The sequence below is a fragment of the Epinephelus lanceolatus genome, chromosome 13 (assembly GCF_041903045.1).
Source record: "Epinephelus lanceolatus isolate andai-2023 chromosome 13, ASM4190304v1, whole genome shotgun sequence".
NCBI classification, from domain to species: domain Eukaryota; kingdom Metazoa; phylum Chordata; class Actinopteri; order Perciformes; family Serranidae; genus Epinephelus; species Epinephelus lanceolatus.
The window spans coordinates 34,792,658-34,932,841 of NC_135746.1; the positions used below are offsets into that span (position 1 = coordinate 34,792,658).

Here is a 140,184-nt window from a genome sequence, read left to right on the forward strand (position 1 = left end):
CCGAATATTAAGGTCAGTTCCTGAGCCTTTTGGATTCAGTTCTTGGTCCGGACCACCAACTCAGATAGGTTTATTTGGATGCCATTTCTGGACAAAGAATAAACTGTCTTGCATTGGACTTCTGATCAGCCTCCTGGTTGATTTTATTGGAAGCAAGTTTTACTGAATATAGATCAACACCACAGACTTTTTTTGGTTCAAGGGCAACAAATTAAGCCTTTTACTCTTTATAAATACAAGCATATGTGACAGCAGGTGAAACTGTAACAAGTAAGCAGACAGTTGACTTCTCAGTTAACTTCAACGGACCGTGAGACAATCGCCAACATGTCTTCAGGAGGTGGTATGCCAGAGGCGGACATATTTGCATGGAGCGAGACAAAGGATGCCAATGAGGGAACTCAGGAATTTTGTGATAAGGTGAGCTTCAGTCTCTCTTCATTCTTCATAACCTCCTCACACAACTCTTTGGTTTGCATTTCAGTCTGGATTGACCTCATATTTAATTCCATTAACACACAGGTGAAGGGAGAGGTGGTGAAACAAACAGGCCAAAACTTTGCAGATTACAAAGCAGTGAAATACAGGAATAAGAATCTGTGTGGAGGAGAACACTTTGTCATCAAGGTAAATAATATTGTGACTGCCTCAGATGTGTGTCTTTGTTTAACATACATGTTGAATTAACTGTGACATCCAGTTGGACCTATGACACTTAGAATTCATGGCAGGACAGTGAACAGCAGTTATACACATCCTTGATGGTAAAGATCTTCACTGTTCAGCATCAAAAGATCCAGATGAATATATATTTTTGGATGTCCAATTTTCTTATGTTTTTTTTGCAGGTTCAAGTTGGAGAAACCGACTACATTCACCTGTATGTCACTCGTGTGACTGGGATTCGACACCCGGAGAGTGTACCTCCATCACTGCAAGGTGTACAGCAGAACAAAACCAAAGAGGACCCCCTGGAACCTTTTTAGAGACTGATCCCACAACCTGTTTCAACAGTGACAGTCTTACAGGCTGCAGTCTCATATTAAAATGCTCTGCTTCTTTATTCTGAAATGAAATGACGGTGACTTTAAATGCATTAACACATAGAGATAAAGACATCTGGTGTTGGGAAGCAGAAAGTTGAATGCAATACCTTCTGAAGACATAATAAAGATCAGATCATTAAAAATCTATACATGCTTCTTGTGGTTCATTTACAGGGTTTGCTTTTCTTTTGTTAAGTCTGATATCTAAAATATATGCCGTCTTGGCTAGAAGAAGAGAAAAACAAAGAGGACTAACAACATTAAGAGTCTCCACGATATGGACAGTGGTATAAATATCAGTACACCGTATGCCTTTATTAATTATCTCATGTGCTTCACCTGTGTCTTCTTCCACTCACCTGTGTGTAGTCAGTGACTGACGAGTGTATTTAAAGCCCAGTGTTTCAACCGTTCAGTTGCTATGTTGTCATTGTCGGCCTCGTGTGTTCATGCTTTCCAGCCTTTTCCTTGTGTTTGATTCCGTTTTTGACTCTGCTTGGATTTATGGACTTTTTTGTGTGATTTCCCTGAATGGACTTTTCTGCCATCAGTGACTGCCTTCATGTGTCTGGCCCCGACCTCCTTAGTAAATTGCCGTCTCTTCTATTTTTGTACTTATTTGCATGCCTAGTTATTTAAGTTTTTTAAGTTTAATTTTGAAATCTTTAATCTGACTCTTTCTCCTTGACTACTGTAACACTGGAATTTCTCAATTATGGGATCAATTAAGGTGTATCTTATCTCATCTTAAAGATTTGGATTTGATAAACTGTTCTTGGTGTTTTGCGTTTTCCTATGCAACTGAGTCCCAGTTTTGTACTTGATCATTTCATCGTTTCAAAACTATAAAAATACACTATAGATCAGATATTATGACATCCACTGATAAAGCTGTGGTATTTGATGAGATGTGAGTGAGAATGGGCTGGTAGAAATGCAACTATCTGTGGTGGGTTTGAAGCAAAATATGAAGCTCTGCCTTTAAATATTGTCCCATAAATCTTCGACATACTTTCTTCTGACTTTTATACATGTGAACTTATCAACTGTCACTGTAACATTCGTCATGTCTCCAGATTTCCATGTTGAAAAAGTTCAAGCGCCTCAACTTAATCCAGCACAATATAGTCAAGTTCTTTTGCTGCTTCAACACGAGCCATGGAAGGGCACTAGTTTTTGAGATGTTAGACATCAGCATGTACAACTACATGTGGAAGACCAACGGTGCCTCGATGTGTTTGAGTAACGTCAGCGCCATCACCTCATCATCAGGTATGAACACAGCCCCGTCCAATGTACAGCACAGCCCTGAACACTTCAGACTGTGGTACGTTCTCTGAACTGTATCTCTGACCTTGTGCTTGTAGCTGGCCAAAGCGCTCAAGGCACTGAAAGGCATCGGAGTGATCCACACAGATTTGAAACCAGACAACATCATGCTAGTGGATCACCAGACACGACCCTTCAGAGTCAAGCTCATAGACTTTGGCTTGGCCATACCAAGGTCTAAAGCCAAGCAGGGCAAGCTTCTGCAAAACCGTTTCTTCAGGTAAGGCCTATAGGATCACTGATTATTATTATCATACTGGAGTGAGTTTGTAGTTAGCCAGTTTCACCAAAATAAAGTAGCTTCATGTCCGTACTTGCTGTTGCTGTTCATCTAGTTTAGTTTAGATGTTCCCTCTATGTTCTTTCAATCCTTAAAATATGACACTGTGATGCTTTTCTTCCACATACAGAGCTCCAGAAATTATTTTGGGCCTTCAATTCTCTGAGGCCATTGATATGTGGTCTTTGCATGTTCTGATGGCTGCCTTCGTCCACAGACAATTCCTGTTTCCAGGAGGAACAGAGTATGAATTCTGTGTGCTATCTACTGTAAGGTTCAGTAGATTAAATTCTGCTGCATGTTCTCCTCCTGAAGGACCAGCTGGAAGTCTTTAATGGCTAATTTAGCTAGCAACTTAGAGCGCACACAAGGATAGCTTCTCTTCATAAGACATCATACATAGGCGCATTGTCCAGATGGAAGGCAGGCCACTGGGGGCAAAATAATCGATCAAACTGGGAAATAACAAAAGACACTTTAAATCCCGAAAAATGGTAGAATGCAAAGGGTATGAGTAAAAAAAGGAAGAAAGAAAAACACTGAGAAACAGCAGCAGATGTGGATCAAAAACCTCGGTCTTTAATCATAAGGGGCAAAAGCGTTGTGTTAAAAACGCCTCAATAGGCTCCTGTCATTTTGCAAAAGTGGCCCCCAGGCAATGTAAGTTGAGTATCCCTGGACTAATATCTGATCTATAGTGTATTTTTATATTTATACTGCTGTTTATACTGTGTATAATATCTGATCTATAGTGTATTAATATTCATACCACTGTCCATACTGGATAAAGTATCTGATCTATAACATAATGAGATTAACCCTTAAGGCACAATACTTGAGTAAATGTACTCAGTTACTTTCCACTGGAGTAGTTTTTGTGAAGCTAGAAAAGGTCAGACATCAGTTTGAAAAAATGCAGAACACTCAGATATTATGTATGTGTTATCACCATCTGGAGGCTTTTCTACAAACTGCACAAAGTCTTGAGTATATGAAAATCTAATTCTTGACCTTCTTAATACAACCTTTTGACTAAATGATGCACATTGTAACAAACACTTCACAACAATACAATTATATTGTGTACTGTGGAAGTAGCAGTATAATAAGTAATAATACTATTTATTTTATATTCCATTAAATTACTTATAAAGGTAAGATGTTACTATATAACACTATATTATCATTATGCTTTAATGTAATTATATCATATGTATCATTTTATTTCATACAGTTGTATTAATACTGTGTTGTGTGCAGTGGTGGGATGTAACTAAGTACATTTACTAAAGTATTGTACTTAACGTCCTCATTTGAGAACATTACAGTTTGAGTTTGCTGTACCTCATTGTTTATTCTGCTTAACTGTAACTCTATGTAACCAACTGTGAGTTCATTTGAAATGACATTTCCACATGTGATTTTTTTTATATTGTTTATTCAATAGTTTTTGAGAAACATAGACATATGTATCAAACAAAAACAAGCATACAAACAAAAGTAAGTATACAAAGACTGTGTAGACCTGTACAACACACAGGCACAGGCTTGTGCATGTAGGTTAATACACTGCTCAAAAAACATTAAGGGAACACTTAATGGTCAAAGTATTACACCAAGTCAGTTAAACTACAGGGATATCAATCTGTCCATTTAGGAAACAAGAGATTGTGAGTCAGTTTCACCTGCTTTGGTGCTAATGAAAGTGACAACAGGTGCAATGGAGAGACAGAAGCAAGACAACCTCCAAAAAAGGGAATGGTTTTACATGTGGTGGCCACAGACAGTTGCTCTCTCTGTATCCTTCCTGACTGATTCTTCTCTAGTTTTGTGTTCTGCTAGTGTCCTTGTCACTACTGGGAGCATGAGGTGGCACCTGCAGCCCAATCAGGTTGCACAGGTAGTCCAGCTCCACCAGGATGGCACATCCATACGTGCAGTTGCAAGAAGGTTTGCTGTGTCTCCCAGCACAGTCTCAAGAGCATGGAGGAGATACCAGGAGAGCGGCCGTTACATAAGGAGAGCTGGACAGGGCTGTAGAAGGGTATCAACCCAGCAGCAGGACCGGTATCTGCTCCTATGTGCAAGGAGGAACTGGAGGAGCACTGCCAGAGCCCTACAAAATGACCCCCAGCAGGCTACTGGTGTGCATGTTTCTAACCAAACTGTCAGAAACAGACTCCATGAGGGTGGCATGAGGGCCCGACGTCCTCTAGTGGGACCTGTGCTCACAGCCCAGCACCGTGAAGGTTGATTGGCATTCACCAGAGAGCACCAGAACTAGCAGGCCCGGCATTGGCACCCCATTCTCTTCATAGATGAGAGCAGGTTCGTTTGCGCACTTAGTACGGTTTGTTTGGGCTAGGGTGAAAGCTGTCAATCGACCCCTGGTGTGGACCAAACAATTGAACCAAGACCTTAAAAGGTGTCAGACTCTGGTGCTGTTCTTTTGTGGTGCAAAAGAAAACAACCAACCACAGGATTTTATGATAGCAGATATGTGATTTTAGCAGGTTTCAACAGCTACAATAATGAATCCATCTGCTGATCGTGAAAACGTGTGTGTCTCATAATTGATCCTGATAAAGGCCTCATATATCCCATAAACTATTTATGCCAATGCATACATGTAACCATGGAAACACGTCAGTGGGGGTATTTTCCCTGATTAAAAAGCTGTTAAATCTGCCATCAATGTATGTGACTCTGTATTCTGTCTGGTCCATTAAAAAGTGTGTGACAGTGATGCCACAGCATAAAGCTCCAAATCATTACTGTACAAGACGCCTTCTTTTCATCCTGTCCCTATGTTTGTCAGGTTTCATAATATGCGATTGATTTGCAGTCTAATACAATCCAGAGCAGTGTATTGTCTGTTAATTTGATATTGTAGTGAGGAAATGAGGAGGAGGGTCTCTGCCTCCCTGTGGTACTTGTGGGGAGGTGTTCCCTTCTGTTCATATGGTATTTATCAGACATATAGTTAGTCTTAATTGTCTTTTATGCACAAGGTCTCTTATTGTAGTGCCATATTGTTGCAGTTCTTGAAGGAAAAATTCTAAAATACTAAAATCATCCGTACAAAAAAATGTATTTATCCACCTCATTACTTTCAAAACACAGAAAAGCATCTTTATCTTGTAACTGAATTGTTTACCCAGTTTTTTTTTTAAAAAATAAAGTTGAACATCCACCCAGCCTAGTGTATGTGCAGTTGGATTCTCTTGTGTCTTTTCCTAACTCCTTATGAATTCTCCTTCACATCTTTCCTTGACCTCATGTCCTTTTCCATCGAGGTCAAGGAAAAGTGGTTAGGAAAGAAGGCAGTTTTTTTCCTTTTCCTAGGGACTCTGTCTTTCTCTGTCTCTGTTTCTCTCTCCGTGTTAAAGGTTTGTAACACATCTGCTGTTTAGTTTATTTGTGCATCAACAGGGAACCTCCAGCTCGACAGCTAACAAGTAGCTGTCGTACCATTTCTAGTACCACTGTCAGTACCACGGTAACAGTAAAGTGGCGGTGGGCAATGCAACTGCTTTTTTTTTAATCCTTTTTGTTTTTGTTTTCTTTGTTTTGTTTTGTTTTTTTGAAGGGTGAAGAGCTGTTCTTGCCTATTTTCTCAATACGTGTTTGTGTGAATACTTTTATTTTGAATCTGAAATTAATAAAATATCATCTCTCTTAAATGTCACCAGAGTTTTTGATGTTTTTTATATATCCTAGGATATGTTAGCAAATAAAATAACATAAATTCCTTTCTTTTGCAGTGTCTTGTTTTGTGTGATAAGTTACAACCTTGTCTACATTTCAATGATTCCTCACCAATAGACAGATACACAAAATAATGTAGTAGTGTCTCCCCTTGCATATTCAGAAGTCATGACACAGAATTTTGATTTAATTTTATTTTTTATTATTTTTATTTTTCTATTATTATAGGGACGCTGAGGAAGGAAGGTCAGATTAGTGTACAGCACAATGCACACCATAAAACAATATACAATGATCAATATACACAATCAATGCAATAATAAATCTCCATTATGCAGCAAAGCATTTGCATACTCCCATCTCAGCCATTAAAGAGTCCGTGACTCGAGTTTTAAAATCATTAATTGAAATGAAGCTCTGAAGCTTCAGAGTTTTTTTAAGTCCGTTCCAGGCTGAGGGAGCAGAGTACATGAATGCCCTCTTCCCAAGCTCAGTGCGAGCTCTGGGAACTGAGGCAGATAGACAGTCCTTGGATCATAGGCTGTAAGATGGATTGTGTGTGAAAGTGAGGTATGTACAGAGGTATGAAGGTAGTAGTCCAATGATTGCTTTATAGATGAAGATGTACCACTGGAGAAGCCTACGAGCAGACATGGACAGCCAACCTACCTTAGCATACAGAGAACAGTGAGGGGTGTGTGATTTACAGCAGGTAATAAATCTCAATACATCATGATAATTAGCATCCAGCATGAACAGTGAAGTGGAACAGGCGTTCATATACAATACATCACCATAGCAACGGCAGAAAAGTTGCAGCAACAAGCTTCTTTTTAGAGATAAAAGAAAAACACGATTTATTTTGAAAATAGAAGCCCAGCCTTACCTTTAGTTTCTTGACCAAATTTTCAATGTGTGGTTTAAAAGACAAGCTATCATCTAAAATGAAGCCCAGGTATTTAAAATTAGTAACACTCTCAATAGGGACACCTTGGTATGTGTGTACAGCAGAAAGACAACAGGCTTTTTCTTTTGATTTAGTAAAGATCATCATTTTTGTTTTATCTGCATTAAGCACAAGTCTTAATTGCAGGAGTTGGGCTTCAGTTTCCTTAAAAGCAGCTTTCAAGTACTCTAAGGCCTTTTGCGAGGTCCCTGCACAACAATAGATGACAGTGTCATCGGCATAAAAATGGAAATTTGCATTTTGGACACTTTTACCCAAATCGTTTATATAGATAGTAAACAACAGTGGGCCTAAAATGGAGCCTTGTGGCACCCCCTTGTGGACAGCCGAGATATCAGAGGAACAACCATCAACTTTAACACATTGAGACCTGTCTGAAAGGTAATTAGAGGACCAGGCCACAGCTGAATCCGACAGCCCTATACTAACCAACCTATGCCTCGTAACATCATGGTCCACAGTATCAAAGGCCTTAGAAAAATCAATAAAAAGAGAAGCACATTGTTGTTGTTTTTTTTAATGTAGGGCCATAATAATAGCATTTACAGCTTTTACAACTTTTGTAGCTGCTGTGACTGTACTGCGGGATTTTCTAAAATCAGATTGATAACATGATAAAATAAAATTACTATGTAAGAAGTCCTTCAATTGATCAATAACCAGGCTTTCCAGAACCTTGGCGAGGGGTGACAAGTTTGAAATTGGCCTGTATGTACTGAGGCTTGAAGGCTCACCAGGGGGAAGAACATGAGCCATTTTCTAAATTTTAGGGATTTCATTACAGATTAGTGTTAAATTATAAATATATACTGTATGTCAGTGGTTCTGCAATGAAGTCAGCAGCAAGTTTTAAATAGTATAGACCGAGATTATCTGGACCTGCTGTTTCTTTAGGATCTAACTTCATAAGGGCTTGATGTACTTCAGTAACAGTGAAGGGCCTAAAAACAAATTTACTATATGGAGGAGGCTCCACAATATCAAGTGGGGTCTGAGTAGCAGTACACTTAAATACTTTGTCAAAAAGAAAGCCAGAAGAAACAAAATGTTTATTAAAGCAGTTGAGTATCTCAGCTTTGTCACAGACAGTGGATGAATGTGATACAATGCAAGGTGGGAGACCAGAGGAGTTATCTGGGGATAAGGATTTGATCGTCTGCCAAAACTTCTGTGGGTTATTTAAAGTTTCTGTTGTAAGGGCAAGGTAAAAACTAGATTTCACCTTCTTCACTAAGGCAGTACATTTATTCCTTAAACATCTAAAAGTGGCCCAGAGTGCATCAGAATTGGATTTCCTTGCTTTCGCCCAGCAAAGATTTCTTTCGTGAATCAAACTAGATAACTCTTCAGAGAACCAGGGGTTATCCCACCTTTTGACTCTATACTTCCTGAAAAGAGCATGTTTATCTATGATTGGCATAAACAAATCAACAAAGTAAGACCAAGCCACTTCAATGTCAGGTACTAAGGAGACCCTACTCCAATCAATAAGGTACAAATCTTGCTTAAATCCCTGTTCACTTAAGTACTTTTTGTCACGTTTTGTAATATAGCAAGGCTTAACCTTAGGAATTTTAGTATCCCTGACACCTGCAATAACGCAGTGGTCACTCACATCATTTGGAAAACACCTGCAGAGGAATACTTATGAGAATTATTTGTAATGAATAAATCAGTAAGAGTAGATTTTTCTGAGGATCAGCTCCGTTGCTGTGCTGGAGCGCAGACGCAACCAACACGCATCTGGTGGAAATTGGGTTCTGCCACACATGTATAAATCCTGCTTAAGAGGACGTCACATTTTGGGTTTACTGCACCTTATACTTCATTCTGCTTAACTTAGACCTGTTGTCCTCGTCCGTGGACACTTTTCTGTGCTATATAGTGGTAGTAAGACCCCAATACACTAATCCATGTAAAAACAAAATGGTAGCCATCAGAATTGCAGCTTGTGGTCGCAAGCTACAAACCTGATCACATTTTTACCGATTGAACTTGGTTATTTACAATTAATAGTTTGTAGTTTGATATGCCAACAAATTTACCAATTTTAGCAACAGTAACAAGCTAAGACGTCTTTGATTAGGGAGTACTCCTTAGAAGACATTGGGATTTTATCGTCGGCTCATTTGAAGACATTGGGACTTTATTATCGTTTTGTTTGTGGACACTGGGACTTTATTATTGTTGACAATGTTAAGGTTTTTTAATGCTTAATAGGTCCTACTAATCCAAACTAACAGCTCGGAGAAATTAAAAATACATACCAAACAAAAATTTGGGTCTCAGGAGGGTAGTGCAGTACAAAGTTCTGTTTCTATTACTTTAAATACTTTATCTTTGTGTCAATAACATTTTATCTTGCATATTTACTTGTATTTCTACTAAAATGTCAGTCTTTCATGTATTTTAAATAAAAGAGATTTTGAAGGAATCTGTCTTTAAAATTAGGTTTCTGTGCAACTGTGTTGATCTATGGTGGTCCTAGGGTCCTACCTTTTCCTAGGATGGCAAAGGCATGACCCGCCCTCCTCGTCCTCTGATTGGCTACTACTTGTTGCCTTCGTTGAGCTGATTGGTTAGATTTAGGCATGTGGGGGTGAGATTGGTTAGGATTGGGGCGAGAATACCAAAGTGAGCCAATCAGAAGCAAAGTAAGGCAAAGTAGGGCGGGTCATACCTTCGCCATCCTAGGAAAGAAAAAAACAAAACTTGGGTGCGGAACTGTGCTGTGGATGTATAAAGAGAGGGAACGTGGCTCACTTCCGTGACATCAGCTGAACTAAACGTCCACAGGTTGGTGAGTTGCGTTCACGGACTTGATTGTTGTGTTTCAGTTGGTTGTTCTCTTTAACGAGCCTCTTTGAACTGCCACAGCGGAACTCGTCATAACAGCCACTGCGAGGACTCTGCGTGTGTTCATCTGAAAAGTACAAGAACAGGTATAAACCCAGTAGAAACTAGTGTTCTGGAAGAATCTGACTCGTGTTAATCCTCGTAGATTTATATGAACATGGCGAGTTGTGTAAAGATAACTTTTAGCTGTGCTTTTACACTTTATTGTCTGAACGAGTGAGGGGCAACCAACCAACCAACCGGGCTTGAAATTCAAAGTGAAGGATGTGGGTAATTAGTCAACACATGATGTGCCGTGTTTAGAAAAGTAAATAGTTGTACGTTATTTCACCTGACAGCTGTTTTATTCCTCCAACACAAACAGAGAGGCTGTTCTTCACATATCTGAGACGCTGGTATCTTGTTCGTTAGACCGCTGTGTCGCACTTTGCCACAAACAGTTGAGTTTAAACTGGGTGAGGCTCCGGCTAATTCATGGAGCACAAATTTAAACTGAGGAACAGTAGACAGCCAGTTAGTTTGTCTTTCACTGAATTTGCATCATGCATTAAAAATGTACGTGTATAGCATGTAGATATTGTATCAAGGTCACGTTAAAGACCGTCTAAAAACCACTGTTGCACAGTTTGAGAGATGTTCATTATCTGATTTTAATTAGAATTTTACCATGTCATGGTTAAGTATGAAACGATATATCCTGCCATTTTCACAAAAGTTTTTTAAACTATGATTGTCACTACCATTAGCACCTTTAAGATAAGGCTGGATCATTCCCGGATTCATTTGGATTTTTATAGTCATATCCCACATTTTTTGTTGGAAGAAACATGTCTCACTTCTTTTCTTTTTTTATCTTAATACAATACCTATACGCAAGCTATCTGCTGATACTGAGTACTGATCTGATATCTGTTGTATGGTCATGGGCGTATTATGAGTCAGTGGGCCCCTGGGCACAGACATGCAAAAGGCCCCACCACCTCTCCTTCACGATGCCGGACACACAGACTTTGTGGTGGTTTTGCCTCTGTTTTGTTGTTTTGTGTCTCTTTGTAGTTGTAGTGCATCTTTTTTAGGTTTTGTGTATCCATGCGGTTGTTTTAAGTCTCTTTGTTGTCTTTTTGTGTCTCTTTTGCTCTCTTTACACAGAGCTTGTGCTGTAGCGCTACAAAGTCTCTTCTCTGTGCCGTCTTGGTATTTTTATACAGAACCAAACAACGGTGTGATTTTAGGCAGCATGCTGGCATCACACAATCAAAAGAGGCATGACAGGCGTGACATGTAAAACAACAGTCAGTATGTTTACATGCACAACTTAATCGAGCTATGCTCAAAATTCGATTTTGGCGTCTAATCAGACTTCTGTCCTTGTCCCAGTTTTCATGCAACTGAGAAAATCGAATTACTGACGGGAACGTGTCCTCCTTCTCAACACTAGGTGGCGATATGCGTCGTTTCAGCGGGTTAATACGGCCCCCTTTCCAGTTGACCTATTACACCACTTAATAATAAACAACTGGAGTCAGGCGGCAGAACGGCATTTTCGAACAACAGCAAGATGGATAATCGTACAGCTTTGTTCATCTCGTACGTAATGTACGCGTTACTGATTGTGCAGATAAGGTGCACGCTATCCTTCGCGGTCATGGTGATTTCAAGAGGCAGACAAGAACGCCGTATGCCGTCCGGGGTCATATTCCGGGGTGTGGAGCATGCGCAAATGCATTGTCTAGTTTAACTCCGATTAAGGCGTATACATGCCGGAGAAAATCGAATTCCAATCACATTATCTGGGTGTCTTAATCGGAGTTGGAGAACTCCGATATTAGTCGGAGTAACGTGTTTACATGCACTTCAGTTGTCCAGTTATAGTCGGATTAAGGCAATAATTCTTTTTTTTCAAGTGTCATGTAAATGTACTGAGTGTCGGCCTCTAGTGTGGCATATAACAAATGGGTTGGCAGAGCTTTCTAAACAATTATAACTGCATTAACATAAAGATAATAATTATTTACTGTCCCTGTTATATGACAGTTGCTCTCACCCATTGCTCAGAGGGTAAGGAGCTTGGACCTCGTTGTTTTACAATTTGCAGATATATTTGGCCGCTGTACTTCTTTGAGTTAGCTGCTAACTACCATCAGCTGCTTTTTAAATCTCGTGGTCTTGGGTCACACACATAATACTTCATCAAAACATCATATCCGTCCCTTCCATAGTCCCATCCTAAAGGCTGTCCCTTTGACACAGACATCGTTTCGGCACTGTTACTATCGCTGCTGCAAGCTTGGGAGAGACAGCTCCACCCCCCCATTCCATGATTGGACCTTTTTATACAGAATGGCGTAGCATAACGGTGTGATATTCTCACCTTGACAAGGCAGTATAAAAGGGGTTTTTAAATTAACTTGTTTAGTTTTGGTTGTTCTGTATCTCCTTGTGGTCATATTGTGTCTCTTTGAAGTCATGTTGTGTCTCTTTGTGGTTGTTTTGCCCCTTTCTAAGAGTTACTTTGCGCGTCTTTGCCGCTCCTTTGCCTCTCTTTCTGGTGTGTTTTGTGTCTCAGTTGCAGTCTGTTCCTGGTACTTGTTAACTTGAGTGACATTTTTGCATTTTTACTTTGCCCGGTAGGCCCGTTCAGTAATCCATCCATGTGTATGGGGATAAATGAAGACAATATCATACATCAAGGATTCCAGTGGCAGTAAAAATTGAGTCGCCAACCTGCTGTGACTGATAGTGGAAACACAGAATTTTGTATTGACAGTGATGAAAACACTGTAATGTCTTATCTGGCTGATATGATCCGCTTTACAAGATCAGTATTGTACTAGTATGGATCCAGTGTATAAGAATGGTGAAACAAAAATTTCATAATTCATCAAAAGTCTACTTTAAAACAATAATGACATGCTTGTGTTTACATTTAAAGTGTTACTGGTTGCTGTAATCATCAGAAATCCCATTATAAGGTGATTTCAGTTTAAGTGATGGGGGACAAAAGCACAGCCTGATCACATTAGCGCTATATTGGCTTTATGAGACAGCATCATCCTGGTTAAGTTTGTTAGGCTTTTCAGAACTAACCCTGCTTTTTTGAGCTGTCCTTATAAAACATCCTCTGCTTCCCGATGTAGCATGCTAATATCATGCCAGTTTTGAGGTGTTGGTGAGCCGGGTGCTGTCTGTATTCCCACAGCACCATGAGTCTACGAGAGATCAGCGAGAACGTGAAGCTGGCCCGCGAATACGCCCTGCTGGGAAACTACAGCTCAGCCAGTGTTCTCTATCATGGATTATTAGACCAAATCAAGAAGTATGTGTACACCGTACGGGACAGCAGTTTTCAGCAGAGATGGCAGCAGGTAAACATGGCACCAAAACCCCATCAGACAAAACTTAACAGATTGAATCAAAAAAGAGTCCTGGCTTTTCTGATGGTTATCTGTGTTTGCCTCTCAGTTGTGGCAAGAAATCAGTGAAGAGAATCGACAGGTTCAGGACATAATGTCGACTCTGGAGAACTTTCAGCTGGACACGACGCCTGCTAAACCCAGTAACCACGACGACTATGAAATAAGGCCTGTGCCTGTAGAACCGAGGTATTGTACTTAGTTATTTACATTACTACCTTGTACCTTGTACATACCAAGTTTTCAAATTTTCTCATTCTTTGCTTAAGTAAATTTTCTGCTGCTGTGTGAACACTGTTATGATTGGAGGTTGTATGAGCTATTTGTCTGTGAACAAAAGCCCTGATGTTGTCATATGATTGAGATTAGTAAATCGAGTCCCCGATATAAGCCTGTTTTGTTCCTGCTCTGCCCTAGAGAAAGGTGCTGTGAACCTCACACTGCCTCTTTGTTTGTTCATAGGATTTTTTTCTCCACTTTAAAGTCTGGTTGCATGAATACACTTATTAAGAATTAATTAATGATTCATTTGATAGACACTGGATATGCATACACACTGAATCATCTTTTTTCATAGCCTTTTTTTCATCCCTCTTCCTCGTCTCTTTTCACAGACATTCTCCCTGCCCTGTCAGGCGGCCAGCTAACCCCTATAAAGAAAGCAAACCTCCCAACAACAGGCTGAGCGTGGCTGTGAGGGCCCAGCAGAGGCACTTGCCTCGCGGGGCCAATGGAGACAGAAGCAAACCACCTAAAGGCAAAGAAAAGAGGGAGTCGAGAGAGGCTGCTGGCAAAGCTAAAGATGATAAGGTGAACAACACACCATTGCCTCCTTCATGATATTTTATAACACACTGTATATTCAGAGAAAACTATTTGCATTGTTGATTAAACAGTATCCACATGCTGCTTGTTTGTTTACGGCCACGTCTAACCTGTAAGTCCAGTTTTTCGTCTGGAAGAAACCAGACCACATGGGTGACATTCATGGAACAGGGATGAGCAATAATGTCTTTTGTCTGCCCTCCAGAATAAATCAGATGTCCAAGACAAAGAGTTGAAAAAGTTTGACGGGACAGGATATGATAAAGACCTCGTGGAAGCTCTGGAGAGAGATATTATATCTCAGAATCCAAATGTTAAATGGTACGTTTTCATCACTTTTTGTTCATGACAAGCCCATTTCCAAATACGGTGGCTCATGGGATGAGGTCTACCAGGTGTCATCTCTGTCTGATCTGTTTCTTAGGGACAACATCGCAGACTTGGAAGATGCAAAAAAACTCCTGAAAGAAGCAGTCGTGTTGCCGATGTGGATGCCAGCATTTTTCAAAGGCATAAGAAGACCATGGAAGGTGCTGATTCAAAGAGATTTTAGTTTTATTTGTTTTGTCACAGACATCGCTTGTATCAATGCATAGAAACTTTTTTTTTTTTTTTTTTTTTTTTTTTTTTTTAACTGTAGGGAGTGCTGATGGTTGGACCTCCAGGCACGGGGAAAACACTTTTGGCCAAAGCAGTTGCCACTGAGTGCAGAACCACATTCTTCAACGTCTCCTCGTCTACGCTCACCTCCAAGTACAGAGGGGAGTCTGAGAAGCTAGTTCGCCTTCTCTTTGAAATGGTAAGACTTTAGATGTGTTTGGTACAGGTGGATTCTCAAATGTTTTGTGGCATATTTAGTTTCCAGGTTATCATTAAGGTTTCTGTGCATGATTAACAGAATCTAAGAAAGCAATCAAAAACACCTGATCACAGATAATTTTGATATCAACAGTGAATCAAATGATTCTGAAAAGTGAGGGAGCCACTTGTGTTGGAAAACCCTCGTTTTTGCAGCTCTGCTTTTAGCTCATTGTTTTGGTTTTCTTGCTCACATAAATGGTTCAGGCTTTCAACTCTAATCAACTGTGCATGTATATAAACCATAGTGTTTCCACCAAACAGTCTGAGAGACATGAACTTTACACTACCTGCTTAGCACAACATGGCAAAGAGCTGAAGTAAACAGATGGCTGTAAAGTATCTAGAAAGCTGATTACTCAAGGTATTTTAAGGATTTTGTTGACAAAACCATGGCTGAAAGGAGAGTAAACTTACTGTTAGGCAGCAAATTTGATGTCTCAGCCATAATGTAGTAAGCTGATGGTTTGCCAAGTCTGTGAGTCTTTCCGCTAAATACACCTTTAGATTTTATGTGGATTTCTAGATCATGATTAATGTACAACAAGTTGTGTGGAACTACTCTGGATTGGGAATCTGCTCTCACATTCAGTGTAACTTTTTTGATATACTTATCATATATTTGTATATTGATAATATATTGTGGTCTTGGTCAGGCACGCTTTTATGCGCCAACGACGATCTTCATTGATGAAATAGACTCCATGTGCAGCCGCAGAGGGACTTCAGAGGAACATGAGGCCAGCCGGAGAGTCAAGGCAGAGCTACTGGTGCAGATGGATGGTAAAATACCTGAGATGTTTCTGCACTCTGACAATAACACCATGAATATCGTATTCACTACTTATCTCATATCCCCTATTAGAGAAAGGTTTTGTTTGTTTTTTAACAAGTGTAAAATTGTTAAAACTAGGTAACATAACTTTTCTGCAGTATTTCCTATTTCCCAGCATTCTAGATATACTTTATTTAACCTGCAGGAGGAAAAACGCATTCATTTTTCTGAGGCAGTTTTCCATTATTGTGACTTTGGTGTAGGAGTCGGTGGAGCATCAGAAAACGATGATCCTTCTAAGATGGTGATGGTGCTGGCGGCCACCAACTTCCCATGGGACATCGATGAGGCTCTGAGAAGACGGCTGGAGAAGAGGATCTACATCCCTCTGCCTTCAAGTAAACTCACTTATTTGCTACTTGACAGTCTAGTCTCCATAATGTCATTCAGTGAAAGTGATTGAGCGATCAGAGTCCAGCAGAATAATGTGACCTTTGAGCTTTTACTGTTCAACAACTAGAAAACAGACGGTTCAAATAGAAAGACTTCATAATGTCTAAATTAACTACAGCCTAATTAACTGCATGATGTGGGCTCATACTGGACAAAGCCGCTTTGGAGGCCCTGGGGCAGAAATGAGCCCCACTGACCCCCTGCATTCTTTGCATTCTGTATCCTGTCACCTTCGAGTACAGTGCACACAGCCGACACGCATGCTGCTTCATTATATTTAGTTTTGAGCAGCAGTAATCTCATGCTGGAATACTGCCTGCTTCTTTGTTTGTATGTCAGTTTCTGGTCATTTAATAAAACACTGATCAATTTAGGAAAGTGCAACAATGAGCACAATATCAGCATAAATATATAATATGTCACTAGATTTTGGCACAGGAGATGGCCTCAAGATCAGACTGTAGTGCAGGACCACATGCCATCATCATTGCAGCTAATATGAGTCAGTGGTGCATATCCTCAGACAAATTCACTGTTGCTGTTTTTACCACAAACTAAATGACAGGCAGTGAACTTGTGTCTTTCAGGTAGTTGTCATGATCCTGGAATGTCGAACTTCAGTACAATACCGTTGAAAATTATTGATATTTGATATGGATACCACAGGGAGAAATTGACATTGAAGGCATCCAGTTTCAATGTTTTCTTAAAAGATAAATATAACAAGGCTGTAACCTGACAACAGCGACTTCTCTTTTCTTTTCTTGGTTAGCAGCACAATAACTTTAGCAAAAATTAATAATGATTAAATCTTACATTATTGAAAACAATATTCCCCTTCGCTGTAGTGTACATGTTCAGAAGCCTGTGAGATTGTCATACATTTTAAAGGCAATAAAATGCAAGTAAAAGACAAAAGACAACTGTCCTGCAAAAGCCTGTATGCAAAGGTACCTATGAGATTAATGACGAGAAGACGGCGCTGTGAGTAAGTGAGAGAAGGCGGGGCTATGGAGGCACCATAGCAGGATGTGTGTGTGTGTGTGTGTGTGTTATCTCGCTGTTGGAGAGGAGAGAGAGGGAGAAAGTAGCAGTGCAGTTGTCTGTTTCCTGATTGGTAAACCAGCCAATCTTGAGTGGGGCAGTTTACACATGATATGGTGTACACTATAGGCTGTGGGCAGAAAGGGAGTTGCTTGCCTGCTCTACTTACTGTTGCATGTATGTGTGCAGCCAAAGGACGAGTAGAGCTGCTCAGGATTAATCTGAAGGAGCTGGAGCTGGCCAGCGATGTGGACTTGAACAAGATCGCAGAGCAGTTGGAAGGTTACTCAGGAGCAGACATTACCATTGTTTGCAGGTGAGCCATCTCTGCTGTTCTCCATTCTTTAATCTTACGTTAATCCTTACAGTAGTTTCTATTTTACACATAAAACACATTTGCATCAAAAATGATCATCGCTACAGTGTTTGTCATTGCTACAATAGATGAAACCTTTGTTGCATGTCATGGCCCTTTCTCTCCCCATGGTTCTTCTGTGTCCTATTTACTGTCAGAGAAAGGCCAAGTGTCATTCAGTAAAATAAAATACAGTAAGATACTGAATCTTCATTTTGCTGCTGTCCAGAAGAGCAGAACAAAAGCAAGGGCTGAAAGGAGTAAAGGAATTTAAGTAATTTGTGTGATAGAAAGCCTCTTGACATCTCTGCTGCAAGTGTCAAAATGTAATCATTGTGTCGTGCTGCAGGGACGCCTCTCTGATGGCCATGAGGCGCAGAATTGAGGGCCTCACGCCAGAAGAGATCCGTAACATTTCCCGTGACGAGATGCACATGCCCACCACCATGGAGGACTTTGAGTCAGCTCTGAAGAAAGTGTCCAAATCTGTGTCTGCAGCCGACCTGGAGAAGTATGAGAAGTGGATCGAAGAGTTTGGGTCCTGCTGAAAAACACCAGCATCCACGTCACTTGTATGTGAACTATTGTGAGACTGAGTCATAGGGTTATGGTGAGTGTTAGTACTGACTGTGTCAACTTATGTCTGTGTGTTCTTTGAATCATTAAGGTGATATTGAAGAGTAGGTTTATACTTAAAGTAAATATGTGCACTTGAAAAATGGCACCTCTTCCTATTGTACATTATGTTAATGTTATGCAGAAGTCTTAATGGAAAGAGGTGACCCGGGAGTCAACTTGATGCGTGATATTTCAGTCAAATATTGACACGTTACTTGTTTTAATGATCCTGAAATCATCAAGATGTAAGACCAATCCAACTGTAGCTGTGGGGAAAAACTGACAAATCTGAGGACACAAAGTTTCCTGCAACACTCGGACAGTAAAGTTTATTTCCAGAGATGTTTCACTGCTATTTTGTACCGTTGTATCTGACAATGAGAAACTGAGCTAACTGCCAATCAAGTGTTGCTCTTGTTTTTTTTCTTTTTTATGCACTTGATTTTATTTGGAGTTGTGTGGTTCTTCCACGTTTTTGGAAATGTAAATTCTTAAGCACATAACACTAACAAGATATTTCTATAAATAAAGCTAACAGTGATTATGGATATTAACATTGTTTTTCGTCAAAGTTTATTTACTAAGCAATTCGTCTGCTGGTGGGGAAAAAACTGCTACACCCAGAGGACATGTTGAAAAGTTCACTCTCAATCATAAGTGGCTGAACTTCTGTTGAACCAGGTGAGGAGGCAGATTTCTAACTTTTGAGTGTGCACGGGTGGACAGAAACAGGAAAGCAGTAAGAGGGAGGGGCTCACACACTGCATCACAGGATACACCAACTTCATCCTGAGCCTGGAAAAGATCCCTGAACTGGTCAAGACTTAGCGCCTGGATCTGGTAGCCAAAAAAAGGTACTGCAAAGTAAATGACTACAGACCCATGGTCCTGGCATCCAATATGATGAAGGCCCTTGAAAGACTCATACTCTTTCCCACCTTAGGACCCTGCAGCTTGCCTACTGGGAGAACATTAGAGTGACCAGCACAGGTTTATTCCCACCCAGATGAGGCTGGGAGCACAGTGAGGATGTTCTTTGATTTCTTCAATTCTTTAAATGCCATACAGCCTCTGCTTTTGGGAGAAAAGCTCAAGAGTGATGCAGGTGAACACTCCTCTTGTGTCCTGGATTACAGATATCTGGACTGGCAAGCTACAGGCATGACTGTGTAGCTAAAGTCAGAGGTGTTTAGGGTAAACAGAACGTGGAAGAGGACAGTCACCTCCACTGAGTCTATACTCATGTTGTGCCACCTGCAGACATGCGGATGTTCTCTGATGACTCTGCCACTGTCAGATCTACAAGTGGACAACAGGAGGAGGAATACAGGCCTGTTGGACATTAGCAAGACAAATGAGTTTCATTTGGACTTTTGCCGGACAAGGCGGATAATTTCCAAATCCTAAACTTTGGCTTTCAAGTATTAAACAAGCCAAAATGTGCCCTTCACCAAATGTAATACCATTTTATTTTTTATATAAAATGTATTAAAAAAATCATAAATGCTTTTCAAAATTTGTATTTATTTCTTAAAACAAGTGTGTTGGAAGTTGTTGCTTCTCCATCTGCAAGCTCATTTTGCATACTGCTTTCGGTTTGGTTTTCTTGTTGTTTTTTTGACCATCCAAAGTTTTTACGCGCAGAAGAAATGATCTTTGGTACAATTTTTTCCAACTGGTGCTCAGTCATGTTAATTCCTCGTGTCTTTCCTGCAAGTTGATTGGCTGCTGTCAGGCTGGTTCAAACCAAGTGGATGTGGGGAATTAAGTGTCTGCTTGCCAGGAATAGATAGTGTTTTTCTGATTAATAAATGAATTGATTTATGGCGCACTGTAAATATGCTTTTTAATCTTTGATCTTGGGGGAAGGTAGGTGTGGGGAAAACCAAGTGAAGTCATGAGTCACTGGTGTTAAAGTCCAAGTTTGGTTAGTCTTTTTTTGGCTTTTCGAGTCTACAGTCATCAAATTTGTGACTTGAGTCCACACCTCTAAAACTACTGTATGCTGATGATGTGATGTTGTGCACTGTGTGTGTGTGGTTGCTCCAGGTTAGAGGTTGCTCTTGTAGAGGCTGTCACCAGATATCTGCTCTCTCAGCCTGCACGACCACAGTTATCACACAAGTCAAAGGTGTGATGGTCTAGAAAGCATTTAATCAGCAGACCCAAATACACAGTCCAGCTGTAATTCGTACAATTTATGCACACAAATGTCTCAAAATAGTAACACATGGGTCTACCACCATTTAAACAAAGAGCAAATCAAAATATATTTCTGTTGTTGTTTTATTCTTCAGCAACACATCTGAAAATTCATGCCTGGCATATTGTCTGCCTTACAGGCTAAAGTAGTGTCATCTACAGCACTTTGTCGTGTTGACTTCATTTGGAATTTGAGGCTGAATCCGGTACAGGTTGAGCTGTTTAAAGTCATCATGCTGCTCCCTAGTTTTAAAGTTTAACTTGCTGACAGAGCAGCAAACTGCATTCACTAGCTAGACTACACATGCACCTTTTGCTAACGCAATATGTCATGCATCCTGCAGATAAACTGAACCCTGGGGAAACGAAATCACGACCTCAGCTGTTCTAAGGTGCACAAGCTGATGTTGTGACATAACATAAAAACCATGTTGAAACACTTGGACTTGAGTTTTGGGTTAATAAAACCAACTTTTTGGATCTTTTTTTTAACCTTGTGCCCACCTGTTTGGTCCCTCACACAGTGTGAAACATTGGGAGTGACACCTGCAAGATTTATAATCTGAATCACTTTAAAAAAAAAAGAAAAGACAAAACATCCATGCAGGTTGAAGTCCAGTTTCCACTCCAATATTCAAAACTAAGTGCAGATTCTTTCCTTTAGCGATAATTTACATGTTGATTTTGTGGTCATTACTTGTGCACACACTGTACTTTACATCAGCAATAGTTTGTCTTCTAGAATGCATAGACAATCCGAACGACCTCACTTACATTCTACATGATTAGTAACAGGAAACCACACGCATTATCAGTCAAAGAAATTAAATACATAATCCCCCCTTTACTGATTGGGTCCCAAAGACAGTCACAGAGGCACTGTGAAGAAAGACAATCAATATACGAGCCTTAATAGTGGGCAGCAGGCCTTAGAGGGAGGTGTTTCATCAGTAACGACATTCAGAGTTTGAAAGAGGTGTGCGAGGAAAACCGTTTTCACTGAACGTGCGGACACAAGATCTGCTTCTTTTTCCTTTTAGATTAAATACCACTTCATTTATATTTGAATCTGGAACAATGGACTCAAATGTAACAGCTTTATCGTCTTCACTTAAAGGATGACGCATAGGAGACATTGCCTGCCTCATGTTAAATATGTTGTATAAACTCGTCATAGTGCATTTGCTGCCTTAGTTTTCTTCACATTTTTTGTCAGCAGCGGGGGTTAACTTCAGAGGAAAAACTGTGTGAGAAGAAAGGGTGACCTGTGCGCGACTGCTACGTAGAGAAAGTCTCTTCAGTGAACATAAAGACTGTAAATCATTGAATGCAGCCCCTAAAGTGTTCAGTTTGTTCATATTCATCTGGTAAACCTACAGTGCTTCTACATGCTCTTCTTCTGTGTCCTCAAAACCTGCCATTTTTCAGGACTATGAGGATGTCTCGTCTACACTTTGTATTTGAGTTGGTTGAAAGTATCCGAGTCACTGATCCAGAGAAAGTCGTTAACGTAATCCTTACGTCCTATCGATCAATAAGCCAATAAGCATACGTCCCGAATTTCTGAACTATTCCTTTGAATTCTAAGCCTTCATTGATATCATGTGATCTCCATAGAAATGGCTGATACAAGAATTTTGTGGTGAGATTGTTTTGTCAAGTGCTATTTCCAAAGTCAAGAATGCAATAAAAAACACTTAGAGATCTTATAAATAGGGATAGGACGATACTGGATTTTATCGCAGATTGTGATTAAAAAAAAAAAAGAAAGAAAAAAAAAACACTGAGTTTATGGTGGTGAATTTCCATTATTGGGATGATCGTGAATATCGTGTCCAACAATAAAAGAGACTCCGCAAAAACTGGCATACGCACTGAGGATCAATTGATATTGAGGATTTTTAAGATTACTGGAATCATTCTTTTTTTCCATCTGAAAAGTGTGCTACTTTGGCTCTGATGCGGCCGCCTGCCTCTGTCTGCAGTCACCACTCTGTTGCCTCGCTCAATGTCCGGCCCACAGCACTATTTTATTAGTTTCACAACTGGTTACACATCAAGAGTGATAGCTGAGTAGTACTGCACCACAGTCGGCAAGGACAGAAACTGTAGCTGCTCTGTTGCCCTGCAGAAAAGTTTCTAAAAGTGCAGTCGGCCCATTGGAGTATTACACATACTAACACCAGGGAAGACAGACTGCAATGCGAGCAAAGAAACTGAACATAGATTGCTTTAAGGCATTTAAACAAAGCTTTGTGTTGAAGTTGTGGAGTTCGTATTATGTTAAATATTGAGATTAAGATTTCATTTTTACTTCAAATATATATCAGTTCCAAATATCTGTTGGCCTTGTCCTTGATTACTAATAATCGGTATCAGAATTTAACTTAACTTAATCAAGCATTGGCGCATTTCAAACTGAAAGATGTGGTGCCATTTTAAAAGTTGAAAACCCTGGCTTTTAAAGACTGTTCTTCACAAAAAAAGGTTGATCATTAAAAAAAAGATGCATCTGTGATGAAATAAATACATATATATATATTTCAAAATGTAAGGTAAAGAGATTAAAGAGAGTATGCTTTAAGTGCAATTTTCAGAGTTTTAAACATATTTTGATGATTATCGGGATAATAATGTAAATCACAATTATTTTGGTTCGGAAAATCGTGCCATGACATTGTTCTATCGCCCCATGCCTACTTATAGAGCTATATGACACTTGCTTCTTGCTTTACATTTTAAAACAATATTGACGACAAATCTGGAAGAACAAACCGTGTTGCTACGGCAGGTTTTGGAAGAGGGTGAAGCAGAAATACTCAATCAGGTCATTTCTTCTAAGAAGTAACTTGTTACATTGCTAGTTACTTTAAAAGGTAAGTAACAAAGTACAGTCATGTGTGACTTGGTTCAAGTGGCTTTCCACAAACTCTATCTGACCAATCACAGGAGCAAAGAGTTTTCTGTGCAACACTGAGCTGACAGCACGGACGCAGGCTGACACACTGCTAGATTACCAACTCCGGCAGCTCTCAGCGCCTTCACAGCTGAGACTCAGCACGATGAATCACTCACACTCTTTTCCATTTTGATCACGTGATTAAATTTGAAGTGGACTGGCAACAAATTGAGTTTTGTCAGTCAAATGGCTTTAAACCACCTCCTGCTCCACGGTCATTGTGCTTAAAGGGCAAACTGAAGTTAAAAAAAAAACTGCTTTACAAATCGGAATATAAACTAGCGACAAAACCAGGCCATGCTGAAAGTGTAACAGTAACCAAAGAACAAATGAGAACAAACTGAAAATAAAGGAGCCGGCCACGTCATCCTCACTCAAGGCTTCTTCTCTGCTGCTTCTTCTTCTTCTGCCTCTATTTCTACGTTCTCCAGCAGAGTGTGCTTCTCATCCTCCGGCATGAGAGTGACAGGGTTTAGGTGAAAAATGTGCCTGTGACAAAAGAGATTTAAAGTTTGGCATTCTGTACATCTTCTGAATACTCCAGCAGATTATTTGTTCACTGAAACAGACTCACTTGTGTTCACAAGTTGGGAAGAACATGTCCAAGATCTTGACAATGACTGCTGATCCGACGACGCCGATCACCACCACCCACATGACCAGGAAGAATAGAGGCAGCGACTCGGAGCTGAAGCGCCTCAGACGCTCTCTGACTTCCTCCACCCACTGACACATGGCCTGAGGAGAGGGTGGACATGGAGACATGAGCACTTCCTGCTGGTACAAGGCCCTTCTGGTACTAAATATTAGGAGGGTTTTTTTTAGTGAACAAACCAGAATGACTCAGAGCTTATGGGGAGATCATCTGATGTGATCTGTACTCTCAGTGGTCTTCTATGTGTCATGTCAGCTAGAGAGCGCAGCACAGAGCTGACCAGATAAAAACACAGCAGCAGCAAATAAATAAGGACAGACACAAACTAGAGACCATCTTGTGATTAGATCACTCCAGCCGCAATAAGGCAATCTGCGACTGCAAAGCTGAAAGCGAAAGCCAGCAAGGGCGGCAACTGTGGGGATGGGGGCAGTGGCCCCTTCTCTACTTCCTACCCCTCTAGAGAGAATGATCATGGATAATACAGTTGGGCTAATTTAATTATTTAAATTTAAAAACAAGGACGAGGGGAGAGTGTCAGAGTTTTCAGATGAAGGCTTAATTTTTTATAACAACTTAGAGATGTCCTCTAAAGAAAGAGGAGAGAAGGAGCCCAGAAATAGGGGCAGGAAAAGTGTGCCATAATAAAAACTTAAAAAATAAAATGCTAGAATGAGTACACCTACAAATTCACCTCTAAAAAATAAGTTGGCTGGTTTCCAGTGATGTACTGTGTTTTTAAATACTAAAAATGTTCATATATAAGCGACCATGAATCAAGGTTTCCTCCCCCTATTGCAAGTGTGTGTAAACAGGAAATCTCTCGATACATACAGCAGGTGTGACCAGCACCAACTTAAAGAAGCAATTATATATGTTAAAGGTCCAGTGTTTAGGATTTGTTGGCATCTAGTGGTGAGTGTGCAGAACTGAAATTTGGGAAAACATGGGAAAGTCATGGAATTCTAAAATCTCGTTATTTAGGCCCGGAAAAGTCATGGAATTGATAAAATCCTTGAAAGTCAAGGAAATAATTGTTCCAGTAATCTTCCGTGGATAACCTTTCATGTAATGTAACGCATTGAAGAATTTATTTGCTGTAGCTGTTGGCGAGACATATCTCTTATATTTGTTTATTTGTTACTCTTTGTTTACACGCACATCTCTCTCTTCATTTTCTCCCCTGACAGTCTCTCCCTCCATATGTGCCAGCCAACTATCTGGTATTATGTTCTTATTTGAATTTGATATGTTTGGAAAAAGTGATGTTGTGCCAGTATGATTTAAAATGTAGAGTCATGAATCCCGAAGTTTCTTTACCTATGCCCAACTAATCCTATTAAATTGTGCCACATTTTTTAGATGGAACAATTGATGCCCAGGGTGTCAATCGGAGAACAAATGCGCACTCTGGTTTCATGTTAACTGCTCTGAAAGCAAAACATGGTAATTTAAAGGTACGGTGCATTGTCGGCTGTCGCTCCCCCTCTCTAGGAGCTCTACTGCTCTATGTTCACGGACCACCTACAATAATATAAATAACATCTGGAGTAAAGTGTACTACACAGTTCTGTTTGTGTTATACGTTGTGAATGGTCATGGAAATTACACGTTCTTGAAAAGTTGTGGAAACATTTTACATTTTTGTCCATGTAAATTTGTGGGAGCCCTGATTGTGCCAAGCGTCTAGGAGAACAATGGCAGCCAAAGCAAAAACGCCAATTGCCCTATCTAGAGCCCATGTTTGATTTGTCTGTTCTGGGCTACTGTAGAAATAACATGGCAGACTCCATGGAAGAGGACCTGCTCCATTTGTAGATAAAAACAGCTCATTTTAAGGTGACAAAAACACAATGATTATTATTTTCAGGTGATTATAAAACTAATGAAAACACAGTTATGACCATTATATAAAATTTCTTCAAAAAGATGACCCTAAATCCTACACACTGAAACTTTAATGCAATTATATTTTATCTGTAAATTCTGGCCAACTGTTGAACTTTTGATAAAGCTCCCAATAGCGTCCAAAAGTTTTATGGGCACTGACGTGAGCTCTGACAAACTCAGACAGTGTGCCTTTAATGTAGGCATAAAGAATGTTTTTTAACCTACTTGGCTCCTAAATTTGCAGAGTTTTACAATGAATCTCATGAGTATGCATCCTATCCAGTAATAGAGGACAAATATTGGATGTTGACAGTTTCAACAAAACCATGTGGTGCACCAACATCTCTGGAATGCAGAAACTCTCATCCTCTATCTCCTCCATAACAAACCACCCCAACCTCCAATGCTTTCCTTTTAAGTAGCTTGACATCTCTTAAATAGTACATACTGTATGTAATCATCCAGGTCTAGCATCAGACTTACAGAGTAAGATGATATGATTTCTTTGGGCGGAGTTTCCATCTGAATCTGATCCGGCTGGCTCGGCTCTCTGTCATCAAACTCATCATCATATCTGACATCATACAGCAGGTCGGGGTCCATGCGGAGCGGAGTCTCTGGGAGCTTTCCTGGGGCTGCAGTCTCCTCCTGGGTGGTCTCTGTGTGCTTCAGGGGGTACTGGCTGGTGGTCTGGGTGATCAGCTGTTCTTCATCTGATTTTAACATGTGAGAGAAAGTTGAGGATACACACTGAACTGGACTGCTATACACTATCTGCACAATAAATCAGTAGAAGTGTCATGTTTTCATGCCTTTTCTGGGATTTGGTGGATCTGTGACGACCACATCGTTCTCCCTGGGAACCCTGAAAATCTCACTGTGTCCGATGGGGTAGATGTTGGTAAACTGAGCCAGCTTCTGGAAATCTGGGCTCATCAGTATTTTCACCTCACACATGTCAGGCTGCTGGACCTGAATAATACAAACCCAAACGGTGTGAAATCATGTCAGATCATGTTTTACATAGTATATTACTGTATTTGATCAGTTCTGAAAAGATTTTAAATTATGGTTAAGGTTGTAAGTTTTGAGGTAGAAGGACAAACACAATTCTGTGGTTGAATTCTGTCACAGTCGAGATATTTACCTCTTTGCCCTCCATCTCTATGACTTCACTGAACACCTGCAGAGCCACCACCTCCTCTGAGTCACTGTAGAGACGATTCTGGCTCACCATCACCCGGGTGACAGTGGAAACCAAGTCCCCAGATTCAAAGTCACTGCTCCCATTGACACTGTCTACTGGAAAAAATATAAATCATTGTTAATGCTTGACAAATCAAGGATGTGACTTCAGTTCCTACACCATTAGCTAATTAACCTATCAGTTACACAGCAGTAACTCTGTCAATGACAATTTAAATATGAATTAAATATCAAGTCATTTATCAAGTAAAACTCAAAACATTTACTGTTTTTGTCAATTTCATATCATTGTAAATTAAATAGTTTGACACTTTGAAGACATTCCTTCAGACTTGATTGCTTGTAATGTGTCATTATTAGTGACATTAGTTGCCACCCTCATGAGGACAGCAGGGACTATCACAGTGCTACAGATGTAACTTAAGAATCTTGCATGATAAAGATGTTTGGGCCAAAAAAAAAAATAAAGGAGAAAAAGGAACAAAGTATCCATAAAAGAAAAACTATATATTGGAGAGCTGAGAGGTGTTTCTTAGGGCCACATAAACCCAATAGTGATTAAGGTATTGAGTGTCTTTGCAATTAACATACATTTTAAAGCAATCCCAGCTGAATGGCATGATATAGCGAAAAGAAAGCACAATTTAGTGACAAAAAATTCATTTCTTACAGGCGACCCTGTGCTTAAACTCAAATCTGTGATTTCATAGGGTATAAAGTCAGGAGTTGTTCCATAGACAATGAACTGTAAAATGATGTTCCAGATGACACAGAGAGCAGCCAGGGGAATGTTCTGAGTATATGGGTACATTTTCTGTGTCAGAACTGAGAAAACTACAATAGAATAAAGCTCATTTGGGTATAAAAAAGAAAACAAACAAAATCAAACTCCTATTCATTGTCTATGGAGCAGCCCCAGACTTTGTACTTGATGACATCACAGGTTTCAGACTCCCTTCTCTGGTTTCTGGCTTTGAGAGAGAGGAGCTCATGTTCACAAACACTGATTGAACTTTCCTCTGCTACATAAATAATGTATTTGCATTCTTAATTTAAGTTTCACCGACCCCCCCAGCCTCTTCGACGGCCAACGTCTGGCCCATGTATTTGAAACACAAGAACAGTGCGCAGAACGTTGAAGTAATGTGAGGAAAACTCACAGAGAAGTGCCTGACAGTTGAACCTGGTGACCCCCGACAGCTCCACTGGGATGTCATTGACCAGCACCTGCTCTTCACCCACTGATATGTTTAGATTGATCTGAAGGGGGGAAAAAAACAATGTTATGGCTTGGCTGATTGGTCGACCCACATCTGTACCTTCATTAAGTACACTGACTCAACACCAGGTCGTAAGGGTCCTTAAGGGATTCCCATAAAAATAGGGAATATTTTTATATAACTTTGTAAATCACTGTAGAGGTGAGCCCAGAGTGAAAGTCATGATAGTCACTGTTCTGATCATGAGTTTCACTTCCTCCATAGATATCTCCTAGGGGTGGAGGAAAAATCAATACAGCAGAGTATTGCGATATTTTTGTGTGGCAATACCATATTGTCACATGGTGTCAAGTATTGATTTTTTTTTTATTATAATAATTACTAATATAACAAAAACAAATTAAACTTTAGGTAGCCCCCTAGAATAACATAATCAGTTGCTTCTTTGGATACATTTTGCTGCTGCAAAAAAAAATGGCTGAAGTGAGATGAACAGACTAACAAACTGTATCTTATTAGATAAAACAGATGTTGACAAAGTTTTCCCCTGGGCACATAATTTACAGTTGAAAATAATAATAATAATAATAATAATAACAATAACAACAACAACAACAATAATAATAATAATAATAATAATAAATTAGCATATATTTTATCACAATACCCAGCATATTGCAACATATTAAAAATTACAATATTTCCTTGACTGGAAAATAGGTTGAGAACCACTCAGTACATTAGCTCATACTCTTTACCTGCAAGTTGTTAGAATCCTGCAACTGTGTGTCCGCCACTGTCCCTGCTGTCACGTTTATCAGGATGTTTTCCTATGGAGACCAGTTATTAAAAAGAAAAGAAAACACAGGTTTACAACACAATGTCTGCCAGTCATGGTCTTCCTGTCATAGCCTACGATCAGTAAGCTAACGCTATGCTAACACCATCATCATGAGGTTAGCCCAATATTTACGGTTGCTGACATCTTACCGTATTCAGTTGCCTGGGTGACGACTCTGAGCACGTTACCGAGGCAAAGAGAAGACATATAATACTAACTACTACACCTGCCGTTTCCATTTTGTGTGGACTTTACTTCACAGCAGCAGGAGAGCTAACACAAAAACATTGAGCAAGACATGTGAAGTGCGCATGCGCGCGGAATTTCCCAAACCTCTTCTCGCGAGATCGACCATCGGCATGGCGGTGCTCCTTGAAACGACGTTGGGCGATGTTGTAATTGATTTGTTTACAGAAGAAAGGCCTAAAAGTAAGAAAATGAAGCCGTTTTCACATGACGGCAGCACATTTTATAAACTGGTTGCTAGTTGAGTAAGCCATTGACGAGCTGTAGCACGGAATAAGTGGGTGCTAGCTAAGGCTGTTAGCTTGCTTGCATTTTATTCATAGCCTATGTTTATCTTACAGTTACAAACAGTTAAGTAAGCAGTAACTACACGGCTGAAATAAACTATTACATAATTAATTTCGCCTCGATTCGAGCACTCTAAATAGACGCTAAGTGTAGTAAATATGTTGGTGTGGTGTGTGTGTGTTGGTAATGTTCAAGGACTGTCTGTTTTACCTCTGCGCTCTTTTGTTTTGCAGCTTGCCTAAACTTTCTGAAACTATGCAAGATAAAGTACTACAACTACTGCCTCATCCACAATGTTCAGGTAAAACTAAATGGTCCCTTGAAAACTTCTGTTACACGGGTATGAATCAGTCTCAGTTGAACCAAACCGCCTGAAGAGGGCGACACAGTCCCTCAATAGATTTGAAAAGTTTATAATTCAGGCCAGGTTCATATATGGACTAAATGTAGCAGACTCTATGAGGTCATGGTCGTGGCTGGATTACTAAACAGGCCCACCGGGCACAGGCCCAGGAGCCCAAGGTGTCAAGGGCCCCCTCTGCCCTTCATCTGCAAAATGTTACTTGAATTAACACATACCGACCAGGAAGAGACTCAAAATAACAACGAGATGCAAAAGAACTGCAAAGAGACACAGTAACTACAAAAAGGGGTGAAACACCCACACTTTATTGTGTTAAGTGTTTGTAATTTTAGATCTTTTTGAAGATTGTTCCATGTCCAAGGTGCAGAGTAGGAGAATGCAGTTTTCCCAGATCTGTTAAAATCTGGGGTACATTAAAAAGCAACCACTTGGAGGAGCATAGCCCCAAAAGCCACAGTTTCACGTGTAGATATATTTGCAACACTTAAATTTCTGTCAGAGTATTTACAGGTAAAATAAGATACAAAAAAAGATAAATAAATAAACTAGGCTAGAGAACCCCAGGTGGAAAACTAGTCAGTGCCTTTAGTGCAATTTGTTCGTCTGTTATTGCAGCTCTTGTGAAAAAAACAACACAATTTTGAAATCATTAGGTTCTTGACTGGAAAGGACTGAAAGTTTTTGTTGCCTTGGGTTCCTGTAACAAGTTAATATGTCAGTGCTCTGGTTCCATATATTAATAAAGCAAAAAAAAACATTTGCAGCTGATATTATAATGAAAATGGGAGTCTTGCCAACTAAACAATCACAATAATCATCATTCAAGTTTACACATAAATTCAAGCAAAGCAAAGATTCATGTCTGCAAGGACAGTTAGACTTGGCCTGTGTGAAGGCTGCCTAGACTTTAGTAGATTCCTCTCTTCTTATTTTTTTGTATGTTATATACTTTTTTTGTTAGAAGCAATCGCATGGCTTTTTCCATCATATTGGGGCTTACGGCTAAGATTGATTCGATTGTTTATAACCTCTCCTCATAATCATAGTGTAACAAAATTCCTAAATTAAGATATTGTTGTTCACACTCTAAATTGATACCAAAATCTATCCCAGCGATTGATCTCAAAACATATGAAAATGTCTTTCTTTCTTTCTTTTTATTTATGAACAGTCATAAATACATTTAGTGAACAGAGCAGCAGACTTTATTGTCTCAAAAGCAGTGTAAAGCATGTCTTCTGGTAACGATCGGACTGTGGTGACAATGCTGTGCTTCCCTAATTTCTCCATCCTGCTGGACACTGTGTGAGCTGCTTAACAGTGTCTTTGTCTTCTCCCCAGAGAGACTTCATTGTGCAGACTGGAGATCCCACCGGGACAGGGCGTGGCGGAGAATCTATCTATAGGTCAGTCATCTTCACCACTGCTGCCGACTTTTTTTGACATCGCAAGTTGAACACTGTGACAGTTATTTTTTTCTTGTGTGTGTGTGTGTGTATGTGATTAGCAAACTGTATGGGGACCAGGCCCGCTTTTTTGATGCAGAGAAAATGCCACGCATCAAACACAAGAAGAAGGGGATGGTGTCCATGGTGAACAATGGAAACGACCAGCATGGTTCTCAGGTGAATAAGATGTACAGTCATACTATTGTTTGCCCTGCAAGTTGCAGAAAGCTTCCAGAGAGAGAGAGAGGGAGAGAGAACAGAAAAATGCCTTATACTAGTTTAATGCTTTCACCTGATCAAAAAAGTTGAAAAAGAAAAAAAAAAAAAAAACATGGTAAGGGTAATGCCTTTTAATGTCCTTTAACATAAATCATCTCTTAATCTCAATGTATAGATGTTGATGTATATAATCTGTTATTCTTGTCTTCAGTTCCTTATTACCACGGGTGAGAACTTGGACTACCTGAATGGAGTTCACACTGTGTTTGGGGAAGTGACAGAAGGCATGGACGTCTTGGCCAAAATCAACGAGACCTTTGTGGACAAGGACTTTGTCCCATTCCAAGATATCAGGTGAACTGAGACAAACTGTCTGTGTAGAAGTATCCTATGTGTTCTATGTGTCACTTCTCAGGGCGTTAAGTTCTACAGTCATGAGATGAGAGTGTCATTTTGCTGCAGGATAAACCACACAGTGATCCTGGAAGACCCTTTTGATGACCCTCCTGATTTGCCAGTGCCAGATCGATCACCTGAGCCCACCAAGGAGCAGCTAGATGTGAGTGCAGTGCCACTGAAAGCTCTGAGAGTTCTTGCATTTATCTGCTCATACAAAAATATAAAGCCAGAACTGTCACTACACATAACATGAAAAAATGTATACAGCACGCACTGCCTAAATAACTATGGCTGTTTCTGCCACCGGTGTACAGAGCGGCCGAATCGGAGCGGACGAAGTGATCGACGATGCGGAAGGGAAAGGAGCCGAGGAGCTGGAGGAGAGGTTGAAAGAGAAAGAAGCCAAGACTCAGGCCATCCTGCTGGAGATGGTGAGAAGAGGAAATCTGCTCTCAGCCTTCAGCTGAAGATAACACAGATGCAGTCTGAGACATTTATACACTCATGTGTCATACGTTCCTCCAGGTGGGTGACCTCCCTGATGCAGATATAAAGCCTCCAGAAAACGTGCTGTTTGTGTGTAAACTGAACCCAGTGACCACAGACGAGGACCTGGAAATTATCTTTTCTCGCTTTGGGACAATAAAAAGGTGACGCTAACCTCCAAGTTCTTCATAATGCTAGTTTGTAGTCAAAATGTTTTGTAACGGTACACAAACGTCACGGTTCGGTTTATACCCCGGTGTAGGAGTCATGGTTTGGTGCAAGTTCAGTACAGAGGTAAAAACAAAAATGTCAACAACAGACACAGTCTTCCTGCTAGGGACCGAGGTAGTATTTTGCCCACTGGAAACTGTTTTCATTTATAAAAATAAGGAACATTTCTGTATTACACTGTAGTAACACTGAACAAACACCTTCCCAGAAGGCAAGAGCAGGCTATAAAACATCTCTTATGTTATGAAATTGAAAATACAAAGAACATAGAATATCAAAAATTAAACCTTGTGAATTGAGAGGAGTGTTTCACTTACTTCCACCTTGGCTGTGTCTAAAAATTCAAAGCTCCCAAACATTTATAATCCTGGTAATCAGCACATCTGTGTGATGTTCTCGAATGTGGGTTAGCATGCGTTTCCATTCACTGACTCTACAATGAAACAGCAATTCACCATCGTCGTCTATTACAAAACTCTCTCTCCGTTGTTGTAGGTGACCACTGTTTCATTTGCGCTCGCCATAGTGTGACTCACACACAAATCAGCTTGTTGTGCTAACCTCAGTACATGTTGCTAATGTGGTATGGCCACAAGTTTCTAGGCGGAACACCCACTTTCAAACTTTGGTTCCACATTTCATGTATCAGTCTATATACTGTGTATTCTGCATGAGGCTAAGTGCGCCAGGCCATGACTGTTCGATACACATACACTAACTGTTACATCCCTAATGTGTACCAACATTTTGCTTTATGTCCATGCTCTAAAACATTTCTCATGTTACTCTTGTTGTGTGAAGCTGTGAGATCATCAGAGACTGGAAGAGTGGAGACTCCCTCTGCTACGCTTTTATTGAGTTTGAAAAGGTAAGCGTCTTATGTGTCCACTTAATTTACAGTGAGTAAACTGTGAGTGTGCACTTGTATACAGAGTAATCAGGGATGTGTTTACAGTGAGAGTGAGTTGAGAAGATCAATATTAATCACATTGTGAGACATTGTCACAGACCTGGAGTCAGACTTTGGTTAGCTTAGCTTAGCATAAGGACTGCGAACAGCCTGTCTGAATAATAAAAAAAGCTTGGTTTGAACTGTACACAAACAAAAATGTAAAAGCAACAATTTGATTTTATGAGTTTTGTTGTCACAGGTTGCCAGGTTTGATGCCATTGTATTGATGTTTTATAAGAAGTACAAAGAACGTTAATGGTAAAACATGAGCAGTATCCCAGTTCAGGGAAGGCCCCTCTTTAAAGTCACTTGTTTAATGGTGCGTAAAAGTGGTCCTCCTCACACATCACAAATATGACACAGCAATTTGTTTGGGCTTTTGCGTTCATGTGCTCATCAGCCTTTAGTAAACAGAATTATTAGTGAAAGTGTCAGAAGGAAACCCCCCTGCAGGATGTGAGGAAGTCAGGCATGACCTCCATTGTTTGCCCTTGTTATGACGCATTAATTATCACATGGGCTGCCGGAGTCATCGTGATAGAGAAGTGTTATTATAGAGATATGAAAGTTTTATAAATAGGCCATATATATTACCGTCAGCATGGTGCATCACTGGCTGGCTGTCCACTGTGGAAGTAAAATCTTAGAACTTGTGAGCTTGGTCAGGCAGTTTTTGTTACTGTCTCTCAGTCCTCCAACCACTGGCTGTAAATTAAAGGAGAAAACCTCTGAGCAATATTATCATGACTGATAATGCTGGACATGGTGAAGTGCAATTAACATTTACACCATTAGAGGGCGCTAGGCAGTTTGTTTTAGATAGAATGTGTTTTCACTCAGACTTCTACTAAGTGACATCCAGTAATACAATGAAGTAAGTTTATGAGATAGAATGAATTGTTTGTGTAAATGAGCCAAAAAAAGATGCCATAATGAATGTGAAAATTGAATGGCAGCCAAAGGTAACTCCACACGAGGAACAAAGAGGCAGCTCTTTCCATCAGTGTTTTCTGAGCATCTGGTTGACTGGCAGTGGTTTGGCTCATCATCAAACATGTCTTCATGGTCATTGAAGACTTGTTTGTTGTTAGATGTCTGATTGCAGATACAAAGTAAAATTTCTGGAAATAGCTTATCTTGTCATTTTTTTTTATCTTCGAGTAAATGAGGTGTGGTAAAAAGCAGTCAGTGTGCTTTTATTTAGAATTGTTCTTTGTTTTTCCGGGTCATGAATGTCAAGTTTGGGGAGACGGTATGTTTGTCGCATGTTTTTGTAGTTGAAATTGAATGTGTTCTGACGTCCTGCTGCACACTTTTGTTTGTACTTAAACACAATGGATAGAATAGAAACTAGAGCTGAAATGAGATGATTGATTAGACAACTATTATCTTAAACATTTAAATCTTTTTTTTTTAAGCAGAAACTCTGAAAGTTCTCTGGTTTCAGCATCTCCAATGCAATGATTTTGCAACCCCAGTTCCAACAGAGTTAGGACTCTGTATAAAATGTAAATTATACCACAATGCAGTGATTTGCAGATCTTTCTAACATATTCAGCTGTACACAGTACAGAATGCAGAGCTTGATGTCATCGTCAATGCAAAAACTATGGCATGTGACTGAACACACGCGCTGCCTCTACACCTGTACGTCACAGTCTGCAACGCCCCAAGTTCCTTAGAACTTTATAAAATCAGGACATGCGTCAGTATCTTTGAATTGCATATGTGCATAGCTTCACAAATAACCAAATATTGAGCTAATATGAACATATATGAGTAATGCAGTGTGAGGTTATCAGAAAAGTAAACAGACTATCTTCTCTGCGTAATGAAACTTTTATGGCTTCATTCATCATCATTTCCATGGACACAGTGAATGAGCAAGGCTGCACAGACGCTGTGAAAATTAAATTATTTCACTTTTTTCAACTCTTTTTTTTTGTTCTTAAGTATAAAAGACACTAAGAAATATGAGGTGAATAATATTATAATAGTATTTATTCAGTAAGTGTTCACTGATTTGTATGAGCTACAGCATCAGGATGTGACAGGACAGTCAGAATGTGACATACATGTTACATAGTTGGATTTTAAAATCATTTATTTACGTGTTTAGGCCTAAACATTTAGCTTTTTGTACTTCGATGTAAAATAAGGTCTGAAAAATCTATCGAGAAGTCTGGAAAAGTGTAGAAATTTTGAAATGGAAAATATGTAGAATCCCTGTCCTTCTACCTTTTTCAAGTAACTTTTTGTTCACAAGTTGTGCTGTTTGTTTATGATGCTACATGATCTGTTTCTACAGACATTTACTTCTTCAACAGTTGCTCTCTTACCTCTTTGCATGCTTCCTATCTCACAGCAAGAAGACTGTGAAAAGGCCTACTTCAAAATGGACAACGTGCTCATTGATGATCGACGTATTCACGTAGATTTCAGCCAGTCAGTCGCTAAGATCAAATGGAAAGGCAAAGGTACTCACACTGAAGCCTCTGTGGTCACATGTTTAAAATATTTCTCTTTTTTATTCTGAAGGATGAACAGATTCCCTTAATCTAAACCTACCAGTGTTCTAGTCCTTGTCACCTTGAGTTCAGTCCGACACTGTGTTTCCTAAGAGGTCATGGCCTTGTCTGTCTCCTAGGTGGGAAGTATACTAAAGATGACTTCAAAGCCTATGAGAAGGACGTGGAGAACCGAACCAAACTGGCTCTCAAGGATCAAGTCAAGCCGAAACAAGAGTATCCTTGTGTGTTCATATGCTGGCATTTCATTTTCTAGTTACTCCACTCCATGTCATAACATATCAGTCTGTAAAGCCTCTGTTGTGATGGCCGTTTGATTTGGCAAGATCTCTCAGCACTGACTTTCTCAGCTTCCTGGTGATTTCCATAACTTTCCCAAAAGTTCCAAGTATGACCTGCTAATTGAGGATGAAGAGGAGGCGACGAGCCATCGGCACTCTGAGAAGAAACACAAGCAGAAGAGGCACCACCATCATTCAGATGACGAGGACAGCAGGAAGTCCAAAAAGCACAAGGTATCTTTGAGGCAACAGTATAGTAATATTGTGTTTTACTCTCCCTGTTATGTTATGAGGATAGAGCACATTGCACTGCAGTTTCTGCTTTTGTACTCTCTTTACACTACAGGGAATCTGATTTAGATTTTTTTTTTTTTTTTTTCTAAAATTTTAAATAGGAATACATGTCATGTACCGTGCAAATCATCAGAAGATACACAAACAGCTGATTCTGACTTATCTCACAGTTTCTCAGAGCATAGTAGCTGGTAGCTACCACCGTGGTCGGGGCATTCTGATTGTATGCATTACATACAGTATATGCATTGTTAACGTAGGACAGGCCTCATTAAGCTCCTCTTTTCCTCAGCAGTCTGTAAAATGTTCAGCCTGATTTGAAGCGGGTTATCTGCACAATAGCAGAAAACAATTGCTACTTATTTGCCATTTTGTTAGGATTTCTCAAGTGTTCATCGTTCAGGAGGTTTTTACAGGGAGCTGAATGAGAGGTCTCTCCTTCTCCAAAACAAATAGACCAGGTGATTAAAACCATTAGATCCACTGAGTAAAGCAGTTTCATGTTAAGGCCTAGACTCACCAAACCGACTCTAGAAAACTAGTGGTGATGCTGCATCGCCTGATGTCACCATGTCTCGGCCAAAAAAATTGCAGAGACTACAGCTGTGGTCAACTGGCAAGTATATTCTGCGCCTGTGTGAGAGGACATAACTCCACACCAGCAGGCAACGTTCATTTATATTCCTCATCCAAAAAGGGAATCCACAAGACCGTCTTGACGCTAGTTAGCCAGGTAGCATATTAACAACACAATCCAGTGTTGAAAGAACAAAGCATATTTACCGTGCGCCAGTGAACAATAGCACAAACCACCAGGAAATGTTCCTGCTTAAGAGCTCAGTGGCTAGAGAAACATAATCTTACCTCAGTAACAAGTTTGTCTTGGCTCACTCCCTCTCAACTTCAGCTGTTTGTTTACTTTGCTCACTTCCATTTCTCCTCTCATGTGGTGAGCTGAACTGCCAATATAAAAATATTATATTTTTAATAGTAATGTGATGGTGGCAATGGTGTATGGTGACATCACATATGTACTCTCTATTGAGTCCTGGCTTGAATGTGTGTTCAATATTTATTTATCTATTTTTTTGTCCCTTTGAATGGGTTCCTTGGGATTTTTATGTTTATAATTCCGGTCAAATGTTTCCATCTTTCCGTGTGTTTAACATTACACAAAGGCCCACAGATCTGTCATCTCTTCAGCATAATTAGCAAACTAATAAAGATGTCCATAACACATCAAGGCAATGCCAAGGGAAGAGAAGTATTCCATTTTTAGGGCTTTCCCTGTCTGTGATGAAACAAGTGAGCATTTGAATGAGGAAATAAAGGTATTAAAGTAATCTCCAACACGTTTTTATATATATTTAGTCACAGATTCATGACTTAAAGTTTTCTAAACCGACATACTATGAATAGTTCAGGCTTGTAAACAACCTGACAGTTAATTGTCACTGTAACGGTAACCCGGACGTTCACACACAGACAAACACAAATAGAGCCTTGTTCCCAGAAGCAGGTTTACTCATCATTCATCTGGATTATTACTGAGTAACTCCCTCACACCTGGTGAGTGACTGATACAAAGAAAGTTGTTCCTGATAACTCCGTAAAGCTGATCGTTGAACAGGCCCAAGCATGCACGCACAAACACACACACACACAGTGCCCACCTGGCTGTCTCAAGTTCATCTACCCAGGCAAGTAGTGCAAATGGCTATTGAGTAAATGAATATTTAAAGGTCAGATTTTTGTTTTGTTTTTGTATTGCATTTTACGTTTTATCAGATATGTCACAGCAGAGATACAGACAGGAATCTGTGAGGGTGAGAGTTTTATGACACGTAGTCAGAATCAAACTGGAGGCATCAACTATCACAGTACACAGTATATGTGTCTTAACCACCAGCCCAGAATGACACACTTGCAGTCTAAATTTTGAGTTCCAGTGAGAGTTAAAATACCAATTTGAAAATAGATATTGAATTATATTGGTATTTTGATGTTGTCCCAATGAGACAATATCATTAATGCAGCGCTTCTCAAACTGTAGGGTGAGATAGAGCCACTGCAGATGGGATGACCAGTGGAAAAATATATGGAGTGAAACAAAGTTGAATGGATATGATTTATATGGGGGGAAAATAAACAAGAGTTTGCTGATGTTTACTTCACTGAAATTCAACATGGATCCTTTTTGAGTAGCTGCTTCCCCAATTATTGTTAATGATTGATCAAATTTGTGGGATGGATTAACTTTATTCAGCTTCTGAAGGGAGGTATGACAAAAGTTTGAGAACCACTGCATGAAAACTATTTTTGATGTGTGGTGGAAATTGTGATATTGTGACAGCAAAAAAATATAAATTCACATCACAGATTGTGTGACAATTGAGACTGCTTCCTTCTGTCTGCAATTTTAAACTGGTTCATTTTTTTTCCCAGCAATTCTACAAAAAAAAAAAAAAAAAAAAAAAATCAAGAACACTCCTGTTAACTGTAAAAAGTCTCAACATGGAGTTTTTCTGTGTGTGTGGGGCCGAGGTGTAAACACCAGACACCACTGCTGACCACAGTTATAATGCGGCAGGCTCCCATCCTCTGTTATTCCTGTCAGTGGTGTGTTCGCTGACAGTTATTACTGTACTTGAGCCTGTTTATAGTTCGTTACCTGGCTGGCGTCCATGTGGCTTTAGTCTTATCCCTCTATCCATTTACTTTGACCTTTGATATTTTGTTTCCCTGTTGTCATTAAAAACATATCCGCCAGCCTGTAGTGCCCTGCCCTTCAGACAACAATCTGTTACATAAGTGATTAATAAAGGTGTGCAAGCAAACGTGCAGCATGCTGCCTCTAAAAGCAAGTCTCTGAAGTGGCACATGTGCTACATGACTGCCTGCAGGGAGGAATTAACTGTTTAAATATTCAGATAGATAAAAAGAAAAGTGTCTTGTAGTTTTGATTTTAACAAAAAAGTGTGTCTTAGCTCAAGATAGCAGAAGAAAATTCCAAGACATACTAAATTAAATTAACAAAAAATAAACAATAGAATGTGGATATATTGTTGTTTTAACTTATATTCTTTATTAAAAATAATACAAAGCGTCGTAAGCTGTAACCAGCAGCTCAGCTACTGCATCACATAGAATTTAGTGCAGTGAACACAGGTTTGTCAGTGCCATATTATGTATGTTTCCTCATTCATGTCACCTTAACATTTTTTTTATTTGTGTAATTGTACTTTATCTCTGTTACTGTTTGTCATGTGAAACAGTAGTGTAAGCCCCAGTTTTGAAAGATGCAGAGAAATGAAGTTTTAAATTCTGTTGACACCTAAACTGGTTGGAGCAGCTTTAAACAAACTCAAGTGTGTTTGCTAACTTGCTGTGTTTCAGAACAAGTTATTTATTTATGCTGATTCAGGGTTTCTACTGTCGAGCGCAGGTCTTAACAAAGCTTAAACAAAGACTGTATGCTTAAACACTTCTATGTCTGATTTCTAGCATGTACTCAGCATATCAGTAATAGTGCCAGCTGAAGAAGTATTTCACTGCTGTAAAGATAGTCTTTTTATAAAACTGGGCTGTCTATGCAGCAGAAATACAGAAATACTTTTGAAATGAGTGCTACATGACCAGCGAAAAAGGGCTGAGGCATTTGAGCTGTGTTCAGAGGGCTTTGAGGTTTCCGAGGACCTGACGTGAAAAGCCCGGAAAAGCCCCTACTTCCGGAAAAAGTGCGTTCATCGCCTCACATTGGACCTTGGACACTATCCTGTGTTGTGTTCAATGAGAACGCATAAATCTGTAGCCCAGTGGCACTGGGCTGATGTTGTTAGCCTTTTTGGCTAAATGAAGAGGTCAAAGACGTTTTGCTAATGTATGGTGTTGGCAGTGTTACTAATTCCACGTATAATTATACACGGAATGTTCAAATTACATGTAGCAGTGGAGAATTTGCTTAAAGAAGTCTTTGAGATGCATTTTTTTATCTAAGAAAAATTATGTAACTCACCGGTAGTAAAGGGGGCCACCATTGCTGTAATGTCATGCCACGTCAACTCGGGGTCCTCAGGTTGCTACACTTCCGCACGACGTTCCAAGCAAAAAATTCCGCTCCGACCACATGTTCAGAGCACTTTTCCCCCAAGTTAATGTTTAGGACCTCAGAACCTCCGACCTTATGAATGCCGCTATGGATTTGCTCAAAGGGTAAAAAAAACCTACAACCAATAAATGCTCTTAATGGTGAATGATGTAATGCGAGCTTGGCCATTTTGGCACAGGAAACGCGATGGACAGCTAGTAAAAAACAATCTTGTACTACAGCTAAACAGTACACTAAAAATGTTTCTGAAAACATTTGAGGTGAGAAATAGGCAACGCAGCAACAGAATCTGGGCTTGTATTTTATCAACAGTGCTAGTCTTACTGTTTGATTTGGAAGTACAATCTGTAGTTTGGGCAAAAGCCCGAGAGCTAGTGAAAGTTTGAGCAGGGAGATTTGGGTGCGGTAAGGTGGAGGGAAGTTTACCACAGTTCATTTACACATACTACCCACATTGTTATGATACAAAGCTGGTTGAAAATTGATGAAGTATCCCTTGTAGTACCGTATTGGATCCAAAAGCTTAACTTACTAAGTATATTTAATCTGCTTTTCATGACAACAATGTCCTCGGTCATATTGTTGTACAGGACATGTCTGTTCAGGTCTTGGCTGATGTTCATATATCCAACTATTGTGGCCATCAGAGAAGAGATACTCTTAGAGATACCATGAGATATTATGGGATAACGTTTTGTCAGGTGTAGGTGTCAGGTCTTTATTTGAATCAGGCCCATATATTTAGTAAGAGGCTGAGCAGGAAGAAAATCCCACAAAATGGAGCATCCAAATCAGTAGCAGCCGGTAAATACTGCATAACACACAGAGGAAACAGTGCTGGTTTGTTCACAAGTGAATGACGGTGTTGCATAGATCTTTTTGGTTGCATCTAGTCGTGCACTGTGAGGTTTCCACTTAAGAGGCATTGTTTCCAGGAAGTAACAGTTTTTTTCCAGGAAGCACAGCTCCCGATTTCATGCCCTTTCAGTGCTTCTATTCGAGGGAAGTTGTGTGGTAAGTGTGGGCAGCTGAGGTTTACCAACAACTGCGTAGAGAGAGTCACTGACAATTTGTACCTCATTCTGGCTTTGTATTTCATAGTGTCCCAGAGTCATGAAAACTTGTTAGTCATTTTTGAAAAAGTATCTCATTGCTATGATTTTATAAATTGTAACAGAAAGGTTCTTCTATGTTATACCATTAAAAATTATAAGAAAATTTGAGAGAAGACGGACATAATTTAGGGGAAATAAACCTTTTAAAGTGTAGCACAAATGAGCTTCCGTACAAGGTAGTTATTAAGATTATGTTAATTTAGTTCTCAGGTCTGTCCACAGTGCGTGCTTTGTTTTTAATAAGGCAGTGTTTCATAAATAATGGGTTAAAGTGCAACTTTTTTCTGCTTTGGTCCGAGGTACAGTCTTGAACACAAGCTTACCTGCATGTCCGTACACATTTGTCTTCACTGTCTCACACTTTCCCATCTTCTCTGACGTTTCCAGGACAGCGACGACAGCCGACGAGACAGAAAGACGGGACGCCAGCGCTCCCGATCCCGCTCACGTTCCCGCTCCAGAGACAGGGACCACAAACACAGCAAGTCCCAGCTCAAACATGGGAAAGAGGGTCGCGATAAAGGCCACAGCCACAAGGACCGGAGCCACAGCAGCTCTAAGAAGTCCAGTGATAAAGAGAGGAGTAGGTACAGGTGAGGGAGCTCACCTTACCTCTCTGGAGTATCTTTCTGTGGCAGGAGGGTGGAGCCACAGAGAGGTCGACTGTATTCAGTATGAGTTATATGGCATCTCAATATCAGCCGTCCTAACTACTGGCTTTCCATAATATTACTTGACCTTGACTTTTGGAAAACAAATTGAATGATGATCAGCTCTTTGTCACATTGTCTCAGAGAACAAACATTGTTTGAGAAATTGCTTTTTTATATGTATATTAAAAAAAATCCCCAAAATGTGATGGTTGTCTTTTGATTTTTAGCAAATATAACTTTATTTTTCTGCTCCACTACATTTCAGAGGGAGATATTGTTCTTGTTACTGAACTCTATTAGTTTGATAAATGTAGTGACTAATTACTTTACAGAGTCAGATTAATAATACATAATTTTAATTGTTGATAAAATTTTGTATTGTAGGTTACGATGCACAGCAGTACATACGGTAGTTCAAATCAGCTCCACGTTTACCAGCCGCATCATTAAAGTGAATCATCTATCCGTGATTATAGCCCTATAGTCATAAAATTAATGAAGTCCCTCCAAAAGCAGCAGCTTTTCCCAAAAAAATTACAATGTTTTTTTAGCCATTTTTTGGTTTGTTTTTGCAATGAAATCAAGGGAGCAAGTGAAATGAGAGTTCCTGTGGATCCTTAAAAAGTCTCAAAAGGCATTGAACTCTTTAATCTGAAAATAAGGCCTTAATTGGTATTAAAATGTGCTCAATCTGTCTTTCAAAAGTCTTTAAAATGCCATGACATGAAAGTAGGATTTTACTTTTTTTTTTCTGACATTACATTGGTACGTCCCCAAAAAATTAATAAGATGTTTTGTTGATTGATGATTTATTAACATCACACAGATGAAAATAACAGAACCCACAACATTCATTGACCCCAGGAAGAATAGCGGCTGCTTTGCAAAAGCTAATGGGGATCTTAATAAACTAAACTAAACTCATAATTCATTTCTGGCCAGGATGCTTAGAGCAGAAGATTCGCTATCTGCTATCTAGCTGTCTCTATAGCACGACAGCTTGATAGTTAAGTGCAAATTCAATAAAAATTGGCTATTTGACCAAGTTTTTGAAGCATGGCTGACACTAGTACAAAGCAATGCACAAGGCTCAGTGCATCTTAGCAAAACGTTTTTCAAACTCGATAGGATGGTGATAAAGGCAGTGGAATATCTCAGTTAGAAACAGGAAATCATCAAGAAAACGTGCCAAGAGTCCATTTCTCAGTTCTGTTCTACCCTCGTTTCTTTCATGCCTAGAAAGTGTTACCTTTCTGTCAACACATGAAGTAGATTTACTGGACTAAAAAGATCATTTTTACTGTTAGGACAAACAAAAATTGTGCCTAACCAATAGTACTTGATTTTCTTTTAAATTTGAATGGCATTAACTTGCCTTTGGCTGAAGGAATGCTGTAAAATTGCAAAACGAGTTGCATTTTTTTACTTTTCATTTTTAAGTCACACATTAAAAATCTGAGACACCTTGTTCCAGTGAGAATAATGCAATACCCTCTGTCATAGTGATTTGTCTCTGTTGTCCACGCATTTTAGCCATTCTCTGGGTGTGTTTTGCGGTCAGAAAGTGCTTGTTAATATTGTTTGTGTTCCACCACGATGTAGCACACAAGGTTACACCCGCTTGCGTGAAGAACATCAGGGAATTGCCTTGCACTGTGACTAGCTGTAACTCTTGTTGTTAAATTCATGGGGATTGGTTGGATTTGCGTTAAATGCTTGCAACATCCTGAAGAGGCAGATAATGAATACTTCTATGTTGACCGCTTTGAGTTTATTTTGATGCTCAAACTTCTGTACTTAGTAAAATTTAGAATACAGGACTTCAAACTGTAGCTGGGTATTTCTACACTGGGGTACTCCTCCCACCACTGTTCCACTCACTCATTTGTGTTCCACAACAGACTTCCCTCTCTGATATTTACTTCCTCTTCCCCCGTACACACGGCCCAATATAGAACAAGGCTGGTGATGATTTATGCCTCACCTTTGACTTAAGTTTATAACAGATGGGGGTTTTTTATACATTCATAAAATTTGGGCAATGGAAAATGGCTGGGTGGAGTGTGTCTCCATGGCACTGAGGGAATTCACTGGGGTCTCCCTCCTCCCACCTCACAGAGCCAGGGTGAAACATCTTTCCCCTCTCTTTACACAATCTCGAAACTAGGACGTCTCTGGCTGCAGGCTGAAGGGCAATGGTTAAAAGGAGTGTTCTGGTGTGAGATGAGGAGATAAAATACACCAGAGTGTCATCTTGATCTAAACGTCTTACAGATAAAAGTCTTGGTGAGATGCTTTCTGAAAACAAAAACTGTCTTTCATATGTTCCAAAGAAATAAACAGATACAGGAAACGTGTCAAACGTGAGGCACAAGACATTAAGAACATGTCCATGACGAGGAGGTTTACACTAAGTGTATCGGGCGATATGTGACTGCAGATGCAAGTTTTGACATGAATCCTCTCTGTGATCATCAGCAACCACAAGCGCAGTTTCGTAGTCCCTTGTTTGAATACGTCATTCTTAAGAAAGATTCACCACGCAATGTTTTGAATTTCCCGAAAATACACAGTTGTTTCGTAGGTTGAGACTGTGTGGTGATCAGAGATGGAAAATAAGTATTTCACATAGAAGCTGAAAACACTCCGAAAGGTGAAAGCACCAAGCAGCGTGGAAAATAAGGGTTTGCACAGCATCACTCCCCCGGGTGGAACCACTGCTAGAGACTTCCCCATACGCCCACGCTATGTGCACACCTCATTGTCACCTTTAACCTTCTGCAAAATCACAGAGCATGTGATCTGTGGTGTTAGTCACTTCTTTCCTGTGACATTAGACCTGGAAATTCAAAACCAAACATGAAATAAGCCGATAATATTATCAGCAGTTTGCTTGTGTTTTGGCCGAGGGAGCAGAACTGGGTTTACATTCTCATGCTGATCCAAGCCTCCTCCTTGTCTTTAGATTTTCTCATGTCAGTTTCAGCATTGTTCTCTGCTGCTTCTGTCACTTACTCATGCTGTCAGTATGTTAACTTAAGGAATGCAAGAATGTCAAATGAGCTGTTGTTAAAGCTGAATGGTGGTTGTCCTGTAGAAGCTGTCGTACACTCCTGTCAGTCCAAATTCCTCCATAGACACGGACATGCACACATACCTTGTTATGGACGTCCACTTATGCAAACACAAACACACACACACACACACTGTAGGTGTACTGTGTAGCAGTCATGTCTTCTCTCGCTCTGCCTACTGGAAGGTCAGTATTACTTCTTTCTTTTTACACCACCGACTGTTCGCTAAAATAGAGTAGAAAACTAGAAAATTGCTGCTGAGGTGTAAATAGATTCATAAATTGTTAAAGATATGTTTGTGAAATTCATAAAAGTTACAGCTGAGGTTGACACACTCAAAGGAGTTGAGGCGTTGAGGCACTTAAAGGGTTTAAAGTGTCCACTGAAATGTAAACAATGAAAGCACTTGACATGTCAGCTACATTGTACGCACTGAAAGAGGCTGAAGGCTTCAGTTCAAATAAAGGTCCTCGAACCATTTGAAATCAGTTGAAGTGTGACTGGTGAAAGCATTTGAAGTCTCAGTATCAAGTGCAAGGACTGTAGACAGGTGAAGTGTCAGTAAGCACAATAAATGGTAAATGCAGTTCAAGAGTGAGCACCAAAGGTTTTGAATGTAATTGTACTGAGAAAACCAATCAATCAAATCAAAACCTCTGATTTAAGAAGACGTTAGGAAGCTGTGTAAAACCTAAAAAAAACAGAATGCAATGATCTGTAAATTATTTTTGATCTTCATTCAATTGAATACAGTACACAGACAAGATGTTTGATGTTCAAACTGACAAACTTTATTTCATAAATATACACAGTTTCTGAATTTGATGCCTGCAACATGTTTCGAAAAAGTTACGACAGGGGCCTTTTTACCACTTTGTTACACCACCCTTTCTTTTAATAACACTCAGTAAGTGATTGGGAGCTGAGGACTTAACGTCTTAAAAGTGAAATTGTTTCCCATTCTTGCTTTATATACAACTTCAGTTGCTCAACAGTCCGAGGTCTCTGTTATCTTATTGTGTGCATTATAATGCGCCACACATGTTCAGTTGGAGTCAGGCCTGGACTGCAGGCAGGAGTCTAGTACCTGGACTCTTTTACTACGAAGCCACGCTGTTGTAACACGTGCAGAATGTGTCTCAGTGTCTCGCCGGAATAAGCAGGGACGCACCTGAAAAAGACATCGCCTGGATGGCAGCACATGTTGCTCCAAAACCTGTATGTGCCTTTCAGTATTCATGGTGTCTTCACAGATGTGAGGGTTATCCATGATGCCATGGGCACTAACACACCCCCATACCATCACAGATGCTGGCTATGACCTTTGAGCTGGGAACAATCTGGATGGTCCTTTTCCTCTTTAGACCGGAGGACACAACGTCCATGTTTGCCAAAAACAATTTGAATGTGGACTCGTCAGACCACCGCGCACTTTCCCACTTTGTGTGTGGACTGGATGTTGCTGATATATGGCTTTCACTTTGCGTGGTAGAGTCTGAACTTGCATTTGTAGATGCAGTGACAACATGTGTGTATTGACAATGGTTTTCCAAAGTGTTCCTGAGTCCATGTAGTGATATCCTTTATATAATCATGTTGGTTTTTAATGCAGTGCTGCCTGAGCAGTCAAAGGTCACAGGTGTTCAATATTGAATTTCAGCCCTGCTCCTTATGCGCAGGGATTTCTCTGGATTCTCTGAATCTTTTGACAATATTATGGATTGTAGAGGGTGAAATCTAAAACTTCTTTGCACTTGTGTATTGAGAAATGTTCTTAAACTGCTGTAGTGTTTGCCCGCACAATTGTTCACCAAGTGGGGAACTTTGTGCCACACTTTCTTGTGAATGACTGAACCTTCCAAGGATGTCCCTTCACACTCAGTCATGGTATTTTAATCTGTTACCATTTAACCTGTTTATCTGTGGAAAGTTCCAAACCACAATGTGTTGGCAAACATATAAAGCATAGTGACAAACCAGTTGCACCTAACCACTAAGTGGTTCTGAGGAGCAGTGAGCGACACAGTCCTACCAGTGCACATTTTACACATCACTTTTGCTTTGCTACACAAGTCAAGCTGTTGCTATAACTCATGAAGGTACTCTTGTGAATGTTGTACATGATGTAGTCATGCTTTGCTAGCTGTCTTATTTATTTTACTTGAATAGATGTGACCAGCTTTTAATTACTTTTCATAACATATAGAAGCAACAGTATTCTCAGTAGCAGTAGTACTCAACCTTTTTCATGTCAAGGACCATTAAACTGATCCACATTAAGCTACATACAGGCATGTGATGACATTCCGCTTCATGGACCTCCATCTGAAAAGATTTTGGTTGTTAAATATGATTAAGACCAGGAATAGTCATTGCTACGGCTGAGGAGATAACATTGGAGGAAGTGAAATGTATGATCAGAATAATCATTCTTGTGACTCTTACTCACACTGAATTTAGTGAATTAGTGAAAAGAAACTATTCCCCATGGGGACACCACAGGTCCCACCTGATCAAGCCCAGATTCACCATGTCGATAGCATGTGCCTGTTATCCAACCTATGTAAAAGCTACAGAAACAATCCTCTATCACCAAGTTCTGCTTTAGACATGGCTCTTAACAAGCAAAAGCCCAATATATATTTGGACAAAAAAAAATTGCTGAAATGTCTGGGGCAAAAAACATGTGATCTTTGTTCCAGTTTTGTATCCTATAGGCCCCTTTTAACAAAAACAGCAAAGGAACCACGAGTCCTAACCTTTTGACCTCCATACTGGTCAGTAATGAGAAAGTAGCCAACAAAGCCTACAAGAGGCAATAGTGCACTATAAAGATATTCTGTTACAAATACAACCATTCAATATTTTACTAGAGTAAAATGTTTTCAAATGAAAGTTTATCAGGCAGCACAGTCCCTCTAGAGAGATTATTACTTAATTTATTTCGTAATGCAGTGGAGTATTTAGAGTACAAATAGGCTTCTCCACTCACTCAAACTGTAGGCCTACTTAAAGTCCAGATGAAACAGCATAGAGTGGTGCAGGAATAAGTCCTAAAACCAGGAAATGAGTTAGCATTTTAGCACTCCCAGTTCCCTCATCTCAGAGTGTCAGTGGATTTTTTTAATGGGTTTTTGGTAAGATGACTGAAATAAGGTGTGTGGTTGACACACTTAACAGAGTGGTAGTGTCGTGGTGGCAATGTTAGATCATGCAATCGTGTAGTCCATTCTGGTTACTGCCTTACAGCTTAAAAAACAAATCATAAAAGTGGTGTTCATTTATAAAGATTATCTTGCTGAATACCATTAAACGTGTAAGCATCATAAACTTTTGTTTTTCACACAGCTTATTTTCTGCAATAATCCAAAATTGAATGGAAAGATTCCATTGGCTTTTTGGAGCGTTAGCGTCAGGACGACGCTAACTTCCGCATCAGCCTACAAAAGATGTCATCCCTGCAGCACTCTGTTACGAGAGTATCTAGCTTCAGTATCTTGATGTATTTCTGAGTGAAACAGGATTAGCAGGCGGGATTCCCATGCGGAATATAATGTTGGAGGTAATTTGATTTAATTGTTGGAAACAGAGGCCTGGGACATAGCATACTGTTTGTATTTTTTGTTTTACAGGAAGAAAATATGACTGGGTTTTAATATAAGAATACAAAGAAGTGGGTTTTACGTTATTTTTTGTCATATATCGTTAAATATGTGCACGATATGACCAGGGATGTGATCTAAAAGGGTTAACAATGCATTTTTAATTTTATCTTGACATTAAGAACAGTATTTTAGTAAATGTACTCAGTCATTACTCAACCCTGGCAATGTTTAGCATATGTATTAGAGTCTCAGCTGTTATGTTGTTGTAGTCATCTTTTGGGTAACACCTAAATGCCTTAAATGCCTGTAATGGAATGTGTGAGCCGATGGTGCTGAAGCTTTACAACATATTGTAGGCGTTCCTGAACCAAATGATGATAGCTGGGTGGTTGACTGACGGCTAAAGGCTGGGAGAGAGGAGCTGCAGGCAGAGAAGTGTTGCAACTTATGTCTAAAATGAATCATCTGACTGGAGACAATATCACTGCACAGTCCTGACTAATGCTGGCAAAGTGTATTTAGCTTTGTTTATTTATCTTGTACTGATAGGTGTGCTATTCTTTTCCATGTCATTTTTTTTATTAAATGAAAATTAATTTCTTCATTGTATTAGTTGATTTCCACATCAGCATATCGCAGCCACCACGACTAAACAAAACTAAGAGTCCATGCTAACGGCTCTTTGAGGCTCTTTGAGGTTCTGCTTACTGTGAGCACAGTGTTGTTTTCAACATCAGCATGCTTACATGCTCATAATGACAATGCTAACATTCTCATGGTTAGCTGGTACAGGCCTCGTGTACACCAGGTTCACCATCTTAGTTTAGCCTGTTAGCAGCATGCTCTTGTTAGCACCACTTGCTCAGCACTGAACACACACTGAGTGTTCCAAATACTACCATACTATATAGTATGCCAGAAAAAAGTATGTCCCAATACATATGTCAAATGCAGAATGCCAAAAATACCAGGATGTTCTACTACATCCAATCTGATTTTAAAGTATGCTAGTCTGACCCAAAACCCACAACCTTCAATAGGGGAAGGTTCATCACATTGACTGAGCCACAAACAAATGACAGCAATGTCGCAATGATGGATAAAAGTGCATTCAAGTAACTGATGACAATAATGTCCAATAATTCTAGTAGGAATATTAATGGTTTAAGTGAACAAAATCAAAATCAAATAATCATGAATATTACAAGCAACAAAAGGACATACAGCTATAAAAATAACAATGACAGAACTGCAGATGTAATTTCACTGTCGCAAATATAATATGTTAGAATCTATAATCTGTGCAGTTATAACTTAGTTAACATTAAAGTTAAACTACATACATCACAAAGTGACAACAGCAGATCTCCCGGTTGATCTTTGTTTCTACTGAGCTTGTTAAGTGGCGTTTGTTTTATCTCAAAGGTAATGGATGTAAAACCAAGAGGGTCAAAGTTCAGGGCATAATGTCATGACACAGTTGTATGTCCCAATTGTGTGTATACTGCATGCAACAGTATGTACTTTTTAAGGGCAGCTGCAATACATACTAAAAGTTAGAATAAAAAGTATGTGATTTGGAAAGCACCCAAAGTACAGCTAATGCTAATGGGAATGTCACCAAACTTATTATTATCATGAATGTTTGCACAAATTGTTGTTCTGATTCAACAAGCAGTCAACATGTTGAGATATTTAACTTTATAGTGAAAACTTTGACCAGCTGGTGCCTCAAGAAGAAAGGTCAGAGGATCACCAAATATTAGAAGTCATCCTCTTGGGACCATGAATGTCTGTACAAAATTTCAATCCATCCAGCTAAAAACGGTGGGAGCGTGGCTACAAAAGAACTAGTTTTTCACTGTGATAAGAAACTTTTATCATTATAACTTCATACACAAGCTATTTCTGTGTTATGTTTTTACTTTTCTCATTATTGTTACATACCAAATTATGTTAACACATAACCAGTCATGGTCCAGTTCATTGTATTACTAATGTAGGCTACAGTGTCTTACCATTGACTGGAGTATTTTTTTTTAATCTTTTCTTTTTACAATGGAAGGACAGCTATGGAAGTTTGTTGTTCAGACAACATACCAACTTATAAACTAAAGGTTTCTTGTAATGGGATAAGTCTGTGTATCATTATAACAACAAACATCTCTGATGTATTTTTACAATGCTGGTACGCCGGTATTACTTTGTAATGAGACAGACAGCTTTTTGATTTAAATATACAACAATATGTTGCTAAAAAGTTCTATTAAAACAGAACAATTCTCTGTGTTGTGGGCTAATATTGTGGAAAATATACAGATATATTTTGCCACTGCAGCAATATGTTGCACACCACACTATTTCCTTGCTATCTCACATCAGACTTTCCCTGGCCCTTCCTGAAACACAGTGTTCTATACCTGTCTTTAATCGCTAACTCACAACGTGCCTGTCCTGAAGTATACATGAAAAATTCCAATCAGCAATTTCATCACAGATTCTTGTTCTGCCCCTCCTAGATTCTCTCTCTCTCTCTCACACACACACACACACACACACAAACACACACTGAAAGCCCACTGGTTAGTTTTTTGCATGTCCAACATCCTGGTTAGATAAAGATACTGCTATTTCATTGTGAATTTTACATTTCCTGTTCCTACTGTTGTTCATGCTTCCCTTGTCCTGCCTCTGTCTCTGTAGACACACCAGCTTTATTCAACAACATCAAAGAAAAACTGCATGCTGGGAGAGCTAGTAAATGGGTGTGTATGGAGATCCACATTGTGTGTGTGTGTGTGTGTGTGCAGTCTGTGCACTTGGATCATTGCAGTTCTCAGAATAAAGGTCAGTTCAGGTTAACTGTGTCCCCAGCGTGTGTCAGTTTATGCTTTCAAATTACCCTCAATAATAATGACAATAACATAAAAATAATCAAACTATGATGAAAATTCCATCCTCTAAAAACAAACACGGTGCTCAGCTATTTTTAGCCATCTGTGTGACAGCCCTGTGCACTCAGCTGTTTGGAGCCTCAGTCAAAGTTGTCTTTGTTCAGCTGACTGACAGTAGACAGTATGTATTTATCTGTGTGAGTGTCAGTGATCAAGCTGTCGATTGATCAGGTTTCACACTCTATTGTTGTTGCTAAGATTCCATGAAGTTTAAACTGTGACACTTTGCGTCACTTTGTGGTTTTGTGAACGTCAATCTGAACGTGAGTATCTTGTGTTTTGTTTTATGTTTACTATCTGCAGCTGAAGATCATTTCATGACAAACAGACAGACAGAGAGTGGTGTCAGTCTTCTCATCTAACTCTGTGCCAGAAGGCATGGACTAAAATAAAATTAATATACAGAGCATGAATGACTAATAAATCCTCAGATGCCTCAGTCTAACCCCGACATTCCTCCTGGCGCTGCTCTGTCACAGACATTCAGTCAGCATATATTTCACCACACTACAGGAAGAGCTGAGAAAGAAGAAGGGTGAAATAAATCCCTCAGGCTCCTAGATCAGCCCTGACTCCAGATGAGGAAGTAGTGATCACACATATACAGAGTCACAGAGGCTCTCCTTTTCTCAGCAGCGAGCAGCTACTTCCTCCTCTGAGTAATAAGAGCGGCTTCACACAGAGCGACTGACTGACTGACTGAGAGAAGCTCACACACAGAGGCACAGCGGGACAGACACACTCATGCTTCGATCCGGCACTTGTTAAATGTGTAAGTACAGAATCAGACAACTTGGGTCATGTGACAATGTAGCTCTGCTGTTGGTGTTTTAATGTGAATTTCTCAGGCAGAGCCGTCTGTCTGGTCTTGTTTAAACTTGTTGGATTGGGAGACACAAGTTTACCACAGTGAGATTGTGTGCTGACTTGTGTTGCAAAGAGCAAAGGTTGCTGGAGTTTGTGAGACAATGGAGCAGAGATAATCATTTCATTTTCAGGGCAGAAAATGAGTCTGTGGACCTTGTTGATGAACTGAACTCAGCAGCAAAGGATGTGGTTTGGTGCAGGTTGTAGCAAGCCTTTGCAAAGCCAAGCCCCGTGCACAGGGAGGGACGCCTGAGAATAAAAACACCTCTTTTCCTCATACTTCAAATGTCAAGTTGACACATCAAATGCAGTACAAGCTAATCAAACCATCTTGCATAGCAAGGGATCAAAAAGACTTGAGTGAAAAATGCTTCAAAGTATGATGGATATGTTTCGTCTAGTGACAGACCCGGCACGCCTTCTCGGTCACCGTTACAGTGCTTTTGTGTTTTCAGTGTTTCAGGTGTTGTAGTGTGTGAGAAGTTTGGTAAAGTTTTGCGCTCAGAATAGCTCTGCTGTGGGAGGAAAAGCGAAAGAAGTGGGGTTGAGTCAGCCTCCCTTACATCAGTGCGATCTCTCTTTTGGCCATGAAGTTCAGGGGGTTTCCAGAAAAAGCAATAAAACATGTGTGGAATGGGGTGAGGCTTGTTGCATTGATACCCAAGCTCACACTTCAGTTCCATTCATGTTTGTTTTGGTAACTGACCTCAATGAAACTGGAGATAAAATTAGAGCAGTGATCAGTGTGGACCTCTCTTGGTGTGTGTGTGTGTGTATGACAGGGGCTTTCTTAACCAGCATGACGTCAGCCGGTCTTTGCGCTTGCGTTGGCAGTCATGAGCTTGTGGTTACCAGAGCAGGTTCTATCAGCGGGGTGCCAAACCTCAATTGATTTGTCCAAAAACCCCTGTGTGACCGCAGCTCTGTTTCCTGTGTTTACAGCCACAGAGGTTGACTCTGCCTCTATCCTCTTTCGACACCTGTCAGCCGTTTGAAAACACAACCCGTCACCGTGGAGACGGGCCCACAATAAGGAGGCGAGGAGGATTCCCCAAGCTAGACAAGACCTGAGAAGTCAAAAGGAGAAGAAACATTCTGAATCAGCCTCCACGATGGACCAGCAGCAGCACGCCAAGGTAGAGCGATTTCTCAAGTTGGGATACTCTCACGGTGACATATTGAGGGTGCTGGAGAGCCTCCGCCATGACGCACAGACCAATGATATCCTGGAGGAGCTGATAAAGACTTGCCACACTCGCAGCAACAAAAGTCTCCCAAATAGCCCCAAGTTGGTGTCCAGAGGCTGCAGCCCTGGTCCCACTCAGCCCAGACCTGGAGGAGACAGAGAAAAAGTTGCTGACTTCAGACCAGTGGTTATTGATGGAAGCAACGTGGCCATGAGGTGAGTCAACTTAGTACATCTATCATTGCTTGTCTTATGTCTTTTGTATGTTTATGAGCAGCTGCAGTGATGGAGGAAGAAGGAAGTGCAGAAGAATTATCAGCAAAATGTACCTAAAGAATCGAAAGTATTTGTTGGGGAGTGTCATATTATTTTATCATTATCTGATGATTAAACTGAGGCCTTAATACATTAGCAGGATTTTAATTCAGGTTGGAGCTGATTGAATTGCTCTATATGCTGTTGGATCATTTAATCTTGCTTGGGGCACCAGGGGAAGGTTGCCTAGGACACCAAATGTGCTCGCTCTGCCACTGCAAGTATAAAGTTATATAGAAATACTTAAGTGAAGTGCAAGTATCTCAAAGTTGCACTTAAGTATAGTGCTTCCCTAAATGTACATAGTTTTTTTCAACCACTTTCCAGCTGGTATTTATTCTCTGGCCAAGCCTAACATTTCCAAATATTTCACATTTCTTTCTCTTTACTTCCTGGAAAAAATACTTTCCTCAGGTGTGAGGCTTTAGAATAACAGAGATGATCATACATGTGTATAACTGAATTTAAGATAATGGAAAAATAACATTAAGACTACAGTATTTTCGTGTCTGTTTGTGTCAAATTGTGTTTCACTTCACAGATTTGATTTCACCACACTTCCTCTTTAAAGATGTGGGAAGTGAAAACAAGAGGTGTACCTATATATTTCTCTTTGCTTCCACTCACTTCAAGATTATTTAACGCCTGAAGGACAAAGTGACATGTTTAATGTCGCCATCAGGTTCGAGCTCTCTAGATGATTCTCCTATTCGGCATGACTTGCAGTATGTGTAACATAATACTGAAATGACATTCCTGCATCACATAATCACACGTTAGCTACCATTATGTACCTGACCTAAATTAGTAACAAGGAAGTTCTGAGTCGAAATTTGCTCCAACAACAATCAGGGCAAGTGGGAGGAGGACCTGATATGAATTCAGAATAGAAAACAAAAGAGCAATGTGTTCACAGCACATATTCCTGTAAGGACATGAAGTGAGGGGAAAGAGGACGAGGGCTGAGGTACTTCCGTCACACTTTTTATTCTCAGGAGATGCAGTTGAACTTTAGCCCGGCCTCAGGCATGAAATCTCAAAGGGGAGACTTTTCTTTCTGTTTCCCTGTTGGTGTCAGAGTTATCCTGATCTGATTCAGTGTTGCACTTTGAGTAATTTGGAGGGCTTGTGAGAGACAGATTATAAAAAGCAGCAGATGAGATAATGCTGAGTGTTAGTCCCAGGTAGAGCTCAACCTCCAGAAACATTGGTTCCTACATTTCCCATAATGCAACTCAATTAGGAATGTCAGTTTCTGTTAATTTTGCTTTTGATAGCCTGACACCAAAGCACTATCCATTTAGAGATGGTGATGTTTTAATATTTTGTGATGGAAATGTCTTGCCTTTTATTTTCTGTTAGCTTTGCTTATAAACAGAAGGCTAAGTGTGTTAACATGCGGAAAAAGTGCCCACTGCCCACCCTCCGATCTCCACTGGTTCGCTAACATTAGCCTTGGCGGCTCTGCACTTAGCACCACCTGCATTGGGTGGGAGCTAGCTAGCTGGATGGCTCATTTGCTAGTAATCCCCCCCCCCCCCCCCCCCCCCCCAAGTAGCCCCAGTGAGTAGGCGACTTCATTTTGTGCCTCAAACCCCCCTTTAGTACTGTTAACTATGTTAGCACCACTAGCCGTGCTGACACTGCTAACCATGCTAACAAAGCTAGCAGTAGTTAACAATGCTAAAGAGGGTATGTGGTTCAAAATTCGGCTGCTTACTCTGCTGGGGACAGGGTGACCTTGGAGACCAGAGGGTGGGCACGTGTTTCCAGAGCAACGCTGTTGGGTCAAGATGGTGTTACAAGTAGTAGTCGCAGAATGAGTGGTGCCGCTAGCTATCATTTGCTCCCACCAGAGCTAGGTGGTGCACAGTGCAGTAAACTAAAGATTAGCAAAATTATCCTTTAGACCTACTTGCATAACTGCTCAAAATTTTTTTAAGCAGGTTAACAGTTAACATTGCAAAAGTCAGAATCATCTTTTGTTGGATCCTCCCTACCCAGTAAAAGCTCACATTTTTCTCAGCACCCCTAGTGTGTAACAATTTCTTAAATAAATTTGTAGTATCCAAACCCATACCAATTTACTCACTCTCACATATAATATCTGACTTACATTCATAAGGTGGCCAAAAACATGACTGAATGAATGCTAATGTTGCTCTGTGCTACTGGATGTGTAAATAGGCAAAAATATGCTAACATATTAGCTGCAACAACTTTATAAGGTGTTTAAATGTAAGTGTTTACAGCTGGTTGTGTTGACCCCAAGTGGCTAAAAAAAAAAGTAAAAAAAATCAATTATTGCTACTTTAAACCAGCCAACAGTATATGACCACATTAAAATACTTTGCAGAGGCACCAGTCTTCAGAATGAGTTGTTTTACCTTTGATTTCTCTCATTTTATTAGTTATTTTATTAGTTAGACAGTTAGTTCCTTATGACTGCTTGTTTCCATTATGGCTCTGCTCTTAACATGTGTCTGGTGCTTTCATAAGCTAATTTGGGCAATGTTTAACTTAACTTATGGGCCCATTCAAGCAATAAAATATACACCAAGTCTGCAAATAAAGCAGCTCGCTGAATGTGTAGCTCTCTGAAAGCACTGATTATATTTGGTAAAGAGCTACTGTAAGAATAAAGTATCAAGGAAATATCATTCAAAGTCAACTTGATGCACCAGTTAAGTTACGCAAGATACGCGTATTCGGAATCCATTAACTACCTCATGCCAAGCCTCGTCTTTCTTACCTGTTGTACGCAAAGTGTCTCGCTACTTCCTGCTGCGAGTGAGAGGGGAAACCCCAGTGTGCGTGCACGCACACACATACACTTTCTACCTTCTCCCGCAGGCAAAACGATCCAGTTTACTTCTGCAGTAGCTCTTGAGTGCATCCTGGTAATGCAAGTGTTAGAGCAGGTTTGAATTTCAGAGAACAGAGTTTGTCAGATGTACTAACGGATCTAATAACAGGTCAGACATTGCGGCAAGTTATGATCATGATTTCCACATTTCTCTTTTAATAACTTTTTCAAGGTCTAGTTCAGGGAAATGTCATGCTTCAGGGTTAACATGAACATAGAGGCCTTGTTTCTTCACTCAAGATCTTATCACGTCAAAGAAAATGTGTAAACTGCTATAAAATATCAGTCATGACTCTTCCCTCGGGATGTAACATTTTAAAAAATACTTTTAAAGCCATCCATCATTTTTCCCAAAAAATAAGCCCTTATTCTGTTTTTCTCAAATGTACAAAGCTCTAAGGACTTCTCGGCATTGGTGTATTCCTATCATGTTCACTGATCAGAAGCTTTGATAAGTTATTATCAGGGTTTAGATTTCATAACTACCAAATGCTGCCATGGTTTTCCTTGCTGTGTGAGAAAACTTTAGTTTCTCAATATAAAAATCTTGCCACTGTTTCGTAAGGCACAATCATTTACAGTAAAATTTAATTTTAGGATTAAGGAGAGATTCATGCTTTGCTACAGAGTGCACATGAACAGTCTCAGTTCTGCGTTAAGTTACTCATCTCTATGCTTTTGCAATTGTGTTTTAGAGAACTCTGAGCCTTGCAACACTGTTTACTTCCTGAAAAAGGGAGAAGAGATACGTGTGTGTGCATAACGTGCAGAGAAACACAAAAGAAGAAGTCGTTTTTTTTGTTGACTCCAGCTTCTGTGTCTTTGTAGCCATGGCGACAAGAAGGTGTTTTCGTGCCAGGGCCTTCAGCTGGCAGTGAACTGGTTCTGGGACAAAGGGATACGAGACATCACCGTGTTTGTTCCCCTGTGGAGGAAGGAGCAGCCGCGACCTGAGGCACCCATCACCGGTAAGGTCACCTGACTGAGCTGAGGTGGCACTGTCTGCTCATTCTGACACCCTGTGAGGTCAGTTTAAGGGAAGTGCCACCGCTCACATGCTATTTGTGTTCTTTAGGACAGTTAAATCAGAGTTTGTGTGCACATTTTCTCCTTTCTGGGCTCAAGTATGACCTCACCCAACTGTGATGTCATATTAACATCACAGTTAACATAGCTGCAGGTCGTTTATAGACAATGAATGAAATGTTGCGGTGACTGTGGTGCCACAAGACTCTTGTAGAGGAAGTTGTGCCACACAACAAACACAATAACCTTCTTATTAAAGCACTGTTAATCCGGACCAACCAGAATTTAAACTTCTTTCATGGATGCACCCACACTTAAATTTTGTGTCAACAGTGTGAGCATTGTAGCAGAGCAGGATTTGGACATGTCCCAAACTGTTGTTAAAAAAGCCACTGTTTGGTCACTAAAAACACAACTGGACATGTCCCAAACTGTTGTTGAAAAAGACTCTGTTTGGTCACTAAAAACACAGCTGGACATGTCCCGAACTGTCATTAAAAAACATCCGCTTTTGTTGGTCAATATCAGTGGTCTTGTGCCATCTGCTGCTTTGCAGACAGCCCATCTATGTGTCACACCATCAACCATCCCCTCCTCCTCCTGATGAGAAACTGAGTTCTGAGATACTTCATACAGATAAAGCATGTGACTGTACCATGTATGTATGCCAAAATTTTATTGTGGTGACTGGGCTGTTTGACATGCCAGCTTCCTTATACAGGCACGTCATGCAGCTTCTAACAGAGTGTTTCAGGCTTGAGCTGCAACATGCTCCACTGTGTTCACCTGCCAGTCTCTAATTGTTTCTGTCTGCTGTTTGCTGCTGAGCAGGTAGTGTACATAGAGTTTATCAAAGGTTTTTCTCTAAAACAGTTGCAGCTGTAAACAAGGTTGATGGAAGCAGAGTTAAACAAAAAGCTAAAAGAGGCTGAAAAGTTTAGTGGAGCTGAGGGAACTAAATCTCGACCCCTTTCACCTTAAACATTGTGATTTAATCTATTGTTAATACAAGATGAATATTGATTAGCTTTAACTTGCAAACACAGCCTTTAGATACAGAGTCCCAACATCAGCTCCCATATTTTGGTGGCTGTAATTACAGCCAAACTCCTATCAGCTGTTCACCAGCCTGAGGATAATCCAACCATCAAACTTAATGAAATACAGTATGTTCAGAATGTTAAACATATATGAGGGCTGAAACAAAGACTTTTGAATGACAAATTAATTGCTGATCAGGAAACTAACTTTAAAAAAAAAAAAGTAACTATATAATCAATAACCATGTTAAAATAATCCAGCCACTTTTATGTACAAATATTTTTAATATAAGAAAATATCAGTTTTGCTGTTCTTCATCTCTTAATTCTAAGTAAAATGATACATTTTACACTCACAGCAGCAAAACTATTGGATTCATTTGAATAAACGGAAGAAAAAATAGAAGCCATTACACTGAGTAGGAATTCCTTATCACCAAAAATCAAGGAAATAAGAACAAGTAACATATTTGCAACTGTACAGGCCACTCAGGCAGGTTATCTTCATCTTGTTTAGTTTCCAGTGACGACAGTCCATCTGATGAGTTTCACCCAGTTCCACAGTGAAAAACAAGTATCAAATTGCCCATGAAAACATCTCAAACAATAAGGAAGTGTAACCACCAAAACTATAATCCAGTATCTTGCTCATGTTGGATCAAGTCGGCTAAAAATATCTTCTTTCCTGAAAGTGATCACCAGCAATTTATAAGGAAGTGTTCTCGGTGCCAAGTGCAGTTTCACACCTTTTATGATCATGGTGTAAAGCTCACTATCAAACAAGCAGACTAAGATAAAGATAAAAGCTTATATGGACTGCAACGTGCAGGTTGTCCCTACAACCAGCGCAGACTTGTTTTCTTACGTTAATATTTCCGTGGCTGTTATCTTCTGTTTATGGAACATGACTATGTGCTGCATGCTCAGACACAATCATACACTAACCCTTTAATGGTTCCACACAGGAAAAAATGAAACAATTCTCAGTACTTTATTTTTTCAAGTGACTTTTTGATCATGAGCTCCGCCCCCTAGCAACTGTTTAGTCCTGTTTCGCCCAGTAAGATGAAATAAAAGATATTTAACCACATCTCCCTTTTTATGACAAGAGCTAAACCCAATAAAACATCTTACATAACATAGAATGGAAAAAATAGATCTATAAATAAGAATATGTATTTATTTATGATCAAACTAGACCTGAAGATAGATTTCCAGTGTTCTGAGCACCTCGACAATTTAATATAATATATAAATTGCAATACAGCCTTTGTAGTGATGGGTCAAATCTGCTCAGCCGTGTGTTAGTGCAAAAGCTCCAAACTTACTGACTTGTATTCATATACAAGGAAACTAAGTATTTCCTGCACTCCAAAGTGGACAGTGCCCCCAGTGATCAGGGTGAAGTGGTCAAAGTGCACAAGCTTCGTTGTGCTTAAACCTGACTTTGATGAATCATTACCAGTATTAGAAGTTTCACACAAACATTTCCTAATTAATCATTTAATTTCAATGAAAACACCTAAAATCTGTTGCTTTCTTTTTTTTTTTAAAGGTGTCTATATATGTGTCTATATAGGTGTCTATAGGTGTAGACAGCAGCGGTGGATGCAAGGGACATTTGCCCCTTAATATTTAGCAGTGCATTTGTCCCCCCCACCAATAAAAACATGAAGGTAGCAGAAGTTGACGACATTTAGATCATAAATTGATGCAGAACAGGCACAAAATTGTGCATTAAAATTCACCGGAATGCAGGAAATTAGGTGTTCGATGCCCAAAATCTTCTAGTGGAGAACCCCAAACCCCATTTCTTAAATGTGCCATTAACTTCCTGGCAGAAACCCACCTAAAAAGGTCTAGGCCTGAAAACTGCAGTGCACCCTGGGAAATTTGGAGGGGTAACATACTTTAAAGCTAGTAATGGCACAGTCAGGTTGAACTAACTAATGTTCTTCACCAAACTACTGAGATGACCATTAAAGCGTAGACATTCTTGATTTTTTCATGCACAAGAAAGACCAGATCATTGCTAGCCCTGGGCTTGTAATAATAAGCCTTATAATAACAATAAAACAACAATATTCTTATTGGTTTTGTAGATCAACATATTCTCCACGAGCTGGAGAGGAGGAAGATCCTGGTGTACACGCCGTCCCGCTGTGTGAACGGGAAGAGGGTGGTGTGCTACGATGACCGCTACATCGTCAAGCTGGCCGTCGACTCCGACGGCATCATCGTGTCCAACGACAACTACCGTGACCTGCAGACGGAGAACCCCAAGTGGAAGAAGTTCATAGAGGAGAGGCTGCTGATGTACACGTTCGCTAACGACAAGTAAGTCTGATAGCAGCTTTGGGCCACTGTACACATGCAGGGGTGTGTGCAGAGTGTGTAGGGGCAGAGGGAAAAGGGGCACCTATTCTCCACACATATAGTAGATAGAGAGACCCAAAATGTCACATGTGATATCGCCTGATCCTGACTGTGTCTCTGTGCTGCTGCAGGTTCATGCCTCCAGACGATCCTCTGGGAAGGAACGGCCCCACCATTGATGATTTTTTGCGGAAGAAGCCGTGGACCCCAGACAACAAGCTGCAGCATTGTCCTTACGGTTGGTTTACTCTTCTGTTTCACCCAACAACAGATACAACAGCTCAGGTTACACTTCCTCGTACTCTCCCAGGGGATTAAATCAGTACAATGACAACCAGTTTAGGGAAACTATCTGCAGTACATTTTTGCTCTACTTAGCTGTGCTGTGCTTTAAGCTAAATGCTAACGCCAGCATGCTAACATGCTCAGAATGATCATTCTGACTATTATGACGATTTGTATTATGAGTTTTTATATTTGTAAAACTTTCCTTGACATGACTACTGTGTATATTCTGTGGGCTGCATACCAATGCACCAGAGCAGCAATTCTTATTAACATCTGTCCATCATTAAGAGTCAACAACGTCTTTCTGACATCATGTTGACATCCGGTCTCAGCAGGGGCCGCATTGCAGACACTGTCTGATTGACCACAGTGTATTTTTTAAATTATCCAAGTGGATTAGAAAAGATTTCACAACACCAAAGTGTTTCATCTTGCCATAGAGGAAGTATAAAGTCCAGGAACATCACCCCACTTGGAGTTTCAAGATGTCGAGTCAACTGAAAAGTGGAAGCTGTGCCTCACTGAAACTTTGATTTCAACACATAATTATCTTTTCTTATTAGTAACATTTTTATAAGTGAGCGTTTTCAGAGAGGTGTAGAGCCAGTAGGGGGTGCTGTTTTCTTGTCCGTCCTTACTCCTCAGTGACTCCGGACTGAGGCGTTATGAAACTTGTAGAGGGCCAACCCATCTGTCATGAAGAGATCAGCTGACGAGTGATTTATTTGCCCGCCTGTCAGTCAGTGATTGGGCCAGAGAGACACCCAGGGATCACTTCAAAGAGTTCTACAGTAGTAAAGTCTGTCCGCACAAAGAGAGCATGAGGTTACAGCCGGTTTATGTGTGAAGCAAAGTGTGTTTACAGTCGTGCAGACAGGAAGAGAGGGCTCGCAGCGCACTCAGACACACACATCCTGTGTTGGCAGTTTCTTCAGGAGATACATGTTGACATCTGTGGAGCCCAGAAATAATCTCTTCTTTCTTTCTTTTAGGAAAGAAGTGTACTTATGGAGTCAAGTGCAAGTTCTACCACCCAGAGCGGGCCAACCAATCACAGCTGTCTGTGGCTGATGAGCTGAGAGCGCTGAGAGACAGAGCCAAGAACTTCTCGCCCAAACCCAGCCTGCAGGACACACACTGCTGCCCCGCTGTGTATCAGCCGGAGCACGGATACATTTCATCCACCCCTCCTCCGCCCCTGAGCGCAGAGGATCAATCCCTCAGGGCTTCACCCAGCGAGCAGTTCTTGTATCACAGAGACACCAGCAGCCCGAGGAGCCAGCCAAACACCAGTCTGCACCTCTGCCCGAGCCCGGATGTGGACGAGGCCTTCAGCTCCATGGACAGCTCCATGTCCAGGCTCTACATCCATGATGTGCCCCACAGCTACAGCAGTGGCGTGGCCAGCTACAGCCTGAGCCACGACGACTACTCCTTATCAGGGTCCTATGGCGGGAACACCCAGAGGCCCTGCCTGAGCGGAGGTTACTACCCCCATCAGAACGGCTCAGTGTCCTGTGAACGCCCCATGTGCAGCCACTGTAGGTGTGCTCACCAGGAGACAAGGGTGTCCCACCACCAGCACCACCCAGCATGGGGTTCCTGTCCAACTCTGCCTCCACATAACAGGGAGCATCCTGGTTATTATTCAGAGAACCAGTACACGAGACAGCACTCCAACAGACAGAGCCACAGCTTACCAAGGGACCCATGGGTGCAGGGCAGAGCCAAGAGTCCGTCCAGCGAGCAGAGGAAGGGCCTGAGGAGCCAGCTGAGCACCCTCTTCCCTCAGAGCATGGTGGAGCAAGTCATGAATACTTACCCACACATCACAGACATGTCTGAACTGATCCCTCTCATCCAGAGCCACAGGACCAGTCACATCTCCTTCTAGATTAGAAAGACTTTTTTTTTGACTCAAACTGAGTCCACATCGTAGTTCTCATCCCAGAAACAAAGTGAAAACTGAAAAAAAAATCTGCTTACATACGAATCATACTGTGGCAAGCTTGCTTGAGCTCATCCCAAACTCAGCCTTTATCTTAAGCATTAAAAGTGACTCGATCTGATGAAGTCTTGAAAATGTAGCAGACTGAATGCTGTTTCTTTAGTATAAAAGTGCAATGCACTACGCTCCATACATGCTACGTATTGTAGCAGTGAAAATATTTTATTAAAGCAGCATGTGTTGTTTTTCTCATGTTGCCTCAAAGTGAGGAACTCTATCATGCCATTCTGTACTTGTGTAAAGAATGACATCGACCTATTTTTATATAAATTCTAGAGGCTTGTGTTTTTGCTGTTCCTGTGAAATAAAAGCACTCAAATCACTCCGGATAATTGTCAGTGATTAACTTGTCCTTAAAGGTGGGTAATACAAGTATGGAAGTCCATTTCTGCCTGTGTGATGGAAGAAAAACGATCCTTTATCGAAATAATGACTAACTTATCTCAACATGACTCAGTATCTTAAAATAATGGAAACTTTTTTAAATTAGTCAGAATCCAGGTACTGAGAGAGAGAGTTTCAGTCTTCAATACGGAAGTAGATGAACAAGATATTCACAGTGCTGACTGAAATTTCGAGCTGCTGCTGCTCTCTGGTGGTTGAACCCACCAGTGTTGCTACACTACATTTAGTGATGACACAGCAGGTGTTTTTCATCAAAGACAAATACCCGCTGCAACATGCTGAGAGCTCTGCCCTGCGTTCCAAATCGCATACTTCTACTATATACTTTTAGTATGTACTGCAGCTGCCCTTAAAAAGTATGTAGCGTAGTATGCAGTATGCATGCAGTGTGCATACTATTGGGACACACTACATCCGCCATCACATCCACCCTGAACTCCGACCCTCTTGCTCACCTCCGCCGCCGTCCGTAGCGCCACATTTGAATATTTTGTTTTGTTGTACTTCGGAGATGCAGCCAATCTCCTCTCGTCGAGCCCGCCAGAGTCGCGCATACCGTCGGAGGTGCTGGAGAGCTCTGTTGCTGTTATGTCATAATATATGTTGTTGTTTCTAATAAACTGATGTGTTCACGTAAACAGTCCCAAGCCTATTATTAGTGACCTGTCTACTGAACTAGTCACCAGTAGGCACATTAACCCCCTTCACACATAGCTCTCTGTTGCTGGCAGATGTTTGATGTTGAATATATTTACAGCTGTGCAGCTGCTGGCACTATATTCTGTCTGCACGTGAAGCAGCCTTACATTCACATTACTTTTATTTGTAGTGTAACACACTTGCACATTCTTACTACATTACTTAATATGTATTTGACTTTTACTATTTATATATTTACTAGTCTATACTGCTCATACCTGGCCCATAGTGTATTCATATTTAGTCATATGCATTCATTATTTATACCACACTTACACCACTGCCTATACTGGTAGAATCTTCTATATTGTAGTCATAGTTGAACCCTAACATTGATTATACTATAATCACAATAAAGTTGAATGTTGTAACTGTGTTCTTGCAAAACTGTATGGTATGTGACAGTATATAACTAGATCATTGCAGTCCTAATATGTAGTGTCTTAGTATCTCAAATTAAATAAACCATGTATGAAAGGAAGTGTGGGCGTTGGTTGTACACGCAGCTCAGTCAGTGTGACGTAACTTCCGCTGCGCAAAGGATTGTGGGTCAGAATGGCCAAAGAAGCATGCTGACATGCATACTGCGAAATATGACCGGATGTAGTAGAACATCCTGGTACTTTTGGCATACTGCATCTGACAAACTATGTATTGGGACACACTAATTCTTTTTCTGGCATACTAAATAGTATGGTAGTATGGGTACTGGAACGCAGGGCTGGTCTGGGTTTAAAAGGAAATATCCTGACTTTATTTCCTCATATTGGAAAGCTGTTGAGATATTTCAGTCTGGCTCAAGGGGTTATCTACAGGGCCCAGGTGTTCAGAAGTAATCTGATCGGATTGGATCAAATCTTGAAGATGGGTTGTCCAAAAGAAAAACAGAAATTCTGATATCAGATTCGATCACATAATCCAGCTTCTGTTTTGATCTGGATCAAACCTCCAGTATGTGTTGTTCAAAACTTTATAGTGGGGTGGCTGGGATACCTTTGATCCCAAAAAAATCAGGAGTATCCTGATTGCAGCAGAAGGGTGGATTACAGGAACAAAGTGCTATAAAACCTTTAAATTGGTCAAATATATATACACTTATTCAGATTTAGCACTTGACTTGTTTAGCCATTACAGTGACAAAATAGAAAAAGTAGGCATTAAGGTTACCTATTAAGCCTTACAGTACTGGATAAAGGATTTTGTCCCCATAAAATAACCCCCAAACATCTGTTGATATCAAACAAAAATACTTAATGTTAACCTTCATTCGTCACTTTATAGTAGTTGCAATGACACAGTCAAAGGTAGTTTCCAACAACTGGAACTGTCTCTTCAAATAAACATAGAAAGTGAACCCAAGCTTCTACTATACTTGTTCTTAACATGGCTAGTAGACTACATTGTGATATGTAATCCTACTTATAGCACTGGTTATTAGGATACTGTAATCCTGGAAATCTGAATCCGGATCAGGGTGAACCAATGTTGTTTTGAAAAACCAGCATAAAAGTAAGTTGGATTAGCTGATCATGGATAGCAAAACAACATTCTTTGATCTGGATCATTCTGATCCCTATCAAAGTCCTTGAAGTACTGGGCCCAGGTCTGAAAATTGAAACCAGTGCAGAAGTGCCTTGAACCTGCATTCTTTCTAATGGCCAGCAGGGGGCGACTCCACTGGTTGCAAAAAAAAAGAAGTCCAATTGTTTAGAAGTCTGTGAAAAATTCACCCTACCTCTCACTTGATTTAATGAGTTTATGGTCTCCATCTTCTTCAATACAGCACGATTTTCATTTTGTCAATGATGGTCCTTTTTAGAGTAAAATAGATGATAAAGGGTGTGGCTACCTTGTGACTGACAAGTCTCTGTCCCAGTGGTGGCCTCAGGCTCTCAATCAGCTCCACCCTCTCATCCAAATATGGTCACTTCTGGCTCCAAAAAACTCAACAATCCAAGATGGCGATGGCCAAAGTGCCAAACTTAAGGCCTCAAAACATCCGTCCACAAGCCAGTGGGTGAAGTCATGGAGGCTACGTCCACTGCTTATTTCTGTTGTATGGTCTGGGGCAGGGGTAGGCAACCTACGGCTCCAGTTGCTCTTTCACAAGAAAACAGAATTTAACTGTGTTTGAAGAGACTTGTTTGCTTTTAGTGCCAACTCTGCAAGGTTTAAGTTCCAATAAATCACAAACAGTCCCCTACAGTGCCACCTGGTGGTGAAACATATGAATGAATGAATGAATGAATGAATGAATGCTCATTTAGACCTATTTGTAATTGGCAGGCTAATTTATATTTAATAAGCTGCATTAACTTCATTATTAATATGATTTGCAGCTGTTTTCCAGATAGATTTTTTTTAAATTATTTTTGGTCACACATGGCTCTTTTGATTACGAAGGTTGCCGACCTCTGGTCTGGGGCAACAGAGGAAGAACATTCATTCATTCATACACCATCCAAGACCTGCCAACATGTGAGTATGTATAAAATGTGTATTAATACACAGCTGAAATTGTTGTTGACAAAAAGAAAAATAAAGTAGTCATATAACACCAGATTCATCCTTTTACTGAACAACAGTCACTGTGGCCACAAGTGACAAGTAAGGAATATGGTCAGTGCTAAAACAGAAGCATATCTAGAGAAGGGTGATAAAGTAATATCCACTATATAACAATACCTAAGCCATACTAAGCTTAGTTAACCCCTTAAGTGTCTTGAATTAATTACTCCCAAAATCAACTTATCCCTCATGATAGTAAGACTGTCTTCTAGTAACACAGCCTGGTTTTAAACCAATCAGCGCGCTCTGTTGGTTCAAACTTTCAAGTGTCAGGACGCCCCGCTGGCCTGGGTTTAAAGTGCAGACTAAAAGCAAAAGGTGAAAAAAACTTAACAAAAAGGCCTTCAAGTGTTGCCACAACATATTTAGCATGCAGGTGTTTTCATTAGAAACATACAGAGAAATTCAAGGCAGTAGCAGTGTTTAAAGACCTTGTTACTAATTCTTGGTGTAACTCTCAGTCGACCTTTTTCACAGGAGACATATTGACATATTGAAGAAGAAGCACAGGCATAATTAATAACATTAGTAATGGTACAATCCTTCCCCAGTGAGACACAATACTAATGAAACCTAAATGGAATGTACCCATCGCTTTCCTGCAATGACCGAGCAAAATGTTTGCTCAGTTAGTTTAGATCCATTACTGTCAGAACCCTTTAACCACATTATGCCAGCGTAAAGATTTGGAAACATTAAATGAATAATTCACCCAAAAACATTCAAAATTGTACATAGTACTCACCTTTCTAGGAGAAGTGAGTGCCTAAAAAAAATGAAAGCATATCAGTGCAAATAGACTTCGACAGAAGCTGAACGGAAGACAGCAACAAACGTTAGGAAAATGTCCAAAAAAAACTAAGTGTCTTGTATCCATTTGTTGGTTTGTGGAAATCCAAACACCTATTTTCGCGCAACTATCTCTACATAATGCGGGATCATCCGAAAATGCTTCGTTCAGCAATAATGTAGATGTTTGGATGATGCTGCACACTAATTTTCAGTTTTTCGTTTCGTCTTTCGTTCAACCTCCATTCAAGGATGTTTGCACTTATATGCTGCATTTTTGCTCTTGGTAATGCCATTTATTAAAAAACTTTTTCGGGGACCACAGAGAGCCTCGGGGTGCATACTATATAAGACATTGTTCCTGGGGTGAATCTTAGGTTTTATCAGCACAGGGCTCAAAGTGACACCATTATTAATGTTACTGATTATGCCTGTGCTTTTCCCTTTATGACCAGTCAACACATCTCCTATGAAAAAGGTCGACTAAGGGTTACACAAAAAAATTGTCACTGGTGTTGAAAACTGCCAGCATACTGTACTTTATACAGGGTTTCTATATAGTAAAATGAAAGCATTTGGTTGGACTATTCCTTTAAGCAGGTGGCGAGAGTTGACGTCTCCACTGACACCCATGTTGGTCTCTTCTGCCCTCTAGTGGATAAAAACACCCTGACTGTTGCATCAGTATCACAAAGACAAACCTCAAAAAAATCAGAATAGATTTTTTTAATTATTTTTACAAATAACTTATCTGTTACAAAGACAGTTTTCCCAGCTAAAATCAAAAAAACACTTTAGATATCCAAATTACTTTTTTTTTCTCCATTTAATAAAACATGAATAAACTGCCTCTTCACACCAAGGTGCAGATAAAGCTGAAAACTGGTTTCTTTGGATTGGAAAAAAGGAAAAAAAAAAAAGTATGGCATAAGTGCTTAAGAGACAATAATTCATCTACTTTTAAATGGGTTTAAACAATGCTAAAAATTTTGGTTTTAAAAATGGCACTCGGATGTGACAGAATAGATCATCAGTACAAATTGGATAGTTCTAAAGGCACTGATTCAAGGCAACATTTCACAAGTGTGGGAAAAAACAAAACAAAACAAAACAAAGTAACTATTCCACAGTTAAGGTAAGTTAATGACGATAAGTAAACTTTAGAAACACCCTCATCGATAAAAGCTTAGGAGGATGACATGAGCCAAATAAAAATACGAGTATACAAAATGGACAGTCATGTTGTCTGCTTCCAAGATGTTGTGACCTGTTGTATATAAGGCATAGGACCATCATAGAGAGAAACATATTCACTTTGTTACCTCACAAAAACCTAATTCAGGTGCATAGCAACATGGAGACTTTGAACCCAATCAGCTGTTCCAGGAGCACTTTGACATCGATCTGCGGTAACATCCTGATTGTACTTGTAAATGAGAGTCTCTCTGCACTGAGGTGTAGCTGTCCCCAAACATTAAACTTACATTCCAGTTGTCAGATAAGATGGCAGTTTGTAAATTTTGCTTTTTGACCCCTTCCCTCCCCCGACAGTCCCGACATATTTGGCGTCCTGAATGAAAAAAAAAAAAAAAAAAGAAAAAAAAAAAATAGACTCCTCCATCGCCTTCCTCTTTGCTGCATCTGCAGATCGTACACAGGAAACTCAGCAATTACACAAGCGATGAACGGACCGGGCAGACGTAGCTTCATGATGACTGCGAGGGTTGTTACCGCTCTGCTCCTCTCCTTCTGCAAGGCTTCAACTCTCACAGAAATCAAGTAAAAAGCTTAAAAAGGGAGCATGGTGCTTATTCGTTTGAAAGAGGGAAACAAAACAAGACAAAAAAAAGTTAATAAAGTCTATAAAGCTATACTTACAGGAAATACAAGTGATTCATAGTGTGAGGAAGAAGGCTTTCAAGGCACATTCTAAAATTATGTACAGTAAAAAGCTCAAGGGGAGTTTCTGCCTCCGTGTACTGTACACAAAGCATGCAACTTAGTTTCTTTTTTTTCATTAACTCATGACTGAAGAGACAGAAAAGGGGATACTGAAGGGGGGGGAGGATGAGAGGCACGTTTGAGCGGCAGCCACACTGCCGGTTCCCCCTTTTGACATCCTCTAGAAACAGCAAACAAACTTTAAAGTCCACGATTAGTCTGTTAGTTTTCCCTTCAGGTGGAGAGCAGTGGCTGAACACAGTTCCCAATCCCCTGGTCATGCCACCACAGAGGAAGAAAAAAACAAAAATGTAATCAGCAAAAAGGCACATTGGCACCTGTGTTGTGTGTGTGTGTGTGTGTGTGTGTGTGTGTGTGTATGCATGTATGTGTGTGTAGGTGTGTGTATGTGTGCCGTCACACTGCAGGGCCACACTCATAATACTGTAAGTGGGAGCAGCGAGGTATCCCCAGGGTTAACGTGTCACCCGTCGAGCAGAAAAGGGGGAGGTGACCCCCCTCGCCATCTGAGTCTCGAAGGTGAGGTATCATCCGACTCTGCCAGCCTTTATGAAAAAACACAAGCTGTAAACACTATCCAGTCAAGCCTTCAGTGGACAGCATTCTACAAACCATAGAGAGGAGAAAAGAAAAAAAAAATCAAGGAAAACAGGACGCATGATGCACGATGACTACACCCCGTCCTAGTTTTCATACAACTAGGGTGAAAAGGAAACAGAAAGGCCCTTTTCTATTCTGGTCTGGTAGAAGACAGGCGGGCAGAGGAGGGGGCGGCGCGGCCTCGTTGGCTCAGAAGTGCCGCGGGAACTCGCACTGTTCACAGCGGTTGAGGGCGGGGTGGTTGAGGAAGGTGCAGGCAGTGCAGCCCCACTGCGTCCCCTCGTCCTCCTCCTGGTCTGCGATGGGCTTCACAATCTTACTGCCCGGGTCTGTGAAAAAGAGAAGGAAGAGTCAGAATACAGAAAAAGTAGTGCAGCTCACTAAGTTTATCCATAAAATGTTGAAAACATGGACATCCACATTATTTACATTTGTGGCTGTGGTGAAGTGAACACCTGTGTATCAGTCTTGGCAGTAAAGATTTAAAGGTACACTGCGCAGGAACTCTCGCTTACTGTTTGTAAACACAACATTCAAACTTGGCCCCTCCTCCCTACACTGCTTGTACGTACACTGCAAGCTACTAATGTAGGAACCTTAAATTTGTTGTGATGGAAAAGCCGATATTTGAGCAAGCTAACTAAGCTAACAGCTAGCACCTATTTGTCCAACAGATTGCTGGGATGATACTCTTACGTCCTGACTCAATACAATCATGATACTTGAGTATGTATTGCCATTTTAAAGTACTGCAATTCTAAGAGTATTGCAATTCAAAATTACAATTTATTTCAATTTTTGTTTACTTTTTTAGTCAAATCATACACTTCTAGTCTTTATATATTTCAGTAGCACACTGGGACCTTACTCTGTGAAAGGTCTTATATTAAATCGACTTTACTTCCTAAAATGAACATGTACAGTAGAATACATTTAAAATATTTACTTTCTGAGGTATACTTAAACTCCTATATTTAGCTGTCCCTGCTTTGTTTCTACTACACCCACCAACCGAATCACCGTGCAGAAGGTGGAGTGCATCTACTGCTAGCTAACGTAACACCTAGTAAACATGCCAGGTAGCTAACGTCACAGCTCAGCTGAGGAGGACGCCATTAGTGTTAACATCTGACGCTGTCACGAGCATGAGCCTCACATCCATGAGCAGATGCATGTTTCCTTCTGCGTGGTGATACAGTTAACAAATGTAGTGAAACTGCTCACAACAAGGTCTGTGGATTATCTTGAGTAACCAGGTCATGATGTCTGTAAAGAGACATTGCTTTTGAGTTTTTCAAATGTATTATTTTGGCACTTTGAGCACCGCAAGCTGAGTGCCACCTAGTTCCATTATATTGGAGAGAAGGCAAAAATCTCTATGGCTGATATCTCCAAAACTCGTCAACTCACACCACAACAATTTGGATTACTAAACAGCACTACAGGGCAGAGGAAAAATATGTATTTATGACTCCTGGGGTGAACTGTCCCTTTGAGATAATTAAAAGACCTGCTACATAAAGACAAACCTATAAAACAAGAGGGGTAAAAAAAAAGCTTGTGGAGCTCGTTAATGACAGGATACATGGTTGATGATAAAGGGAGGAAGACTGAAGGAAGAGGAGAAGAGCAGAGATACCAACCAAGTGGGAGAGGAGGGGGAGGACCAGAGGAGGGCTCCATCATGAGCTCAGAGGTCACATTATATCTACATCCTCTCCTGTCTGGCCCAGGGGTGATGGAGCCGAGCAAAGGGCAAGGAATGTATGGATGGATGAGGAAGGCAGATGGATGGATGAAAAAGATTAATGAGCAGATAGGAGGAAAAGAAGGAAAGTGCAGAAATGAAGAAATCTATCAGTCATAGACAGGGTTAAACCAATATACTGGGCTGATTGTAATGTAATGATCGACTACACCTAATGAAGGAAGCACTTCCAGTCACCTCTCTGTCAGCTCCACTAAATTTGTGCTAAATCTAGGCTCTTATGTCTATCACTCATCAAAGCGAGGAAATTACCTCACCAGTTTGTAAAGTCTCCTCTTGCCTACTTCTAGCTAGCTTGCTGCTAGTTAGCCTGGTCAAGGTTTTTAAGTGTTAACATCAGTAAATACTGAGGAGAGATGAAGAATAAATGGGCACCAGCTGAACTAGCATCCTGGTTGCCATTGTGCAGTCGGGATAATAAACTGGATGACCTCCATGTGGCATCAGTTTCCAACAGGATATCCGGAAGTGTAATATCCTTTGATTCACTGAAACGTAGCTAAATCTTGGACAGTGCCTTTCAACCAGGAGGCTCTTTTTCTATATGCTGATTTTGGTGTTGGCTTTCAGCAACCCATATTGGTACAACCCTGATAAAAACAAGAATGAACAGTGAAGTTAGTAACACCAATCTTATAGATGCTTTGTGGGCAGTACAGGTGGTTTTGCATATTGTAGCCTATTATCCAGTGTGGTTTAGTAAACACAAGCTGTTACCATGCACGGAATGAATAAATGAATGGATGACTGAATGAAAAGTTGATATTACAAATTACAACCATATGCCTGGCTTGACCTTAGCACATAAGGAAATAATTGAAATAGATATAACAATATAAATAATCTATCAACAAGATTACAAAAGGGGCCAATGCTAATGTAGTGAATCCGAAAAGGTTAATCTAAAGAAAGTGTTCAACAGAATGAGGAATGTCTGCACATGTGACCATGCAACCTTTTCTAAACTTACCAATAGATAAAGTACCTTTGGGTTTGGGTGGGACAGGACCGAGGAATCCAATGTTGTCATAAAAATTATGGATTGCACTGGGATTAAAGTGTGGTCCTGTAAACAGATGGAAACTAGAGTTACCGTCTTGTTGCTGTATGCCTCTGCACACCAGTCAGGTTTCTCTTACAGTTTACATCCATGTCTGTGAAAACATGGATGCTTCACACATATCTTCGACCCAGAAGTACAGACGATCAATACAATCACAACAGTTTCAAGGTGAACACCAAAGATTAGCGTCACCGATTCAGTATCTGACCAAATGTCACCCCTTCTGTTCCTGAGTTATGATGCTGAATAATGGTGAGAAAAGAGTTTATGCAGAGCATTATGATGTCACAGTGAAACTGACCTTTGATCTTTGGGATATAAAATGTCATCATTCATGTCTTGGTGTGCCATATCAAATACCACTTCATGTTTCATAGCCATCACTTCTGACTGCTAGCTATACATAAACAATTAGAAAACTGGCTGTGGCGTGACAACATAGCTGGTCACATATCTCACTTTAAATCCCAGGTATCACCAGGTCTGTGACGTTAGTGAGTAACAGGCATTGTCATAAATGTGAGCCTTCCTCCACCTGTGTGAAGCAGCTGGTCGGTGGCTTGGTTTCTGTCAGCAGTGGAGCGCTGCCAGGGGGCCAATAAATCCCGTGTTACCAACCAGCAACAGGATGCAATTCAGGAAGGACTGGTAGTTAACAGTACAATGGCAGCACCTTGAGTGCGTGTGCAGAGAGGATGTGAGCAGCTGCACAACCCTCGATCCAAACTGACCTCCCTCACTCAATGACTTACTGCTAACTTTATTATTATTACACAACACGTGTACATGAGCTGAAAGCCAGAATCATACCTCTTGTTTGTAGGAGATCAATTTCTTTGGTGAGGCAGTCAATGTCGATCTGCAGTAACCTGTTTTTGCATCGCAACTGCTTCATTTCCTCAATCTGAAAAAGAACGAGACAGGAAGGAATCAGCTGGTCAGCCATCACACACACAGGCAGCTCTAAGACATCCTGCTTCTAAGTCAGTGGAGCAGATCTGTGACCGTGTCAGGAGGAGAGCTGCCCCGCTTTCCCCAACTGGCTCGCCTCAGTAAACAACACTGAACCAAGGAGCTACTGAGCTCAGCAAGACCAGCCAATTAACCTTCTGCAGCCACTTTCCCCCTCTGTTCGCTCAAACTGTAATAACCGATAGAAACAGCTGACTCAACAAGAAGCTCAGAGTGGCACTTGATCTGAACCCGAGAGGTTTCAACAAACTCACTGCTGCAAATCTAACATAAACATGAAGCTTTGCTGAAGATAAATATAAAAAGACACATTCGCTTTATGTTTTCTTTTGAACTCTCACCATCACCGCTTTAGCCGGACAACTTGCTGCACAGCTCCAGAATGAGCTGTGAAGTGAATCTGACAGAAACTGTGTGCTCTGTCGGTCTGAAAATATGGAACTGAATCAGCCAAATCATAAACAGACCCTGCAATCAGCATAGTTTCAGGGTGTAGGAGCATCGACAGGAACCAAGAACGGCAATGTGACCCAGATCATTTTGTTTTTGTCTGCTCAGCTTTTCATCTGTCAGTAATAACCAGAAAAAAACATTTGTTTGCAGTTGTGAAGAGAAGAACATTTCTGATGACTGCTAATAAAATCACATTGAATTTGTTTTTAAATTGACTGATCTGCCAGTGAATGATGCTTAGATTTACTTAAGATTTTCCCTTTCCCAAATTTTCTACTTTCTGGCTGATGTTAACTAAAGCTGATGATTATTGTTCTCAACAATAAATATCACAGTTTGTAAAAATTAGGCTTGGGCTGCAAGGGCATCCAGGGGTCTGCTGGTAAAGGCCAAGTCCTGGGACCACTGTGTTATTATATACCCACCTATCTCGTCTTACGTTTTCTGTCTGCATTTCAACTGCCACTGTTAAATGAAAGAAAAAAATAATGCAACACATTTATATCTTTAAAGGCGACCTTTTATGCTTAGATACAATGTCGGATGTTCATTTTAAATAAGATATTAATAAGATAAACATACATAAAAGTAATCCTTGTGAGCAAAAACCCCAAGCTTCAGACCATTCTGGAAAAAAACAAACAAAAAAACGCTTTTCTACTTTTGAGAAAAGCTGACATCAGCTCCTAATGGATTTCTTTATATGGTCATCTGCTCCAGGCATGCTACAGCAAGCAGCCTAAACTGCTACATGTAGCTACATGCTAACGTCTGGGAAACATGTTATCTTGGTTGCAGATGTTGTTAATTTCTCACTGATTTTGGATCATATTCCTACTGAAACATGTCTGGTTCTCTTTAGAAGCTTTTATTGGAGATTCTTCCTGGTAGAACGTGCCGCTACACTCCGTTACAGTCATTCCCTGGACTGCATTGATGGTGCAGAGACACTGAGTTACAGAAGACTGGAAATGCTAACCAATCAGAGCAGGGTGGGTTACAGAGGCAGGAGCTAAAACGGAGCGCTTCATACAGAAGGTGATAACAGGAGTTCCAGCTCAGACAGTATGAGGGGAAAAATGTGTTTTTTGACCATCAAAGTATGTAAACATATTCTAACAGAAATTCAAAATACAAGTATTACTGAAATTAAGCATGATAGGTCCCCTTTAAAATCACCGAATTAAGCTTACAGAAGGAATTTGGGAAGCCGAGTTGGATCTCTCCAGCCGTCTCCTGGTCAGGTCGTTCTCCATCTCGTTGACCTCCTCTTTTAGCTTCTCCAGCTTCTTCTTCTTCAGCTCCAGCTCGTGCCACAGTCTCTCCATGCGGGCCTTCTGATGGACCAACAACGCTGGAGAACACACACAGACACCACTGTCATCGATTGTCTTGTCAACATTCAATCACTAGTAAACTGAACAATGTAAACATCATTTAGCATGACAGAAAATCAAAGAGGGAAAGACACTCAATGAGTATTATATTGCGAAGATTCCCATTACTAAAAACTGCAGATCAAAACAGGGTGGAAAATTAAAACTGCTGACAACAGTCACTTGAAGGACACTGTGCTGTACTGACTGTATTTTCAGATACGCCACAGGATGATCTCTGTATACACCAGTCAAACCAGTTTTGAGTGTAAAAACAACTTTGTGAAAGGAGAGACAGGGGAACTACATCAGATTCCTTGGGCTTTCTATCGGTCTACGTTTCATCACCTATTGTGGTAACAGCGAGAGATCAGACGTATCCCGGTTAGCAAACTGCTGCAGGCGCATTCTGCTGCACTGTTTAATACAGAACCTTAACTGTGCACATGTCCTGCTCAAGTCTCTACAGCATGTTTCCCATAATTCATTATAGTTCCTGCATCTGTTGGCAGGTTGTAACACCTCCTGCGCAGACATTCAATGATAAACAACTCTCTGGCTCTCTGCTGCTACACACAAACACACGCCACTTCACGACTTATGAGAAGATGGAGAGCGTACACTTGTTCTCTGGTCAAAATATCTTGGAGCTAAACTGCTACCTGCAAGTCACACAGTATGAGAGCACATGAACTAAATGGTATTAATATATAAACAGCTCAGCACGCATACAAACGAATGTGAACTGAACATGACACACAGTGCATATGAACACATTGCCCTGCTTTACAGTGTTAAGTTCAGCTATGATGAGGCAAATGTGCCTTTAGTTTCTCGGCAGCAGATAACAGTCTTTGTGTTCAGCTTTTTAATTTTTATTTCTATTTTATTTATTATGTGATGATGGTAGTTTAAGCTTTGTCTTCCTTCTTGGCAAACACATAGCACTATTTTTTGTCATTTTACAGTACAAAAGATGACGGACAGTCCTCTTCCTCACTCAGGCATCAACATGACCCTGTCTTACACCCGATTCGACAAACGGCCCACTCACCCACCGTTTAATTTCTCCTAACCTATCCACCAAATTAAGCTGCCAAATAGGTCCTGCAGTTACAGAGTAACACTTTTTATACCTGCAACACCTGCTTTTAATTGTCGTTTTTGAGATGCAGGAATTTGGGGAGAGGTTCACTCAATGATCTAGTACACACGAGACTAGATTAATTATTTTTCCAAAACCTTTAAGGAATACTTCACCCCCCAAATGACTGTTTGTATATCAGTTACTAACCCTGTGTAATGTTAAATTCATAAAGAAAACAACAGCAAAATCACATCACGACAAACATTTACAAACTCTCATGCAGTATAATCCAAGTCTCATTTATCCAGTCGTATGCTCAGTACTTCCCAAACACCTGCATTATGACTAAACCGTACTAAAACTGAACTGGAAGCGAAACATATCTGTGTTCTCTTCAAAGCCAGACTCCACTGACAAAAACAGTAATTTGTCACAGGTGAACAGAGAGGCTAGTGGCCTACCCCTGCCTCAATCGGTAGTTTTTGTGTCGTTGTGTGACATTGGTGAATCCAGACTAACCCTTAAAACACTTAACCATATAATAACACAAATTAACTAACTGATCAATGCAGTGGTAGACAGCAGCTCCTGTGTTCAGCAAGGTACCATTAACATTTTTGTAAGGAGAGTCTGGCTTTGAAGAGGGCATGGATAAGTTTCACTTTCAGTTCAGTTTTAACAAGAGTGCATGTGTTTAGGAAGTACCGAGCTTGCAACTGGATAAATGAGACTTGGATTATACTGTGGGATTTGTGTGAGAGTTTGTAAACAGATGTTTTAATAAAGTTTTGCTGGTGTTAAACACGGCCCCCATTTACTTCAATTCATCAAGAATTTTCTCAATTTTTGGATTCTTCGTTCACTGTGGAGGCATGCAAGAAAAACAAAGTTTTGTTAATTAATTAACACAAGGTGAATAATTGATATACAAATTGTTATTTTGTGGTTGAAGTGCTCCTTTAATATCTTAGAAAAAACTCTGTAAAAAAAAAAAAAAAAAAAAAAAAGAAAAACACGCTGTAGTCTAGCTGTGTGAGGTTACTAACCCACTATACCCACAATAACAAACACATAAAAATAAAAGAACATACAGTGTCCTGCAGGAATATGTGCAGAATCAAAGGGGTAATGTCTTATGGCACCAGATTTAATTTGTCTCATTTGAAACAGGCCTTCACTTTCCAACCAGAACCAAGTCTTCAACAAAATTATGTAATAACAATAATATTATTCTGCTGCCAAACAGTAACAGCTACAGCTCTCGTGTAAATAGTGACTGGTGATGGCTAACACATTATTGTTTTATTAACAGCTATGTGGTGACAGGTGTGTCTTTATCAGGTACAGTGCTGGTGTCAATATACATTTTACAAGCCAAAGCAGATAAAGTAGGAGGAAACTGGGCTGATGAGGGTCAACAGCAGAGGCAGCATGCCCGCTGTGAAGCCCCTCTAGGTGGTAGTCACCGCAATGCAGGAGCCACAGCCGGTGACTCACACGTAATACAGTCAAAAGCCCAAAAAAGGAAACAGCAGTGTGCTCTGACACGTTTGACTCACACTACAGAATCCACCAGTCTCAGGGGTCGTCAGAGCAAACGCAGCATTTAGTGAGGAGGACTCACGCTGCCGTCATCACGCCGGCCCTCATTGAGCGAGTCACCTTTACTTTTATCTACCTCACAGAGGCGGACATGCAGAGTGCTGTTTCTACACTAACTGAACATTAGTGGCAGCAAGTATACACAGTGTGGCTGGAGAAATACATTACAGTCAATGTTATGGAAAGAGACTTTTAAAATCACACAGTATACTTTATAGTAAAATTACTTTCTTGGCAGGAAGGGATGGAAAAAGCATTTAGACCCGCTGCTGGTAGCAAAAAAAAAAAACCTTCACTCACAGTTAAAATGGGTCTGAAAACTGCTCTTTTTGCCTCATCACTGGGCTCTCTATAGCCACTTGACATTTGCTAAACAACCAATAAACGGCCCAAACAGCTCTAACGGGACATCAGAGGCCTACTTGGTGGAGGAATCACAGTGTAAACCATTTCTGGACATTTTTGTCTGTTTGGTCCAAGCTGTGGCCGTTTACCTCCTTATCTGAAGTATGTGTCCGCAAACTTACGTGCTGTGAAAATAGCTTCAAGATTTCATTTTGCTGCGCAAGTTATGTCAATTATCGTAAAAAATAATCCAGAGAGGAAATGAACATTGTAAAAAAAGGTTTTAAAGGGTTTGTAATTACTTTATTTACTGGTATAATATACTTTTGAGTAAGGAGTTGTGAATATGTAAGTTTTTTTAGAAGATTTATTTATTTATTAATTTATGTTTAGTCTTCTCATTTGCCTTTTTATTTCTTTTTTATTATCATTAACATTTTAATTCTACCTTTTTTATGTAAAGCACTTTGAGCTACCTCTGAATATGATATGAAATAGTATGTTACATACATATACTTTCCTTGCCTTCTTTTGCATTTGCCCAGAGCCAAGGGCCCAGAGGCTGGACTTATGATCTAAGTGATGATACTCAGCATTGCTCACCTTGTGTGTATGCTGCATCATCAGAGCCCATGCTGAGTCTGCGAGGCTCACTCGGCCTCTCCCTGTGTGGCGACAGCGGGTCTGAGAGATGGAGGGGGTCTGGTTCCGCGAAGTGGTGTTCTGAGGGTAGGCTGAGGAGGTTGTTGGGCTCAAAAGTCGGGGACACAACTCCGGGGGACACGGCTGGGGGCTTATTGGGAGATACTGTGATTTTAAAAGTGTATTTGGTGTTGGGCTGAGTCACCACCACGCGTGGGGAAGAAGCTGTGCCTCCCCCTCCTAAAGAGGCACGGGACTTAGGTGGATGGTGGTGGATGTAGGCGGGGCCCATGCTCACTTGGCCCCCCATGTTCCTGGCCCCCGACGGCCCCTGCAACGGAGGGTTGGCTGAGATGTAGACTGTGGGAGGGTTCCTACCCCCACTGTCATCACTGGAGGCGTTGGCAGAAATGTAAAACTTAGGTTGGGAGCGGGAGCCGGCTGAGGCCACGACGGCCTCCTCAGAGGGAGTGGTAGCAGCAGTAGGCGGGCTGGCAGAGATGTAAACAGTGGGCTGGCTGCGGCTCAGACCTGGGCCTCCGATGGAGAGAGGGGTGGTGGGGACAGTAGCTACCCCGGTCGAAGAGGAGGAAGAGGACGGGCAGGAGGAGGAGGTGGAGGAGGACCGGGGCCCGCTGCTTGTCCGCAGCACGGCAGTTGTTGTTGTGGAGTTGCTCCTCTGAGGAGATTCAAGTTTGATCTCTATCTGATTCTTGCGCGGGCCAGTGGAGATGTTCTGGATGTTGTACTGGCTGATGGTCGACAGGGACGTGGGCATGACAGAGGAGGACGAGGAAGAAGAGCATGAGGAGACACCGGAGGAAGAGGCCTGGCTTCCAGTGGGAAGAATGGAGGGCGCCTGGGGATTTGTCGGGGAGCTGATTGGCATGTAGACGTGAGAGGTCTGGTGGCCCTGGGTCTGGTGCTGTGAGGTATGTGAGGAGGAGGCGTGCTGAGGGCCGGACCAGGAGCTGGACAGGGAGTGGGGATGTGAGATCTGGTAGATCTGCTGCTGGGGCTGGGAGGTGGGGCTGTACTGGGCCCTGCCTCCCTGCTGCTGGTTCTGCCGGGTCGTACCGGTCTGGCTAACGTAGGGCCTGATGTAGATAGAGTTACCCTGTGGACTGCTGAGGCCCGACTGTGGGCCGCCATGTATGTGCAAAGAAGTGGGGGTGTTGCGGCCCGTCTGGATATTGGGGGCTAGCGTCACGGTAATAGGGTTGAAGCGTGGTGTCTGCTGGACACCCATAGTCGTTCCTTTGACACCCAGAGGGTAGAGTCCAAGGTGCTGTGGAGGTTGCGGTTTGCGTGTGGGCTCCATCACACCAAACACATTGATGCTGGAGGGCACCTGCACTGGGGCTGACTGGGGCTCCTGCTGAAAGAAGTCACTGTTGGGGGCCTGGCCTGTCGGGAGGGGCCCGTCACTCAGGCTGTGGGCCAGAGTCCGGCTGCCGTTCATTCTCAGGCCGTCCCGAACCGGGGACACGTGCACATTCTGTGACTGCGGGCCCAGGTTCAGCTGGGTCATGTGATTACGAAGCCTGATGAAGCTGGGGTCGTCAGAAAAGCTGAGGTTTCCTTCTTCACTGTACAGGTAGCCCGGACTGAGCTGGGACAAGTATTCACAGCAGGCGTCTAAATTGTTGTTGTTCTGAGAGAAAGAGAGACAGGAAATAAAGTTATTATCAAGGATTAACATTAGAATCCTCAAAGGCAACAAAGACCGTATCATCAAACAGTTACATTGTAAGTTTGCAACTCTTAACAATGACACATACAGTTCGCTAACTGACGTATAATTAAGGCTTAGGAAACACAACACACACATACATTTTTGGCCTGGTTCATTTGTTGCAGTAAGACAGTCAGACACGTAAGTACCGACAGTAAAATAAAGCAGGCTGACATGAAACAAACAAACAACGACACGATCACTGATTCACTAATGTTGAGTCATCTGTTAAATATTTGTTGTCAGTCTGTGAATTTGTTTCAGTCCTTCTACACTCATGTATTGCTCTTTTTAAAACAGCAATGCTTAGCATTAAGGACGCACCAATTTATCGGCCAAACATCTTGTCGACTGCTATCGGCCAATCTGCAAATAATATTACATTCACCGATGGCAGTAGCTGTTGTTTTTTTTTGTTATGTTACGTCGATGTTGCGCAGGCTACAAAGCAGGGCTAAAGACAAACTTCATCCTGAAGACAATAAAAACAGAGATCTTCCTCAGGAAACCTTCAGGACAAAAGGACGTTTTCACGCGTCTGGAGACATGAAAATTTAGTTTTAGGCGTGAAATAATTACAGTTGATTAAAAATAACTGTTTCTATTCAGTAAAAAATGTTTCAATTTTTTTTAATATGTTTTTTTAATGTGAAAAAAGGTTATTATAGGTTGTTTCATAAATTTGTATGACTGAATTTGTGGCAATTCAAAGGTAGAGTAATGAAGGTGCCCAGCTGAGCCCAAGCTGATACTGATGTCCATATTTAACAATTTAATAATCCAGATGACGATATATCTGCCATTATTTGTTTTGTTTTGTTTTGTTTGTTTGTTTTTACATAAAATTAAACAAATTCTTATCAAAAATGGTTGTTACTGTTGTTAGAACTGTGATTAAGATATGTACAGAGCTGGATATTTTACAGTTAAAATATAATCTATTATTCATGTAATGGTTTCTAAGCACTTGCAGCTTGTTACCTGTTATACATGCTGGCACCAATATATATGCAAGAAGCAAATGACAGCTGATTTATCAGCCAGGCTTTACTCAGTCAGATCAGATGTTTGAACTTGCTCACCTGCAGAACACACTGGGAGACAACACCCTCTGGGACTTCAGGGAACTTCTGGCGCAGGTCATGCAAAACCTGAATGTCAATCTGGTGGCTTCCCTGGGCCATTCGTATGTTGCCAGGTCAGGACTGCTTGTTCTGTTCAGCGCACTGGGGCGTCAGTCGTGGCAGCAAACCGCCTTCATCTTGAACATCTTCTAAATTCAAACAAAGACAAAAAAGGAAAACTTCTGATGAGAAAGTTGTCTCCATATGAAAACAACACACACACAGAATCCAATCTTCCTCCTTCACATCATGATACGAGCTGGAGAAGTCTGTGTTTTGTTAACTTTCAATGAAAAAGGGAGCATGTCCAAGTAGCAGGGAAGAAGCCAATGCGGTCTACTGGAAGCCCACTCTACGAGACATCCGTCAGACATTTGAGGTTGTCCATTTCATTATGCCTGGCAGCTTTAAAAACAAAATTTCACAGATCCTCAATGAGAATAGATGGCATTCATTTCAGAAGGCCTCCTCCACACACAGCTTCTTAATAAAAGAGTAGCAGAGGGAGGAAACCACCTCTGACTGACGACTGAGAAAACCACCCTTTCCAACTGATCTTAACATCAACATTCACTTATTAAGGAGAGAAGGGGGGCCAACAGTAGTCTGGTCTGGAGAAAAATCTCCACATAAAGATCTGTTAAGCTCCAGCGTGAGGCACCTCTGCAGAACAGTTGATTCCCGAGAATCACTGTTTTATTTCCGACAATGCAGCACAAAGACAGAGCTGCAGGGCTGTAAACTGGGTTTGCTCCTGACCGTCTCACATGTAAATCTGAGGGGCATTCATTTTTATTCATCTCTTAACCCTAAATCAACCAGAGAGGAAGCTTCTCCAAAGAGCATAATGGCAATCTTTCTGCAGATACAGAGAAACTTGCGAATGGATCTGGAGATCATATTTAAAAGCAAGACAACAGTGTAGTAATGTCCTTAGTGCTCTTGAGATCCATACTGCCAATATAGAATATGACTACAACAACAGGACAATATTACCTTAAAGGACATAAAACTGCATGCTCACAAGAACTCTTAGAACTCACAGGACTTTGGGTAAAAAACAACATATAAACAACAACCCCAAAAAACAAACAAACAAAAAAACACTGCTATCGGCTAAAGGCTAAATCATGACTTTAAAAATTGGAATTGGCCCGAAAATTTATAATTGGTGCATTCCTATTAGTATACCATACTATACTATATTAGTATAGCCTCTACATGCAAAAACATTTCCCTTTCAAGCTCTACAAAATTCTTAGTAACATGTTTTATTTGTTATCATTTAATGGACATATTTGTGCAGTAATGGGACAGTTGCTAGCATAACTGTTTATCTTAATGTCACACTAAAAGGGTTTCTTGAGTGACACAAGTACTTCAGCCATGTCTAACTGTCCTCACATCCCCTTTCAGAAAGGAACAAGGACTAAGGAAACCCAGTGCTAATGATTTCACTATGAATGGTTACACTAGTTTTCCAACTGGGATTTTATGTGGGACTATACTAATTCATCTTTTTTGACCAGGAATGAGAAAACAATTATTCCATCAATTGTCAGAAAATTTATCAACAGTTACAGGAGAGTGTTATATAGTCACTGACATGTAAGCTAACTGAGAAGCCATTTTTTATCCCCCTTAAAAATGATGTCTGTTCAAATGCACATCATCTAAACCTTCCTTACCATGATGTGCTATCATGCAAAATCTACAAGCCTGAAGTTTGTTTGCTTTATGATGAGAAGTGTTTCAAATATTTTGTCTAACCCACTTGAAATTGACTGGATGGACAAATATTAGAAACACCTCCCTGTATACCTTGAAATACAGTTCAGCCACACCACAATATACAATAGTGTTGCCAAAAATATTGATTTAACCGTCTACATACAGCCCAAAAAATTACAATTAAGTTGCAAAAACGCCTCTCCAACAGTTTGAATAAAGACTGAACATTATAACGTTTCTAAAGGAAGGATTATCGCAGGGCTGTTGTATTAGACTACATTAGTTTTACCTGGGTAAACTCAATAAACTGGCCACTGAATATATGTGTTAAATGTTGGGTGGTGAGAAAAATGACAGGCTGGTAGGTGTTTACCGACAGTCGTGCTCAACTGTTTCCTACCCACATTTTATCCATAAGCTATACTCATACCTGGGAGCTAGCCAAGGCAACCACACAATTACTACTAGCCACTGTGCAACTTCACCAGAGCACCCAGGGCTTTACTCAACACACTTGCCTTCCAACTGTACAGTTGTTAGACCCAGGTTTTAAAAAGCTGGTTCAGGAATTCGATCTGGCACACCCTCAGGTACAAGCTCACTTCTCTAGCCATTACCCCCATACGTTAAGGGACTAGAAACACAGACAAAAGTGATCAGAACAGTCACGAGAGGTTGAAAGTGTAAGTGCATGACAGCCATGTCTTGTGTTATCCCACACTTTTCTTCTAACCGCACTCTTTCGAAACATCTTCCTGTGGGAGGTTCAGATATGCCATTCAAAACATTGTGACACATGAAGCACACCCTGTTCTGCTCTACGGTGATCAATGCAGTGTGAGTGAAAGAAAAAGAAGCCTGTGGACAGCAATCCTTATACATCAGAGAAAGTGAATTTTGAGGACTGACGTAAGCCACAACAAAATTTACGGACACTTGAACACATTTATTTAATGACAAGGAAAAGTCAAGTATGTGCTTCAAATCACACTCTGATTCCTGCCAAGAAGACAAAGCATTTATCTGAGCAGATGTGCTTCTGTCTTATCTAAGCTATGAGGATGTGAAATACCATAACTGAAAAGTTGTAAATTGGCTTTGTAAAACATTTGTATGTAGCTGATAACAGGAGGAGGAGCCCTTTGGCTACTGTCAATAGTACAGTGCCAGCTGCAAGGAGGAGCCTGAACTCTGAGAGAAGGACCTGAGCTACTAACTGATCTGTAAAGAGCTGGTTCAACATAAAGCCCCTTTCCGAGTCTAGGGTTGGGTATCATTTGGTTTTTTTTTGTCAATACCAGTGCTATATGATACTTTTAAAATGACACTGGTGCCTAAATGGTGCCTGAACTGATACATTTTAAAAATGTAGGACAAAATAAAGGTCAACTATATTTAAGAACAACCTTTCTTTTAACTGCAAAGGTAAATTTGAACTTCAAATTGAACAATATATCAACTCTTAGCAATTTAAAAGTATATTCAAATACATAAATATGAAAAACACAATTTAAAAATTCACCTCATAAATAAAACCTACGCCAACTACAAGAATTTAACAATAAAACAGTTACATAACTAATAACAGCAAAATAAATTTTGAGTTCAAATCAATAACTGGTTCCCTAAAACAGAACAGACTCAGCAACCAAATATTTTCCCCTAATCTGTTAAGGAGCAGCAGAGATTGTCACTCAGATGGTCCACCCCAACAGTCCATCCTAACCGAGCCTGGTCAGGTTCAAATGCGAGGCTAACTTAGCTTGTTAACTTCAGGGCTAACCCCCTTCACTTCAAAAAACAGCAGGCAAGCAAGTCACAGGAACTTAGCTTGGATCGAGTTGTAGCATTTATCAACTGACAGATAGCCTAAACTGTAGACATGTTGCACTGCTACGTTTAAATTCATACTCTCTACTCAGGTTTCCGCAGCCTCATTGTCACCCATCAGTGTCACACACACTCTCTTTCTTGCCACCACACACTTGCTGATGTTACACACACAATCTGGTACCCAAATGAGGCACCGAAATCTGTGTATTAATTCTGTCCAGTAGGTCCCAGATGTATACGAACTGATGCCAAACGGTACCAAACCCTATTTTGCACTAAACGGAAAAAAAAGAAAGCCATTAATACCTACTGACATCTGACTTTTGACGACTAGTGGGAAAGGTTACATTCATTATTGGGACAAATGACTATGCAGTAGTCTGGCTCCAACTGGCAGTGATGGAGACATGACACCCAGGCGGACAAGCAAATTTTCACTCAGGACTCCGTCAGTAGCTATTTCGACTCTTTCTCATCTGCACCATAAATTTTGTCCATCTTCGTCCAAGCAGCGTTTCAACATGTTTCACATAGTCCGCACCAAGTATTAAAGAGAGACTAAATAAGAAACAGATTTAAAAAAGAAGTAACCACCATATATTTACTAACCCAGTTTTCCAGCATTTCGTAAAGAGGAACGCAACACACCAGAAGAAACAACAAAACAAAGCATACTTGTCTACTGGCTATAGGAAAGGAGCTTATCATCTTTTCTTATCAGGTTTTCCAGTCCTTAAAAAACCCACTTATGCACACTAAATTTGGTGGAAAATGGGTATAAGTGACACGATTGAACACAGAATCTTTTTCTGAGTTACTATCAAGCCCCATGTGACAGAGAGAACTCACTGACATCTGATCCGGATCAGTCAGTGCTCTTTTTTTGTCTTTTGCAACACAAGGAAATCGAACGTTTTGCAATTATGCCACCAGACTGTGGAATTCATTTTGCGTGTTTCAAAAAAGAAGTACAAAACACAGCATGGAAAGCCTCTAAATGCAAACCAGAGGAGGACAGTTTGTTATATCTCAGATTACATGTTTAGAGCAAAAGTTACTGCCTCCATTAAAGTATCCTTCCTCTCCTCCAGCAGATTAAGCCTACAGAAAATTAGGCTTTTAAAGTGTTCAACTTCACACACTACTAATGGAGCCAAACACATTATCAGTTTAAAACTACCTGTTTAAATTACAGGCCGATACCAGACATCACAGCACAGACCTAAGAACAACAGTCAACCATTCAGGCCCCGCTCAGGACGCCGGGCAGCTCAACCATTGTGGGAAAGGAAATTCACTACTTGGCGGCTGACCCACTTACAGGTCAACAGTGTGGTTAGATTGTTTCCTGGCTTCAAAAACAAAAAGGTCCACACCTCTTCACTGTACGTAATTATAGGCCCGCAGCCGGCCCAATGTGTGGGGGTGGCTCCGAGGGGGGCAGATTAGTCCTTGCTGTCCCTGGAGGAGCTGGTGGAACAGGGCCTGAGGCAGCGCCATGCTGCCAGCAGAGATAGAGACAAAGCTTCTATTGCTGAGGCTGTTATTCACCGTGCCAAAGCATTGACCCACAGTCCCACTCTCATTTCTAGAAGTAGCAGGCCTGCCATGCTCCATCAATGGGCTCATTCACTCTGCCAGAGTGAATGCACCTAAAAACGTCCAATTTAATTAAAGCCTAAATAAAATGTATAAATAATCAACAGGAGTCTTTGGCAGAAATATCAGACCAGCACCTGGCGCTGTGGCCACTGTGATAGCCCACACTAAACTAAATGGTGTAAACAAAGGGGCTACACATTACTGGGAACAAAAAACACACAACAAAATGTCATGCCATTCTCCCGTCAGCATGCAAAGACTGGATGCTCTGATTTTGATTGTTTGGGACAGTACTGATCTCATCAAACCGAATCTTCCGACGAATTTGCGGAAATGGTAGTTCAAATATGATAAACAGTGAATACAGTGGAAACGGTATGGATCCCTTCTGAACTTCAATCAGAAACATCCTCTGCGGCTTTAAGGAGCAGCCCAGCGGCACTGCATGGAATGTCTAGCTGCTATGTCTTGGTCCAGCAAAATTTAAACAAATAAAGGGACTAATTGGCAGTGGACGCTGCTGAGGGCTGCTGGCAGGCGCCCCAGTCTTCCAAAGAAGCAACGGACATGCTCCTGTGTGATTGTGTGTGTCTAGTGCACACACTGACACGTGCACGTATGAACATTCAAAAGAATGTCCAACTGCAGAGCGGCTTACAAACCCTGATTACTGTTTCAAGTTCTCAAAGGACCAATATGCAATCACATGCATGAGTCATGATCTTATTTTCACAACAAAGCCAACATTTCCACTTGAGAGAGAGTAATGTTCCACCTGAGAGCTGCTAATAAGTCAATTCAAAACCTCAAATGGTTATTTACGCCTGTGACTGAAAAGAATGCGCTTGTTAAGGATCAAAGAAAAGCATCCAAACTAATAACATATTGCTAGGGGTGAACACTGATATTGTTGACTGCCTTCAGTTTATCGGCAAGTAAGACGACATTCACCAATGGCAGTGGTTGATGTTTTTCTGTTGCATCACATAAATATTGCACAGGCTAAAAGGAGGGCTCAAGAAAACAGCGTCCTGTCATTATTAGAGAACACCTTAGGACAAACAGAGGTCTTCCCGGGATGCCTTCAAGAACAAAAGTGCGCAGTAAATTCACTGTCGATGTGTCAGGAGACGCACCGTATTGTATCCCTGATAATGCTACACTGTGAACAACAAATCTGTGTTGAAATCAGCAGGAGGAGAGCTAGTTAACGTTAGCTGTTAGCAGCCAGTGGCTTCAACCAACAGCTGGCGGAGGTTGCATTGAGTTGCATTATAATGCGTTTAAGTTCTGTTCAGTTAAAATTAGAACTGGACGAAGGTAAATTATAAGGATCGATCTCATGATGTATTCAAATATAAAGTTTTTGTCAAGAAACTTGAATAAAAAGTTGTTTGAATGAGACATTTGTTGATGTGTTCACAGCAATGTGAAATACTGTAGATATCAGAGCGGGAACTATGATATACAGCAGCATATATAGTAAAAATGCATTTGAAGCAGTTTCAGAGAATAGGTTTTCACAAAAAAGAAGGTTATTTTAAAGATTGTTTCGTACATGTGTATGACTGAATGTGTGTTAATTCAAAGGTAGTGTAGTGAAGGACTGAATGAGTTAAAACAGTTCAGTTATTTTTCATAATGATGATGTCTTTGTTTCCCTGACACAAAAAGTGGAATTAAAAAAAAACGACAAAAATATAAACAAAAATACCGACAAGGAAAACCCAATTAGTATGGGCATCAGCCATATGTTATTGTTAACATCAGTGTTAGTATCGGCCCAGAATTTCACAAGCATACATACTTAATCAATATTGATCCATTACTTTTGTTGGACTACATGATGTTGAAAGATAAACAGTTTTGCTAGGCTGTAATGGAGGCTGGTTTCAGCTGTGCAGTGTGGTGCACCTCAGATAGCAGCCCTGATGGAAACAAGCAAACAGCAGCAGCAGCCTCACAGAGGGTCCGCTACACTTTCCCTCATGCCATTCCTTCTTCATTTTTCTGTGAACTACTCATATACACTCGTCGTTCTTAGAGAATGCAGCTTGATTCATATGGGTTTTTTTTACATTTCATTCTGATTCGATGACTCTGTAGAACCACAGGCCATACCTTGCCTCCCACGGAGCGTAGGAACACACAGAGGCCTGCATGGAAACTTTAGCGAGGAGACTAGTCTTAACAGAAGAGCTTTTCAAGTCATCACAAAAGCTGTGACCCACTGAATCAAAGTGATTTCCCACCATATTAATGTCAGACTAAAATAAACTTTAAGATAAACTGCAAGTGTGTCATCAATGGAAACTTGAAACAGTTGTGCATCTTCAACAAGATTGTCCTAAAACATCCTGAAACTTCATCTTGAAAGGTCAGGCCATGCTGAGAGCGTAAATCTCAAATCTTATTACCAGTTTATGTGCTCAGAATGAAAAATTCTCCACATTACTGAGATAAATACATTTGAGACAATAACATTTTCCTTAAACAATTTACATTCATCATAATAATGACAACACTAGTACACAACAGATTTACTGTAAGTATGTTGGACTTGCACATGAGCCCCACACATGAAGCAGTTCTTTTGTTCCAGGCGATGTGTCCAGAACAGAAACAAACCACACTTTATGTGCAGAATCCAAATTGCACTCAACTGTGCCATGAAGCCTGGGCCTCACAGCGCACACAGAGCTGGGATCAGCTCTGCAAGACAGCCTGCTCGGCTTTTAGTTGCCCACTTTTGAAAACAGGGGTTGGAGAGTGTTTTGTGTGCAAGCGTGTGTATGTGCATGGTGGTGGTGGGGGAGTGTGTGTGCAGGAAATCAAAAATTCTTCAGCGCCGCAGCCTGCAGCTGGTGGTTTATTGGAAGCAGGCAAGGGCACCAGCTCCCCAGGTCGACCAACCCCTCCCAAGGCACTGTGGGAAACTGGGAGGTCTTAGAAACATGGAGGAGTGCCTCTCTCCTGGCTCTCTGTGCCAGTCCAACTTTTTCTTTTCCGCTGTAAACACTGTAAATATCGGTTAAAAAAGCTGCCAGGCCGGTTGTGTCTCTCTTGGCCGTATAAGGAAGGAAGAAGAGGTAAAGGGGGTATTTAGAAGCGGTAAGTAGGTGAAGCTGTTGGGCGCTTGCTGCAGCTTGCTTTTCTGTGTGTGTGTGTGTGTGTGTGTGTGTGTGTGAGTGTGAGTGAATATGTGCTTGGGCTCAGACACTAGTTGACTCCGACCTCCCTCCCCCTTTCTTCTCCTCCCCTCCTCCTCCTCCCACCTCTTCAACACAAGATTTCTGTGGGCAACAAAATGCTGAGCTCATCCAGAAGCTCCTTAAAGTACAAATGTGTGAGTTCCATCATGGAGCCTGACAGCTGCTTTCACCTGCAGTCACCTCAACAGCGAGCAAAATGTTCTCAGGCCTTTCACCAATTAACAGGTCCAATTAAAGATGCAACTGAGACAATGTTGTTGGCTGAGAATAGTGGTTCCCAACCTGGGGGTCGGGACCCCTCAAGGAGCTGCACAATTAACACACAAGATAATTGTCAATATAGGAATATGACTTCTCTCATCTTTGCATCTTTATTGTGAAATAACAACGGCCAGTTGTACTTCTTTAGGCTTCAGCCACTTAAATGAAAGTCTGAGAAGGGAATATTACTCACAATCCAGACAAGGTTGGTCATGTGTAGACATTGCTTTATTTAAAGGTTTTCAGGCCAAAAAGGTTGAGAACCATTGGCTTAAAGCTTTTATGCAGTGCGGTATAAATGACAGGAAATGCAAAATACTCGCCTGCAAATATTGTAAGTTAAAACTATTCATACTAGCACCTCTGTGAATTTGAGACAGTTGCAAACAATTCTTCAGAAAAATATGATGATACCTTCAAGTCCGACTAGGGATGCGAACACTGCATCTGAGGAGTCAGAGGACGTACCTGGTTCCTACTGACCCTGAGCAGCATCTGGCAGTCTGTCTGTCTGAGCTAAGTTGTTATAGTAGTAGCCTAATATGTGGTCTATATATAGTGGCCTAAGCTACTGCAAGCTATTTTGTTAAGTTTCCTTCCTTCGTCTTTCTTTTTATGCTCTGAGTAAATTTCAGTTCCCTCTGGTGAACAGTTATGAAAGGAGTAATACAGTTTACCATCTTGGTTTGGACTATTAAGCCTCCGCTTTGCTGTTGTTTCGTACAACGTGACTGGTTGATGCCTTCGTTTGTGGTGCAAAAGATCAGAAAGATTGACCTCCTTCCTGAAAAAATTACATAGCGTTTCCACGTAGTAATATTCATGTTCTATCCAAAAACAGTAGTGGTGCTGTGACAAAAACAGCAGTGTGAAAAAAATACACTGACATGCAAATTAACTGCACCAAAAAAAAAAAAAAACCTGTGTGTAAAGGCGTTAACTATCATGGTCCTTCAAAATAACTGGATGACTTAACCACTGATGCATCTTTACACCGTTTTACCCTTATTTATCCAGGGTGAGTAAACAGTGCATGTCCAACACTATGTCTGTGGCAGTGTCTGCAACATCTGTCTAAAAAACATTTAAAGACTTATTTTACATTTTCTCCCCTACCAACACAAAGACTAATGCTTTGCATTGTGGTCTACATTTCTTCTTTTTGGTGGCCTGACACCTGCTACGAGTCACCACATGGAAATAAATGTAATTTCAAATGAATGACAGGCAAGTTAAATATACCCCGCAGAGGTCTCATTGTAATCGAATATACTTTCGTTAGTCTTAGAAACATGTTAAATACACTCCTACTTCACAAAACATTTGTTGTTTTTGAATGCTTTAAAAAATACATTATTCAGCTTTTCCTTACTTTCTATTGGTACATTACTACCAACTTTTGCTGTGCATTACTGTGTAGTAATCATCTCATCTTGAACACAATGCAAGGTTTTCTCCAACATTCACTCTGATTTGAACTGCAAACAAATAATGTCTTCTTGTACTGCCGTTACAATTCACTTTTGAATAACTAGTTTGTAAAAAACAGATAACTGAAAGGCTTGACAGCTTAAATCAGCCTTACAATAATTATTTTTGTTTTTAACCGCCTTTGGAGATGTATGCTTGCTGACTGGCTTACTCTGAAGAGAGCATAAGGAAATGTTTCCAATAAATGTTAAAAAATGAGGCTATTCCAGCCACCCTCGGAGAAGACTTTTCTCTTCCTTCTTATTATGGATTCATGACATACTACTATGAACCATCTTCCAACTCCATGTCCACATGTGGAAACAAATGACCAGAAGGTCAACTATCCATAACCACATAAACGAGCTTATCTTCACAGAGCTGTGTCTTCTTTGTGGTATGAAAGAGATGCAGAGTTAAAGCATACACACAGTCTGGGTAAACACACTGCTATAAAAATGCAAATGCATAGTCAACAGCGCGTCTGGTCTACATTAATGGAGTTACTGACTGAAAATTTAAATCAACATTGTACACCATGAAAGTGATTCCCAAGGATCTCTGCCAGGCTGATTGTAAATTAAACACTGCTCCCCGTCAGCGGGCGGTTTGTACTGGTTAAGGCGAGGAGGCAGGGCTGCATGTCGGTGGATATAATATGATAATGATGAGCTCCACTGCTGTGCTAAATTCTTTAATCATGAACAATCCTCTTTTTATTAGAAAAGTCTATACTGCACTGTTTTGAAGTATTTGGTGTTTTATCGTCAAACAATGTTAAATCACTTTGGATGACATTAGGACTATTCATTCACTGTTTTGAGATGCAATACACAAGTGGAATGACGAGCACCAACAAGTGATATCTTAATTTCAGCTAAACTACATATTTCAATCTCTGAACTCAACCACAGAAACACTGACTACAAATCATGCTCATTTTCACGTTCATACTTGTATTTTGGGTTTCTACTAGAGCATATTTACATGCTTTAATGTTCAAAAACACTTTATTTTCCTCACACTCTAAGTGCTGGAACACCTGTATTCACCCTCTGTGTGAAACAGAGTGCCTGTCTCTTTAAGCCCCCCTCCTGCATTTTTGGATCTTCCGTATCTGTGTTCTCAGTAGCCTTTTTACACTGCCTCTTCAAAGCAGGACTGTAACGGCAATATTCCGCCTCTCCATAGTGTGTAAAAGGTACAGTCGTGTATGAGGGGACAGAAGTGTCTTGTCTTTAAGCCAGCATTAGAAGTAGTAACAGTGCTGAAATGATGTCTGTATAAACTGATAGCAGTTAGCAGCTAACTCAAAGAAGAAGAACAGAGCCAGAAATGTCAGCAAAGAGGGAAAACAATGAGGTCCAGGAGCTCCTTACCCTCCAAGCAAAGGGCGAGATCAGCCACCACATAACAGAGACAGTAAATTATTTTTATTGACACGTTAATGCCATTGTTATTATTTATGAAGTGCTGTTGACACCTAAAGCACATGTCACTCGAGAGGCCAATGCTGTTTTGTTAAAAATCATGCTCTTCATGCCTCTTTTACTTCCATGATGCCAACATGCTATCTAAAATCACACACTGGAGCAGCATGATCATTTGGTTCTGTATGAAAATGCAAAGGTGGCACAAAGATGGGATTTCATAGTGGCCCTATAACGCAATCTCTGTGTAAAAAGAGTTAGTGTCTCTGCAGCCATCATTGCAGCCGAGCAGCACTTTCTACGATTAAAATCACCAACAATTGTTTCTCAACACAACTGGACATGTTTTAGCAGGACTATGATCCAAAATCTGGGAAAAAATAACAACAACAGCGACCAAGATTAAGTTTCCCTGATGTTAGCATGTCGCTACATGTAGCAGTGAACTTACAGCTCGGGAATGTCTGTAACGGAGAACAGTGGCACTTTCTACTGTAAAAATGTTTTTTTTTATCAAAATTACAACCGGACATGTTTGAGCAGGAATATGAGAAATCAGGAAAATTTTTTTACAACAACCAAGATTACAAGTTTCACTGACATTAGCATGTAGTTACATGTAGCAGTGTACGCAAAGTAAACACTTGCAGTAGCGTGCCTGAAGCAGATGATTGTATAAAGACATCTGTCAAGAGCTGACATTAGTTTGTCTCAGAAGAACAAAAAAACACTGGAAAGAGTATTTAAAACGGCCTGAAGTCTGAGGTTTTTGCTCACAGGAATTACTTTTACAGACATTCACCTCATTATTTGAGACTTTGGCCACGTTTAATGAGAACATCCGACATGGTAACATTATATATATGACAGAAAATAAGGAAAAGCATAATAGGTCCCATTTAAGGTCACAACAAAAACCACACTGACACGCACTTAGGACATCAGGAAGACTGCTCCACAGTTGATCACAGGAGACTCATTTTCTACCAAAGTGGTGCCAGTGAAGCCACAAAGCTGAGTGACACAATAAACAGTCAACAGATGCCCTATTGAGAAAGATCAGGAAGTAAATCTAGAGCAGCAAACTGTTTAGGCCAGGCCAGATCTGCATAATTACACATGGCATTTTAATTTTGGATTTTCTTTCCTCTACAAGGCTTTATGAACCAGAAATATTCATATATCTATCTATTAATTTGAGAGAAAATGATAAGTTATAATTTCACCAAGAGGATTTCTTTAAGGGCTTACTGAAATGTGCTGCAGATTGGGCCTTAAAGGATTTTCTCTGTTTGCAAACACAAACCATCGCTAAAATAATTTCTGTAAAGACGGACTGGCTCATTCTTTGGAAAAGAAAATGGTTTCAGAGGATGAGACAGAGGGCTGATGGCAAGAATAAAGAACCAATCTGGGTACAGGACACATGGGAAAAACTGTAAAAGGACACCAAGTATCCTTACAAATTTCTGTCATAGAAAACCATCACACAACCACACAGTCCTTTAAAGCCTGACCCAGCTCCAAACATGCCCAGCGCACCCTGACTGTGTTTCAAAATGAAAGGCAGCTATCTACATGTCGTACTGTGAGTTTACTCCACTGTGAGCACTAGTCCAAATCAGATCCTAATGGTGATGTTGACTGGTGGTGAGATGAGAACACAAATTACTTGTTTGGGTCTCACAAAACTGGTGTTTTCAACTCAGGTGTTGACAACAGAATACAGATTTTGACAAGACACAATCAGGATCCACGTTCTTGACGTACAGTATTTTAAAAACCAAAGGTGCAGCTGCTAAGTGAGAGGCTGTGCAACAATCCTCCACCTCTACACAACAGTTGTTTCTGAGGGCCCTCCTCCCTGCTTTACTTTCCTTAGGCATTATATGTCACGACCACAGCCTGAGCTTAAAATAGAAACCTCAGCAACATGAAAAGCCTTATCCTAAACCACTAATCTTTTTTGTATGGTTTCTTCCAAGAAAATCTGAATTAAAAAAGAGGGTGTGACCAATCTACAAAGCAAAAATTAATAAGTGCAAAGAGAGACCAAGCATGTTAACAATGACAGTCTCAGCAGGGCACTGTGCAGTGTTTTTCCTTACATTGTGGAAACATTAATTGCCAGCTGACAAGCCCCAACACAGACTCTAATTGAGCAGGTATAGTACAATCTATAAGCTAAACGTTCCAAATCAACTCTCAGGAAAGATAGGTTACATGATAGAGGTTATTTTTCCAGCCATAAAACATTCTGCAAAGCAGCGGTATCCAAACCATGTGACCGTGTACATTACTTTCACACCTTATTGGGATAGCGTGCTTGGAAGGAGGCAACCACTTTACAAACTGTTGGCATTCATTGCAAGTAGTGCAGTATTCTTCCAAATACTGCCACGGGCCAAGAGGAGGGTGGAGATTTTACCCAGCCAATCCAAGCTGAGACAATGGGAGAAAAAAAAATACAGCAATGCAAACCTTTAAAATGGGTATATAAAGCAGTTGGATGCATGTCTGAGCACTTTATATCACAGGATAGCACAGAGTCAGCACAGTGCAGCAGCAGGGCTCTGGCCTGACCAAACACTGAACAGTTACAGGCTCTCTGCTCCATATATTGTTATTTATTATTCCCATCTCCGCACGTCTTGGTAGATCCTGTTGTATTTGGATAGCCGCTAAGTGAGCTTTTCGTTTTGTCCAGAGAAAACACCTCAGATCTTCTTTCAAAACAACGTGCTCCAGCAACAAATTGTGGAGCAACAAATACTGGAAAATGCTGAATGCTGAGTGCAGGATGCGGATGAGACAGATTTTGTTGGTAAGCACCAGGAAGGGGCGACCAGACAGATAAAAGCATTTTCCTGTGTCTTCTGAGAATGCTGACAGACTCAGTGATGCAGTGCCGAGTCACCAAAAGCCCCTGTTTTTCCTATTCCTTTAAACCAAACACAGTCACCCTAACCTTTCACTGATTCTGACAACAGTCAACTCTGTCATCTTTTCCAATCATGAACTAATATGATTACCCAAATGAAACAGAAATAAGTCATGGTTTGAACTTTTATGTATTTACAAAAGGGCTATTGTTGTTCCTAAACAACAGACATAATGATGGTAAAAAAAATTCCATAATGAGGGGAAAGTGTATTATAGGGTTAGAGCAGGACACAACTAACGTTTATTATTGTTGATTACTCAACAATAATTCTTCTCTACATTAATCAATTATCATTTGGTCTATTTCATGTCTAAAAATACTTAGTGTCTACGACAGTTTCTTAGAACTCAATGTAATGTTTTCAAGTGCCTTTCTCTGTACCACCTAGGCCTGTCACGATAATTATGTTACCAACTTATCGTACGATATATATGGACATGACCTCGATCATTTTGCTAACCTCGGTATTGCTCGTCGTGTTAACATGCGCTTGATTTTTTGTGTCGCCAACGTGATGCCAGACTAAACAGCAGGGTTTTACCAACCATTATAAGACTTGAGCCCCACAATTCTACCTTTGTTTTTCTCTCCACCCCGCCTACTTGCACAAGTCTGAAGAAAATCAACATTTCAAAGATGACACAGTGTAGCTAACTGGTAGCCTGCAGCAGCACTTTTGGAGTGCTATTATACTGCCATTACATGAGTGACATAAAATAGAGTAAAAATGGCATGGACAAAGTTTATTGCAATTTTTTCTTGGACAATATATCGTCTGATAAAAGTAGTTACCAGGACAGTCCCAATCCCACCAACAGTCAACAGTCTAAATCAACTACTTCCACTCTATGTGGCGGTGGAGACAACTGGCATAGTGCTAGATGCATTACCACGCTGATAATTTAAAAACTAATGAAATGATAAGCATTTTAGGATTCCAGAGATATAAACTTTAAGTAAGGCAGCTTTATCATTACCATCATTTTAAATTAAGAGCTACTGTAAAAGCAAATGGGCCTGACTCAAGTTTTTAAGTGAGAAAAACCAACCAGACATAACCCAACTGTTGGTAAATTTAGGTTATGGCAAGTCTGTTTGTTGACTTTGCCAGAGGTTTTGGCAGGTAGTCGTCAATCACTGGAGGGACTAACGCTGCCTTCATGTGTTTGTCCAAAGCTCCCATTTACCAGCTGTCAAGTAGTAATTATAAAGCCACTGTGTTCAGCTTCTGAGTCACAAACACAGAGGATGCTGGGAGAATACAGGAGCTCTGTATTCTCCCAGCTGGGAGAATACAGGAGCTCCTGAATGAAAGCAGAGCCTTTACTTACTACAAACTTTTCAGTCAGGTGCATATGATCATTCTGAATCTGTCGACATATGTTTCAAGCTCAGTAAAACATGATTCAGAAATTTCTGTATTAAAATGGCTCGCAGTGGCCCATTTGTGTGTACAACTTCAAGAAACATTCATGTTCAACTTCTACAATATCAGCTTGCATATCTGGTAGGTCCAGTGGGGTGTGGAAGCAGGATAATCCAGTTAAAATGGTGGTTTAAGAGCTGAAGTGGTGCAGATGCAGCTTAGCCAGTGGTAAAGGTACTTCACTGAGCTCACTGATCGCACCGAGGAGCTCTGCTTTCACTGATCACAGCAACACTGCACTGTGCAGAGGAGCTCCTGAGTCTATCCACAACGAGTCATACAGTGACTCATGGACATGTGGCAGAGTGAACCTGCTGGCTGCTACTAAAAACAACTGAATACCAGCTGAGTTGTTAAGTGGAAGAGAGCATTGTACAAGCAGCCTGTGAACTACATTTACCAGGTACAAAACATCCAAAGCCTGTTATGAGACTGGCCACAGCCCTGCTCAGAACAACACAACTGCCCCTTTTTGTTATATCGCAGACGGACGCCAATGAATTGAAGGAAACCCAAGTAATGTGAAAACTGATCTGATACCAGTGAGGGCTGGGAGGACATGGACTGCAGCAGGGTGGTGGGCTAAAAAAAGGTTCAGAAACAGTTGGTTCTGATAGATTTTCCGCCAGGAGTTTCTAAGGCCGCTCGGCTTTACTGGCCAGCTGCGTGGCAGCAGATTCCTCCACTCCATGATTCACAGTTACAGATTATTTGTCAGTTTCAGAGCCACGGTTACAACCTCTCATACCATTTCTGCTGAGGGCTGCTTAAGCTTGGGAATTCACTGGGTTATCTTTAGCTTAGCATCAAACCCATACAAATCAGGATGTGACAGAAGTTATCAGTTGAAGCTTTAGCACTGCAGTAAGTATTCAGATATGTACATCAGCGATTATTCACCAATAAAGCTGGAGAAACTGTGCAGTAATCTCTATCTATTGTTATGGTTATAATTAATTCCTATCATTAATTATTTAGATGCGAGTCTATTTATCGGTAAGATTCAGGGGGGAAATGGTGCAACGTACTGACTATTGAGACACTTTTGAAAGACTGTTTGCAAACTCAAAATCATGAGTAACATCTCCATAATAGTCTGCAGGTTGACTAATACCTGGTTTGTCGTCTGGTACCTTAACAGCCCTCTAAGCCTTGTCCTTGAGATAACAAAGCTGCATACAAAAAGTCATAAATACCAGACATAACTTTCATGTCAATCCCATTCCACAGCCCCACCTTCAAGAGGAAGTCTCTCTCACACTCACAGACACACAGACACACACACAGACACACGCACACATACACACACACACACACACCTCTTTCTCAATGGTGCAACAATAGTCACGCAAACAGAGCATGCCATCTCCCTCAAAGATCACACCCAATGTTTCCTGCAAAACAAAACAGATTTTTAGATGTTGAAATTGCACAGGATACACTTTTTTTAAACCTGTATTTGTCTGCAGACAATTGACCAACTGTTCCTTCTCTTTTTCAGCAAGGCCCCGCTTCACACTTCACACTGAAGCCAAGGTTTCAGAATCGATTGGGCAAAACAGAGTTGTAACTATTGATCATTCTATAACTGAATAATTTGTCAATTATTTCTTCCATTAATTGTAAAATAATTTAGCTATAGATCAAAAGTAATGACAATGGCATTAATCTGAAATTATTTTAATAATCACCTGTTAGTTTAAATCATTTTAGCAAAAATGCAAAAGATATGATTGTTTCGGGTTCTCAAATGTGAGAATTGGTTGCTTAGATTATAGTTAATTAAATATTATTGGGGTTTGAACAGTTAAACCATTGTCTGGTGTCAGTGTTTCCCATACACTAATTTATTTGTGGAAACACTGACCTCTACAAATTGATTTTATTTTCTTTTTTTACAATTTAAAATGAGTAGAATCTTATTTCATTGTAGAGCTGTGCACAGCACACTGATTCACTCAGACCCTCATTGCTCCTCACACTTTCTCTCTCTCTCTCTCTCTCTCTCTCTCTCTCTCTCTCTCACACACACACACACACACACACACACACAATAACAACGGACCCATCACCTTATATTGATTGAACCTACTTAAGGTAAAACTGGCTGTGTTCTAATGGAAACCGCATTCACGTGGGTCCAGCAAAATAAGGTGAATTTACTGTCTGTCCAACAACAAATGAGTATAAGTTAGCAAGCACACACACTGTCCCAGAAAGACAGGACCCCCCCAGACAGCCACCACCACAAACACTTCAGAATTCAAGAAAATTATCAGCAGATTAATCGGTAACAAAATACTGGTTCTTTGTTAGAATTGTAACACATTTTCTAATTTATTAATCAACTAATAACTTCCATACTAAATCATTTTTGCTGTGGTTTAAGATAAAACCATGCCCTGAATTTGTTATGGTGCACTTGACTTATTTTCCCAGAGCATTAACTGTTGTTCACTATTCAACTGCCTTGCTCGAAGGCACCTCCATTTCAGCCTCTGAGGAAGGGGAAAGCCTTTCACATCCGCTTCCACCTCACACCTCACACCTCACTCAGCTGGCCTGGGATTTAGATTGGTGACCTCCCGGCCCACTGTAGCTGGAGCTTGGGTGGCAGCGCTGTCTCTCAACACTCACTGCGAGGCAATTGAACACAATGAGACTGCTTGCACTCAGGCGCTTAGCGATGACATGCCAAGTATGCACCAGCCAAATCTTCACCCTTTATTGCCTTACGAAATGCACTTACTGTATGTCATCATGCTCTTTGAAGTACACAGACAGCGGGACATTAACAGCACTTCTGTCTTTGGTCAGCTCATTCCATCAGTTCACTCCCACCGCTCGTGATGTTATCGGGTCCTCACACACAGGAAAAAAAAAAGACCTCTATGAAGCCTTTACACCACACCTCCAACAGGTTTAACCACACCTTAACAGAGATGCTGTATCAGATTTTGCTTGAGGTTAAAACAGGGCAATGAATATTTAAATCAGATAAAACAAATCTATATCTAAAGGCAAACCAACCTCTTTAATGCATGTGAAGGAATTTCTGCCTTTACCGAAAAGCGGAAAGTGGCCCCTAACATGATAACGTTCAGTCAAAGAAAGGCCTTGTGACCAGCACAATTCCACACTTTCAACATTTTATATATTGGTGGTGGAGAAGTAGTTATCGATGCATCCCTGCTTCAGTGTATTGCTAGACGTCCGTGTGCTTGGCTGAGGAGAAAACCCTCCGCCGGAAATGCTTCCTGCAGCTGTTAGGAGTATCATTCTCCACCTTGAGGCCAACCAAAAGACAAATAGCAGCCAGGTCACGTGACTCCTCTGCTGCTGAGATGCCATTCAGTCTTATTCCAGCCCTCTCAAAACATTCAAGTCATACTTGTCTCCCTCAGTGAGCAGGCCCTTTTCACCTACATCAGGGTAATTGAGTTGTAAAACAACCCTGTTTAATATCATCACAAGTCCAAGCTACAGAAACCTTCTGCTGTTGGCGATATATGGTCCATAATAAATGGATCTAAAAGGTTTTCTCTCTACAGCATCTGTGCAATGTTTTAATCACATAATAGAAGTCATTTAATTCGTAGAATGTTGCATAGCTTTTATTTCCAATGATTAAAAAGGACAGTCCTACATTTTGGGAATTACACTGGTCGAAGCAAGGGGAAACTGCCAGCCTGGCTCTATCATAAAGATAATAAATCCAACAACACCAAAGCTCCAAATACAGCTGCTGTATTTACACGCCGTAACCTGGTTTATGTGTAGACACTAAAATAATAAATGAGACTTTATGGTTTTAGGAGCAGCTGGCATTGGTTGAGTCATTTCTTGACCAGTGACTGCTGGATGTAGTGACTGCATCCTTTCAAAAGTCCTGTCCTCATGTGATTTGCCACATTAAAAAATATACAAAACAAAGACAGGTGGCTACTGGAAGTATTCCTAACAGCTTACAACAAGACACAGAATGTAAAGTGACTGTTTAAAGTAAGGCTGCATTATTTGTCATTTCAGCATCACGTAACCTGTCTGAAACTGTGGAGCGCATGCTTTTCTGACGCTACAGTAGTGAGCAGCATGTTTTATCACAGTGTCTCCCGACCATTCTTCCCTACAGAGCTGCAGGACTGTAAAAGCTAACTACCAGCTGCAAACTAGGCTAAAGCTAATGGATTTACAGCTTTGTTTTCCTTTGTCTTGAACAAGGATTTAATCATGTGTATCAGAAATATGTTGTGGTCCACTGTGAAGCAAAAATGCAATTGATAGGGGAGATTACAAGGGCTTTTGATTTTTGCTTCCAAAACAAAGTATGGCCTGCAAAGAGAGATCTGGAAGCCAGATATCTCAGCACCTGCCCAACAACTTGTTGAGTCACTGGCACTGATCAACAGCCCTATACATTTTCCAGACAGTCTGTTTAGCAAGGTGATGCAGTATAAGTTATATTTATTGCCAGTTTTAGGACACTAAATCAATCATCTGTGTTCTATACTGCAGGATGGGCAGGTTTTATGTGTGCATGGCTCTCTTTTCCCACACACCCACACTTGGCTCATGTGTGGAGGTGCAGTGTGTGCAGGCAGTGATTGGCTGTGCTGGTGCCTGCAGAGGAAGGGAGGGAACAACACAGCACTAGTTCTGCGTAGACTGGCACCAACAGGTGTGCCTTGGAGGGTGCCAGCGCCAGACTGGCCTGATACGCTGCACAGACAGCAGCCAAACCACACACATAAACACACATACATACACACACACACACACACACACACACACACACACACACACACACACCAGAACCCAAGGCAGCAAATTCCTCTAAGGAATACCACAGCAAACTGGCTCTATTATGACATCTCTAACCAGGAGCGGAGGCAGGCCAGTGGGTTTGGGAGGCCAAAGGGCACCATGCAAGAGAGAGAGGAAAAGGGTAGGGGGGTAGGGAAGACGGTGAGGGGAACTGGGTGGACTTAGCTAACCCAGGGATATCCCCATACTGAGCAATCCGCTTCCCTCTTTAAACTGAAGAGAAGTAACTTTCCATGGATCAGTAACTGAGAACAGGAAAACTATCAGAAACATTTCAAACAAAGGGAGACTTTGGGCAACTGGGAGAAAGTGCAAAACCCCCGTCCTCCTTGGTTGATTCTGCTTGCTCTTCTCTTTCTGCTGAATCTGTATAGTTTTAGAAACTTGTCTCTGTATTAAAAAAACTGATGTCTTTGCACATTGCTGATGCGAGGGTGAAAGCTCCACAAGCTTTAGTTTTGTGTATGTTTGCAGTGCTGTTGTGCAATCTCCAGTGGAGGGAAAAAAAGATCCCCTTCAAAGTGTTTGCTTTCTGCCCCCGGAGCTCAGGTGGTTTTATCTGAGATGCAGAAAGGTTGCAAAACATCAGCACATCAGCAAATGTAGGGTCTAATTTAATAGACCACTACTGCTGCAAGAATTTCATAGAGACCCACACAGGCAGTTGCCATTGGCAAAGCTACACTGAACCACAACAAACAAAGGCTTTTCAGCTGGGTGGACTCTGCTGTCCACCACGCCCTGACAATATGTTTTCAGAGTGAGACAGCAAGGGAGCAAGGGAGTAAGAGAGCCTGAGGCCCACGCTGTTACTGATAGGACACCAGATCAAAGCCCTTTCCCATCATTTGTGAGTACAAAAACCTGAGAGAGATGAAAGACCATCGGCAGACTGTGGGAGAAATGATGAAGGACAGAGTAGTCCCTGTATGGCATTTACAAACAGCACAGAAGAAGAGAAGCTTTCTGTGCTGCGTCTGTGAGGAAAAGTTGGAGGGAGTGGGGGCCAGAACCTGCCCACAGGATAAGCAGGGGAGTGATAAGACAGCAGCCTGTAATATCCATCGCACAGAAAACAAGCAGCCAGGAGGTCAACTCACTATCTGCTTACTCACACTACATCAGTGCCATGATGCATCGTAAAACTATTCTAGTAAATCCTCATTCACATTGATCTTTCTGCGGAAGACAGCAAAACAAAAATAGATCTATTTAGATTTCTAATCGGCTCACTGTGGCTGCCGCATCCTTTATGCAAACCTGTATGCTAATGTTGATTATGGCCGCAGAAACCTGTAACCGCCTCACAGGAATCCCATTAAGTCAATGTATCTGCCACTATTAAATGCTTTAACTTCAGCAGGCTGGAGTGCACAAAGACCAGGACACTAACCTCCCCTCAACCTCCCCCAAACCAACATGCAGGTTCAGGATGTCATGTAAGGTCTGGAAACGCTCTGGTAGAGATCAGTGCAGTGTGTAGTCAAGTATTTATTTCAGAGCAGAAAAAAAGACAGAAAGAGACTGTAAAAAAGATTAAAGGGAGACAGAATAAGGAGGCAACAGGAGACCACACCAAGCCAGGCCAAGATTCTTTCAATGACAGGTAAATCAGTGAGGTTGTAGATATCCTAAAGCCCCTAAGTAGGTAAATCCATGATTGGCTATTACTTCTGTAATGTGGGCTCCAATGTGCATATAGTAAACACCTACACATTATGAGAACATAGCCTTTGACATTACTATCAAATTCTTCAGAATCCGTCTCTCCCTTTCCTGTTACTGGGTTGCAGTTAGGCGTGGCTAGGCAAGGACATTAATTACATAATAAATGTCTGACCCATTATATTTAGGAGCAAGATGACTGATTTCACCAAGCTGACTTCACAACACTTCAAATCATCTTCCCCATTAGAAAAACGGTGCATGGTGCATTGAGAATTCAAATTAGCCTGACATTGTTTGAAAGCTACTGTATTAAGATGACTGGTAGACTGGGGTACACCATCCAAACTGGATGGAAGATGCTAAACACTTAGCCTCTTAGTCTCAGTATAGCTCAATAAAATCAGAATCAGAATCAGAAATACTTTATTGATCCCCGAGGAGAAATTATTTATGTTACTATATGGGTGGTCTACCCTCGTCTGCTAGTTAGGCAATTACTCAAGATAACTAGCAGATGAGAGGGGTAGTTAATAATAAGCTCAAAAGTCTCACATAGAAATGCTAATGCTAACGTTTCATGTAAGGGAATAAAAAATGCTAAAACAAAATTGGTGGATGGCCTGTGAGCCAGGTAGTTTCCTGGTGGATTGAGGGAGTGGAGGATGAAGTTGCTGGAGGGTAAAACTACAAACAATGGACTTTTTGGCTCCTTGCTAGACAATGGCAAGCTAACAACTATCAGGACAGTGTGTCTTTCACGCCAAAAGTATAGCTAGAGGCTACTGGTAAGCTAACGTTACGCTGCATCATCTTGAAGTGTTTTTTATTCTTACTTCAGACTCTAGCAAATTAGACTCACAAGTCAGTCTTTAGACGCTTTGCTTAACTAAAGACTGATGACTTTCTCCCTGATTTTGTGTTTAGATGGACGGACACAATTTCAGAGTTTAAATAAACTCTCTACGTTGCAGAACCAATAGTAAATCCGCAGGGCGGTCCTTCCGTGGCTCGCTCAACTCTTGTGCTCGTAAACATAGTCCGACTACGTTAAAAGTTTTAAACAACATCGCTGTAAGTCCTTCATTTAAACAATCTTGTGGACTGAGCACACGTTTGATAAAACGGGAGTTAAATCTCTCGGCATCCATTATCAAGCTCGGACGAGAAAAGGGGGAGCGCACAGTTCCGGGAGTGTGTGTCCTTTTTAAAAAATGCAAGAGGCGTTGCTTTGTTGCCGGCCGTTTTCTCCAGTGTGTTAAACACATTTTAGAAAGGAGTGTCCCCAGACTATCAGAAGCCAGAGATCTCTGATTGTCTGGTGGCAAGACTACTAGCAAATAGGAAGGGGTGGAGAAAAAACAAACTGGAGGATTGCTGCGACCAAGTGGCATCATGTTGACTAAAATGTTGGTGACATTCTTGTTTCACAAACTCACATGAAAACACAAAAGGCAATATCAAGGTCAGCAAAATGATAGCGGTCATGTCCATATTAGGGGTGTAACGTACATTGATCCACATCGATACATCGATTCATTGATTAACGATCCGATTATATCGATGCAAAATGAAAACATTGATCCATATCGTCATCTTAAAGATACACATTTATTTTGAAATTCACATAGCACGTCTGTGTCACTATTTCTGGGCAAGTGTGCCTCCGCTCAAACAACAAACAGAGCTCAGAAATATGATGATCAAATCATATTCTAGTTGTTTTTGTGAGTTGATGTAAATGATTGTGTTAGATGGGCATATGATATCGCGTCATATCGATCGCAGGCTCCTAAATCGAATCGAATCAAAATCGTATCGTGACAGACTTTGTGATATCGGCAAACATCGTATCGTCATCCAAACAAATCGATATGATATCGTGTCGTGATGAAGCTGGTGATTTACACCCCTAGTCCATATATTGTACATTAAAAAAATAACGTAGTTATCATCACAGGCTTAGGTGTAGCTCAATAAAAACATAGATTTAGGTGGTCTACCCCAGTTTTCTAGTTAGTATTAGTAAGGCTTTCTAAGCAAGTAGGGTCCATTTGATATATTTGGTAGTTTATTTATTATTCATGGACTGAAAGGAAAATAAAATAGAACTTGAGCTGAAATGAAGCTGTCAATCAAGTGTGATCTGATCATCCTCAATCCTAAAAATGGTTTCAGCAGCAAAATGGGCTGTTTTTGAGATACTTCTTCTAATAGTTAAGAACAAAGCCTATTCTCACTCAGATCTTTTGCTTCATGAGACACTCAACTTTGATATCATACATGCATTTTTACTTTTTCTGGTTTCCAGTGGCTTTAGCTAATCTTGTCAGGATGTCAATTCTCAAAATGCACATATTACCACACCTAGGGCTGGGCGATATGAACAAAATCTCATATCCCAATATAGGTCATTTCATATCCCGATAACGATACCTATCCCGATATAGCACATTTTAATCCAATGAATAAAAAGTAGGCTGTACTCCAAATGACGAAAAATATTGCTGTAAAAAGTGTAATTTGTGTCACAATGATATAAACGATAGAGCAAAATATGAAACGATAGACATTTTTCTCTCATCACACGATATATATCGTCATATCGCACAGCCCTAACCACACCCATAGGGTAGGACACTAAGTTCATGTACCATGAACAAGATATGGGATAACCATAGGTTGGGCTGTCGGTATCCCTGCAGCGGGGGATCGGGAAGTCTGAGTCAGCTACTGCTGTGACTCGACACTGGGGAGCATGCTGTGAATTCAGATCTAGAAGGGAGACGTCCTGTGATGGATCTTTAGAGTTCATTATGATCTGAATAAGACCAGTGTGTGGAACCTGTGTCCGGCGGGACGGTAAGACTCTGAGTGAAGGACTCAAGAGCAAATAGTGGGCGCGCATATACACATACACATATACACTCATTAAAAAACAGACCCGACCAACAAAATTCAAGATGGTTCAGAGCCAGGGACAAGAGATCCTAGCTGAAATCTCTGACAGAGCCGGTTTTTGAAATTAAACTAAAATGTTGTCTAAGAGCACTTTTTGGTGGCAAGGAGTCGCAGGAGTGATAAAGGCCATCATGGCCTGGACCCTTGGCCGTATAGCTTATGCAGCTATACAAATGTTCTATGCAGTGCTCTTAGATGCAATGTATTGAGCCTGTTTTTATTTTATGTTACTGTACTTTATCTCAATTTCCATTTCCCTTTTTAATTGACTGTTTTTATTGTTTTAAATTGTGTCTTGTTGCTTTTAATGTCTCTGTAAAGCACTTTGAATTACCTTGTGTTGAATTGTACTATGCAAATAAACTTGCCTTGCCTTGCCTTACCATTTATTTAATATATTGCATGATTGTGCAACTGCTGTTCTCCAGGTCTCACCACTAAAGGATCCTGTTTATGAACTGTGATGAACAGTGTTATCTTGTAGCAGCAAATACAACTCTAATAATTCAAACACTACTACTGCTCAGATATAAGATTATTTCTTTCAAAGAAACTTGCAAACTATGGAGTGAGCTGCATTTACGTCCTGCACACATATTTCTTATCATAATACCATGCGACTGGCCTCTGCGCCCCGAAAAATGTAGAGTAAAGCAGGGGAGGCCAAATGTGAAAATGCAAACTGAGGTGTTTCTCGGAGCAATGCGCTATGAGAGGAAGTGTTTGTGTCACACACACATATCCTGCTGCAGAGGCTATGGTCTGCATGACTGTAAGGAGCACAGAGGCCAAAGATAACTGCTGAACCATCTTCCTGTGCGCTGTCAGTCACTCAGGGGTTACATTCAAAAAGCATCCCATGTTGGAGGCGCGGGGACACGTACCACTAGAAAGGCCAGTATATTCGCGGATGTAAGAGAGAGCCAACAAGCAACTGAAGGGGATACTTGTAATTTTGATAGTTGATTGCTTGTTTGTGAAGGTCGAACAGGGCTGGTTTGCGCTGCCAGTGGGTCTTGGAAAAGTCACAGACAGCCAATTTGAAATCTGAGAGATGTTTTCTGCTTGAAAATTCAAAACAGCTATTAACTGATGTGGACGAATGTGACACTGCTGCCTTGACCTTTAGTGATAAACCATGATGGAGTTAACATTAACTTTTGGTAATCATTTGTAAATGAGATATGTACTTTTCGTAAAACTGACATTCTTTAAACAAACAGAGCCAAAACACAGAAAAATTGGGCTTTCCAGAAGTTTTGAGGGGACCAAAAATGCCTTTAATGGACTAGAATTTCTATATTTTAAAGTTATTAAATTATGAACAGTAATCGGAAAAAAAAAAAGATAATTGTGAACCAAAAAATTACATCCTATTCTTGCTCGAAGTTCCATGTTTATGAATACTGATGTACCCTTTGCTAACAGCTTTTGTTTTGCCACAGTGATTCCTAAAACCTGTTGGTTCAGGCACCTGGTTAATGTGAAAGTAAATCACACCGAAAACATAAGTCCAACAACAGGAAGTAAACAAGTATTATGCGGGCTTGACTGATTGCATGTTAAGATGATGCTGTTGTGACAGCACATTGTGTTGTCACTCACAATGAAAGGGCAATGTAATCCTACTGGTCTGCTGCTTCTATTGACCAATAAATCATAAAAACGAAACAAGGGTGGAAATGAACGCTTCAAGCACAACACTGATCCCACTAACAATGCCAAAGTGTCTCAAGAGCTGCACTGCAGTCTTTCCAAACATGCCTGTTTAACACACCAGTAGTTCTGGTTTCAATTAGTTTAAATGCTACATCCAAAGGGAGCCGGCGGAGGAGCTCTTCTATATTCCTTTAATTGATGGTTGCGCTACTATCCTATTTCATAGCCGAGTTTCTGCAAAGGAAACTTGAAAAACACTTCATTAGCATGAAAAGCTGCTCTTTAATTATTCCACCGCGTTCGAGGCTGATTTACAAGTGCCATTACACGAGACGTCTATTTTGAGTTAATTTATTTAGCCGAACAATACACCAGTCTGTAAACTCTGGTGATATTTGGGTTAATAAATCCTTGTCTCAAAACTGAAGAGTAATGACATTAGCAATTGCAGTCAGTAATTCTTCATTGCTACACGTTTGACATGGGAACATTTGCGTTTTTTTCCATCAAGTTTTAATAATTTACAGTAACTTCACAAACATCCCACTATAATTAACAACTGTTTAATGGCTGTCAAAATAACAATCAAAATGCCTATCACACACTGCAGCTGCTTTACACCATAATGCACGTACTGCATGCTACTCTAGTGATGACTGTGCATGAATAAACTTAACAGGTGAACAAGTAAATGTGCTTTCTCATTTTGCTTCTGACAATTTTAACAAAAACATTTTGTTGTGAGTATCTCTATTAAATACGGGGCATCAGAAGCCTTGATGTTAAAGGAACAGGACCAGAAGGCTGCATCCCACAGGTAGGACATTAAAACCCTTACTGCTCCACTCATTCTGCTCGCTGCATACAGTAGAAGATTGTGGTTTTGCAGGGTGGCTCCCAAGTGTACATGTGTGCGCCCCTGCAAATATGAACCAAGAGAGTGCTGATAGTGAAAATAAAATTTAAAGATATACTATGCAGGACTTTCCTAAAAAGCGACATATAGACTCATACAGAGGAAATCCCTCTCAATCATCAATTAGGACCTACTGGAAGTGTGTGGTGATGTATTTGTCTGCAGAGACTTTACCCTCTGCCTACATTTGATTATTTTCTTCTTATTTTCTGTGCTGCCACAGCGCTCAGGTGAGGTTGGGGCTTCATATAAAGGGAGCAATCAGGAGCCAGACCATAAGCAGCAGGCATCCAAGAGACACACCGCCGGAAAAACGCAAATATAACAAGCTGAAACGCCAAACTAGAGAATCTGGTGTTGGCTTTTACTTTCACATTCACCGGTAAGCATGCTTACAAACAGCAACCTACAATCCTGCATAGTACACTTTTAGTGTGTTAAAACAAATTTCTAGACAGTTCTGAGGAATTAGACCCACCCAAGTAGTTCACGGTCTGTGCAGTTTCAGGAAGCCGGGGCAGTGATTTTAGAGGAATAGAAAAGCTGTCAGACAAGAAACCTAGAGCCAGGTCAAGGGCACCAGGGTGGGGGAGGGGGCTGCACATACACAGTCTTGGTATTAGATGTGTTTCACTCTTCTGTTTACTGATGCGTATAACAAGAGGGACAACAGGCAGGTAAGCTATAATAATACCTTTGACTGGAGAGTGTGAGGCATGACGACAGAAGGCCAACAAACTGGAACTGAACCCCGTGTGCACGACGTTGCAATAACCGACTGCTGACAGAAACGCGGGGTAAAGTTGCCTGGAGCAGCTTTCACCTGAGTGTGGCAAAGTTCACATTTTACGAGAAGTTCAAAGTCTAAACCAAAATGTGAGTTCTGTTACAGACTAAAGCTGGAGTTACTACCAGGGATCTGCAAATTGTAGGCTACATAGGCTCTGACAAATCAGGCAACGGCAGCAAGATTACACACAAATTATCACCCAAGTATCTTTTACACAACATCAGCAAACTGAGCTTAGTCCTCCTGGGCAGTACCACAGCCTTTCAGAGTTACTGGGATGTTTTCGTTTACGCAAACCATGATTAAAATGACCACCTCTGTGTTATTAAATTAAACCTTATAATCGTTCATCAAACATCTCAAACAGTCATATAACAAGAGGAGCCACCACATCTAAATACACAGGAACATCTAAGAAATAAGATAAATGACAACAAACAGAAACACTAAGAGTTCAGGAGAAACATCAACGTGCCCAGCAACTAAAATGGAAACTGTCAGTGGCACTTCTCTTTATTTTCCAGATCAAGCAAATGGAAGACAGCACACACGTGTTATGATAGGTCAGTATAGCTGAACAGAAATGGCCTGGGGCTCTCTTTCATAATCACTCATCTTTATGATTCTAACATTTACGTTTTTATCAGACATGACCTAATCTTCATAGATCTTCATTACCTTAGCTGCGCGTTATTGCAACACCCATGCACTTAGTCAGTCTGACATATAAAACTTGGTTCATCATCACGTCTGCTAAATAAATGTCTAACTTATGGATGGGTAGAGAACCTCAGTACATTTGAGCACAAACCAAAATATGTCCATAGCAAAGAGTATCAGAACTGTATAGTAATGCTTGACTACTCTACTTTTTTATTAGTTAATACTCTGTATTTATTTAGGCAATATCCTAAGTAACATAACAGCCATATATAAAGCACCACTGATCAAAATATGTGTGCTTACAGTGCCAGATTTGAGAATTATTACACAACTCTTTAGCTTAATTGAGCTTTTTAGCCTCATTTAACCCACTGTTTCGGTTTCACAGCCCATAAATGTACTGTATGATTCAGTCTGACCACCTCATCTCAACCCTGTTTCCATTAGCAGACAGACGTTTACAACAAACAAACTATATTAGACCAAATGAAGGCTACCTGTCCAGCAACCATAGATGTAGATACCGTCACAGTGGCCACTGCAGCAATGTGTCAACGCAGTCATGTCCTAATGCATATATGTCTAAGGGGACAGGAGATCTATCCCCAATTTAAATCATTAGAACTCGTTAATATTTAACTGACCGTCCAGCAGTTTGGTCTGATGCCAGACATATATTTATGATACAGGATACTTGGCTACGTTAAAAAAAAAAAAAAATGCAGGTTTCCATACTAAAATACTTTCTTAAAGTCCCTACTGTCCTCGCCTGACTTTTTACTTAATATCTTTTGAGAACATATACCAAAAACAAGTCCATCTGAAAAACACTGTGCAGTTCTGGATGCTTTTGGAGGTCAAGTGAGGCACATAACGTTAAGTTAATGTGTGCCACATTAGCACAATGAAACAGCTGTAAACAACCTTTAAAGTACATAACTTAGGACTACTTACAGCAATAACAAACAGAGTTTTTAGCATCTTACTGATAAATTACTTTAACACAAATATTATTTTTTTTCTTTACATGACATCAACTAGCTTAATTTAATATCAGTCACATAACTTCATGTTAGCTTCAAAGACGGATTACTTATTGTGATATATGAAATTCAACGTGCAAAATAATGTAAAATAATATCCCATCTGTGAAATGTTATTCCCTGTTGCATGGTCTCTGCATTTCTTTCCTTGAAACATCCAAAAGCAGCACAAAAATCTGGCATTTTCCACTTTTTAAATTAGCCAGAATACCATTGCAAGATGGCAGCATCTGAGATTATATGACACATTTCACAAACCAGATGTAGGGGTTGGCAATATGTTTACAGTACATGTAATTTTATATCATAGTAATGGCTTATATCCTGATACAGTAACTGTTCTGTAATTTAATTAAGAAGTGGTTTAAAATAACCATACATGCCATACTTCATCACATTTGATTATTTTCTTATTTTATTTGGAACTTCCATACAAACAAAAAAAAACAGCTTCCTCACATGAGACATCACTTGAATTAAAACCAAAGACTCAAAACAGTAAAACTAAAATCATTTGTCAGTGGAAGCTTGGAGGTTCCTGAGAACAATAATTTCAAGTGTTACAGGTTTCTGTACTTATAACTTCACTCTCCTCCATGTCTACCCAAATCACGTTACCTTGCGAGGCAACTAGATTTGTGGGATCGCCATGTCACACATCATGATCATGCGATCATGCAAGAATCCAGCCCTGATTTGCTGTAGCCTGCCCTGAATAGCTCCTGCAGTAGAAACAGTATTGCCAAATCTCTACTGATGAACACATATCTACCATCCCACCATATATACCGTCATATGGCCCTACCCTAGCCAGATGTGGTATCTACATGTATATATCTATGCCCAGCACCAACTATCATGGAGAGACTAAAACAAGTCAAGCATGCAACAAGTAAAGACCCAGATGTTGCTCACAGGAGTTGATCAAGACCAGCCCAGAGCTTAACGGAGAGGTAATATTGGACTTGCATATATCAGGTGGCCAGAAACACAACTCCTTATGAATGCTTATGCAGTGTCTGCTGGATGTGTAAACAGGCAATTATAAACTCAAGAGTTTGTCAAGGCTGTGGGTTTGTCAGCTCATTAAGGAGTTCTTCTGCCTCCGTGTGGCCTAAAATGTGAAAAAATAAATCAATAAATGCAGCTTTATTAGGTCAAAATGAAGCCCAAGCATGCACAACTATAAACTGCTTCAGAAAATCAAACTTCAGGTGATCTTGGGCATGTGCTATGATAACTGTGGATCATTTGCAAACCTGCTGCAAAAGTGGAAAACCGTACTAAATGCACTCTGCAAAATTAACAAGCACTGAGCAGGGGACAGCTAGACGTGTAGTGGACTGTGCAGTGTCAGCCCCGATGCGTGCAATTTAACCCTTGAACTGGAGAGGACCAAGAGCAGCATGTGTAATGGAGGACTCCATTTAAAGCGGAGAAGTCAGGAGAGCTCAACAGGGGGAGGGGGCTTCAATAAGAGCCTCTCTTCCTGACAGCCACACACTGGAGTGGGGGAGGGTTAAAAACACCAAACCCTCTTCCTGAGTCTGCAGCAATGGGCATAATGTGATGGATCCTTCCCTTCCAACTACTTGATTCCCATCTGGCATTTTAGGTCTTACCCTGACACTTTTACTCTGAGGAAAACACACACTGTACTATAACCTATGTGGACAGATCAGTGAGCAGAGAGCTGCCTGAAAGAACATGTATCAAGTTATATCTACAGTGATTCAGAGTCTGTAGCCTCTTACAGAGAATCTGTTCTGACACACAGAGAAAGAGAAAGGTAAGCCAATATCATTTCCTGGGTTAAACTGACTCTGCACTGTTGATCCAAACAACAAGCATTTGTGCTCCATCCAAACACACTCATATGTAGTAATTATTGTTCCCCTTGTGAAAGGGGAAAAACTACACACCCCCACCCTCTGCTCTGATTGGTGATAAGTTGTGCAAACTGTGAATGATAAATCAGGAAACAGGTTTTTCAGGAAAGAAGCTTTAAGCATTGGCACAGACCTCGCAACAACATGCCACAACCTCAGCTTGTTGTAAAAGTGCTTCAACCCAAGTGTTAGTTTTGCTTGTTTATTGTACAGAGGCAAACACACCAAGTGAGCCCAATTCTTCGTTTCTGTCAACAAGCATCGAGGCATTTTGGGTAACACACTCCCGAGTTTAGATCTATAATCTGTGCCGTCATTTAGTGGTGTTGATTTAGCCTGTTAGCTTATGCCAAATTACATCCAAACAAAGCAATTAGCAGCCTGCTGTTCTGTACAGTGCGTGATCCTCACCGAAATCCTGGTTTAGCACTTATCATACAGGCTCTGAACATTCGTTGCGGAGTATCCAAAGAGTGGCAAATGAGCAAGGCCTCCTAGCAACATATTTGCCCTGCTACAGGCACACATGGTTTCAGTTAGGGGTCTGCACCTATAAACAGTTGGCCATGGCAGCTTATTGGTCAGGAAGTGCAATGTTGACTGCAAGTCAAGGCAGGCACAAGCTGCTAATGAATGATATACACTCTTACCGTCTAGCTATGACAACACAGGTTGGATTGGAGGTGTTTAGAGGCCGATACAGAAGTGGCTCTGAGCTCTTTAGAGTTGTGAATAAACTCAAAGCAGCCAAGCAGAGAAGCCAGTCAATGTCTGCTGGGGATGGAGCGTAAAATAGGAAGCCTGGATTATTGAAAAACAGAGTCAGGTAGGTTGTACTTCAAATGTGTGATTTCAAAGAGCATTTTCATTTCTTACCTGCCAGTATTGGAATAAAAACATTACTTGGGCACAGGTCGATTACCTGCCAGAACAGATTGGTAGAGCCGACTTTCCAGCCACGACCAACATTCTCCATCATTTGACTAGTGGCTGGTGTTAATATGAAGACCAGCCTTAAGTGATACAACATGGAGAAACACACTCTCAACACACCCAGAGGGGTTTTCACGGTGCCAATTAGACCACCACAAACAGCCAAATGCCGCCATGGATTGAAAGGAGGCTCTATAATCACATGCTGCGATTACAAAGAAACTGAAATACCTGTCATCAAACAGTAATATTTGTATTACATTTGGTTGCAATCAGTGTGACTGAATACAATTTAGACTGCATGAAAATAACAAGAGGAACCAAAGCCAGCACCACATCTCAAAGATCTTCTGTGAACCGTCTGATTTTTAAAATCACTTAATGATGTTGTGAGAAAAAAAACTCTGACACAACTTCAGCGTCTCTCTGGTTTTCCAGTTACTTGATTCATGCCTTACCAACAAACATGCAACCTTAAAAATAGGTCAAATGAAACCTGTGCCTCCCAGCCAATCCAGGCACCTTAAGCGGCTTCAAAGGAGTAAATACAAGATGAGAGAAAAGTGTAAATCACTGGTAACCAACCTGGGGGTCCTGACCCCCACCAGGGGTCCCCCCAAGCTTCATGGGGGGCCGTGAGGCCTTCTTGATTTTAAGGAGTGTAAGAAAACGTTTTTTTTTCTTTTACATTTCATTCATTTCTGTGAAGAAAACTAAACAAAACTGTAGTTTTGAAAGTTTACATTAATATTCAAGATATAAACTTAAAAAAAATCTCACAGGATAAGAGCACCATGAAGATCTGAACACAGAGCCTTCACTCTCTGCTCAACAGCTTCTTCCAGGTTTAGAAAAGTACGCAGTTAAAACAACCAAAGAGCTGACAGAACAATGGCCAAGTATCAGGGACAAGAAAACGCTGAATCTGTCAAAACACAACCCCTCTATGTATATGATTGTTGCAAATGTAAAAAATAAATAATACAGAGAGAGAATCGTGTAAAACGTACCTAAAAATAACAGAAAAAACGTATCTCTGATGCAATATTCACAAGAACTAATCTGCTCAAAATTCATGCACAGACTTCCTGCAGTTATTGCGTTCACTATTTGGGTTAATTATACAGTTTCATTGATGTGCAGTAAATATGGCATGAAATATCCATACAATATGTCACTTAGTCTGGGGTTGTCACTTTACTCAATGATAGAGAAGGGGTCCCTGAGGGAAAAAGTTTGGGAACCACTGGTCTAAGACATGACAGGTTAGGTTATCTCAGGAAAGACATCTCTCCTCTTTACTATACCAACAAAGCAAACAACAACATCTGAGCTGTCATTTTGGCTGTCAGAGGCTCAGACCCACCCCCTTATAAGTTTCCAACACTGCTACCACCAAGCAGCAACACCTGATTCATGCAGACAGTTTCAGAAAGTTATCATACAGGTGAAGTGACTCACTCATCACCTGATTCTTAAAAACAACCAGTCCTGAGCTTTGTGTGGCTCCTTTAGTTTACCTTGGCCACAGTTGTGCAACTATTGTGTCCTATTTGCATCATCTTATTATGAAACCCAGAGGATACATATCATTGAACATTAACTTGTATGTATTATAAGTTCACTGACGTACACACAACTGAAACAAACTGGTCGTTTACTCACATTGAAGTTTCAGTCACACAAAAAATAGTTTCAATGTTGTAGCTATAGAATAAACAATTAATTAAGGTCTTACAGGCTCATTTTGAGACTTTATGGAGATCAAATCGTGCGTATATGAGGCAAAGTGAGGCTGTAATTTTCTGATTTAACGTTTCCATCCACGACAAGTCTTGCGACGTTTCAAAGGAGAGCTCAATGGAAAAAGTAGCCTAACATGGGCTACAAAACATGTAGCGTCAGCCAGCGTTATGCTAAAATAAAAAGACCCTTAATATCTATTTACAGATATTCACATTAAAGCGGGCTTAAGGGAAACGTTCATGAATGTGTTTTCAACTTTACACAGTGATTTGCCAACTCGGCCGAGACGGCAACAGCCTCCAAACACTCCAAGTTAGCTGACCTAGCTAGCTGCTTGCTGTAGACAAAAACTTTTTCCACATCTGAAAACTTTTTCTCTCCATTTTCTTTCAAACAGAATGAGACGCTGTATTAAAGCGCTTATCGCACCGGACGCTGAAGTGCTTTTTCGTCTCTCAGTAATGCTATTAAAACTGCATTTCTTCCGGCTGTTGGCTAGCTGGCCAAAGCCTCGTTAACTTAATGTAACTTACCTTTCCGTCTCCGCTGCCGCCGCCGCTCCCCGGGCCGCCTTCAACACCCGACACCGCCGCCGGACCTCCAGAGGGCCGCGGAGCTGGGAGAGGAGAAGCCGAGAGGAGTCCAGCTACTACCAGGGAGACGAAGAGCCAACTGCACCGAGGCCCCGGGCCTTGTGTGTCCTCGAAATAGCGTTAGGGGAGGGATACCGAGTCTCGGCTCTCCGCCGTTTGACAGAGACTCGGGAATAACTTTTTGACAGCTCCTCTTCTTCAGCCCCCCCCTCCCCTCGACAGCCCTTCACTTTTCTCTTTTTGCTCACTTCCAGCAGATACGAATCAAAATACTGTCACAGAATATGGCGGCTGCATAAGCAAGCTACTATCGCGAGAGGAAGAGCTGTTTTCTTTTTTTTTTTCTTTTTTTTTTTCAGTTTCCAAAAGTTGTGCAGAGGGAGGAGAGTTGTGATTGCAAAATGAGCAGAGCAGCTTGCTGCTGCTGCACAAGATGCAGGCAGAGGGAAACAAGACTCAGATAATAATTTTAATGGTTCAGTAATGAAAACAAGCCTCACAAACTATGCTATACATGGGACAGTGACAAAAATATACATGTTGATCTTATTTTAGGGACTGTTCGTTACTTATCAGGGGGAGGGGTGGTGCAAAAAGGGGGAGGCATGTCAAATAATTTTTTAAATAACTGGGGAGGGACTTAGGTTTTTTATTTTGGTTTAGCAGAGCAGCATGTAAATTTAAATGGTTCTATTTATTTTGCCATTGATTTTTTTTTTTTTTTTTTTTAAAAAAACATGCTGCATGTTTTCTCTAAAAGTCACCAAAATTCCACCATTTACATCACCAGAAACTGTAAAAAGAAATTGGATTTTCATTGGATTTTCAGATTTCTGACGGTCCTTGCACACATCATGTGTAATGACGCTTCTGTCAGAAAAAATATATAATCAAATGTAAGCTTAAAATAGTGATATTTCATCAAAATCACTTTATTCTGTCTCATTTAAAATTTGCCCAAAATTTAACTGTTTGCACAAATTAACCAACATGCATGACAAGACCTAGGATTTTTTTCAACTCTAAGATTTCATCTTAAACTTTTAACTTTTAAATTTCACACATCAAAGGGTAAGTTTGTTTGTTGTTTAGAAATCTAATAACTAATTTATAGTGAAGGCAGCGTTTTCCACCAGTCACTCAGGAAGGCTCAAGGAAAAATATTTGTAGCTTCTGAGAGAGTCTAAATTAGGAAAAAATAAAACTAAGTCACACCCCAGCCACCCCCTCCTCTGATAAGTAAAGAACAGTCCCCCATGTGTCCTTTCCTCATGGTTAAGCTGAAGAACAGAGGTCAACTACAAAGCAGCCGCCTTGAAGATAGGCTAGTAGTATGCATACCTGTAGATTCAGGGGGATGCAGAGGACACCTCCCCCTCAATATTTAGAACATGTGCATTTGTCCCCATATGAAAGTAGCAGAGGACTTTTATTCTGACAATATCACAGACACTGACAGGAGATTCTTCAACTATCATGCTTTTTGTGTCCCTGTCTGAAATTATTTTTATTTGGGTCACACTTACTTCACACCAAAATAATAATAGACTGTATTCATATAGCACCTTTAAAACACAGTTCCAAAGTGCTGTATGATAAAACTAAATACATTTAAAACACAAGGAGAATAAAACAAACAATGTGTCTTGAACTGTTATCTCAGTAAAAGATAAAATGAGAAAGGCCAAAACTAAAATCAAGACAATAAATGGGAAATAACATCAATAAGAAAGCAATAAAACAGACAGCTCAGATAAAGTCACGATATGCTTTCCAACAGAAGTATGTTTCTTGGAGAGACTTAAACGAAGCCAGTGACTCAGACAGCCTTATATCCTCAGGCCTCAATTGCAAAAGCTCTGTCTGGTCCTCAGGACTCTGGAACAAGCAGAAGACCTCTGCCCGAGGATCTCAAACTACACCAAGGTTCATAAGAGACTAACAATCAATAAGATTTTTAAAGTCATACAAAAATGAAATGATAGATCAGTCATTATTTCCATTAGGTCTATATAAAAAGTGACCTTTTATGTGTGGTTTTTTGCTATATTTTCTTTGTTCCTGAGCCAGATTTTTGACATTCAGCCCTGCCTAATTTTAAATTTAATATTGATCTAATATTAACTGCAAATAGCCATAAATTACCCATTTTTCAAACTGTATCATGTGTTGTAAGATATATTAGTATTTCTTTCTTAATAAGGAGAACAACTGTCCCTTGGGATTACTGCCATTTCCACCACACGCTACAAAATGTGAATTCAGGGAGTTATTTTTTTTAGAGTCTGTAGACTTGGTGACCACAGCAGGGGTCATGTGACAGGAAAGCACATGGCTTGAGAACATTTCGCTCCATGCATGGAGGGAACTGAAATAAGAAGAAATCAAGGATATGTTTATTGGCTGTTGTTTCCAAACAGCTCATATTTCCTTTAAATGTACAAATAATAAGAAAAGACAACATTTATATTGTGTATTTTGTGCATATTTGATGCTAACGCTAAAGTGAATGCATCATGAGATTAGAAATAGGTGACAAAATGTAATTTCCACAACAGTCATTATCATCACTTTGTCTATTGTGATTAGAAAGACACATGGTAATGTTAATAACAATGTCAGTGTTATATTACTAAGAGCATTGTATCAGTACTTGTAGGATGACCACTGTACCATAAACTGATGCAGAAGAGGCAAAAATGCACTAAAAGAATTCAGGAAATTCAGCAAAAAGAGGATTCCCCACCTAAAACACTAAATTATCACCTTAGTACATTGTCACAGTTTGAATTGGCAAATGCTGTTTTTTTCACACCACTTTTATTCACTGTGCCATTAATTCACACCAAATTCTGGTGCTGTTGAGTGTAGACAGTTCCCTCTCTGCAGGAATTAACAGGATAATGTGTCTGCCTAAATACCTGTAAGCAAGTATTGTGTCCAGAGACAGCCTGACACATCTGTTTTAGATCTCTTTCCTCTTTGTTGTCTGTTTAGTTCCCAGCATCACAGACCAGCCAGGGTGGTCTTATCAATGTAAATCACAAAGTAGGGCCAGGCAGTGAACAGCTTCCTCTTATTGCTTTTTGACACTTTATAGATTTGCTATATTTGACAAGATGAAATTTAAGTGTCGGGCATGAACACTTCTCCACCCAAAGGAAACAACAACCAAAGTGTGAAATACAGAGTGTATCATTTACAGCAGCGTATGAGTGCTCTGCAGAGAATAAAACTTAGCACGGTCAAGCTTTTGACTCAGTTGTCCTTTGGTTGTAAAATGCTCACAGAGGAGAGAGGTTCATAAAACATGAGCATGTTGCTGGCAGTTTTTAAAGTTCAGTCTGTTGTGCTCTCTGACCCAAAATGCGTGTCCCACTACGGAGGAATGGATTCATGGGGTTTGAAATGGCTCATTCATCTCAAGGCTCTAGTCGTTTGTTAACAGTCTTTGTCAAGAGGCAGTTAGAGTTGACACCACGCACTCTGAGCACTGCCGCCTCCAGAAGCCTGAGTGTGGAGAAAGATCTGATCAAGCAAGACTAAAGACATTAACAAAGTGTGCATGATTGCATGTCACTGTCTGTATCATCAGACCAAGCCAACATTTGCAAACAGTTGACCAGATAAGACTTGGGCCTGCAGTATTTTCTACCATGCATGAGGCCTGTAGTGTTGGAAGGCGAGCCTACAAGGGTAAGTGGCAAAATCTGGCAAGTGAAGACCAATCAGGATGCTTTCCCTCATTGGAGAATTGAAAACACACTTTGCCTGACCACTTAGGCAGAGGATGGGCTGTCAGGATGCAACTGAAAGTGCACCAGTGCAAAATGTGTTCTCGCAACTCTTATTTTTTTCTCTTAGTTTTAATATGCTGTTTGTAGACAGTAGACAGTCCAGCACTTTGGTCCAGACTGATGTATTTGAACAGCTACTGGATGGATTGCCATGAAATTTTGTACAGACATTCATGTTCCCAGAGGATGAATCATAGGGTGCTGAACTCATTGATGTGTATGTGGTGTGTTGCTGTGATGAGTCAGGCAGAGCGGGGGTGTGCTTAACTTTCAAGCTGGTTGAACTTTGACCCAAGCTGTGCTGACCTGTGTGGGTGCAGCCAATCGCTGTTGATCACACAGCTTGAACTGAAAGACAGATGAAAATTTCCAGGACTGTCCAACAACAAATTGTCCATATATGGAGACTGAACAAAACAAAAGATTTTCGCAGCTTCTAGGTTTGTCACAAAAAAACTCTGAGTCTTTGAAAGTAAGTGATCTACTGATAGCTCCCTTAGCACTGCAGCTAAGGTGGCACCATTTAACCCGCAGATCTAGAGTGGTAAATACTGCAAACATCCTTGTTTTCCTGCTGGAAGGTCAATCCACCTTTACTGACTCTGGTGATCATCTGAAATGTAAAATTTGCCATGAGATGTGGTGCATTGAAACTAAGATGGTGAACATGGGAAAGACTGTACTTGCTAAACATTAGCATGGTAGCGTGTTCACTGCAAGCATGCTATCATTATGACATTAGCATTAGCATTACTGTGCCAAAGTACAGTATGTCAGAGCCGCTGGCATGACTGTAGACTGTTAAGGCCTTTACACAATAGGGATGTAACGCATAAATGACATAAAATGAGAAAATTTGCATCAAAGTATTTATACTAGCAGCAATGCGACAGTTTCAACAGGTTCGCCATTGACATGACATTATGTGGCGTCCGTTTCACACAACGTGATTGAAGTATGCCTTTATCTGCAGCATAGAATTTACATTGATTCTTGCTGTATATAGTGTGGTGCAGGAATGAGTCCTCAAATGTGACAATGAGTTAGCATTAGCGTTCCTTTGTCTCAAAGTTAGTGAGTTTTTTGAATGAGTTTTTAGTTAGATGCCTACTATAAGGCCTGTGGTTAACACAAGGTTAAGAGAGTTGTATGTTTTGTTCTACAACATAAAATACACCAGTAAATACAACAAAAACAAGTGACTAAATGGGACTACAGAACATCATTACGCAACACAGCTTTACCTCGTTGTGGTGGTGACGTTGAAGTTATGCAACTGTGGTGTAGTTTATTTACAGCCTTACTTTAGCTTTTTACTTCTGGCAATGCATTAAGGCTTCTGGAATCATGACAGCATTCATTTGTGAAGATTATCTTGCTAAACAACACATGTATCATAAACTTTTGTTTGCCACAGAGCTTATTTTCTGCAATAATTCAGTGGAAAAATCCCATTGGAATTTTGTCAAGGGAACCAGGGCGATGCTAACTTCCAGGTTGGCCCACAAGTAAAAGGAATCCCTGAGGCACTCTATTGCTTCTATAGCTTTTGTTCGCAGTGCAAAACTCAGAAAAATGGACCTCGTTCCAAAAGAAAATTACGTGGTGCGTGATATTTTCATTCTGTGTGAAAGCACTCATGATAAAAACAACAAAATATATGAATGTGTCATTAATCCCATGGGGGACAAATGGCCCTGGTGTGTAAAGGCCTTTAGTCTTGTTATTTTTTATGTATTTTATTAATTTGATATTTAACACTCTATGACAACTGAGCAGACTATCTGCTGAAGAAAACCATGGGATGCAGTTGAAAGTTTTTTAAAGCTTGTTAGTGGAACTTGAGCTAATGAGTTTTTCTAGTAAGAAACTGTCAAAAATTCCTATAACATAGAAAAATTGCTGTGCAGTTCAAGCCGTCAGGGAGTTATGGGATTGGTATTGGTTGAGGGTTTTTGAGGTCACATGATCAAAAACTGCTTCAAAAGTTTTTTTCTGCCCACCAAGAAATCATCTTCCAGGAAGAATCAGGAAGCTTCCTCTTGCACCCACGTTTTAAATTAGACACTGTTTTTCTTCACTCTGCGTGGACATCATAAACAGGTGTCCCATTTAATTTATCTTTTACGACATAATTGATGTTGACGGCGTCTCCTACTCGCTGCTTCTTGCCGCATTAACCCACACACACGGGGCGAGGGAAACAACAGACGCTTGTGGGAACTCTCATGAAAAAGGACGGTGCATTTGTTCTTCAGTGAACTGGGTGGAAACATATGGCGTCTCGTGTGTCGGCGTAATGCAGTGACTCACACACACAGTCACTCACACACACAAATTGTGGCCCCTGCTATCTCGCACAGACCATGACCCCTTGACTCTGGGTTTGAAGCCCGAGGAGCTGAAATCCCCTTCAGTGCGAGCGGCATACTGACAGCACAGTGCAGCCTCTTATCCTCTGTGACCAGAGCTCTCACAGAGTATTCATCACTGTACACAATGGCTTACACACTTTGTGATGTGTGAGTGGTGTGAGGGGTAGGAGGGGTTATGTGTCAGGCCAGTGAATCAGCAAAAACAAAAACACCAGAGTCAAAATTTTCAAGAATTTCAGCAACTTATCCCCATGAGTGTGGCTGTATTTTCTTCCTGCTACTTCTTTCTTTGGAATTACACCCCCACCCTCCTGTGTACATGCTGTGTGTAGACAAATATTGCAAGAATGACAGTGCGGTCCATCCAAAGCACAATAAGATAGCAACACATGCATGTAACAGCAGCAGCCTGAGAGAAATCAGACATAAAAACCTGCTGTTACACTCCAGTGCTGCAACTGGCCACACTCCTCAGATAGGCTTTTTGGAGCAACAAGGCTGGCCACCCACATTCTTGGCATGGAAAGAGGCCCGTTTCTCACGGTCTGAGGACAGCTTGTCATGGGTCAGCAGTTTAGATTTAGCTCTGCAGTGGGTCTCCACTCATTATTCTCCTCTTAAGCAAACTTCTTATGCAGCCGCTCCGGTGCTAACACACTCAACACAGTTTTGTTGAGGACGGGGGAGCACAGAGCAGGAAGTTATTTTATCCTCAAACTTGTAAAAGTGACACATGAAAACACATATTTTATTATCAGGACACAACTTTGTAACTGGTGAAAAGAGTAACACCTGCACACTGACTCAGAGTCACAAATGTTTCAAATGAACGTTTTGATCTCAGTCAAGCTTCAATAGCCTAATAGCCGTCATTGTAACAGGTGTAGTTACCCGTCCAACCCACCCAGAGTGATAAACATCCCCAAACATTTAAATATTCAATAAGCACACAAATAAGACAGAATCAAAAGTACATAAATTCCAAAGAGTGAGAGCATGGAGATGATAATACATCAAATAGACCAAATGTTTAAAAAAATATCTCAAAAATATGGAATTTACATTTAGATTTGAGGATAACATACATGAAAATTAGTGCACATTAAAAGATGTCATGTATATGAGTGAATGTACATTTTTAATGCTTTCTGTCATATACAATATTTTACATATTCTGCATTTTTTGTACAATTTTTCCCTTCAATGTAAGTTACAATTTTTTTTGAGTATTTTGACACACAAGATATTTTTATGTACTTAATATATTTGATTTTTAAACATTTTGACCTGACAAAGATCAGAAATAAATCAATAAGTTGCCCATCTAAATAAATTTGCGGTACAGTGCGCAAGCATTACTCTGGTTCATCTATGCTGTATTAAAGCTGACTCAGGTTGGAGGGAGAAGTGTCCTGTGTATATTTTTAAATTATATCATAATTTCTAATGTTTCAAATGAGCTGACCTACTCCATGGTCTTTTCTTGTGTCCCGTGGTAACTGCAGAAGTTCCTCATGAGTTACACCAGGTGCCCCTGGTTGGGAGTAAATGGCAAAACTAAATGCATGTGTGTGTTTTTCTGTGTCCATCTGAGACAAGAAGCCTTTTACTGATACATGCTGACAAGACTAAAAAGCAGCCTTTGTTTTGTTGGTGACGTGGCTCTGATCTGTGTGCTGCTTCAGGGAAAGAGAGAGAGGCTAAATTCCAAAAGCAAGAGTTTTGGTTTTGTCATTGTTAAACAGCAGGAAGTTGTGTGACATTCAGTTGTTTGTGTATTTAATGCATTCAGCTGGTGACTTAACAGGATGAGTATAATTGTTGTCATCAGTTTAAAAATGGTAACATATAAGGTCTCTGACTTTTGTTCTGTGCCTAAAAACATGTACAGGCTGAACGGCAATGGACCAAGTATTGACCCCTGAGGGACTCCACATACAATGTCAACCTCCCCAGTCAAAGAGAACAAATAAAATATATGGAAAAAAATACAAAAAAAATATTCTGTTAGATAAGATGTAAAGCAGGCAAGCACTGAGCCAGAGAGACCCACTCACTCTTCAAACTTTTTGATTAGAAAATAAATAAAATTGTGTCAAATGCTGCACTCAAACTAGACTAGAAAGAAAGTTCTATGGATATAATGAAAACTATTTTATCTACTAAGAACTGTAGAGTGGTCAGGATAATCACAAGGTTTTTTTCATGGATACTGGAAAAAAAGAAATTTTGGAAATACAAGGTTTTCATTTGACAGTAACAGTGAGAAAGCTACAGGGAGGAAAAGCAGAATATTTATATATGAAAACTTAAAAAAAAATTACCAAAAAGATTTTAAAAATGTAATATAAAAAGATATAAAATCAGTATTTCTGTTGGCATCTTTAAACAAAACAAGCTACTTAATATCAGGATATCTGCAAAATACTGCAGACCTAAAACTGCACTGGACCCAATAGAAGGTAACAGATAATGATACAAACACAGTCCGGGTCTGTTTTTGAGAAGAGCGGAGAGTTTATTACTAAGAGGCAATTGAAATGTCAAGGTCTGTGGAGTGTAAGCATCAAGTTGTGGTTGGAGGCTGCTCTGGGAGCAGACTGGGAGTGAGTGGTGTGATGGCGGAGCTCCAGACACCGATCTCCTACCCTTAAGGTCAAACTGACACTCTGTGGATGGGCCCGGCACTTTCCCACTAGAGCTGCAGTGTATAGAAAGGACACGTAGAGATGTAGCTCTGCTGTAGGTCAGCTATCTGTTGTGGTAAAGCCAAAATGGGCACTATCATGCTGAAAAGGGTGGATCAGGCTTGAGAAAGTTTGAAATAAAGATAATTTTCAGTGTTCAGAGAAAGATTTGACCATTATTATAGAAACTTGTGAACTTTCTGAGCAGTACTTTTAATCACGCAAGTGGGGTGGTTCAGTGGATCAGTCCAGTCCACACTTTGGTCCAGACTATATCTCAACAACTATCAGTTAGATTGCTATGAAATTTTTGACATTCATGGTCTCCAGAGGATGGATCCTAGTAATTTCTTGTAATCCTTTGACTTTTCCTTTGGCACCACCATGAGGTTGACATTTGTGTCTTTTTTTTTTTTTGTGTGTGTGTGTGTGTGTGTGTGTGTGTGTGTGTGTGTGTGTGTGAAATATTGCAACAATTATGTGATGAATTTTGTTGAAATGTGGTTCAGACATTCATGCTCCCCAGAGGATGAATTGTAATAGCTTTGGTGATCCTCTTACTTTCCTTTTAGCGCCATCATCAGGTCAACATTTTAATGTGTCCAGAAGCTACTTTTTTTTTTTTTTTTTTTTTTAACAAATACCTGCCCGACTTTGTGTTTAGTGCTAATTAGCTATTGTTTGCATGTTAACACGCTACACTAAGATGGTGAATATGTCAATACTTGTTAATGTAGAATACACAAGCACTCTGAGCTTTGCCACTGGAGAAAATATAGGAGACAGTGTGGCAGACGTTTAACTTTAGTGCAATTATTTACTTGAATTAGACCTAGAAAGCCATTTATAATTGGCTTGACATTTATTAAAGACAACAATCCTTTTCATTCCAGTAGTTTAGGAAAAGGCTAACAGTAATGTCCTGGTGTTTCCAGACAATGATTTACTTATTTTTTATTTTCAGGTGAAAAAAAGAACGCCGTTCTACTTGTTCAGATTCTGTAGCTGGGCACTAACACTGTCTCCACCACACAACAGAGTCTGAGGAGGAGGAGGAGACCGAGACATCAGTCTAACATCCCACGCCAGGCAGCAAACTGGTCAACAGAGAGAGAGAGTCGGAAGTGGAGACTGGTACTGTATTAGTGTAAGCCCAAAATATACCGAAAGCAACCACTGAGCAAAGAATTACTTAATTAAAGAGTTAATGTTAAAGTCTTTACAAACACAAAAATCATCAGAGAGGTATATCCTTTACTGCTGGTCTAGGGTCCTTCATGCAGTGGCATGCAGAAGTTTGGGCACCCCTGGCCAAATTTTTGTTTACAGTTTCAAAATAACAAAAAAGGAAAAGGGGCTGACGCAAAACTTTGGGCACCTTGCATGGTCAGTGCTTAGTGGCGTCCCCCTTTGGCAGGTATCACAGCTTCTAAACACTTTCTGTAACCAGCTAAGAGTCCTTCAGTTCTTGTTTGGGCAACTTTCACCCATTCTTCTTCGCGAAAGTTTTTTTATCTGTGAGACTCTTGGGTTGTCTTCATGCACTGCTTTTTGAGGTCTATCCAAAGATTTCTAATGATGTTAAGGTCGGGGGACTGTGAGGGCCTCAGCAAAACCTTCAGCTGGCTCCTCTTGAGGTAGTCCATTGTGGATTTTGAGGTGTGTGTAGGATCATTGTCCTGTTGTAGAAGCCATCCTCTCTTAAACTTCAGTGTTTTTACAGATGGTGTGAAGTTTACATCCAGAATTTGCTGAAATTGAATCCATTCTTCACTCTACCTGTGAAATGTTCTCCGTGCCACTGGCTGCAACACAAGCCCAAAGCATGATCCATCCACCCCTTGTTTAACAGTTGGACAGGTGTGCTTTTAATAAAATTCGTCACCCTTTGTTCTCCAAACATACCTTTGCTCATTGCATCCAAAAAGTTTTATTTTATCTTCATCAGTCCACAAGACTTGTTTCCAAAAAGCATCAGGCTTGTTTAGGTTTTCCTTTGCAAACCTCTGATGCTGAATTTGTGGTAAGGACACAGGAAAGATTTTCTTCTGATGACTCTTCCATGAAGGTTATATTTGTACAGGTGTCGCTGGACAGTAGAACGGTGTACCACCACTCCAGAGTCTGATAGATCTTCCTGCAGGTCTTTTGCAGTCACAGGGGTTTTTATTTGCCTTTCTAACAATCCTACGGCCACTAGGGAAGTTTTCTAGGTCTTCCAAACCTCAACTTGACCTCTACAGTTATTTATAAGGCTTAAAAATTTGCATCACCTGGCCTTTCCTATTGATGACTGTGAAAAAGCCATAGCCCTAACAGTCGTTGTCTGAGAGCTCAACTGTCTTGGGGTGCCCAGACTTTTGCATGATGCTCCTTTCCTTTCGTTCACTCTAAAATGATGAAAAACAAAAACAATACTCTGACCTTGCTTCAAATGTTGAAAAGCATGTTTCATCTTTAACTTCATGCCTTTTGCAGATCAGTTCATCTTCGACTTGTTGTTGTTCATCTTAACTATTCACAATAAACAAAATTTTGACCAAGGGTGCCCAAACTTCTGCATGCCATTACTCATCTGTTATGGTACAGATGGTGGTGTCTGCACTGCAAGTTGATCATACTTTAAAAGATCTAGAAAACCAATGGCCTTGAAAACCTTAAGTAAACATAGCTAATAGTAGTGTTTTCCTATAAAGTCAACATAACTATATTTACTTAACATTTTCAAGGCAATCGGTTTACTAGATTTTCTAAAGTAAGATAAGCCTGTCAGATTTTTGTCTTTTTCCATTTTTCTACATTTGGCTGGACTGCTCCTTAAAATAAAGTACATTTTGTTCAGATGATGTTGTGTTTATTTGATGCTACGTTGGGTTTTATCATGTCATGCTTACAATAAGTCTTGTCATGCTTTTTACCATCAGTCATGCAGAGTTATGTCATGCTGCGTTCATGTCATGTCATGCTCTGTCAGTTGCATGTACCTGCATGGTACTAAATAGTGTTATGGGTAAAAGCAACCAAACTAAATTATGCTATTAATTCTAATTAGACCAAGGCATTTTTTTTTCCAGTGCTTACAGAAACCTCAGGTCGTGTTTAGAGCCATTTATCTTCTCCAACGCTGGTATGACACGGGGCAATTATGGAGCAGTTACAAATTGTCGAGAAGCCCTGGTCTCTGTCTACTGTTGAGTATGCAGAATAACACAGCTGCCTGTGAGGGCCAGGGTTAAGGCCTGTACGTGTGGGGTGCTGGTTCCTCGGTAGCTAACCTGAGCAGCAGCACCTGGAGATGGAGTAGGAAATGGGATCATCTGCGTTAACACATTCTGCTGAGCTCTCTCCAAGTCATAAATTTCCTTCAAGTGGTAGCAGCAACACTGCAGGCTGAGCCGTCGATCCAGTGCTTCTGCCAGAACGCACAAGGTCGATGCCAAGTCTCAGCTTGCCTGCACTGGTTTCACTTGTCAAAGCACCAGCCCATAAAGAGAACTGAATGTAGCGCTTACTTGACGCATCTTGTGGAATGTCTTGATGGTGGATATAAGTGCTCAAATCATCCAAAGACATTCACTCCTATGTAATGAGTGTGTGTGTGTGTGTGTGTGTAACCCTATGACACTGGGTCAGTGGCACTCTAAGCAATACTGAACACATACAGGTATGTGTAGGTTCTGCTGTGTCGGTGCTTCGTGTTGTGCTTGTGATATTATTTTGAGATCTTTGTCACGTGTCCCCTCTGTTGTGTCTCGTTTGTGCATCAGCAGAAACATTTGGCTCCGTGTTTTTAACCATGAATGTCATATAATATCCATTATTGCTGACTCTGACAAAACTTAAGACAACTAAATGCTCACTGTGATGGATTGCCTGCCTCTAGTCTGTGGAATTTTATTTCATTCCATTACTGAAACCAGTAGCTGTCTGGAAGGTACAGTTTCAAGAGAGGGTAAAGAAGCATTTAACCTTTTATGCAATTACAAAAGTGCAAAAATGACTTAAAACTTTCCTATTTCCCTCCTGGTGTATCTAGCCAAATAGATTGGACTGGGTTTATTTGCCCAACTTTGCGCACTGAAAAACAGCCAACATATTTTAAAACTTTCCTTGTAATTCTGGATAGTTCACTGTTTAATACAAACACAAAGGTTCAGTGAAACTGTTAACACTGTTGTTTGGAAGGTTTGTACAGAGAACGTTTGAAATCATCCAGCCCTTGTTCCTGAGACTGAAATGGACCAAGGATACTTTTTTGAACAGAGAATAGCTGTTTCATTTTTAAATGATTTAAAAAAAAAATTCCATTAACCTCTGTTTTGTTGGGATGAAGGTAGACATCTCAGATACAGAGGTGTGGGCTTGAATCACATGACTTGGACTCGAGTCAGAGTCTAGTCGCAAATTTGATGACTGACTGATGACCGGACGTGACAAAATCAAAAATGACTTGTAACCCCACTTGGACCTTAAGACCACTTGACTTCACATGGACTGCAGGAGCCATGAATTAACTTGGAGAGGAATGGATTTTGTGAGGTTAGTAGGATATCCATCCATCCATCCATTTGCGTAACTGCTTGGCTGGAGCCTATCCCAGCTGACATGGGGCGAGAGGCAGGGTACACCCTGGACAGGTTGCCAGACTATCGCAGGGCTGACACATAGACACAGACAACCATTCACACTTATGGACAATTTAGGGTCACCAATTAACCAGATGTGCACTGTCGTTGGAGGAAGCCGGAGTACCCGGAGAAAACCCATGCCGACACGAGAAGAACATGCAAACTCTGCACAGAAGGGCTCCCTCGTGGGGCCGAACCAGGAACCCTCTTGCTGTGAGGTGACAGTGCTAACCACCACACCACCGTGCCGCCTGGCTAGTAGGATATGAGATGGTTTATGTTTTTGTATTGTTACATGTTTTTTCTTAGTGTTTTGGGATATTAATTGCTTCTGTAATTGTGGTTACTGGGAGAGTCAGGTCACATGGATATGAGCGGTGACACACATGATCTACATGAGCACCTCATGTTCACCTGTGTGCTTTTTTTGGTCAGAGAGAGGGGGTGAGTGGGTCGGTGCATTTCTTGTCAACCCAACTTTCTTCGATCGCTGAGATCATTTTGATACATTTTTACACACTATAATAAGTGGATTTCTCTTCATTAATATGTTTATTTAACATATTGTTTGGATCTCAGTGAATCTTCTGTTGCCGTGTCACACAAGTTAACCAGGCCCAGCCTCAGCCTCTCAGCAACTTTTAGTTTGTTTCCTGCAGTTGCTACATGGCTTTTGACTTGAAATGACTTGATACCTTCCCGTAAGCAAAAGCATTCCATGAATCAATCCATTTCCTGAATCAAATAACACTAACACTATTCATTCACAGCAAGTTGATGCGTAATTCCCCAGATTCCCTTTGTTTGAACCAATCAGCTTGCAGGAGAGAAGCATTAAGAAGAATTGCAGTGTACACAATGCATGGATAAAAAAGTTCAGACGAAGATGCAACAACTTCTAACAAACTTGTTGTGTGTGTGTGTGACAGAATAATCTCAATTCTTACTGGCTGGGAGGAGATCCGAGTCAGCAGAGGCCACTGGACAACTAGAGACGGATCATCCTCCCACACACTTTCAGCCACCTAACCTCAGCTCCACACAACTCTCATGTGAGGACTTGAGTCAGCAAGACGATGAGGTGCATTAAAAGCTCCAAAAAGCCGATGAGTGGATCTGTAGTTGTAAAATATTTTGTCATGTTTTTACACCTCAGTTCTAAACAAGAAATGACATGTTGATGAATGAGCGTCAGAGATGCTGGTTGGTAAATCCTTTCACCTTAAGTTCAGATACAGGCTGTTTCTTCCTGTTTCCTATCTTTATGCTAAGCTAAGCTAACATATTTATCATTCAGACATGAGCGTGGTGTCTTCTCTAACTCTCAGCAACAAAAGCCCATGAGCTGATTATCAGAAGCTGTTCTACTTTGTACATTAAACACCTGTTACGAGAACTGGGAATTATATTAATTTTATATTGATATCATGATATGAGACGAGATATCATCTTAGATTTTGGATAACCAAGGTCTGCAGAAGACCATCTCTGAACCAACAACACGTCCAACCTTGAAGCAGACGTGCTCCAGCAGCAGAAGACCACACCAGGTGCCACTGCTGTCAGCTAACAACAGGAAACTGAGACTACAGTTCACACGGCTCACCAAAACTGGACAATAGAAGATTGGAAAAACATTGCCTGGTCTGATGAGTCTGGATTTCTGCTGCAACATTCAGATGGTAGGGTCAGAATTTGGTGTAAACAACATGAAAGCATGGATCCATCCTGCCTTGTATCAACGGTTCAGGCTGCTGATGGTGGTGTAATGGTGTGGGGGATATTTTCTTGTCACACTTTGGGCTCCTTAGTACCAACTAAGCATCATTTATACACCACAGCCTACCTGAGTATTGTTGCTGACCGTGTCCATCCCTTTATGACCACAATGTACCCATCTTCTGATGGCTACTTCCAGCAGGATAACGCACCATGTCACAAAGCTCAAATCACCTCAAACTGGTTTCTTGAACATGACAATGAGTTCACTGTACTCCAGTGGCCTCCACAGTCACCAGATCTCAATCCAACAGAGCACCTTTGGGATGTGGTGGAACAGGAGATTCACATCATGGATGTGCAGCTGACAAATCTGCAGCAACTGTGTGATGCTGTCATGTCAATATGGACCGAAGTCTGAGGAATGTTTCCAGCACCTTGTTGAATCTGTGCCACCAAGAATTAAGGCAGCTCTGAAGGCAAAGGGGGTCCAACCTGGTACTAGCAAGGTGTACCTAATAAAGTGGCCAGTGAGTGTATATTTCACATCCACATACTGATGATTATTTATCAAAAAGTTTTTATTTTCATAGAATCATATATAAAAACATGAATTGATCCTTTAAAAACTATAAGATGGCATTTTGAAAGTTGTTTTCTAAATCGGACTGTCCTGCAGGACTCATTAACAAGACTCACACTATGTAGGTCTGAGTTACTGAATGGCACTGGCATGCTAAACAGTCACCCTTGGGTGACATCAAGTGGTGAACAGGAACAGTAACACTGTGTTGAGCTGCAGCAGAGCTCCTGCAGAACAAACAGTGGCTGCAACAATGACCACACACATCAAAGTGATTGAGACAAAAGAGATTTTTATTATAATAGAGAATATAAAATAAATATACATGACTTTTTCTCATTTAACAGTCATTTGTACAGTGAGATTTGGACAAGTTTGCTAAAAGCAGCTAAATAAATCCTTTTTTTCTTTTTTCTTTTTGGATTTTTCTGCACTTAGCTATTGCTGCCTTATCTATAAATGCTATGAAAAGACAATACATTTAGGCCATATGTATATTTCAAACCTGTGCGCGCACACACCCAGACTTTCACACACACACTCTCTCTCACACTCACTCACACGCGCGCACACACACACACATAATACGGAGAGCATGTAGAAGAGTGGACAGACGCCCCAACCTGCAAAGCATTCTGCTGATGCAGCTCACCGATTATTACAAAATGTTTTCTGTCAGACCACATCTTTGAATTTCTCTCACAACGAGGAACCGCTTATTAAAAGATGCTCTGATGGGAGAGAGGATTATTGCGACCACGTTTTGTGACACAAGCTCGACAGGGCTTGTTGTACGAACGGCACGACGGGCATTGAAGGCATCGCAGAAACTCTGATTTGCAGATGGAGTGTCTGTCTGTCTGTCTGTCTGTACAAACTGTTAAGAGAGGGCGACAATAAGTGCTTAACGTTCTCCATTGGAAAAAGACAGGCACATGCAATACTATCAAAAAGGAGGAAATGGGAGAGGAGAGCAGCCTAGAGCTGCACTAGATTTCATTTAGGCGTGTACTAATGTGTGTCTGTCCATATCTACACACACAGAGGAGCATCGTCTGCCCTATAACTTTCATAGCACTGCCAGAACTTTAGTGTCTAAAGCAAGACATTAAAAAAACATTAAATACTTTTATTTACCACTAAATATTTGAGCGACAACAGTGCATTAAAAGACAATTATTGTATCAATAGCTCAATGAGAAATTCTTAAAATGTGTTTTTATGTACAGCATTTCAAAACATACTTATAACTGCGCTTCAGTAATGTGTGAGGACAACATCTAGAAGAAGAGAAAACAATCCACCGTCGGGATCGTTTGCAGTCTTTAGAGGTGTGACAGAAATAAAACATAGATATTTAGCTGCTAGCTTCCACATTGTGTAAATAACAATATGCTACATAGTAATGAGGAAAAAATAAAAGAAGACATTGAGGAAATCGACCCAAAGAGCTGACAGAGGAGGCGTGGAAATACAAACACAAAATTAAAAAAATCCTGACAGAGTTCCCATGACATCTTCAGAAGATGAAGGACTTAAAAAAAAGGCACCATCCACACAAATAAAAACGTGGATCATTATCATTCCCGTAAAAAACAGCGACAGTGTGGAATATCCGCACGACACAAGAAGCCGGTGAGTGATCCCAAACGACGGCGTCACCTTCATTCTACTGTACATTGAGGTGGCATTAACACATTCAGTAACTAGACTTGATTTCATGTGAGCATATAGAGAGGAAATGACTCTAAGATGACAAGAAACATGGTCTAGTGATGCCTGGTTCAACTGACAGAGGTCCCTTTCTATAGCTACTATAGTTAAGGCAGAGGAAAGTTTAAAAAAAAAAAGTGTATTATTCATAGATGTATGGAAATAATAAATATGATTGTATACTATCCATATATATGCATTTCTTTACAATAGTTCATTTAGAGTACAATTTTTAAAATGCTGTGAAAAAAGGACACAAGTGAGCGCCGACTACTGTACTCAATATTACACAAGGAATGAACACACATCAGCTATCGACACATAATAAAACCTGTCAACTGCAAAACCTAAGCAACCTAAGTGAAAGCTTTAGTCTGGGATTTTTTTGCATAGGAGTTGTTTGACAGTAATTTGGAGCCTCGCGCTCTGTAATACTTGTGACACCTCGCTTGTTGGAGAGAGAGAAAGAGAGATTTACAGCAAAGCGTCTGAACATATCCTCGCTGCTACTTCAAATACACACACTAAAGGGAGGAGAAAACCTTTGAATAGCTGCTGGTTTTGACCCCCATCACGTATGAGTGAACAGACTGAATCCCCCCTGGATCTGCCTGCCTGCCTGTCAGAGTGGACAAGATGAATCAAACTACTAAAGCAACACACGCTTTACATTTTGAGTGGAAGTTCTTTACCTGAAGTTTGTCTTTAAAGCTGCACTTATCGATATTTTTAATTAACAATGGAACAAATGACCATTTCATGTGAAAGGGGTCGCTTAAAGTGATGAACCCACACAGGATTATCACTGGACTCCACAGATCCCCTCAGATCTACTGGCTGTTTTAGCCTTTTTTAGCTCTTTGTTTTGGTTTCCAAGCCCACAAACTCTGCTCAAAGCTACTCTCATACACTATCTGTATGTATACCTACGAAAGTAATGCACCAAAATTCGTATATATCCCACATAATCATGAGCCAGAAATTTTTGTATAACCCATAGATTTGGGAAGGCTGTAATAGTGCGGCCAATGCGCTAATGGGAGTAAAATAGGAAGTCGTCTGCATAAGGGGGCAGGTTGGGCGGTGGATGACTCACAAAATACAGGACTTTCTGACACAAGACTTTCCCCCAGCAGACCGGTGTTGGGAACCGTGTGAACTTTGAGTGAATTTTTAAAGTACGTCATCACCATGTTTCTTTACCTAAACCTATGTAACTTTATGTTAAGGACGTAACTTCATTCGTGGGGCGCTAATTTGTTAGATATACAAACTGTTGTCTGTATTTTCACAAGACATCATACATTGTTTGAGAATACATTGCCTGCTCTTATCCACCTTACTTACAGCCACAGGAAGCTGCTTTCAGTGAGAAAAATAGCTGTCTAGCATAAGTCAGCAACTAGCTAGCGTAAGTAATGATATACCTAGCAGCTAAAGAGTAAGATGTTTATACTCAAGAGTTGGAGACCAAAGCAGAGCTAAAAGGGCAAAAAAGAGAGTAAATACTGGACAGAAACACAACTCTAAATTAACTGTCATGTTGCTCCATGACTACTAGTTGTGTTTTTGCTAATACATTAGTTGTATCAACCGTATAGAAAGCTGAAGTAAAACCAGAACTTGTGGGTTTTGTTATGTAGGTAGAAAAAGTTAATTTAAAATCAGACTGACATTTGTTATGATGCAAATGACTAAAAGTCAAGCCTTGAAATGTGTGTGGTTCACCAGCCTGTTCTCATCACCAGGGCATTGAATACAGCAGCTCGATCAGTGGTCATTGGCATCCGATGACACCCTTTGGCATCTGAGATGCACTGGGCTTTCAACTAACTCCAAAGCAAGCCCATCAGAGGCAGTGACACAGGATTATATGGTTATATATTAACTATAAAAATATCTGTTTGGCTAGCTGTCAGATTGTGTCTGCGAATGTGAATTGAGCAGCTAATTTTGCTCTGATTTACTCAAAAAATGCCACAGAGGAGCAGCATTTTCAGCTTATTTAGTACTATTGTGGCAGAATTTGGCATTATGACCAACTTAATTATTCCCCTGATATTGTTTGGTTACCATAGTCCCTAAATGTACATGGAAATGCATGAATAGGATTCAAACTAAAGTTAAGCCCTTGGGGTCACATGACATTTAACTTTAGTTATGTAAAAAAATTAGTTATTTTAACCCAAAACATGGTCTTTTTTTTCTAAACCTGACCAAGTAGTTTTGTTGTCTGAACCTGAAGTAGTTTTGGTGGCGAAACCTACATTTCCTGTGAACACAGAGCTAATTTTGAAAATACACTGTGCATGTAACAATTGGAATTTGACACACCATCCCTGAGCATCCAAAAACTGATGCTACAGGGGTACCTGGAGCATCATAGTTGGAAACAGAGGACCACTTACAAAGCTGCTGTATCTGACGAGCTAGTAGTAAGAATGTGTTGGTTCATTGTATATTTTCAGTATACAATGCTGTTATTTATGATGATGCTGTGGTGCTGGTACATTTTCAGTTGCTATTGTTTTTGTTTTGTTTTTTTTTGTTTTTTTTTATAAGAAATGAGTCTTTGTTTAACTTTAAGTTCACAAACAAATTTCTCTCAATATACAAGTAGTAAACAGCAGAAACACGCCACATGTTCTCAAAAAAAAATAAATGGTGAATTAAAGACTCCATTGAGAAGCGAGTGGAAGAGAGGCGAGCCCAGGGTAACATCAGGACTTCAGCACTTTATAAGTTGATAAAAGGTAAATGATGCTTTTTCTGTTGAACACAAGTGGCCTGAACAAATCAATGAATGCAGCTTTAAATATGTGTAAAATACACAAGATCCAGCCTGTCAACATTTTTGTCAATCAAACAACTCCAGATCAAAGTGTCAACATTTGAAATCTTGCATGCTCTGGTGAGAATTGTTTCAACTTTTGCAACAACAAACATGTATCTACTTGTTTAACTGCAGTTTCAGGTCCAGTTCTCTTTTCAGCCACAGGGTGTCAGTGTTTCCTAAACCCACTGCAGGCCACACATCTGCCAAATACAGGCCCCCCCTATCATGCTGTCCACGTCTGTACTGGAGCAAACGCAGTTACAGTTACAGTCGAGTCATTGGGTGCGTTCTTTAATACAACCTGCACGCTGGCCAGTCATGTGACCGAGCAGGGCCAGTGAGGATGGA

The 140,184-nt window shown here is 40.6% G+C and overlaps 6 protein-coding genes across 16 annotated transcripts in view; 4 read left to right on the forward strand and 2 right to left on the reverse strand.

Moving 5' to 3' along the window:
* LOC117271021 (stefin-C-like) overlaps positions 1-1,193 on the forward strand; it is a 1,204-nt gene extending 11 nt beyond the window's left edge. Inside the window, exons 1-3 of the mRNA XM_033649092.2 lie at positions 1-420; positions 523-627; positions 849-1,193. The exon at positions 1-420 is cut by the window's left edge and continues 11 nt beyond it. Of these exons, the coding sequence (XP_033504983.1) occupies positions 328-420; positions 523-627; positions 849-986 (336 nt within the window). The 5' untranslated portion in view covers positions 1-327 and the 3' untranslated portion in view covers positions 987-1,193. The remainder of the gene's footprint in view (positions 421-522; positions 628-848) is intronic.
* Positions 1,194-10,005: 8,812 nt separating this feature from the next.
* katna1 (katanin p60 (ATPase containing) subunit A 1) lies at positions 10,006-19,075 on the forward strand. 6 transcript variants are annotated; one of them, XM_033648041.2, is made up of 12 exons: positions 10,045-10,126; positions 10,208-10,272; positions 13,386-13,551; positions 13,649-13,788; positions 14,214-14,409; positions 14,630-14,745; positions 14,849-14,954; positions 15,065-15,223; positions 15,939-16,065; positions 16,321-16,455; positions 17,744-17,870; positions 18,259-19,075. In XM_033648041.2, exons 3-12 carry the CDS (start codon positions 13,390-13,392, stop codon positions 18,455-18,457), a joined length of 1,467 nt encoding a protein of 488 aa, XP_033503932.1. In that variant the 5' UTR covers positions 10,045-10,126; positions 10,208-10,272; positions 13,386-13,389; the 3' UTR covers positions 18,458-19,075. The 6 variants fall into 6 exon arrangements, with proteins under 6 accessions (XP_033503935.1, XP_033503934.1, XP_033503932.1 ...); XM_033648042.2 differs by having other exon boundaries at positions 10,082-10,130; XM_033648044.2 differs by lacking the exon at positions 10,208-10,272 and having other exon boundaries at positions 10,006-10,130.
* A 1,586-nt stretch (positions 19,076-20,661) lies between these two features.
* On the reverse strand, positions 20,662-29,788 carry ginm1 (glycoprotein integral membrane 1). Of its 2 annotated transcripts, none has more exons than XM_033648047.2 (8): positions 29,650-29,788; positions 29,418-29,489; positions 28,600-28,699; positions 27,381-27,532; positions 27,046-27,205; positions 26,717-26,946; positions 24,263-24,426; positions 20,662-24,177 (listed from the first exon to the last, which is right to left on the reverse strand). In XM_033648047.2, exons 1-8 carry the CDS (start codon positions 29,737-29,739, stop codon positions 24,063-24,065), a joined length of 1,083 nt encoding a protein of 360 aa, XP_033503938.1. In that variant the 5' UTR covers positions 29,740-29,788; the 3' UTR covers positions 20,662-24,062. The 2 variants fall into 2 exon arrangements, with proteins under 2 accessions (XP_033503938.1, XP_033503937.1); XM_033648046.2 differs by having other exon boundaries at positions 27,381-27,535.
* Positions 29,789-29,811: 23 nt separating this feature from the next.
* Positions 29,812-43,313, forward strand: ppil4 (peptidylprolyl isomerase (cyclophilin)-like 4). Its single transcript, XM_033648048.2, has 13 exons — positions 29,812-29,929; positions 30,268-30,335; positions 31,740-31,804; positions 31,906-32,023; positions 32,277-32,419; positions 32,528-32,624; positions 32,779-32,895; positions 32,990-33,114; positions 33,983-34,049; positions 36,499-36,610; positions 36,781-36,877; positions 37,044-37,176; positions 42,847-43,313. The coding sequence occupies exons 1-13, from the start codon at positions 29,812-29,814 to the stop codon at positions 43,054-43,056; spliced, it is 1,470 nt and encodes a 489-aa protein (XP_033503939.1). The 3' UTR covers positions 43,057-43,313.
* An 11,272-nt stretch (positions 43,314-54,585) lies between these two features.
* LOC117270321 (putative ribonuclease ZC3H12D) lies at positions 54,586-64,778 on the forward strand. The gene is made up of 5 exons (XM_033647846.2): positions 54,586-55,014; positions 58,808-58,947; positions 62,148-62,382; positions 62,553-62,659; positions 63,702-64,778. The coding sequence occupies exons 1-5, from the start codon at positions 54,725-54,727 to the stop codon at positions 64,601-64,603; spliced, it is 1,674 nt and encodes a 557-aa protein (XP_033503737.2). The 5' UTR covers positions 54,586-54,724; the 3' UTR covers positions 64,604-64,778.
* Positions 64,779-69,889: 5,111 nt separating this feature from the next.
* Positions 69,890-119,817, reverse strand: tab2 (TGF-beta activated kinase 1 (MAP3K7) binding protein 2). Of its 5 annotated transcripts, none has more exons than XM_033648947.2 (8): positions 119,439-119,817; positions 83,866-84,053; positions 81,010-82,702; positions 77,190-77,350; positions 75,382-75,475; positions 74,479-74,574; positions 73,384-73,464; positions 69,890-72,069 (listed from the first exon to the last, which is right to left on the reverse strand). In XM_033648947.2, exons 2-8 carry the CDS (start codon positions 83,965-83,967, stop codon positions 71,930-71,932), a joined length of 2,367 nt encoding a protein of 788 aa, XP_033504838.1. In that variant the 5' UTR covers positions 83,968-84,053; positions 119,439-119,817; the 3' UTR covers positions 69,890-71,929. The 5 variants fall into 5 exon arrangements, with proteins under 5 accessions (XP_033504838.1, XP_033504839.1, XP_033504837.1 ...); XM_033648948.2 differs by having other exon boundaries at positions 74,494-74,574; positions 83,866-84,056; XM_033648946.2 differs by having other exon boundaries at positions 83,866-84,056.
* Positions 119,818-140,184: the final 20,367 nt, after the last annotated feature.

What these genes read in the sequence shown, in the direction of transcription:
- katna1 (XM_033648044.2), top strand. Translation starts at nt 13,390, where the DNA reads ATGAGTCTACGAGAGATCAGCGAGAACGTGAAGCTGGCCCGCGAATAC. An exon ending in GCATAAGAAGACCATGGAAG is followed by an intron (nt 14,955 to 15,064) that starts GTGCTGATTCAA and finishes TTTTAACTGTAG; the next exon opens with GGAGTGCTGATGGTTGGACC. An exon ending in GCTACTGGTGCAGATGGATG is followed by an intron (nt 16,066 to 16,320) that starts GTAAAATACCTG and finishes ACTTTGGTGTAG; the next exon opens with GAGTCGGTGGAGCATCAGAA.
- ginm1 (XM_033648046.2), bottom strand. Translation starts at nt 29,739, where the DNA reads ATGGAAACGGCAGGTGTAGTAGTTAGTATTATATGTCTTCTCTTTGCC. An exon ending in AGGATTCTAACAACTTGCAG is followed by an intron (nt 28,700 to 29,417) that starts GTAAAGAGTATG and finishes TCCCCCCTTCAG; the next exon opens with ATCAATCTAAACATATCAGT. An exon ending in CAACTGTCAGGCACTTCTCT is followed by an intron (nt 27,536 to 28,599) that starts GTGAGTTTTCCT and finishes TATTTTTTCCAG; the next exon opens with TAGACAGTGTCAATGGGAGC.
- ppil4 (XM_033648048.2), top strand. Translation starts at nt 29,812, where the DNA reads ATGCGCGCGGAATTTCCCAAACCTCTTCTCGCGAGATCGACCATCGGC. An exon ending in GCCTCATCCACAATGTTCAG is followed by an intron (nt 30,336 to 31,739) that starts GTAAAACTAAAT and finishes TCTTCTCCCCAG; the next exon opens with AGAGACTTCATTGTGCAGAC. An exon ending in GTCCCATTCCAAGATATCAG is followed by an intron (nt 32,420 to 32,527) that starts GTGAACTGAGAC and finishes ATTTTGCTGCAG; the next exon opens with GATAAACCACACAGTGATCC.
- LOC117270321 (XM_033647846.2), top strand. Translation starts at nt 54,725, where the DNA reads ATGGACCAGCAGCAGCACGCCAAGGTAGAGCGATTTCTCAAGTTGGGA. An exon ending in TACACGTTCGCTAACGACAA is followed by an intron (nt 62,383 to 62,552) that starts GTAAGTCTGATA and finishes GTGCTGCTGCAG; the next exon opens with GTTCATGCCTCCAGACGATC. An exon ending in GCTGCAGCATTGTCCTTACG is followed by an intron (nt 62,660 to 63,701) that starts GTTGGTTTACTC and finishes TCTTTCTTTTAG; the next exon opens with GAAAGAAGTGTACTTATGGA.
- tab2 (XM_033648947.2), bottom strand. Translation starts at nt 83,967, where the DNA reads ATGGCCCAGGGAAGCCACCAGATTGACATTCAGGTTTTGCATGACCTG. An exon ending in TGATCTCCTACAAACAAGAG is followed by an intron (nt 74,575 to 75,381) that starts GTATGATTCTGG and finishes ATCTGTTTACAG; the next exon opens with GACCACACTTTAATCCCAGT. An exon ending in CAAAGGTACTTTATCTATTG is followed by an intron (nt 73,465 to 74,478) that starts GTAAGTTTAGAA and finishes CCCCTGGGCCAG; the next exon opens with ACAGGAGAGGATGTAGATAT.